The 140,244-nt window shown below is 51.8% G+C and overlaps 9 protein-coding genes across 9 annotated transcripts; 4 read left to right on the top strand and 5 right to left on the bottom strand.

Annotated features, from left to right (window-relative positions):
* Positions 1-3,488: 3,488 nt before the first annotated feature.
* Positions 3,489-4,424, top strand: LOC147599806 (olfactory receptor 14A16-like). The gene has a single exon (XM_086753474.1). It carries the CDS (start codon positions 3,489-3,491, stop codon positions 4,422-4,424), a length of 936 nt encoding a protein of 311 aa, XP_086609600.1.
* Positions 4,425-10,790: 6,366 nt separating this feature from the next.
* Positions 10,791-12,189, bottom strand: LOC147599805 (olfactory receptor 14J1-like). Its single transcript, XM_086753473.1, has 2 exons — positions 12,153-12,189; positions 10,791-11,404 (listed from the first exon to the last, which is right to left on the bottom strand). Exons 1-2 carry the CDS (start codon positions 12,187-12,189, stop codon positions 10,791-10,793), a joined length of 651 nt encoding a protein of 216 aa, XP_086609599.1.
* A 3,815-nt stretch (positions 12,190-16,004) lies between these two features.
* LOC147599804 (uncharacterized) lies at positions 16,005-17,801 on the bottom strand. Its single transcript, XM_086753472.1, is given in 3 exon segments — positions 16,005-16,031; positions 16,337-16,561; positions 16,563-17,801. Coding segments are annotated over 3 exon segments (1,491 nt in total).
* Positions 17,802-58,608: 40,807 nt separating this feature from the next.
* On the top strand, positions 58,609-59,376 carry LOC147599803 (olfactory receptor 14J1-like). The gene has a single exon (XM_086753609.1). It carries the CDS (start codon positions 58,609-58,611, stop codon positions 59,374-59,376), a length of 768 nt encoding a protein of 255 aa, XP_086609735.1.
* A 6,601-nt stretch (positions 59,377-65,977) lies between these two features.
* Positions 65,978-90,285, bottom strand: LOC147599801 (olfactory receptor 14A16-like). The gene is made up of 3 exons (XM_086753607.1): positions 89,774-90,285; positions 67,048-67,471; positions 65,978-65,986 (listed from the first exon to the last, which is right to left on the bottom strand). The coding sequence occupies exons 1-3, from the start codon at positions 90,283-90,285 to the stop codon at positions 65,978-65,980; spliced, it is 945 nt and encodes a 314-aa protein (XP_086609733.1).
* Positions 86,287-87,222, top strand: LOC147599802 (olfactory receptor 14J1-like). The gene has a single exon (XM_086752942.1). It carries the CDS (start codon positions 86,287-86,289, stop codon positions 87,220-87,222), a length of 936 nt encoding a protein of 311 aa, XP_086609068.1.
* A 4,250-nt stretch (positions 90,286-94,535) lies between the features above and the next one.
* Positions 94,536-96,334, bottom strand: LOC147599800 (uncharacterized). Its single transcript, XM_086753603.1, has 2 exons — positions 94,868-96,334; positions 94,536-94,562 (listed from the first exon to the last, which is right to left on the bottom strand). The coding sequence occupies exons 1-2, from the start codon at positions 96,332-96,334 to the stop codon at positions 94,536-94,538; spliced, it is 1,494 nt and encodes a 497-aa protein (XP_086609729.1).
* A 24,450-nt stretch (positions 96,335-120,784) lies between these two features.
* LOC147599799 (olfactory receptor 14A16-like) lies at positions 120,785-121,720 on the top strand. The gene has a single exon (XM_086753580.1). It carries the CDS (start codon positions 120,785-120,787, stop codon positions 121,718-121,720), a length of 936 nt encoding a protein of 311 aa, XP_086609706.1.
* A 6,597-nt stretch (positions 121,721-128,317) lies between these two features.
* LOC147599798 (olfactory receptor 14A16-like) lies at positions 128,318-129,352 on the bottom strand. Its single transcript, XM_086753112.1, has one exon. The coding sequence runs from the start codon at positions 129,302-129,304 to the stop codon at positions 128,318-128,320; it is 987 nt and encodes a 328-aa protein (XP_086609238.1). The 5' UTR covers positions 129,305-129,352.
* Between the last annotated feature and the right edge of the window lie 10,892 nt (positions 129,353-140,244).

Genomic DNA, 140,244 nt, shown 5'->3' with positions numbered 1-140,244 from the left:
GATTTGCTCCATAACTTTCCCAGGTACTGAGGTCAGGCTGACAGGCCTGTAGTTCCCCGGATCCTCCTTACGGCCCTTCTTGTAGATGGGAGTCACATCGGCAAGCCTCCAGTCCTCCGGGACCTCCCCAGATAACCAGGACCGCTGGTAGATGGCCGAGAGCGGCTCGGCAATCACCCCCACCAACTCCCTTAGCACCCTAGGATGGAGCCCGTCCGGTCCCATGGACTTGTGGCAGTCCAGATGGAGAAGGAGCTCTCTAACTGTCTCCACCTGTACCACAGGGGGTGTACTCGGCCTGGCATCCCAGACTTCCAGATTAGGGCATAAAGTGCCCTGAGGATAACTGATCTGCCTATTAAAGGCAGAAGTAAAGAAGGCGTTGAGGACCTCAGCCTTCTCCTTATCCTCAGTGATCACATTCCCCGCTGCATGAAGTAAAGGGTGTAAATGCTCCTTATTTCTTCTCTTACCACTGATGTATTTGTAAAAGGATTTCTTGTTCTCTTTTACTGCAGTGGCCAATCTGAGTTCATGCTGAGCTTTTGCCTTCCTAACTTCCTCCCTGCATACCTTAGAAACTTCTTTGTAATCTCCCCAAGTAGCCTGTCCCTTCTTCCAGAGGACATAGACTCTCTTTTTCTTCCGGAGCCTCAACAATAGTTCCCGGTTCATCCACACCGGTCTTCTTCCCCTACGGCTCGCCTTACAGCATTCAGGAACAGCCTGTTCTTGTGCCTTTAAGATCTCCATCTTGAGGAGCGTCCAGGCTTCCTGGACCCCTTTACCCTTAAGGAGCGACTCCCAAGGGACCCTCGCAACAAGCGTCCTGAACAAGTCAAAGTGTTGAAAAGGCCGAGAGCAATACCAGCCCTTGAGGAATACCACACATCGCTGGTCATCACTTGGACATTGAGCCGTTGACCACCACTCTATGAGTGCGGCCATCCAGCCAATTTCTTATCCACCGAGTGGTCCGTCCATCAAACCCATGTCTTTCCAGATTAGAGAGAAGGATGTCGTGCGGGACCGTGTCAAATGCCTTGCACAAGTCCAGGCAGATGATGTCCCTTGTCCACCGATGCTGTCACCCTGTCATAGAAGGCCACCAAATTGGTCAGGCACGATCTGATACTGAGGGGCCCAAACTTCCACGCAGTATTCAAGGTGCAGCTTTGCCAGTCCCAAGCACAGGGGCACAATCACTGCCCTGCTCCTGCTGTACACACTCTTCCTGATACCAGCCAGGATGCTGTTGGCCTTCTTGGCCACCTGGGCACACTGCTGGCTCATGTTCAGCCAGCTGTCTACCAGCAGCCCCAAGACCCTTTCCAGCAGGAAGATTTCCAGCCACTCTTCCCCAAGCCTGTAGCGCAGCACGGGGCTGTTGTGACCCAAGTGAAGGACCTGGCACTTGGCCTTGTTGAACCTCAAGCAATTATCACCAGCCCATCCATCCAGCTCGTCCAGATCACCAGATATCCCACTGCCTGTGGCTTTGTGCTGGGCATGGGGGGCAGCTGTGGACTACAGCCAGGGCCTGGGGCTGAATGCCATCCCTCAGCAACGGTGAATGAGATCATTCCCTGTCCCTGTCTGGGTGTCCTCTCTAAAGATGGGACAATGATACGGTGATGCTTGGGCCTAAAACGTTCTCCAATGGGAGAAAGGACACTGTAGGAAAGAAGTGTCCCCCCCCAGGTGCGGGAGCAAAACCCCCGTGGTGGCTGCAGGGTGTTTGGCAGCAGGTTCCCCTGCAGCCCCAGGGACAGCTGGAGGGAGCCCCGAGGGGACAGAGAAAGTGCCGCCTTGGGCTGGGCCTCTGCTCCTGAGCTGGGCTGGGCTCCTGGCATGGAGGGAGCTGATGGCAAGTGGGCAGCGCTGCAGAGAGGCAGCGGCGGAGAGAACTTAAAGGCAGTTGAGAGCGGGAGGATGCTGAGAGGTCAGTGAGGAGGAATCTTCAGAGCCCTCTGTGTGGTAAAGTCTCTGGGTGCAGGGCAATTTAGCTGTTGTTCCTGGAGAGATCTCCCAGAGCTTGTGCATCTGACAGTTTATGGGATGTGTCAAGAGGGCTCTCGGTTTCTCAAAGGGGAAGTTGGTGCTTTGGAGCAGGGCTTCCCTGCTGCAGCATCAGAGGGACAGGGCACGACGGCTGCCTTCTCCCAGGGATGGCTGCAGGGCTGTGCAGGCGGGTGTGCAGGCAGCGGTGCCCAGGGCTGTCCTTCAGAGCAGGGTCCCTGCAGCCCAGGGGCTGTGTGCTGGGGCAGGGACTCTGCCGCCTGCCAGGCTCAGCACTCAGCCTGCCCGGGGAGCTCCCAGCGCTGCTGTGGGGAGAAGCTGTGGGGGGAAGGAGAGACCCACAGGATGGCAGAGTCCTTGTGCTGTTGAGAGGGTGCTGTGTGGGTCAGGGCTGCTCACAGCTGCAGATCACGCTGAGGACATTCCCAGGAGACTTTTAGCCAGAGCTGAATAAAGCAGGGAGTATCATGAATGAACACACCGCGGCTTACAGACAGATCAGCATCACTTTTCCATCCTCACCAGGGTTGGTCTGAGGTTCCCAGCAGTGCCTGCACACACACAGATGCCCCTGGGCACTGCCCTGCTGCTGGGAGGGGTCTGCAGGGCAGAGCCCAGCACACAGCGGGTGGGATGGGGTCTGTCAGCAGGGACAGGGAGGTGACCCGGGGACAGAGGAACAGCTCCAGGCAACAGAGACGTGGACAAGGGCTGGGAGGACACTGCCAACAAGCACTGGGGGAGGCTGCCTTCAGGCAGCTCTCTGTTGGTCTCTCACTGGAGGTGTTTTGTGAGCAGGGTCTGCTGGGCAATGACCTGACTCTCTCTTCAGACCCTCTCACCTTCGGGACCCCTGACTGTCTGCTTTGCCTGCCCTGCTGGGTTTGCCAGCTGCCCCCGGAGAGGCACAGCTCTCCTGCAGGCTCCTAGGGAGTGCTGAGCCTTTCCTTGGGCGTCAGCGCTCTCCTCGCAGAGTCCTTTGCTTCTCCTGTGAGGAGCAGGGTCCTGCTCTCTGCATCACAACTCCACCTCTGGGCTGGGAAAGAGACGAATTTGCAGATCTGACCTGTGAAACTGGAGTACCCAGCTGTCATCAGGTTTCTGGGTTTGTTTAATATTAATTTGTGTGTGAAGTCCTCTTTGAGGCTCCGCCTGTGAAAGTGCAGGGCAGCTGGGAACAAGACTGATGGACACTGTGGGTCTGCTGGCTCTGCACTCTGTTCACATCTCCTGTGAACATCAGAGCTGTCACAGATCAGCTCCTGCGCACCCACTGCAGCAGAGCAAAGCTGACTCCTCAGCAGCACACGGGCAGGGCTCTGGCTCCTCACAGCACACTCAACCAGCGCACACCTCAGACAAGGGGGGAATTCTGCAAGAACTTGACAGGCTTTGCTGAGAAATGTCTGTCCTAGCTTTTCGCTGTCTTTTGCTCACACAGAAAGCGCCCCTCTGCCCAGAGGGACCAAATGTCCAACAGCAGCTCCATCACCCATTTCCTCCTCCTGGCATTTGCAGACACGCGGGAGCTGCAGCTCTTGCACTTCTGGCTCTTCCTGGCCATCTGCCTGGCTGCCCTCCTGGCCAACGGCCTCATCGTCACTGCCATAGCCTGTGACCACCGCCTCCACACCCCCATGTACTTCTTCGTCCTCAACCTCTCCCTCCTTGACATGGGATCCATCTCCACCACTGTCCCCAAAGCCATGGACAATTCCATCTGGGACATCCGGGCCATCTCCTTCTTGGGATGTGCTGCCCAGGTCTTTCTTTTTGTTGTTTTCATTTCAACAGTGTACTGTCTCCTCACCATCATGGCCTATGACCGCTACGTTGCCATCTGCAAACCCCTGCACTACTGGACCCTCCTGGGCAGCAGAGCCTGTGTCCACATGGCAGCAGCTGCCTGGGCCAGTGGGTTTCTCAATTCTCTCCTGCACACGGCCAGTACATTTTCACTGCCACTCTGCCAGGGCAATGCTGTGGACCAGTTCTTCTGTGAAATCCCCCAGATCCTCAAGCTCTCCTGCTCACACTCCTACCTCAGGGAAGTTGGGCTTCTTCTGGTCAGTGCCTGTTTATTTTTTGGCTGTTTTGTGTTCATTGTTGTGTCCTTTGTGCAGATCTTCAGGGCCGTGCTGAGGATCCCCTCTGAGCAGGGTCGGCACAAAGCCTTTTCCATGTGCCTCCCTCACCTGGCCGTGGTCTCCCTCTTTATCAGCACTGGTACATTTGCCTACCTGAAGCCCCCTTCCATGTCCTTCCCATCCCTGGATTTGGTGGTGGCTGTTTCATACTCGGTGGTGCCTCCAGCAGTGAACCCCCTCATCTACAGCATCAGCAACAAAGAAGTCAAAGATTCCCTGAGGAAAATATTTGAATACATACTATTTCAGCATCATTAAGGTACCCATACAGCTGACAAGACTCTCAGGAAATGTCACCACTACCTTTCCTTCCTTTTGGATTTTTTTTTTTTAATAGCTGTGATAATATTAATTGCAATAAAATAGCAACATTTATCCCACTTCTTGACTTGGAACATTTTTTTTTTCTGAGCTACTATCCCAAAGTACTGGTGTGTTTAACCCTAGCAGGCAGCTCAGCACTACATAGCCGCTCGCTCACTCCCCCACATCAGGATGGAGGAGAGAATTGGAAGGGTAAAAGTGAGGGAACTCGTGAGATTGCCCCGACCAATGTGCAGGACCTTTCTCATGGCTTTGTTGGACCTCATGAGCCATGCATGGACCCACCTCTCCAGCCTTTCAAGGTCCCTCTGGATGCGATCCCTACCCTTCAGTGTGCTGACGCACCACAGAGCTTTGTGTTGTTGATGAACTTGCTGAGGGTGCACTCTGTCCCACTGTCCCTGTCATCAACAAAGATACTGTACAGCGTCAGTCTCAATATTGACCCCTGAGGAACGTCACTTGTCACCAGTCTCCCCTTGGACATGTTGTCTTCTTTTCCATGTATTTCTTTTCCATGTCCTTCTTTTCCATGTGCCTTAGCAGAGTTTCCAGGACAATCTGCTCCACAACCATGCCAGACACAGAGATGAGACTAACTGGCCTGTAGTGCCCTGGGTCTTTCTTGTTGCCCTTCTTAAAAATGGGGGTTATGTTTCCCCTTGTCCAGTCGGTGCGCCCACAGACAGAGGTGTGGGAGAAGGCCCCAGCTGAGGCTGGTCAGGGCCATGAATTCTATGGATGCTCTCAGGGCCCTGGCACTGCCTCCGTGGGATCCCTCCTGCCAGTGCCCTCAAAAGGCCGGGTTCGTTCCCTGAGATCCAGGCTCTGTGCTCTGCTGATACAGGGAATTAACGGTCTGCTAAATATCACTTGATTTAGGAGACTGACTGTCTGTTAGAGAATGCCTAACAATCCTGTTTGCCTTGAAGCTCACTTAAGCTTATCAGGGGCTGGTATGTGTCAAGGACTAACATGTCTAGCAAAGGATGGAATGTTAGTTCCACCACAAATTCAGTCAGAAGTTGGGAAACTGCTGAAATCGCCAAGGGAAAGGAGAGCATGGGTGAATGACTAAAGTTCATCTAGAGGAAGATCAGACCCCTGAAGAAGTAAACGTCCACAAGAGACAGATCTGAAATGCTACCGCAAGTGATTTTTTAATAACCCCATGTTCTGGTTTTGGTAGTGAGGGGGGGCTTCTGTAGGAAACTGCTAGAAGTTGCTCCCCTTTGTTTCGTGGGCTCAGCAGGGCCTAGGGCGGACCTGCTGCTGGCCAAGGCCGAGCCAATTGGTAGCAGAATGTCCCGTGATAACGCCTCTGCGATAGCATATTTAAGTAGGGGAAAAACAGGAAAAGAGGGAGAGAATATGTGAAGCAGCTGAGCGGGGGGCAGAGAGGGGGAGGCACGAGCCTTGTGGGCCTTGCAGGCCTCACCCTCTGGCCTCCCACCGGGCAGCCGACTGGGCCCAACTCGGCCCGGCCTGGCTGCAAGAAGTGGAGAGGAGATGAGCAGTTGAAGTGAATAAGATGTAAAAAGGATCCTGAGAGGCGTCTGCCAGCCTGTTGTGAGGAATGGCTGCAGATGCCAAGGTCAGTGAAGAAGGAGGGGGAGGAGTAACGCGGCTCCTGGCCAAGATTTCTCTGCAACTCGTGGTGAAGACCATGGTGGAGCGGGTTGTCCCCCTGCAGCCCATGGAGGTCCACAGAGGGGCAGAGATCCACCTGCAGACCGTGGAGGACCCCACGCTGGAGCAGGTGGAGGCCTGAAGGAGGCTGTGGCCCGTGGAGGGCCCGCTGGGACAGCTGTTCTAGAGGGACTGCACCCCGTGGAAGAGATGACCCACGCTGGGGCAGTTTCACAAAGGACTGTGGCCTGTGGGAGGGACCCCACGTTGGAGTAGAGGAGGAATGCGAGGAGTCCTTCCCCCAGCGATGACACAGGGGCGTAAAACAACGCATGATGAACTGACCGCAACCTCCATTCCCTTTTTCCACCCCCGCTGTGCCGCTCGGGAGGGGAGGTAGTAGAGATAATGTTAACCACGGGAAGAGGGAGGGGTGGGGGAAGGTTATAGAATCATAGAATCATAGAATGGTTAAGGTTGGAAGGGACCTTCAAAGGTCATCTAGTCCAACCCCCCTGCAAGGAGCAGGGACATCCCTGACTAAATCAGGTTGCTCAGAGCCTCATCCAGCCTGGCCTTGAACGTTTCCAGGGATGGGGCCTCCACCACCTCTCTGGGCAACCTGTTCCAGTGTTCCAAAACTCGCATTGTAAAACATTTTTTCCTAATTTCTAATCTAAATCTACCCCCCTCTATTTTAAAACCATTACCTCTCATCCTAGCACAACAGGCCCTACTAAACAGCCTCTCCCCTTCTCTCTTGTAGGCCCCCTTGAGGTACTGGAAGACCGCTATCAGGTCTCCCCGGAGCCTCCTCTTCTCCAGGCTGAACAGCCCCAACTCTCTCACCCTGTCCTCATAAGAGAGGTGCTCCAGCCCTTTTATCATCTTCGTGGCCTTCACTGGACCTTCTCCAAGTGGTCCATGTCCTTCTTGTGTTGGGGGCTCCAGAACTGGACACAGTACTCCAGGTGGGGTCTCACCAGGGCAGAGTAGAGGGGGAGAATCACCTCCCTCGACCTGCTGGCCACGCTCCTCTTGATGCAGCCCAGGATGCGGTTGGCCTTCTGGGCCGCAAGGGCACACTGCCAGCTCATGTTGAGCTTCTCATCCACCAGCACTCCCAAGTCCTTCTCCTCAGGGCTGCTCTCAATCCATTCCCCGCCCAGCCTGGATTTGTGCCTGGGATTGCCATGACCCAGGTGCAGGACCTTGCACTTGGCCTGGTTGAACTTCATGAGGTTGGCACGGGCCCACCTCTCCAGCCTGTCAGGGTCCCTCTGGATGGCATCCCTCCCCTCCAGCGTGTCGACGGCACCACAAAACTTGGTGTCATCGGCAAACTTGCTGAGGGTGCACTCTACGCCACTGTCCATGTCACCGACAAAGATGTTGAACAGGGCCGGGCCCAGCACGGACCCCTGAGGGATGCCACTCGTGACCAGTCTCCACATGGACATTGAGCCGTTGACCACCACTCTCTGAGTGCGGCCATCCAGCCAACTCCTTATCCACCGAGTGGTCCGTCCATCAAACCCATATCTCTCTAGTTTAGAGAGAAGGATGTCGTGCGGGACAGTGTCAAAAGCTTTGCACAAGTCCAGGTAGATGATGTCAGTTGCTCGTCCCTTGTCCACTGATGCCGTCACCCCGTCATAGAAGGCCACCAAAGTGGTCAGGCATGATCTGCCCTTGGTGAAGCCATGTTGGCTTTCACCAACCACCTCCTTGCTCTCCATGTGCCTAGCATGGTTTCCAGGAGAAGCTGCTCCATGACCTTGCCAGGCACAGAGGTGAGGCTGACCGGCCTGGAGTTACCTGGGTCTTCCTTATTCCCCTTTTTAAAAATTGGGGTTATGTTCCCTCTCTTCCAGTCATCAGGGACCTCACCAGACCGCCACAACTTCTCAAATATGATAGCAGGTGGCTTGGCAACCTCATCCGCCAGTTCCCTCAGGACCCGCGGATGGATCTCATCAGGTCCCATGGACTTGTGCACCTTCAGGTTTCTCAGATGATCCCGAACCTGCTCTTCGAGTACAATGGGCGGTTCTTCATTCTCGCAGTCCCTGCTTGCACCTTCTACAGATTGGGTGGTGGGACAGGAACTCTTGTTGGTGAAGACTGAGGCAAAAAAGTCATTGAGAACCTCAGCCTTCTCCATGTCCTGGGTAACCAGGACACCAGTTCCCTTCTGGAGGGGGCCTACATTTTCCCTGGACTTTCTTTTGCCCCCTACGTACCTATAAAAGCTCTTCTTGTTACATTTTATATCCCTGGCCAGATTCAGTTCTGCCAGGGCTTTGGCCTTCCTTACTTTATCCCTGGCCACTCGCGCAGCCTCTTTGTAGTCCTCCCAGGCTACCTGTCCCCACTTCCACCCTCTATAGACTTCCTTTTTCACTTTCAGGTGGTCCAGGAGCTCCTTGCTCATCCACGCCGGCCTCCTGGCCTTTTTGCCCAACTTGTTTTTCATCAGGATGCACCTCTGCTGAGCTTGGAGGAGGTGCTCCTTGAATATAAACCAACTTTCCTGGGCCCCTCTTCCCTCCAGGGCTGCCTCCCATGGCACTTGGCCCATCAGGTCCCTGAAGAGGCCAAAGTCCGCCTTCCTGAAGTCTAGGGCAGAGAGCTTGCCATGTAGTTTCCTTGCTGCCCAAGGACCTATCTTGTTCCCTGTCTCATTCTCCTGCTAGTTTGAGAAATAAATGAGTGTTTTTCCCCAAGTCGAGTCTGTTTTGCCCGTAATGGTAACTTTAAGAATTTCTCCCCGTCCTTATCTCAAACCTCGAGCCGTTTTCCTTATATCATCTCCTCCTATTCTCTCGGAGGGTGGGGGAGCGAGAGAGAGACTGCGTAGTCCGGTCCCGATCGGGGCTGAATTACGACACCCCACCTCACTCATGCACATGTATGTCTGTATTGTGCAATCCTATGAATATGTATACCTGCACCGTATAAATTTTTGGCAAAATGTGCTGTCGGTGTGCGTGCTTTTGGAGGAGCGATCCCCCACGTACCTGGTGCTGAATAAACATGCCTGCTTTATAACTCTTTCCGAGCTGTAGAGTTTGATCCGCGTGTCACTGACAGTCTCCCTCTCCTTGACCCTGGCCATCTGAGAGACCACAATTGCATGGTCGCTACAGCCAAGGCTGGCACTGTTTTGCACATCCCTGGTGAGCTCTTCCTCTTCCTGGAGTATCAGGTGGTGCAGGTGGGCATCAGACTGTCATTCTCAACTGTTCTGTGATTCTGTGTTTGTAAAGAATAAAAGTGAGGCAGAAAGAAATGACCGACACGTTACCTTGACTGCAAATACAGTGGGATCCTGCGGAGAGAACCCATACTGCAACAGAGGGAAAATGTAGGGAGGGTAGAGTGGCAGAAATTACCACGAGCCCCCACTCGCAATCCCCCCTGCTCCTCTTTGGGTCTGGATGGGTAGAAGAACAAGGAATGGAGCAATTTGAGCCTGGGAAAAAGGGGAGTGGAGGTTGGGGAATGGTCTTTAATATTTTGTCAGAGTTTCTCACCATCTAAATCTATTTTAATTGGCAATAAATTAAATTGTTCTTCCCCAAATCACCTCTTCTTTGCACAAAAAGAGAAGCTGCACATGCTGGGTGTTTGATAAATCTTGAGAGCCAGAGGTCTGAGTACAGACCCAGGACTGTATGTGGGATCTCAATTAATGGAGAGTTTCAAAATTTGTTGAAACAGGGCCATGAGCACTTCATCTAGCTGGAGCTGTCTGAGAATGGGCTTGGCTGACAATCCAGGTGTGCCAAAAGCAGTGGGATGTGGCCTGTGATGAGTGTGCGTGTGAAACTCGTTTCCTTTTTGTGAATAACAGCATGGAGGTGGGCATCACTGAGCCCCAGAGGAGGCCAGAGGTGGCCATGCAGCAAAGGCTGCTCCTCAGGACTGGAATGTACAGCCAGAGATGGAAAAGGCTGGTGTGCGGGACCAGTCTGGGACAGTTTTTTTGGGAGAGCATCCAGGTGTCGTTAATTTCCCCTGGGAACTAGAGAGTTGTTCCTTTGCTCTTCTCCAGGGATGTGCGTGCCTCTAGAGAGCCTTTCCCCAAGGGCCTGTGTCTGTCCTGGCCTGATCGGGTGCTTCTGCCCTCTTCCCGTGGTCCCTGTGGGGACCCAAGGTGGTGGTGCTGCTCTGCAGAGCGAGCAGGCTGTGGTGCATGGGAGCCACAGGGAGGGAGTCCCTGGCAGATCCCTGCTGATCACTCACCATCTCCGGGGCCACTGGGCACCCACAAGTGGAAGCTCAGCCCAAGTTTCCTTCCCTAGTTCATCGCCCCATGCCCTTCTCCCCTCAGCCCATGGAAAACCCCAGCACAGCAGCACGGCTTTGTGGCGGCAATTTCTACAGCCTATTCCTGACCACAGCTTTGGAGAAAAACCAGAACCTTCAGACACTGGCACTGAGAAAATCCCCTTTTATTACTGAGATGTGACGTGGGAGGCCATCTATACCGCTGTGCCAGACACATGTGCAAAGTCCTCTGGGTCACATAGAGTGGGTTCATGTCTCTGGAGAAGTGGAGTGGATGCAGACATTCCTGGAGAAACAGAAGTGTCACAGATAAAGTGTCCAAAGGACAGGAGGTTCCCCAGATACATTGGAAATCACTTGTGAGGAGATGTGGGCAGCTTATATCTGCTGAAAAATTACTGATTGAATCAGCTTCTTCAGGGCATCCTTGAGCTCCTGGTTCCTCATGCTGTAAATGAGGGGGTTCACTGCTGGAGGCACCACCGAATAAAAAAGAGCCACCACCGGATCCAAGGATGGGGAGGAAATGGAGGGAGGCTTCAGATAAGCAAACATGGCAGTGCTGATGAACAGGGAGACCACGGCCAGGTGAGGGAGGCACGTGGAAAAGGCTTTGTGCCGTCCCTGCTCAGAGGGGATCCTCAGCACAGCCCTGAAGATCTGCACATAAGACACAACAATAAACACAAAACACCCAACAGCTAAAGAAAAGCTAACACCAAGAAGACCAGCTTCCCTGAGGTAGTAGTGTGAGCAGGAGAGCTTCAGGATCTGGGGAACTTCACAGAAGAACTGGTCCACAGCATTGCCCTGGCAGAGTGGTATGCCAAATGTACTGGCCGTGTGCAGGACAGCAGTAAGAAACGCACCACCCCAGGCAGCTGCTGCCATGTGGACACAAGCTCTGCTGCCCAGAAGGGTCCCGTAGTGCAGGGGTTTGCAGATGGCAACATAGCGGTCGTAGGCCATGATGGTGAGAAGATAGTACTCTGCTACAACGAAGAAGAGAAACCAAAAGACTTGAGCAGCACATCCAGAGAAAGAGATGGCTCTGGTGTCCCAGAGTGAATTGGCCATGGCTTTGGGTTGAGTGGTTGAGATGCAACCAAAGTCACTGATGGAGAGGTTGAGGAGGAAGAAGTACATGGGGGTGTGGAGGCGGTGGTCGCAGGCTATGGCAGTGATGATGAGGCCGTTGGCCAGGAGGGCAGCCAGGTAGATGCCCAGGAAGAGCCAGAAGTGCAAGAGCTGCAGCTCCCGTGTGTCTGCAAAGGCCAGGAGGAGGAACTCAATCAGGCCGCTGGTGTTGGACAGTTGTTGCCTCTGTGCACGGCGTCCTGTCATGAGAGGAAGAATCAATAAAGAGTTAGGGGAGACTTCTCTGACAAATTCAAAGTCTTTCTCCTTGACCCTCACCCTGCTACACACAACCCCCCACCCTCTTGCGGCCATTCCTTTTCCAGCCGACCTTCCTTCACCACTGTGCCTGGAGCTCTGGTTGGTGCTCCTGAGTGTGCCCTGAGGAGAAGGCCTCTGCCCACTGGCTGCTGAGGCGTCAGCCCTGCTCTGCAGCAGTGGGTTCATGGAAATGGTGGGGGACAAAGTCCGCTCCTGGTGTTCAGAACAAACTGCTCCTAGCTCAGAAGAGCTTTTCACCATCTGCATTCCCAGACTTAAAGAAATTGAGATGGCAGAAGGCAGTTTGAGAGGTCTGAGATTCTTAAAGCTCCCCCATCTCACCTGGGGAGTGTCCTTGGATGTCAGACACCATCAGCATTTCTGCTGCACTCAGGGAGAACAGAGCCAGTCCTGTGAGGCCAGAGGATTGCCTGTGGCTTAGTGCAGAGTGAGGGGAGCTGGTCTGTGCCTCCAAACTGTTCCCAGCTGCCCTGGGCTTGTTCTTCATGAGGTGGAGGGTGATCACACTCTTGTGTTACCCTGAAAAACAACCAGAAAATGATGCGAGCAGAGGGATGCTGTGCTGACCACTGAACGTCTCACCCTTTCTCAAGGTCTCAGAACCCCACCTCCAGCCAAGGACACACAGGGCTCATTTCACCAACCCCACAGCGCTTCTCCATGGGGCTTCCAGATAACAAACTGTGCAAGGGGACAGCTTCACATTCTGGAGGGCATGTCATAGCTTGGGAGGACACCTCAAGGAGATGGCCAAATGTCTGAAGTATATCATCTAATTCAGGGGAAACCAGCTGCTTCTTCAGCCCCACAGACTGCACTGCCCACAGCCCCACAGCTGAGAGGAAAGCTGGGACACTTGTTCCCACGGACACGGCTGCATGGAAGGACCCACAAGATCCGGGTGTGACCCTGCAGCTGAAACTGCACCTCCCCAGCGAGCCTGGCAGCAAGAACGAAATAACACCAGCAATAACAGAGACAAGTGGAGAGAGAAGGAAATACAGAGCGAGGGTCTGGCTGCCAGCAGGCAGGGCAGAGGCAGGCAGGCACTCAGGACAGCGTCCCCCTCCCCCAGCTGTGCGTGCCCCCTCTCTGACACCACCATTGCTGGTCAGCTGCTCTCAGCCCCTGTGCTCTGCAGAGGGACATGGACACGTGGCTGGAGAGCCGCACCATGGCTCTGCTGGAGCTCCGGCCTCACAGGAGGGGGTTCATGTCTGGGACTCCCCAGCCCTGGGGGCAGAGGCTCTGGTGGGTGGGAGAGGGGGCCAGGGCTCTTGCTCAGAGGAAGGGGTCTTCATTGGAGGGGATCATATACAGAGTTTTCTGGATTCTCCCTACCACAGTTCTAATTTTAGTTTCCTCTAATTCTCTGATAATATCCCTCTCACCTGGAGATTCTTGTCCTGAGAGATGTTTCAGTGTCCCATGACTTTTCCCAGTCAGCGCTCACAAACTCCATCCCAAACTCTGCACATTGAACTTTGCCCTACAGAAACCTGCCTGTTTACGGGGTCTGGTCTGCCTGTTTGCAGTTAGAAAAAAAAACAGAGGTCAGGCTAAGCCTGATGATTCCAGCAGAGATGATGCTGGTGCTGTCCACAGGCAGAGGAGAGGCTGGAAGTGCATTCGGAGATCCTGAAAGACGTGCTGATCACTCAGTTGGAGTTCAGGGGATTGAGTGACTTGTAAACATTTATGCCTCTGTTATCATTAATCCCCTCCCATTTCCAAAGAGTAGGCAATGGAAAACACAGACCCTGGAAAGTTCCTCATATTTATAGGAATCCTTCTCTTCATCTTCTCCTGAAAACCTCATATTCCAATTGATCTTAGAGTGAGCTGAAGCTGTGAGCAGCCCTGACACAGCACCCTCTCAACAGCACAAGGACCCTGCCATCATGTGGGTCGCTCCTTGCCCCCACAGCTTCTCCCCACAGCAGCGCTGGGAGCTCCCCAGGCAGGCTGAGTGCTGACCCTGGCAGGCGGCAGAGTCCCTGCCCCAGCACACAACCCCTGGGCTGCAGGGACCCTGCTCTGAAGGACAGCCCTGGGCACCGCTGCCTGCACACCCGCCTGCACAGCCCTGCAGCCATCCCTGGGAGAAGGCAGCCGTCGTGCCCTGTCCCTCTGATGCTGCAGCAGGGAAGCCCTGCTCCAAAGCACCAACTTCCCCTTTGAGAAACCGAGAGCCCTCCTGACACATCCCATAAACTGTCAGATGCACAAGCTCTGGGAGATCTCTCCAGGAACAACAGCTAAATTGCCCTGCACCCAGAGACTTACCACATAGAGGGCTCTGAAGATTCCTCCTCACTGACCTCTCAGCATCCTCCCGCTCTCAACTGCCTTTAAATTCTCTCCGCTGCTGTCTCTCTGCAGCGCTGCCCACTTGCCATCAGCTCCCTCCATGCCAGGAGCCCAGCCCAGCTCAGCAGCAGAGGCCCAGCCCAAGGCGGCACTTTCTCTGTCCCCTCGGGGCTCCCTCCAGCTGTCCCTGGGGCTGCAGGGGAACCTGCTGCCAAACAGCCTGCAGCCACCACGGGGGTTTTGCTCATTTGCTGGGAAAGAAGAGTCACGTCTTTTCAAGCACTGCCATTTTCCTGCTCACAGACAGAGTCAGCTCTAAATATCACCTGGCCTTGTCCCGTCAGCAGGCAGAATACCCAAAGTGAGGGATCTCCTCTACCCCTGCTGAGGGAAGGGATTCAGCACAGTCAGTGCAGGCATCTCACCCTGGGTCTGTAGTGCTGGCGCTAGAAGAGGGCTCAGCTCCCTTCCATGCACACCACAAACCCACAGGAGCTGGGATTCCTCTTGCCCCTGTTCAGCTCAGCACAAAAGGGCATTTGCCTGTGAGCTCTTTCTCTCAGCTCCCCTCCTCCTTACTGGAGATGGAGGGCAGCAGGGAGTTCTGTAGATGCAAAGCCCTGCTGACAGCTGAGGTGCCTGAGGTGGCCCAAGGTTTGTGCAGGAGACTGCAGGCTCAGGTGGAGCAGTTAGGGACAGGGCAGTGTCTGGGGCTTCACCTTGGAGGCTGTTGGGAAATTCCTTTGGCAAACTGAAATGAGAGCAGGTTCCCACATTTAGGATAACGAAACCTCTTCCTACTCAGGACATGCACGGAAACCTGTAGAGGTGTCCATCTGCCCCGCTGGAGTGATTTTGCACACGGAGAGCTGGGATTCTCTCTTTCCCTTCTCCACCACCTTTATTTGTCAGATCTCCACTGACCAGAATGTCTCACGGCCTCCTGCCAGCGCTGTGCAGCCCAGGCCTTCTTCCCTCTGGATCTGGGGAGAGCAGGGTTTGCTCTCTCTGTGGGCACCTACACTGTTGAGGAGTGGGGGTGTCACGGGGCACTCGGGACTCGTGACGGTTCTTTTAATGCGATCTTGAAGTGCAAAATTACGGCGAACACACCAAAGGGGTTGGTTTCAATGAAACAGCACAAACTTTATTATTTTGCCCTTAAAGCGGCGTGCAATAGGTGAAAGGGTGTGAAAAGGAAAAGTAAAGATAGGGAAGGAAAAAAAGACGATAATAGCTACCACCAGGGGTCCAAGGCATCCCTACAGTCCCAGGTCCAGGCAGAGTCCTGGCGGTCCTCGCGATCGATGTCGATCCTTGGTGGGGGGAGCTCTTCGGAGGTCTCGTTGTTAGGGGTCGACCTTTTATGCCAAGTGGCAAATGTTGCTCCTCCTTACGTTGGGGATCTCCGCCTGCTCTCGGCCCTTAGGATAGAAGTGTGTTTTTTGTACATTATAATTAGCAAAGTTCCGTTAAAGGGCACTTTCTCACTGTTGTTTTTGAGACAGCAGTTGTGATTCATCCTCCTCGATAGCAGCTGCACAGTTATCTCTGCCAGTTTTGACAACAGGGATGAGCCGTGGCACCTCTGCGCCACTCTGTCCGCCGTTTCAAGCATGTTGTATATTTTGTTGTTAGGCCAGAGTCGGCCTTGTCCTTAACAGTTCCGTTCTGTTCCCAGGAGGAAAAAAAAAACACAACTGCATCTCAGGCAGGCTGCTCACAGCAACTCATGTCAAGTTGTGAGCCTAACTTTTAGGCCAGATCAAGTCCCTAGTCCACCTGGAAGTCCTCGATGACAAGGTTGAGACAATACTGGTTTTCTGACCGACCCTTACACCACCCCATGGCTCAACATCGTTGTCAGGACCGCATGGTGGTAGCATAACCCTCAAAGGGAGACAGGAAAGAAGAGAGAAAGAGAAAGAGAAAAGTAACAGCAGCATAATTACCATACAATTTGCAAAAAGTTAAGCTGTTTCTCTAACATACACTAAAAATCTTCTAATTCTATATCATGTTTTTCTCTAGGCAATCTGCCTTGCACTAGCAGATTTTGGAATATCTATGTAGGTTGGAACATTTAGCAGACTGTGTGCTTTAAGTACAGAAGTCAAATGTGTCAACTGATTCATCATTTTCCAAATTCTGACATACAGTATTGCTGACAAAACAAAACTTATTAAGACTAGTACTAAGAGAACAATAATGGGGTGACACAATTTGTTCAACATGCCTGTTGCAGTAGGTGACCACCCAAAAACTGTGTCCCACCATCTATGTTCTGAATCTTTTTCTACCCTTTCCAAAACACGGTGGATTTCATCCACATCATGATGAACTGTTACTAAGGTTTTCTGTCCGTTTTCCCTGATCTTTCCCAGGATCTTGATCAAATCCTGGTGTTGTAATAATTTTTTTTACCAAAGTGAGATTCATTCCAATTGGTGCAGGTAGCAGTTCATGAATCAGTGTGTAATTAGATTGCAAGAGTTTGTGAGAGGTCACCCGTGCTAAGTAAGAAAAGTCACATCCAGTGATTTTAGTAAAATTACAAACACAAAAATTTGAGTGGTTCCTAGTATCTACAACTGCATCACTTACAGCTATGGAATCGCAAACAGTCCGTAAGCATGCACAACCTTTGCCAATATATACAAGTATTGTCTCAGGGTTTTCGTCAGGACGAATCTCGAAATGGCAAATGTTTTGTTCAGTGTCAAGACAAATGTCTTGGGCTCTGATGGTATTGCTTTCACAAATGAATCCTTGTTGTTCCCGCACAATACATGCATCAACATCAATACTTTGCCATTTATCTCCGTTTTTCCAGGCCCATACTCTATGCTCCAGAGGATAGAGTACAGTTCTGTTGTGGTTCAGTCCTAGCGCAATGATTGGGTATATTGTATCTACCGAAGCATTGTGTATGGTTAACACAAAAGCTGTGGCCACGTTGTCGATGGGGTTATAGGTAAAATTAACCAGATACCACCAGGACTGGAATTTCCTTTCAAAGTCAGTGGCACTGTCCCAAACTATTTTCCGAATTTCAGTGGGGAAAGTGCCTTCTTCACCTTCTCTTATAATTGATGCGGCTACTGATTGCATCCACAGTTGAGCTTGGATACAACTGAGAGCCAGGGAGAGGTTGTTTTGGACCACACCGAGTGCATCTATAACCAATTCATGGTCTTTTTCATTCACCTTCTCCCATTTTGGTAATATATTTGATAACATCCATTGATTAGTTCCCAAAGCCAATAGGGAAGATCGTAAAGGACGTTGCAATTTAGTCAGGTCACTAGTTGTGGTAGCCAATTTGTTCATCAATACCTCTGAATCAATACTATTTAGAACTCCCAATCCTGTTCCCAGAACACCAGTTAGGTCTGTCTTTATTCGTTTCTCGGAAGGGGTCCGTTTTTGCAGCCAGGTTGTCCATCCCTCGTAAGAGGTTTTTAGGAAAGTTGAGCAAGCTGGCTGAATTTCTGAAGCATTATTTTGCATTGACAATTCAACTTGTTTGAGGGACCATGATGGATTGAATAACATCTGTTGCTGGCCCATATTTCTAATTACATATGGTCCAATCTCAAAAATTTTCGGGTTCAGTACAATAACTGGTTCAGTGGTAAGAGGTGCTGTGTATCTTGTCATGTTGGGGCTGGGAGTAGTAGTTGTTGTTGGCTCAATAATGGCCATTTTAAATTTGAATGTCAGTGCCACGTCACCTTTCTGGTTATTCCAGAGACAGATTACAAAGACAGGTTGGGTTAGTGTAAAATTACTCCAGCATTCCAATTTTTCCTTTTCAAGGGCACAGAGACTCTTTGTGAGTACAGATTCATTAGTTCTTCTTACAATAATTTGGGTTGCTTTTTCATGGATAGATCCATTGACCATTCGGCAACCTATTTGAATTTTTTCTCCAATTGTTCCCATCAAGAGGGGAGCCCTGCTGTCTCTGTCCCAGCCCCACTCGTGCTCTGAGTACATTTCCATTTCATGCTTAATCACAGTGGCCAAGTTTAAGTCCACCCGTTTAAAAGGTGGTCCCATGCTTCCTGTAAACCTAAGGTAGGCGTGAGACCATGGCCATTCGGTGTTCTTTTGATTACAGGTTAGTGGTAAGATGCAGAAAAATATTGTAAGCCCAATCACAAGTCCAATTAAAAAATTGGTCATTTTTAGAATTTATGCTTCCAAATTATCATCCATGTGCAGCTTTTCCCACTCTCTGTTGTCCCTCGGAGTTCTTCTGCAAGATAAAATAACAGAGCTTGCCTCCTTGAGGCACAGTTAAAATGACGGAACTATCCAACGGGTGTTTATCCGATGTTCCTTTCCCAGGGCATCAGAGGCTACCCACGCATATGTGAGAGAAGGGGTTAATGAAACTTTAATAGACATGGCATTTATTGATTATTGCTGCGCATACTAATACATATGATGCTTTATGCTTTATGCTTTATGCTTTACTAACTAGCTATTGTAAAAACTATCCGAGGGGGGGAAGTCTTGCATTCCTCACAAGACAGTTCCTGATAAGAACCGAGGGGCCTTGCTTTGTGCTTTGAACTCCTTATCTGAAGCGAGAAGGCCTGCACCTCCTCACACGGACAGTTCCTGATAAGAACTAAGGGGCCTCCTTTAAGAACCAGCTAAAACAGACCCTGAGGGTTGGACAAGAACCAAAGCATAACTGAGTCTGTGCGAAAACAAAGGGTTACTAGCGGTGACGAAGAGGAGCAGCTCATCTTCATCCCCACGACCCCCGACGACCACCACCAGGAGGCACTGCGCAAGCGCAGGTGGGGGGAGTTTATGAAAATGACCCCTTGGGACTAATTTTAATACGAAGCGGGGATAGGTCATGCATATGTATAGGTGAATTACGGAACTTCATGTATATGTAACACCTGGATGTATACATTCAAAGTGAGTTGCCGCGTCAGGCGCGCACAATTTTGGCGGGACTACCCCCGGTGCTGCCTGGCACCGAATAAACATACCTACTTTACAATCTTACAGGTTGTGGAGTCTGTTTTCCGCACGTCAGTTTGGCGAGCCAGCCAGGAGGCTCTCTGCTTGGCTACGGGAGCAGCCGCGGAGCGGATGCTCCTAGGCACGCCCCGAGCACTTTCCTCGGAGGAAGCCTTCGCTGCCAGCCGCTCACCATGGGAGCAGACAACAACCTCCTGAAGCCGCGGACCAAACAGTATGTTTTCAAAAAGGGCTGCTGATGAGATGCACGGAGATGTCCGGTGCACAGTGTAGTCCCTAGGGGGAAAGGTACCATATGAAGGGGGGTTTTGCTGACCAAAGGGTGGCCGCTAGCGATCTTGGGAGCAGATCGAGCAAACCCGAGGTAACCGCTGCATCCCATTTTTGGGAGCCAGGATGGACCTGCTGATGACCGGTATATGAGAAGCAGGAGAAGGGTAAGCGGGCCTCTTGTAATTTTAAAAGATACTTGCAGCTGCTAGAAGGTTGACAACTGGAGCGATGCTATGTTAAATCTCTTTAGGTATTGATTTTTGGTTATTGTAATAGAATATTGGGTATTGGCTACTGATTTGGACTTGTTGAACCATGGCGTTTGTGTGAAGGATTTTGCGTGTGTGGGACCTTTTATGGTGTAAAGCCTGTGTTGTGAAAGCGTGAGTGAATCCCAGGAATCTGAGCAAAGCTGTGACTGTGTGTGTGGCATGAGGTCTGTCCAGCTGCCCCTAGCCGCCCAGATTCTTCTGAGGTGGGCTAGAAACCAAGGGGACTTTCCTCTTTCCGAAGTTTCTTGTATGATTGTGTGACCACTAGAGTGTGTGGATGTCCGTGAGAGTGTGGACACTGTGAGCACCTTTGTATGTCGGCACAAAAAGAGCTTACATAGAAGTGTGAGAGATGATTTTCTGTGTGAGTTGTATTGTTTGTGTGCGAAGATTGAATTGGATCCAAAGGGTGTGTTTGTAACCGCGGTAGTAGTTTATTGTGTTTTGTCATTGTAGATTCCTTTGTTCCCTTGTAGTGAGACCCCGATGGTCCTGAATGGTGTCCTTTACACCACGATAACTCTTGTAAACCTATATTTGTTCAGAGTGTAAGTGTTGTAGTGAAAAAGTTGTGGGTAGTGTTTGGCTGGAATTTTGAGTGTCCTAGGTGAGTAAAGAGAGGGCTGTGTATGTGTACGCTGGAAGACTGAGGAAAAAGAGGAAGTGGCAGCCCCCGTCAGACTCTGGGGAAGGGGTGGTACAGCAACTGAGCTGCTGGACACGGAGCAAAGACAGGATCAGAGAATAAATCAATAAATATGGGAGGGGGTCAGAGTGGAGGAATATTAAAGAAAAGTCCTCTAGGTTGTGTACTTGCTCACTGGAAAGATATTGTTCGGACTGGAGGTACGGAAAGTAAGAAGACCGTTATCAAATATTGCGATCAATGGTGGCCGTTGTATAAGCTAGAAGGCGAGGCTAAGTGGCCGCTTAATGGGTCAATAGATTATAACACCCTTTAACAACTGATGCTGTTTTTAAGAAGAGAAGGGAAATGGGATGAGGTTTCGTATGCGGATATGTTTTTCACCCTCCGAAACCACCCGGAGTGGCAAAGGGGCTGTGGAATGGTACCCCCACAGGACCCTATGGTACTCGCGCTTGAGCGAGAAAACAACAAGGAGCTCAGAGGTAAACTGAGGCGGTGTTGTTCTGCAAATAGCATTGGACAAAGATGTACTAAGACAGATAAAATTCACCAGACATCAGAACAAGATTTAACTGATTTGTTTAAGCCTCCCGCTCGACCAGAGGAACGGGATGTGGACTCGGACAGAACTCCCCCGGACAGCCCCGTATCTTCCCGTACTAGGAAGAAATCTGCTCCAACAGTTTTGCAAGCACCTCTCCGGGAGGCGGTGGGGCCGGATGGTGGGACGATGTTAATTAAAGTACCCTTTTCTACTGCTGACCTAGGGGAATGGAAAAGATTGCAAAAGATTATAGAAGTGACCCGCTAAGTGTAACTAAACATTTCCAATTTATTAAGACAACACAATCCTGATTGAAATGATATACAATTATTATTGGAATATCTGACTGAGACAGAGAAGCAGTTAGTTTTAAGGACAGCAGGGAATCTGGCCGAAGACTATTATAAAGTCACAGGAGGGGATGTTAAGGAACATTTCCCCCTCCGAGATCCAAAGTGGGGTGCAGGAGTATCAGGAATGGATTTCAAAGGGAATGGAGAAGGCAATCCCCAAAACTATAAATTGGTCAGCTTTATATGCAGTTAAGCAAAGTCCTTCCGAGTCCCCATCCGAATTCCTGGATCGACTGAGGGACGCGATGCGCCACAACACACCGCTGGATCCTGGGTCAGAGGTAGGAGTACAACAACTAGTCTCCCTATTCTTGGGTCAATCCACAGGAGATTTAAGGCGCAAACTTCAGAAAGCAGGAATTTAGAAGTGCTGCTGGATGAAGCATGGAGAGTGTTTAGTAAGAGAGAGGAAGAATATAGGCGAGGGCAAAAGAAGCTGATAGCCGTCATCCGGGAAGAAGGGGAAAGAGGGACTAAACGGGACCTGCCCCAGGTGGGTAAAAATCAGTGTGCTCTCTGTAAGAAGTTCGGTCACTGGAAGAAGGAATGCCCAAGGAATAAGGAAAAAGGCCAAAGGGCTCACACAGGAAGAACAATAGCCCACGTAGGGGAAGACTGACGGGAACGTGGGGGATCTACCCTAGCGGATCCACTGGTTGTAATTAAGCTAGGGGAAAAACAAGAAGTAGAATTCTTAGTAGATACAGGGGCAACATACTCGGTTTTGAATCAAGCCTTGATGCCTCTGGGAAACGATTATGTTATGGTAAAAGGGGCGACTGGCCAAAGTGAAAAGGCATATTTTTGTAAGCCTCTAAAATACAAATTGGGAAAACAATGGGGCATTCACAAATTCTTATATATGCCCAACTCCCCAAAAGCACTTTTGGGAAGAGATCTGTTGGAACAATTGGGAGCAAAAATCACATTTGAAAAAGGAGAAATTACTCTGGAGGTAAAAGATCAGCAATATGTTCAGTTATTAAGTCTCCCCTCAGAAGGAAAAATTAATGAGGAAATCCTAAACCAGGTGTACCCGGGGGTATGGGCTACCGACGTACCTGGAAGAGCGAAAAGTGCTCCACCTGTCGAAGTTAAAATTAAGGAAGGCCAAAGACCGGTAAGAATTAAACAATATCCCCTAAAGAAGGAAGACAGAGAAGGAATCCAGCCGGTGATAGAAAAATTTCTACAGTTAGGACTATTAAAGGAGTGTGAGTCAGAATTCAATACCCCTATATTACCTGTTCGGAAACCCGATGGGTCATATCGGGTGGTCCAAGACTTACGGGCAGTGAATAAGATAACTGAAGACCTCTATCCAGTAGTGGCAAATCCGTATACCCTGCTGACTGTGTTGACACCTGAAATAAGTTGGTTTACTGTTTTAGATTTGAAGGATGCTTTCTTTTGCCTCCCTCTCCATGAAGCCAGTCAAAAATTGTTTGCTTTCGAATGGGAAAATCCTAAAAGTGGTTGAAAGACCCAGCTCACTTGGACGGTGTTGCCGCAAGGATTTAAGAATAGTCCTACCATTTTGGCAATCAGCTTGCAAAAGACCTGGAATCCTGGGAAGCCCCGTCTGAGAAAGGAAAATTGTTGCAGTATGTGGATGACATCCTGATCGCTACCAACACAGAGGAAGACTGTATGGCATGGACGGTGAGTCTGTTGAATTTCTTAGGACTCCAAGGATACCGGGTGTCCAAGAAAAAGGCCCAGGTAATGCAGCGCAAAGTGAATTATTTGGGTTACGAAATTAGTGCGGGACAAAGAACTTTGGGACAGGCCCGCAAAGAGGCGATATGCCAAACTCAGAAACCCCAGACAGTAAAGGAGTTGCGGACTTTTCTGGGAATGACGGGGTGGTGCCAATTGTGGATTTATAATTATGGACTGCTTGTTAAACCACTGTATGCACTGACAGCCACCGAGCAGAAGCACCTTGAGTGGAACAAGGAGACTGAACGAGCCTTTGAGTTACTGAAGAAGGCTTTGATGTCGGCCCCGGCCTTAGGATGTGAGTAAGCCGTTTCGTCTTTTCTCTCGTGAGAAGCAGGGCATTGCCCTGGGAATATTAGCACAAGATCGGGGTCCATATCGACGGGCAGTTGCCTACCTCTCTAAGCAGTTAGACACCACTGCAAAGGGTTGGCCTGGATGCCTACGGGCAGTTGCAGCTGTGATATTAAACATACAGGAAGCCCGAAAGAGTACTCTGGGCCAGAAAATGACTGTTTTGGTGTCCCATGCAGTATCAGCAGTACGGGAAGCAAAGGGTGGGCACTGGCTCTCTCCACAAAGATTCCTGCGATATCAAGCTGTATTGGTAGAACAAGATGATGCGGAAATTGTGGTCACTAACATTGTCAACCCAGCTTCTTTTCTCAACGTGAACACAGGAGAACCAGTGCACCATGACTGTTGGGAAACCATCGAAGCAACATATGCAAGCCGCCCAGACCTGAGGGACAGGCCCATGGATAACAGGGAAAACCGGTTACCAGACGGAAGCAGCTATGTCTCAAATGGCAATCGACATGCGGGTACGCCATCACCACCAGTCAAGAGGTAATCGAATCAGGGCCTTTGCCCATGAACACCTCCGCACAGAAGGCAGAAATAATTGCCCTAACCCAAGCCTTAGAATTGGCCCAGGGCAAGGTTGTGAACATTTATACGGACTCGAAATATGCCTTCGGAGTTGTGCACGCACATGGGACAATTTGGAAAGAGAGAGGACTATTGACCTCTCAAGGGAAAAACATCAAATATGCAGAAGAGATGCTGAAGCTACTAGAAACTGTCCAGCTCCCTGAGAAAGTGGCAATTATGCATATTAAGGCACACCAGAGAGTGAGCTCCGATTTGGAGAAAGGGAATGAGCTGGCGGACAGAGAGGCAAAACAAGTGGCCAAAACAAAGGTGAAAATAGAAGGGGCTCTAATTCCTGATAGGCAAATCTCTCTAGAAGGTAAGCCAGAATATACCAAGGAAGATCGGAAACTTATTACAGACTTAGAAGGGTCATATAATGAGGAAGGGTGGGCGTATACCCCACAGGGAAGACTAATTATTCCCTCCTGTTTACTGTGGCACTTGATATGGGAGGAACATAGAAAAAGGCATTGGGGAACAGAGGCTCTGTATAAACATTTAATAAGAGAAATTGTAGCCAGAAACTCATATACCACGGTGAGACAGGTGACTCAACAGTGTGACCTTTGCCTCCAGACTAATCCTAAAAATACTCCCAAACCAGAAATGGGCCAAATTGGGAAAGACAATGGGCCTGGACAACAATGGCAGGTTGATTTTACAGAACTTCCAAGAAAAGGGGGGGTATGGCTATTTGCTGGTATTAACTGCTACCTTTTCAGGTTGGCCAGAAGCATTTCCGACCAGAACAGCTAAAGCCCGGGAGGTAACTAAAGTACTGATACAAGAGATAATACCACGCTTTGGGGTTCCGGCAACCATATCCTCTGACAGAGGACCACATTTTGTCTCAAAAATAGTACAACAAATTAGCCACCATTTGGGAATAGATTGGCAACTTCATACCCCATACCACCGTCAGTCGAGTGGCCAAGACGAGAAAATGAACCACTTAATCAAACAGCAAATTGTGAAACTGGGACAAGAAGCGAACCTGACATGGCCTCAGTCTCTCCCTTTAGCACTTTTGCGTATAGAAACGAGACCAAGGGCGAAGGAAGGACTGAGCCCCTTTGAAATTTTGTATGGACGACCCTATGGAATACTGTCGTAGTTCAGCCCCGATCGGGACCAGACTACGCAGTCTCTCTCTCGCTCCCCCCACCCTCCAAGAGAATAGGAGGAGATGATATAAGAAAAACGGCTCAAGGTTTGAGATAAGGACGGGGAGAAAGCCTTAAAGTTACCGTCACGGGCAAAACAGACTTGACTTGGGGAAAACTATTAATTTATTTCTAAAATTAGCAGGAGAATGAGACAGGGAACAAGATAACCTCCCCCCACCCCTCCCTCTTCCCGGGCCTAACATTATCTCTACTACCTTCCCCTCCCGAGTGGCATGGGGAGGGAGGGTTGAGGGAATGGGGGTCGCGGTCAGTTCATCACACGTTGTTTTATGCTGCTACTTCATAGTCAGGGGAAGAACTCCTCGCATTCCTCCTCTGCTCCAGCCTGGGGTCCCTCCCACGGGCCACAGTCCTTCGTGAAACTGCTCCGGCGTGGGTCATCTCTTCCACGGGGTGCAGTCCCTCCAGAACAGCTGTCCCAGCGTGCCCTCCACTGGCCACAGCCTCCTTCAGGCCTCCACCTGCTCCAGCGTGGGGTCCTCCACGGGCTGCAGGTGGATCTCTGCCCCTCCGTGGACCTCCATGGGCTGCAGGGGGACAACCTGCTCCACCATGGTCTTCACCATGGGCTGCAGGGGAATCTTGGCCAGGAGCCGCATTACTCCTCCCCCTCCTTCTTCACTGACCTTGGCGTCTGCAGCCGTTCCTCACAACAGGCTGGCAGACGCCTCTCAGGATCCTTTTTACATCTTATTCACTTCTCATCTCCTCTCCACTTCTTGCAGCCAGGCCAGGCTGAGTTGGGCCCAGTCGGCTGCCCGGTGGGAGGCCAGAGGTGAGGCCTGCAAGGCCCATGAGGCTTGCGCCTCCCCCTCTCTGCCCCCAGCTCAGCTGCTTCACATCTTCTCTTTTTTTTTTTTTCTGTTTTCCCCTTCTTAAATACGTTATCTCAGAGGCGTTATCACGGGACATTCTGCCACCAATTGGCTCGGCCTTGGCCAGCAGTGGGTCCGCCCTAGGCCTGGCCAAGTCCACTAAACAAAGGGGAGCAACTTCCAGCAGTTTCCTACAGAAGCTACCACCTTAGGCCCCCCCTCACTAACAAAACCAGAACAAATACAAAAAGGGATATCTGCAAATTGGGGACGAAATTATGACTTCCTACATGGTGGCATTGAGCAAACAACTCAATAAAATTAGAAAGCATGTAATTAGTACCCAGGGAAGAGGTCTAGATGAACCTGTTCATGATATACAACCTGGAGATTATGTATATGTGAAGTCTCTTGCAGAAAAACCCTGGAACCACAGTGGGAAGGACCGTACCAGGTACTCCTCACCTCCTTTACAGCAATCAAGATGAGAGAGCAGAATGCCTGGATAGACGACACTAGGGTAAAAAAGGCACCACGAAAACTCTGGACTTCTGACATTCAGGGACCCCTAAACCAATTCGATGCAGCTTGTGGTGTTTTCAGAGCACAGGAAATTCCTACAGTAACTGGAAGAAAAACCAATTCCGACAAAGGCTTGAGTCCGACAAATATTTCGAGAAAGTGCTAGGAAGGGAGACGTCATATTAAAATGTAGTAAAAGAATTTACTAATTTCCTAGAAAAGGTGGGACTGGGAGAAGGGGTTAAAAGAAAACTCCTAAGTAGGTATAGCATTAATCAATTGCAGCTGCGCATACTAAGACAAATGGTGCTCTATGCTTTACTAACCAGCCATTGTGTAGAATATCTAAAGCGAGAAGTCTTGTATCCCTCCCAATGACAGTTCTTGATAAGAGCTGAGGGGCCTTCTGTATGAACCAAACAGAACCGACCCTGCAGGTTGCACAAGAACCAAAGCATAACCAAGTCTGTGCGAAAACAAAGGGTTACTAGCGGTGACGAAGAGGAGCAGCTCATCTTCATCCTCACGACCCCCGATGACCACCACCAGGAGGCACTGCGCAAGCGCAGGTGGGGGGAGTTTATGAAAATGACCCCTTGGGACTAATTTTAATACGAAGCGGGGATAGGTCATGCATATGTATAGGTGAATTACGGAACTTCATGTATATGTAACACCTGGATGTATACATTCAAAGTGAGTTGCCGTGTCAGGCGTGCACGGTTTTGGCGGGACTACCCCGCTGTGCTGTCCAGCGCTGAATAAACATGCCTACTTTACAATCTTACAAGTTGTGGAGTCCGTTTTCCGCACGTCAGTCCCACTTTTTGTGGAAGTTTGCTACACCTCCATTCACATTCCACCCCAAGGCACCCAGTGACCCAGAGATGCCCTATGCTCTCCTGGTGGCTTCAGATCCCCTCTCAGAAGGTCGGGCATCTCTGACCCCCTGTCCTATGTGGCAGAGCCTCAAGCAGATGCCTTTAGATCCTTGTTCAGGATCTCCAGTGGCATTGAGCACCCAGTAACGTGAAGGATCAGTCCAGTCGGCATTGTCTTACACACGAACCTGTGTCCTTGTCCCCCTAAGCCAATGCAGCACCCAAGGACAGCACCCGGGCCTGTTAGCCTGCAATTCCCTGAGCATAGACAGTAGTCCTGTTTTGAAAGAACAGCTCAAGTTTCACAAGCTGCACTGAGGAAATCCTTTTTTCATACAGACATGCCACAAAGAAGGCCAGTGTTAGCTTAGTGATAGACCCAGTCACAGAAGATCTTTGGGCCAGACAGACTGGGATCATCTTCTTGAGAAACAGGATGAAAGCAAACATTTCAGAACCAACATGGTTATAACCAGTACGATGCCCAAAGGATAACAGTTGTCTGAAATAAACTGGAGAAATCTTGTGAGGTGAGATGGGCAGCTTATTGCTGCTGAAATACTACTTGTGGAATCAGGTTCTTCAGGGCATCCTTGATTTCCCTGTTCCTCATGCTGTAGATGAGGGGGTTCACTGCTGGAGGTACCAATGCGTATACAACTGCCACCACCAGATCCAGAGATGGGGAGGAGATGGAGGGAGTCTTCAGGTAGGCAATCATGCCAGTGCTGATAAACAGGGAGACCACGGCCAGGTGAGGGAGGCACGTGGAAAAGGCTTTGTGCTGTCCCTGCTCAGAGGGGATCCTCAGCACGGCCCTGAAGATCTGCACATAGGACACAACAATGAACACAAAACACAGAAATACTAAAAAAATGAGAAAATCTAGAAGCCCAAGTTCAATGCGATAAGAGTGTGACCAGGAGAGCTTGAGGATCTGGGGGACTTCACAGAAGAACTGATCCACAGCATTGCCCTGGCAGAGTGGCAGTGAAAATGTACTGGCCGTGTGCAGGACAGCACTGAGAAACCCACTGCCCCAGGCAGCTGCTGCCATGTGGACACAGGCTCTGCTGCCCAGGAGGGTCCCGTAGTGCAGGGGTTTGCAGATGGCAACGTAGCGGTCGTAGGCCATGACGGTGAGAAGAGCACACTCTGCTCCAAGCAAGAAGAAAAGCAGAAAGACCTGAGCAGCACATCCTGAGTAGGAGATGGCCCTGGTGTCCCAGAGGGAATTGGCCATGGCTTTGGGGACAGTAGTAGAAATGGATCCCAGGTCAAGGAGGGAGAGGCTGAGGAGGAAGAAGTACATGGGGGTGTGGAGGCGGTGGTCACAGGCTATGGCAGTGACGATGAGGCCGTTGGCCAGGAGGGTAGCCAGGTAGATGGCCAGGAAGACCCAGAAGTGCAAGAGCTGCAGCTCCCGCGTGTCTGCGAAGGCCAGGAGGAGGAACTCGTTTACAGCGCTGGTGTTGGACATCTGTCCCTTTGGGCCTGGAGCACTGTACAAAATGGAAAAGGCAGTGACAAGTGAGGGGAGATTTCTTCAGGGAAAATCAAAGTAATTTCTGACCAACCCCCGGCCAACTAGGAGATCTTCCTTCAGCTCCATGGCTGCAGCTCTGGCTTGCACCAGCAGAGCATGCCATGAGGAGCAGTGTCCCTGCCCAATGGCTTTTGAGGAGTCAGTTCTGCTTTGCAGTAGTTGGTTCATGGAAAAGGTGAGACAGGGGCCACTGCTGGTGCTCAGTCTTGTTCAGATGAAACTACTCCTAATGTCGAAGGGCTCGTCAGCATCTGTTCTCCCACTGCTAAGGTATTGAAAAGGCAGAAGGCGGTTTGGCAGCCTTGGTGTTTTTTACAGCTCCTCTCCACATCCCATGCGGAGTGTTCTTGGGTGTCAGACACCCTCAGCATTTCTGCTGCGCTCAGGGAGAACAGAGCCAGTCCTGTGAGGCCAGAGGATTGCCTGTGGCTTAGTGCAGAGGGAGGGGAGCTGGTCTGTGCCTCCGACCTGTACCCAGGTGCCTCGTTCTTGCACCGTTCAGAGCCAAAGAGTGATCAAACTCTCGTGTTACGCAGAGAAGCAAGCAGACACTGCTGAGGGCAGAGGGATCCACCACAGACCACTCAAGGTCTCACCCTCTCTCAAGGTCTCAGCACTCCATTTCTAGCCAACGACTCAGGTGGCTTCTTTTACCAACAAACCAGCATTTTCTCAGTTGTAACAGCTCTGCACTTTTCCCTGGATCTTTCTGAGAAGAGAAAGCTGCTATGGGACAGGTCTTCATCACAGAGGGCAGCTCACAGCTTGGAAGGACACCCTGAGGGGATAGCCAAGTTGTCTGATGATGGCCTCTGACTAAGGGAGAACCAGATTATTCTCCAGTCCCAAAGGCTGCCTTGCCCACAGCCTGACGGATTAGAGGAAGGCTGGGACACTTGTTCCCATGGGCGCACCTGCACGAGAGGGCACACAAGATCCGTGTGTGACTCTGAGAGCTGGGGATGGAAGCTGAACCTCCCAGCGGCAGAGGGTGTGAGAGCACAAATAAGACAAACACACAGACAAGTGGAAAACAAGAAAACATATATTAAGGATCTGGCTCAGAGAGCCAAGAGGAGATACACTCAGGACAGCGTGCCCCTCCCCCAGCTGTGCGTGCCCCCTCCCAGACACCACCATCGCTGGGCAGCTGCTCTCAGCCCCTGTGCTCTGCAGAGGGACATGGACACGTGGCTGGAGAGCCGCACCACGGCTCTGCTCGAGCTCCGGCCTCACAGGAGGGGGTTCATGTCTGGGACCCCCCAGCCCTGGGGACAGAGGCTCTGGTGGGTGGGAGAGGAGGCAAGGGGAGGATTACTCAGAGGAAGGGGTCTTCATTGGAGGGGATCATATACAGAGTTTTCTGGATTCTCCCTACCACAGTTCTAATTTAAGTTTCCCCTAATTCTCTGATAATATCCCTCTCACCTGGAGATTCGCATCCTGAGAGATGTTTCAGCGTCCCATGACGTTCTGCAGTCAGCGCTCACAAAATCCATCACACTCACCTTGGCCCTACAGAATCCTGCCTGTTTTCAGGTCAATGACTGGGAGCATCTGCATGTTTGCAGTTAGAAAAAAACAGAGGTCAGACTAAGCCTGATGGTTCCAGCAGAGGTGATGCTGGCGCTGTCCACAGGCGGAGGAGAGGCTAGAAGTGCATTAGGAGACTCCTGGAAGACATGCTGATCAGTCAGTTGGAGTTCAGGGGTCTGAGTGCCTTGTCAACATTTATGACACTGTTATTATTTATCCCCTCCAATTCCCAAAGAGTAGGCAATGGAAAACAGAGACTCTGGTATGTTTCTTATCTTTATAGCAATCCTTCTCTTTGTCTTCTCCTTAAAACCTCCTATTGCAAACAATCTTAGAGTGAGTTGAAGCTCTGAGCAGCCCTGACCCACACAGCACCCTCTCAGCAGCAGAAGGTCCCTGCCATCCTGTGGGTCGCTCCTTCCCCCCACAGCTTCTCCCCACAGCAGCACTGGGAGCTCCCCGGGCAGGCTGAGTGCTGAGCCCAGCAGGCGGCAGAGTCCCTGCCCCAGCACACAACCCCTGGGCTGCAGGGACCCTGCTCTGAAGGACAGCCCTGGGCACCGCTGCCTGCACACCCGCCTGCACAGCCCTGCAGCCATCCCTGGGAGAAGGCAGCCGTCGTGCCCTGTCCCTCTGATGGTGCAGAAGGGAAGCTCTTCTCTGCAGCACCAACTTCCCTTTGAGAAACCGAGAGCCCTCCTGACAGATCCCATAAACTGTCAGATGCACAAGCTCTGGGAGATCTCTCCAGGAACCACAGCTAAATTGCCCTGCACCCAGAGACTTACCACATAGAGGGCTCTGAAGATTCCTCCTCACTGACCTCTCAGCATCCTCCCGCTCTCAGCTGCCTTTAAGTTCTCTCAGCCACTGTCTCTCAGCAGCGCTGCCCGCTTGCCATCAGCTCCCTCCATGCCAGGCGCCCAGCCCAGCTCAGCAGCAGAGGCCCAGCCCAAGGCGGCACTTTCTCTGTCCCCTCGGGGCTCCCTCCAGCTGTCCCTGGGGCTGCAGGGGAACCTGCTGCCAAACAGCCTGCAGCCACCACGGGCGTTTTGCTCCTCAGCTGGGACAGAAGAGTCACATCTTTTCAAGCACTGCCATTTTCCTGCTCACAGACAGAGTTAGCTCTAAATATCACCTGGCCTTGTCCTGTCAGCAGGCAGAATACCCAAAGGGAGGGATCTCCTCTACCTCTGCTGAGGGAAGGGATTCAGCGCAGTCAGTGCAGGCATCTCACCCTGGGTCTGTAGTGCTGGCACTAGAAGAGGACTCAGCTCCCTTCCATGCACACCACAAACCCACAGGAGCTGGGATTCCTCTTGCCCCTGTTCAGCTGAGCACAAAAGGGCATTTGCCTGTGAGCTCTTTCTCTCAGCTCCCCTCCTCCTTACTGGAGATGGAGGGCAGCAGGGAGTTCTTTAGATGCAAAGCCCTGGTGACAGCTGAGGTGCCCGAGGTGGCCCAAGGTTTGTGCAGGAGACTGCAGGCTCAGGTGGAGCAGTTCTTAGGGACAGGGCAGTGTCTGGGGCTTCATCTTGGAGGCTGTTGGGAAATTCCTTTGCCTTAACCACTGTCACCCTTGTAACTGAGGCCAAACACAGATTTTGGCACTCACAGTGTCACCTGGCACCTGCTCCACACCTGGAGCCCACTTGGTCATGAAGAATTGGAGAGGCAAGGTCCACGCTGCCCAGCACCGTGCACAGATTTTTCCTGGGAACATGGCTGAGGTGCTGTTATCATGTGCGTCAGCCTGTGGCCTGGTAAGGGTGGAACGGGGACAAGCGCTGCTGAGGCAAGGCTGAAGTAGCTCAGCTGGAGAGCTGGAGAGCATTCCACTGAAGATCTAAAGGTCCTTGGTTCAGCTCCAAGCTTCATCAATAATTTTCTCCCTGAGATTTTTGGAGAGCTCCTCTGCCTTCTTCCAGCTTGCCCTGGCCCTCCTCACTCCTTCACCTCTTGCGAGAACATGGCAGAGCTGTGGGTCAGAAGGACCCTTCCTCTGGCACCACAAGTCCCCAGGCTCCCCCTGGCCAAGCCACCTCCAGTGCTCCAGCACCGGTAGTGCCTGTGCTCCTGGCGTGCTCCATGGCCGTGACACAAAGAGCACATGGTGGGATGGAAATGCTTCTTGTGAACGGCTGTCAGGTAACGGCTCCGTGTGCTGCCAGAGCTTCAGTGTCTGTGCCCGGTACAAGAGCATTCCCCACCTCCCTGTGCTTCACGTCGTCAGTCAGTAGAATCATAGGATCATTTACGTTGGAAAAGACTCCTAAGAGCCTTGAGCCCAGCCGTTAAGCCAGCACTGCCAAGTCCACCACTGAGCCGTGTCCAGAAGGTCTTTAGATCCCTCCAGGGATGGTGACTCAACGCTTCCCTGAGCAGCCTGCTCCAGTGCTTGGTAACCCTTTCAGTGAAGAGATTTTTCCTAATATCCAATCCAAACCTGCCCTGGTGCAGCCTGGGGCAGTTTCCTCTCTTGCTGTCACTTGTTCCTGGGGAGAAGAGACCAACCCCCACCTGGCTCCAGCTTCCTTCAGGCAGTTGGAGAAAGCAATAAGGTCTCCCCTCAGCCTCCTTCCCTCCAGCCTCCTTTTCTCCAAACAACCCCAGTTCCCTCAGCTGCTCCTCATCAGACTTGTGCTCCAGACCCCTCACCAGCTTCGTTGCCCTTCTCGGGACACGCTCCAGATAACTCAATGTCCTTCTTGTCCTGAGGGGCCCAAAACTGAACCCACTATTCGGGATGCACTCTCACCAGTGCTGAGTACAGGGGGACAATCACTTCATCAGTCCTGCTGGCCACGCTGTTTCTGATACAAGCCAGGACATGATTGGCCACCTCAGCCACCCAGGCACGCTGCCGGCTCATCCTCAGACAGCTGTTGACCAAGACCCCCAGGTCATTTTCCACCGGGCAGATTTCCAGCCGCTCTTCCCCCAGCCTGTAGCCTGTGTGCAACAATTGCTTCTCCTCACGCACAACAGACCTCTGCCAATCCCATGACCTCTCACAAGGGATGTTCCAAAGAAATATCGATCCTCCCCTGTAATGTCAGTGCCACCACTCTGACTGTATCTGCTGTATTTACTTTCTCTCATTGTTCGTATGTTTTGTATTTTTTTTAGTGAGGGGGGTCCTATGATGGCAGCTTCTGTAGGAATCTGCTAGAAGTCGCTCCCCTTTGTTCAGTGGACTCAGCCGGGCCTAGGTTGGACCTGCTGCTGGCCAAGGCCGAACCGATTGGTAGCAGAATGTTCCCTGATAACGCCTCTGCGATAACGTATTTAAGAAGGAGAAAACAGAAAAAAAAAAAAAAGAGAAGAGAAGATGTGAAGAAGCTGAGCCGGGGCAGGGGCACAGAGGGGGAGTCACAGACCTCATGGGCCTTGCAGGCCTCACCCTCTGGCCTCTTGCCAGGCAGTTGACTGGGCCCAACTTGGTCCAGCCCGGCTGCAAGACGTGGAGAGGAGATGAGCTGGTTGATATGAAGAGATTCTGAGAGGCGTCTGCCAACCTGTTGTGAAGAACTTTTCTTGTGAGAGGAACGGCTGCATACGCCAAGGTCAGTTCAGAAGGAGGGGGAGGAGTAATGTGGCTCCTGGCCAAGATTCCCCTGTAGCCTGTGGTGATGACCATGGTGGAGCAGGTTTTCCCCCTGCAGCCCATGGAGGTCCACGGAGGGGCAGAGATCCCCCTGCAGCCCGTGGAGGACCCCACATCGGGGAAGGTGGATGCCTGAAGTCGGCTGTGGCAGCCTGGGACAGCCGTTCTGGAGAGACTGAACTCCGTGGAAGAGATGACCAGTGCCGGAACAGTTTCACGAAGGACTGTGGCGTACGGGTGGGACCCCACGGTGCAGCAGCGGAGGAATGTGAGGGGTTCTTCCCCCGACCATGAAGCAGCAGTGTAAAACAACGCGTGATGAACTGACCGCAACCCCCATTCCCTCTTCCCCTCTGTGCAGCTCGGGAGGGGAAGGTAGTAGAGATAATGTTATGCTTGGGAAGAGGGAGGGGTGGAGGGAGGTTATCTTGTTCTCTGTCCCATTATCCTGCTGTTTGTAGTAACAAATGAATAGTTTTCCCCAAGTTGAGTCTGTTTTGCGCGTAACGGTAAATTTAAGGATTTTTTCCCTGTTCTTATCTCAAACCTCGGGCCGTTTTTCTTACATTATCTGTCCCTATTTTCTCAGAGGGAGAGGGGGGTGAAAGAGAGACTGCATAGTCTGGTCCCGATCGGGGCTGAATTATGACAACATTGTTTCACTTCACATCGTCCCGGTACAAGGACTGTTTCTTACATTGTGTTTTTGGGTGCAGGCTGTCTGGACAAAAGCCACTTCAATTATTCTCCAATTTCCTCCTCCCATGACTCTTTGTTCATTCAGATACCTCGCACCCATCTGGTTGCTGCTCTGAGCTCCAGGGAGTTAAAAGCTGGCCTGTCTTTCAGAAGCCCAGTTGTCTCCTCAGCCAACTCTTTAATTCTGTCTATAAACACCTTTGTTTTCTTCTCAATCTGCCTGCCTAAAATATTTCTCGTAAGGCTCTCCTTTGCAGAAAGGCAATCTCATGGGATGCAGCCTGTACTTGGCGTGTGGCTGTGCAGTGTGCTTTATTGTCTAGGAAACATTTTCCTGCTCTCTTTGTAAAAAGGAAAATTGCTGCTGTGCCTGTGTGCAGGCAGTTCTCGAAGGAGAGCAGGAGGGAGCTGGCGCAGTGGAGCTGTAACATCCAGCGGTGGAGATCAGTGGAGAAGTGTGATGCAAGGAGCAGTGATGTGAGTCCCAGGTGGCCAATGACAGCAATGGGGAGGTGTGAGAGGTGAGGAGCAAGGTTGTCCATACAGTGTCAGACCGCAAGGGACTGCTGTTTCTACCTGTCCAGCCATCCTGAGGAGACACCCGGCAGCGATATCCCTTGGAGAATGCTTCTGTCAACTCTTGTAAACTGAAAAGTAATTCGAAATAAACTTGAAAATCCAGCAGCATTCTTGTTAAGTGCTCGCTGAAATCTTCCTCCTTAACTCCCCTGTGAAACCTCTCTCATTACCTGTACAGATCTTGAAGACTTGAGGAAACTCTAGGAAGAGACACAGCTCGTTAGGACTTTCTGTATTTTAATGAGCCCCATGGTGACTTTGGGGCTCCTTAAGTGAACTCCAGGGACTGAGAGGAGATTGAAGCAACTTCTCAAGCAGTTAAAGTCAGAAGCAAAGCCCAGAGTACCTTGGAGCATTGATGGGCCCCACTGGGGGCCATTCCTGACAAAGCCTCCCCAGGGACTCGTTAGAGCAGGTCATTGGAGGCTGTGAGTGCAGGGAGGCAAAGGCCCTGTGCAGGGGGCTGTAGTGCAGAGAAAACTCTTGGTTTTGTCAGAAAGCAGAAATGGCCAGAGCCGCCAGCCCTGGAAGGCAGCTCCTGTCCCTCACGCGTGGCTCAGGGCTCTTCCTGGGGGCAGGGAGATGTGAAAATGACCAATGCCCAGCGCAGAAATACTGTGCCGCGTCTCTGGACTTACCCAAGTAGAGGCAAAGGAGAAACAAAGCCCACAACCCAAAATCCTGTTTCTCCTGGAAGACCTGAGTGGTGCGGGCAGCTGCCATAGCCAAGGGGACAAAGACCGTGGTTCCTTTAGGCCTTTCAGTCTCGCCAGAGCCCTTGGCCATCCCTGCTGCGCTGTGTCACACTGTCCATGCCTGCGTCTCTTTCCTGTTGCCTGATGACACCAATCTTTATTTCCCACCTAGCTCTCACCCTGGCATTTTCCTGCCCTCACCGATGTCCCTGCATCCTCACTGGCTGTTGTTGAAACACAAGCCATGGGCTGAGCCAGACTCTCTGGGTGACTTCTTGCCCCACAATGCCACCCTTTGATTGGATTTCTTTTTCCTCACCTCCAATCTGAACCTTCCAGGCTGCACTTTGTGGAGGTTTCCTTCTCTTCCCACTACCAAGAAACACTCTACAATCTGAGACATCACCCTTCAAGCAGCTGAAGGCTACTGCTGCTCATGTGTTAATCGTGTGATCGATGTTCCAAGCTGATAGGCAGCCATGTTCACTGTGTCACTCTGCTCCTTTGTATTTTTTCCTGATAACAGACTGGAACTGGAGATATTCTTGGTCCAGTTATGGCACAGGACGTTACCTCCTTTGGAGCCTGTACCAAAATTAAACTAGTCTGGTTAAGCCCAGCTACTCCACCCTTCACTGCTCACAGCTCTATTTACATGTGAAATGCAGATGGGAACTGTGTGAGTATAAACACATCCTTGGGACACAGTTTCTCCATGTTGATGGCAGTAAATGGGAGGAACCATTACTGTGCCCGAGAGACACCATTCAGGGGAATGCTGACAGGCAGGAGGACTGTCCTGTTGGGAACGTCATGAGATAGAAGAAGGACAAAGGCCTGTTGTCCTCCAGGCAGAGTTGCTCAGATGACGGAGCTCTTCACAGGTATCCCCAAACAGCACTCATCATTTCCTTTGCTTCACCTTTCTTTCCGGTTTTCTTTCGCGTCCTACTCTTTAACAATCGTTATCCCCTCCCATGCAAAAACCCAACCCCTTTTCACCATCTCCTCACTGGCCCTCTGTCTGCTCACTGTGTACCTTTGTTTGGTGTCTCAGATGGTTGTCGCGGTGCTTTCTGCCTTGACCAGCAGCCCCATTACTCGAGTACTCTTTTCTTCTCTGTAGTGGGATTTGGCCAAGAGAAACCAGAAAGCTGCAGAACAACTCCCTGCAGCAGCTAAAGGAGGAGAAGAGCCTGGGCACCATGACGATGCCAGAGGGGCCTGTGGGCCTCCCATTTCCAAAGAAAAGTGGAAAAATGGGAGAGAGTCCAAAGGAGCTCTGTCAAATTGGAGCTAGAGGGCTACAGCACCAGCTGTGAGCAGAGTCTCTCCCACTCTCCTGCTGAAGTAGAAACTGGAAGAACCTTTTCAAGATCCTGGAGAGATGACAGAGCCAAGCTCTCTGTAATGGCCAAGATATGGCAGAGGCAACAGCCACAAACTGCCTCTGGGGAGCTTTAGGCTGAGCCTTAGGAAAAATAAAATGGACTAGGAGGAGCATTGCTGTGATCTCTACCTTTGGAGCTTTTCAGGTTTCAGCTCCACAAAACAACAGGCAGCCTGAAGGTTGGACTAGAGACCCACAGCAGTCTCTTCCCCACCAACCCTTCCATGAGCCTTTGCCTTACCACGCATCCTATGAGGTGAGATTAAGGTGGAAGTGAGGGTAAAAGAGTAAAAGTGTGAGGAGCAAGGATAGCAACGTCTTCTGTGCTGACCTTTACCTCCCATTCACCATCCGCACCTTCAGCCCTCAGAATCAGGGTGGGTAGAAGAATTGGGAATAAGGGAGAATCTGAGCCTGGGAAAAAGGAGTGGGGTAGGGGAATGATCTTTAGAACTTTTGTCATCATTTCTTACTATCAAAATCTATTGTAATTAGCAATTATCCTTCCTCAAGTCAACTCTTCTTTGCTAGGGACAGTAATAAGTAAGTGATCTCCCTGTCTTTATCTTGAGCCATGAGCTATTCCTTCTTCGTTTCCCTTTTGTCGTTTAGAGTCGGGCGTGTGAATGAGCAGCTGGTTTGGTGCCTAGTTGCTGGCCAAGGCTAACCCACTACGGGGCCACCACGGCAGGACTGCTGCGGCCAATCTAGGGCTCACCAGCACAAGAAAGACCCTGACAGACTGGAGCGAGTCCTGCAAAGGCCAGAAGGATGTTTGGTGGTCACAGGCTATGGCAGTGACGATGAGGCCGTTGGCCAGGAGGGCAGCCAGGTAGATGCCCAGGAAGAGCCAGAAGTGCAAGAGCTGCAGCTCCTGCGTGTCTGCAAAGGCCAGAAGGAGGAACTTGTTCACAGCGCTGGTGTTGGACATTTGTCCCTTTGGGCCTGGAGCACTGTACAAAATGGAAAAGGCAGTGACAAGTGAGGATGGGCTGATGTGAATTGCTTGAGGTTCAACAAGGCCAAGTGCCAGGTCCTTCACTTGGGTCACAACAGCCCCATGCTGCACTACAGGCTTGGGAAGAGTGGCTGGAAAGCTTCCTGCTGGAAAGGGTCCTGGGGGTGCTGGTAGACAGCCAGCTGAACATGAGCCAGCAGTGTGCCCAGGTGGCCAAGAAGGCCAACAGCATCCTGGCTTGTATCAGGAAGAGTGCGGCCAGCAGGAGTAGGGCAGTGATTGTGCCCCTGTGCCCGGCACTGGCGAGGCTGCACCTCGAATACTGCGTGGAAGTTTGGGCCCCTCAGTATCAGATCGTGCCTGACCAATTGGAGACCAATTGCACATGGAGAGCAAGGAGGTGGTTGGTGACAGCTAACATGGCTTCACCAAGGGCAGATCGTGCCTGAGCAACTTGGTGGCCTTCTATGACGGGGTGACAGCATTGCTGGACAAGGGACGAGTAACGGATATCATGTGCCTGGACTTGCGCAAAGCTTTTGACACTGTCCCGCTTGACATCCTTCTCTCTAAACTAGAGAGACATGGGTTTGATGGACGGACCATTCGGTGGATAAGGAATTGGCTGGATGGCCGCACTCAGACAGTGGTGGTTAACGACTCAATGTCCATGTGGAGACCGGTCACGAGTGGCGTCCCTCAGGGGTCCGTGTTGGGCCCAGCCCTGTTCAACATCTTTGTCGGTGACATGGACAGTGGCGTAGAGTGCACCCTCAGCAAGTTCACCGATGACACCAAACTGTGTGGTGCCGTAGACTCTGGAAGGGAGGGATGCCATCCAGAGGGACCCTGACAGGCTGGAGAGGTGGGCCCGTGCCAACCTCAAGAAGTTCAACCAGGCCAAGGGCAAGGTCCTGCACCTGGGTCATGGCAATCCCAGGCACAAATCCAGGCTGGGCGGGGAATGGATCGAGAGCAGCCCTGAGGAGAAGGACTTGGGAGTGCTGGTGGATGAGAAGCTCAACATGAGCAGGCAATGCGCCCTTGCGGCCCAGAAGGCCAACTGCATCCTGGGCTGCATCAAGAGAAGCGTGGCCAGCAGGTCGAGGGAGGGGATTGTGCCCCTCTACTCTGCTCTGGTGAGACCCCACCTGGAGTACTGTGTCCAGTTCTGGAGCTCCCAACATAAGAAGGATATGGACCAGTTGGAGAAGGTGCAGAGGAGGGCCACGAAGATGATAAGTGGGCTGGAGCACCTCTCCTGTGAGGACAGGCTGAGAGAGTTGGGGCGGTTCAGCCCGGAGAAGAGGAGGCTCCGGGGAGACCTGAGAGCGATCTTCCAGTACCTCAAGGGGGCCTACAAGAGAGAAGGGGAGAGGCTGTTCAGTAGGGCCTGTTGCAATAGGACAAGGGGTAATGATTTTAAAATAGAGGGAGTGTGGGAACAGAGAGTGCAGCACAGCTTTCTGATATTGAAGAATTTGAGCTATGTCCTTGAACACCACTTGCTCAATAACAAAAAAAACAGCAATTAGAACAAGGTAAGTAAATACCAAAGGCAAAAATAGTAAAGACAACTAAAAGTCTATAACCAATCCAAATGAAGTTTAAGGCGCGTGAACAGTATATTGCTACCAATTGAATTAGATGATCAAGCACGTGCATTCCGCGTGTAACTGAGAAAAGATATAAAAGACTTAGGCTGATGAACAATAAAGGTCTCCGGTACACCATCCACGGAGTCCGTGCCCTTATTGCAACATATGGCGCCCGAACAGGGACCCTGACTCGCGGAAAGACAGCAACTGGTGGCAGCCTGGGCTGAACAAAAAAGTAACGGAGAAAAGACTTGCAAGCGGCGGAGGTAAGAGCCGCGGTCCCCGAGACTAGGGATAAAGCGGCGGTTAAAGAGCCGCGGTCCACGTGACCAGGGAAAAAACGGCTGGAAAAGAGCCGCGGTCCCCGAGACCAGGAGAGAGCGGCGGGTAAAGAGCCATGGTCCCCGAGACCAGGAGAGAGCGGCGGGTAAAGAGCCGCGGTCCCCGAGACCAGGAGAGAGCGGCGGGTAGAGAGCCACGGTCCACAAGACCAGGAGAGAGCAGTGGGTAGAGAGCTGCGGTCCACGAGACCAGGAGAGAGCGGCGGGTATAGAGCCGCGGTCCCCGAGACCAGGAGAGAGCGGCGGGTAAAGAGCCGCGGTCCACGAGACCAGAACGACAAGAAGCACTGCTTCAAAGGAACATAAATAATTTTTAACTATTCTAGCAAAAATGTTAGAGGAACAGAACTGTGCTATTAATAACACTGACTGAAGAGCTTCTTGATTTGGGTGTTCGCTCACGCAGCAGACGCTAACATTTCTAATATCTGCACGGTGGGCACCTGGGACAGTGTAAGTGTTGAACTGTGGGACTGTGCAACATGGGGTGACCCTGCTGTTCAGAAGTTATTACCGGTGTGGCGTGAAATGTTTGAACCCTTAAAGAATCACACGCAGAAAGGAGATCCAACAGCACCCGTTACCCCATCCGCGGAAACAAAGACTAACAGCGAGCCAGAAAATCCTTTTGATCCAGGTCCCAGAGATCCGGAAAGGGAGCCCTCAGTCTTTGGAGCTTCCTCATTATAGAGGTGGCGTGTTTGTGTGTGTGTTCTTTATGTCAAAAGTGTCGTGGTTTGTGTGCCTTTTGTGTCAACGGTGTCATATTTTTGTTACTGTTCATTGTTGTTGGTGTGGACGTAAGCTTTTTCCAGCTGATTTATATTTGTGCTACAGCTGAGTGTTCTGGTGTGTGCGGTGTCGCAATCTGACCCCGTTAGAACAAGTGATACATCTAGATTGATACTATTGCGTACAAGGCGCAGTGTTAAGTTATAAGATCTTTAATAGGAAACGGATAGGCAGAGCAAACAGAGAAGATTATAGGCCAGAGGAAAGTAAAAAATTTCCTAGACAGGTGTAAGCAGTCTGTGTGTGTGTGCGTATAAGAATGAAGTAGATGGTATGAAATGAGGGGTGAATACTGTCTTGGTTTTAGCAGGGATTAAGTTAATTTTGCTCTTAGAAGCTTTGGATTTTGTATGTGAAGAATGTTGATAAAAACGCTCTGATGATAAGGGTTGTTGTTAATGAGACCAAGGACACTGTCTGGCTTTGAAGTCTCATTAACAAGCAGGTGCAGGAAGCTGGGCCAAAAACAGACAGAGTATCGGTCATTTGGACACCGAGTGGTGAGAAATAGTACATTGTTCATTTTGTATATATTAATGTTCTTCTACTTTGTTATTATTGTAGATTTCCTCTTAGTAAACTGCAGCATAAGGTAACGTGTGATTGGCTGACCATGGCCCCCATTCCCTTCCTCCCTCCCTCCCCCTCCCTCCCCGTCCCGCTCAGGGGGCGAGGGAAGGAAGTAGGAAGATGGTGTTGAGACCAGGCAGAGGGAGGGGTGGGAAGAGGTTGTCTTGTTCCTTTTCTCATTGTTCTGCTTTGGTTTTAGTAAGAGATGAGTGGTTTTCCCCAGGTCGAGTCTGTTTTGCCTGTGCCAGTAGCTTTAAGGATATTTCCCTGTTTTTGCGGCCGCCGCCAGGCGCCACCCCCCACCCCCCCACCCCCCCCCATCCGGCGGGGTGGGGGTAGCTTACCCAAAAAAAAAAAAAAAAAGGCAAAAAGCTGCAACATCTACTGTACATGAGGCCATCCCAGGGCAAGCTCCAGTGATGGTAAAGAATCTGGAATCAGGTAATTGGGAAGGACCTTTTCTTCTTATAATGTGGGGAAAAGGACATGCTTGTGTCTTTACAGAAGTAAAAAAAAAAAGAAGTGGATCTCCGCACGATGGGTACGACCAGCGCTCCAGGCTGCCTTGCGTTCATCGGATTGTTAACAAGCTGTGTGGCAGCCCTATGGACATCAGTCACAGAAAGAACAAATGTCCTGCCAGACAACGGTAGGACGGCAACTTTGTGTAAAACAACAGTAGCTGGGAGTGCTGAGTGCTGAACTACAAGAGATGGAACTTTTGGGATCAGTAAAGATGGACTTCTGCCTATTTTCTTTAACTATTCAGGAGCTAATGTTACTAGAGGGGTAGTGATTGTAAATGCTTTAAGATCTATACATTGCAACAATACAGCATGGTGTAATCATGCGAGCACTAACACATCAAAATCCAGACAGCATAAAGGACCTAAACGAAATTCACATAGGCTTGAATCTGATTACCAAAATAATAGAGTTTTGGAAACCAAGTGAAATTATTCCTGCTTCAATCTTAGCACCTGGTGTGGCAAATTCCCAGGCATTAGCTACGCTAAATAAATTGGGCTGTTGACTTGCTAAGATAACACATACAACTGCATTGGTACTATCAATGCTGTTAACTGATGTAGATTCTATACACTACGCTGCTTTACAAAACAGAACCGCTGTTAGCCTGCAGAGCACATATTTGATAGGCCTTGTTGCATGCGCTGGCCACGCATGCAGCAACGTCTGGTCGGTACTCTGCCACTGAATCTGCTGAGGGTATAAACTGAGGTGGCTCACGGCGAGGGGGAGAGGGAGGACCTGCAGAGCACTCTGCGAACAACAGAGGACGCCCTGAAGGTGCCGCGCCTGCCTCCTTTCTCTGCTCTGACCCAGCTGATCATCATCCTCTTGCTCAGCGGTGTCTTTGGCGTAGTTGGGTTGGTAACAGAACAGATCAGCAATAGATTTTTTATTATTATCACAAAATCATGGCAGTCAGGATTTTGATGGGCTTTGCTGCATGAATCTGTAAACTGCAACAAAGGGATGATTTTGATATATTCAGAATTTTTTTTTTTTGGTGGATTGATATAAGCTTATTACAAATAGCTGTAGGATGCTTATTCATTCCTATTTTGATCTACATTCTGTGTATTAAAATGTGTATTCTGTGTGTTAAAATATGTGAAAATTTTAATAGATAAAGCGTTGAAACAAGTCTCTTCGCATAAACAAAGAAGGGGGAGATGTGGTATTTCTTGAGCCAGTACGGTGTCAGTGAAAGCACACCGCCCTTGGGAGAGGAACACAATCACGCTCCCAGGAAGAAAGCCATGGAATGAGAAGGGAAGCTTTAAGATACAAAACATTGTTAGCAGAATTTATGGCTTGTTTCAACAGAGGCCTGCAAAAAATTAATCACTGGCCTTGTACATAAGAAAGTTACTGGAGTTGTTATATTTATAATGGTAGAAGAATGCTGTAGTAGAAAATTATTAGAAGGTAGTGAAATTTAGTTTTGCTTAAGTAATCATTAATATGTATAACATGTGGTCAGTAATTATCTTGACTAAGCTTCTGTGTGGCATAACAGGGTGGTTGCTGTCTTTGGCTGAAATTGGAATTGAGATATTTGGTATCTTAGTAAGGATAATCATTAACTTTTTGTGTTTGATTCACCTGCCTACAAAAATGATACAGAAAATACTACATCAGATATTGATAGTAGAAAAACAAAAAGGAGGAAATGTGGGAACAGAGAGTGCAGCACAGCTGTCTGATACTGAAGAATTTGAGCTATGTCCTTGAACACCACTTGCTCAATAACAAAAAACAGCAATTAGAACAAGGTAAGTAAATACCAAAGGCAAAAATAGTAAAGACAACTAAAAATCTATAACCAATCCAAATGAAGTTTAAGGCGCGTGAACAGTATATTGCTACCAATTGAATTAGACGATTAAGCGCGTGCATTCCGCGTGTAACTGAGAAAAGATATAAAAGACTTAGGCTGACGAACAATAAAGGTCTCCGGTACACCATCCACGGAGTCCGTGTCCTTATTGCAACAAGGGAGGTAGATTCATATTGGATATTAGGAAAAAAAATTTTTACAATGAGGGTTGTAGAACACTGGAACAGGTTGCCCAGCGAGGTGGTGGAAACCCCCATCGGGTTTCCACCCCCATCGGGTGGAAAAGTTCAAGGCCAGGCTGGATGAGGCTCTGAGCAACCTGATCTGGTTGGAGATGTCCCTGCTCCTTGCAGGGGGGTTGGACTAGATGACCTTTGAAGGTCCCTTCCAACTATATCCATTCTATGATTCTATGATTCTAATTTGGTGGCCTTCTATGACAGGGTGACAGCATCAGTGGACAAGGGACGAGCAACAGATATCATCTGCCTGGACTTGTGCAAGGCATTTGACACTGTCCCGCACAACATCCTTCTCTCTAAGCTGGAGAGCAATGGATTTGACAGATGGACCACTCGGTGGATAAGGAATTGGCTGGATGGCCGCAGTCAGTGGTGGTCAACAGCTAAACGTCCAGCAGATACGCGGTGATGAGTGGCGTTCCTCAGGGTTTGGTATTGTGCCCGGCCTTTTCAACATCTTTGTTGGCAACATGGACAGTGGGACAGAGTGCACCTTCAGCAAGTTCGTTGACGACACCGAGCTGTGTGGTGCTGTTGACACACTGGATGGGAGGGATGCCATCCAGAGGGACCTGGACAGGCTGGAGAGGTGGGCCTGTGTAAACCTCATGGAGTTTGCAGATTAGATTCAGATTAGGTATTAGGATTTTTTTTTTTCACACTGAGGGTGGTAGAACACTGGCACAGGTGGATGCCCCATCCCTGGAAACAGTCCAAACCAGATTGGACCAGGCTCTGAGCAACCTGATCTGGTGGAAGATGTCCCTGCTCCTGGCAGGGGGGTTGGAATGGGTGGGTTTTAAAGGTCCCTTCCCACCCTAACTATTCTATGATACTGAGGAGTTGCTGGAGTGCGTCCAAAGAAGGGCAACAATTCTGGTGAAGGGTCTACAGCATAAGTCTGCTGAGAAGCATTTGAAGGAACTGGGATTGTTTAGTCTGGAGAAGATGAGGCTGATGGGAGACCTCATCACTCTTTACAACTACATGAAAGGAGGTTGTAGGGGGGCAAGTGCTGGTTTCTTCTCCCAAGCAACCAGTGATGAGATGAGAAGAAATGGCCTCAAGTTGCGGCAGGGGAGAATTAGATTGGATATTGTGAAGGATTTGTGAGACACAAGGAAGTGCACAGAGAGAACAAGGTGTCTGTAGCAGCCAAGGTGTTAAAGGTAGGGAGAAGACGTGAAATAATGGGGTCATGCAGAAGTGAAATAGGTTGAATTTCATTTTGAGACTAAAGAAGTAGCAGCACTTGCAATTCTGTGCTGGGATATGGAGAGAAAGAGGGGATTTGGGAAAGTCTTGGGCAGAAATGACATTGGTGTAACAAGTGTGCAGAAACTGTTCACTTTAAGAACTTCAACAATGTTGAACTTTATTTCATAGGCCATGGACACGGGCCAGCAGGATGATGAAAATTTCTCTCCCACCATGTAAAGCCAGATCTATGCAGCTATTTCCAAAATGCATTTCCTACAAAGGCTTTGAGTGGAGAGACTGTGTCCCCAGGACGTGTTTATACTCATACAGTTCCCATCTGCATTTCACATCTAAATGGAGCTGTGAGCAGTGAAGGGTGGAGAAGCTGGGCACACCTCACTGTTATTGCTTTGCTCTCCAGCAGTGCCCACCAGTGGTATCCACAGTGGGGACCCACCGGTCAGAAGCTTGGAAGAGCAGCAGAGCTCAGTACAGCTGCTCTGCAAGGACAGCGTCCCCCCAGCTCAGCAGAGAGATATTCAGTTGGAACTCAAAATGGAATCCAGGGGCATCATAATGAGTGACACAGTGAGCATCGGTGCCTATCAGCTTGGAACATCCATCACACGATTAACACATGAATAGCTGGTGGCTTTTCCAGGACTCATTTCTCAAGGGACAGAGAAAGCTGTGGGTACAAGCAATCTCATGCACACCTTTCCCCTCACATGCAATTTGACTACAAGCCAACCACTTGATCCCGTAAATACGACAGCCAAAGGGAGCCTTCCCTGAGCTCTCCCTGCCCAGCGCCATGGCTGCATGGCGCTGATCTCCCCTTGAGCTGGGACACCTCTCCCGTTTGCTCCTCCAGGATGAGAGATCTCTTACAAACAGCAAATCTTTGGCACGTGACCGACATCGCACATGGCCTGGTATCACAGTGCACCAGGATTTTGTATTGGTAACGGTGATTCTGTGCTGGTGCCTCTGAATCATTGTTACATCCTCTGTGCAGTCACAGGCTGAACCTTCCCATCAGCCTTTGCCAAGTCGTACTGTTACACATTGCATTTCAAAAAATCACTTTTGCTGATGCTGTTGACTGTGGTTCTTCAAGTGATCTGAATAGCCCGTCCATGACAACTGCTTCATGAGCACTTAGTGAACAAAGAAAGATAACGTGTGGCCACAGATGGATTTAAGAAGAGCAGGTGTAGGTAGATCTGAGATACTCCATGTCCTCATGGCCTCAGGCTTCACCAGCAAGGTCTCCCAGGCCTCTGTGCCTTGAGGCAGGACTCTGGAGGAGAACAGCCAATGGTGAACAGGATCCAAATCAGGGGCGACTTGAGCAAACTCAGCCCTGTCAGTACCTGGGAATGGACAGGTCACATCCAAGGGTGCTGAGACAGCCAGACGATGTCACAGTGAGGCCACTCTCCATCATCTCTGAAAGGTCATGGAGCGTGGGGGGACTTCCATGGCCAAAGGCAGATGTTGTGTGCACCTTTCAGAAAGGCCCAGAGCATGAGCTGGGGAGGTGAAGGCTGCTTAGCTTGACTTTGGGTGAGGAACATGTTCCACAGTGTGTCCTCCTAGATTGCACTGCTGGGTTTGTGCAGGAGAGGGTGACTGGATGAACCCAGGGCTGATGATGCCTCACCATCCTCTGTGCTTCCCTGATGAAAGGGCTGCATTTGCGGGGGAGGGGAGGGCAGTGTCATCTACCAGGACTGTGTCAAGACTTTGAACACCATCCCCCACAAGGTTCTCTTCTCCAAGAACACACAGGCTGGAGGGATGGGCCAACAGGAACCTCAAGATCCAACAAGGACCAGTCCAAAGTGCTGCCCTAGGGTCATGAAGGCCTTGCAGAGACAGAGATTAGGGATTGCCTGTCTGGGTTGCAGCTCTGCAGAAAAGTCTCTCATGGTCCCACGTATGGGGGCTTTGCAAAGAGCCCCATCAATGGAAACCATTCTGTCTGAGCGACTCAGCCCAGCCCTTAAAATGAGTCATGATGAATCCATTCCTGGCCAAGGCCACACAAACACTGAAGGGAGTCCCCTGCAGCTGCCCACCTTTGGCCTTAACATGGTGAGCACCTGGGGCCTGGCTGTAGAAGAACTGCAATGACACGGCTGTGCCCTTGGATCCGCTATGTATGGGCTGGGCTCCGGCACTGGGAGCCGCCATCCCCACGCACTGACCTCCTCACTGCTACCTGCCACAAGGAGGAGCTGGGTTGGACCCCTAGTCAGGGTCACTGTGTGAGAAAGGTGAGAAGGAGAATGAGGTCTCCTTTGGACAGCTGGAGGAAGGGACACAATTTTAGGCTCTGGTGATAACTGGGCACTTGGAAGACAACAGACCTCTGATAGAAGGACTTGGTTTAAGGGAAGGTTGAAAAGGATCCCTGACCCAACATCGGGTGATGCTCTCCTGGACTTTTGGGATTTGGGGCCTGTACTGAGAAGATGAGGAACCTGGGTTGTTGGATACCTGGAGTACCAGGGACACTTAGTGAACAATCCACACCAAATGGAATTGTTATGTTTGTGAGCAGCAGGCCTCAAGGACATCACTGAAGCCGCTTGTGAGAAAGTACTGAAGGTTCCTGTGAGAAAGTACTGAAGGTTCCTGTGAGAAAATAATGAGGCCGCCTGTGAGAAAGTAATGAAGCTTCCTGTGAGAAACTAAACGAAGCAACTTTGAAGAAGATTGCAAACAACTTTGAGAAAGTGAAAACATGAAAAGTACGGGACTTTCCAGGTTAGCTAACTGCAAGTAGGAGGGATATGCAAATATAACCATTAGAGCTTAAGCCAATCACGTAATGACTAGTAGGCATATTTTATCTTAGCAATATAAATATGTGCACCCGGGACTAATAAATCGAACTACAATTGTTACGCATATTGAGTCCTTGTCGTACTTTCCTCCGTCGCTCGCACTGGGCATCTGTAGCCATTTGACATGCAGGACCAGCGCACTACAGCAGTAGCCGTCAACTGCTTGAAGGGTGATGTCTCAGATTGTAGTGTTTCTTGGTAGTGGGAAGAGAAGGAAACCTCCACAAAGTGCAGCCTGGAAGGTTCAGATTGGAGGTGAGGAAAAAGAAATCCAATCAAAGGGTGGCATTGTGGTGCAAGAGGTCACCCAGAGAGAGTCTGGCTCAGCCCATGGCTTGTGTTTCAACAACAGCCAGTGAGGGTGCAGGGACATCGGTGAGGGCAGGAAAATGCCAGGGTGAGAGCTAGGTGGGAAGTAAAGATTGGTGTCATCAGGCAAAAGGAAAGAGACGCAGGCATGGACAGTGTGACACAGTGCAGCAGGGATGGCCAAGGGCTCTGGCGAGACTGAAAGGCCTAAAGGAACCACAGTCTTTGTCCCAGCTGCCTGCACCACTCAGGTCTTCCAGGAGAAACAGGATTTTGGGTTGTGCACTTTGATTCTTCTTTGCCTCTACTTGGGTAAGTCCAGAGACACAGCACAGTTTTTCTGCGCTGGGCATTGGTCATTTTCACATCTCACTGCCCCCAGGAAGAGCCCTGAGCCACGCGTGAGGGACAGGATGTGCCTTCCCAGGGCTGGCGGCTCTGGCCATTTCTGCTTTCTGACAAAACCAAGAGTTTTCTCTGCACTACAGCCCCCTGCACAGGGCCTTTGCCTCCCTGCACTCACAGCCTCCAATGACCTGCTCTAACGAGTCCCTGGGGAGGCTTTGTCAGGAATGGCCCCCAGTGGGGCCCATCAATGCTCCAAGGTACTCTGGGCTTTGCTTCTGACTTTAACTGCTTGAGAAGTTTCTTCAATCTCCTCTCAGTCCCTGGAGTTCATTTAATGAGCCCCAAAGTCACCATGGGGCTCATTAAAATACAGAAAGCCCTAAGGAGCCGTGTCTCTCCCTATAGTTTTCCTCAAGTCTTCAAGATCTGTACAGGTAATGAGAGAGGTATCACAGGGGAGTTAAGGAGGAAGATTTCAGCGAGCACTTAACAAGAATGCTGCTGGATTTTCAAGTTTATTTCGAATTACTTTTCAGTTTACAAGAGTTGATAGAAGCATTCTCCAAGGGATATCGCTCCAGGGTGTCTCCTCAGGATGGCTGGACAGGTAGAAACAGCAGTCCCTTGCGGTCTGACACTGTATGGACAACCTTGCTCCTCACCTCTCACACCTCCCCATTGCTGTCATTGGCCACCTGGGACTCACATCACTGCTCCTTGCATCACACTTCTCCACTGATCTCCACCGCTGGATCTTACAGCTCCACTGCGCCAGCTCCCTCCTGCTCTCCTTCGAGAACTGCCTGCACACAGGCACAGCAGCAATTTTCTTTTTTACAAAGAGAGCAGGAAAATGTTTCCTACACAATACAGCACACTGCACAGCCACACGCCAAGTACAGGCTGCACCCCATGAGACTGCCTTTCTGCAAAGGAGAGCCTTACAGGAAATATTTTAGGCAGGCAGATTGAGAAGAAAACAAAGGTGTTTATAGACAGAATTAAAGAGTTGGCTGAGGAGACAACTGGGCTTCTGAACGACAGGCCAGCTTTTAACTGCCTGGAGCTCAGAGCAGCAACCAGATGGGTGCGAGGTACCTGAATGAACAAAGAGTCATGGGAGGAGGAAATTGGAGAATAATTGAAGTGGCCTTTGTCCAGAGAGCCTGCACCTGAAAAGATGATGTGAGAAACAGTCCTTTTACCTGATGAGGAGCAGCTGAGGGAACTGGGGTTGTTTGGAGAAAAGGAGGCTGGAGGGAAGGAGGCTGAGGGGAGACCTTATTGCTCTCTCCAACTGCCTGAAGGGAGCTGGAGCAAGGTGGGGGTTGGTCTCTTCTCCCCAGGAACAAGTGACAGCAAGAGAGCAAACAGCCCCAGGTTGCACCAGGGCAGGTTTGGATTGGCTATTAGGAAAAATCTCTTCACTGAAAGGGTTACCAAGCACTGGAGCAGGCTGCCCAGGGAAGCGTTGAGTCACCATCCCTGGAGGGATCTAAAAGCCCTTAGGGACACGGCTCAGTGGTGCACTTGGCAGTGCTGGGTTAACGGCTGGGCTCAAGGCTCTTAGGAGTCTTTTCCAACCTAAACGATCCTATGATTCTACCAACCGCGGACGTGAAGCAGAGGGAGGTGGGGAACGCTCTTGTGCCGGGCACAGACACTGAAGCTCTGGCAGCACACGGAGCCGTTACCTGACAGCCGTTCACAAGAAGCATTTCCACCCCACCGTGTGCTTCCTGGGGTCAGGGACACGGAGCACGCCAGGCGCAGAGGCACCACCGGCGCTGGATGTGAGACATGCGTGGTGCCTCACCCACCCTCTGCCAGCAGAAGTCCCGTCCCATCCCAGCTGCCTCAGGGGCCAGATGCCCCAGAATTCCGTCCCCTCTACTGGTCACGTGCTTTGTTGTGATTGTTTGGAAGAAGCCACCACCCTTTCTGCTTTACCTGGACCTACATCTGACCCTTACCTACACGGGGGCCGCCATGTGAATATGTGTGTACATTTGTAGTTTTTAATATATAAGGGTTTATAAAGCCAGAGAAACAAATACATGCAGCTGTTACAACGCAGGTGTAAAATGGATAAAGCCTTCTTTTATAAAAGCTGGTGGAATGGACAATTAGCGTTACACGTGAGCAGACAGAGGAGTACAAAGCGGGATGGAGGCCCCACACTCTGCCAGGCTGCAGCCCTGACGTATCTGGGTAGAGGGACCTTCAAGTGGGCAGAGGGCATCCGAAGGGTGGGGAGGACACAGAGAAGCTGCAAGGTGTCCAAAGGCCATGGCCCTCTCCCAGGAGGCCACCAAAGGGTCCTTGGCGCAAATCCTGTCCCATACAAAGAAGAGCCCAATCCTGTGGGCTGGGCTGGAGGCGGCCTTGCCAGGGAGAGCCTGGGGACTTGTGGTGCCAGAGGAAGGGTCCTTCTGACCCACAGCTCTGCAGTGCTCTAGGAAGAAATGAAGATGTAAGGACGGCCAGGGCAGGCTGGAAGAAGGCAGAGGAGCTCTCCAAAAATCTCAGGGAGGAAATCATTGCTGAAGTTTGGAGCTGAACCAGGGACCTTTAGATCTTCAGTGGAATGTTCTCCAGCTCTCCAGCTGAGCTACTTCAGCCTTGCCTCAGCAGCGCTTGTCCCCGTTCCACCCCTGCCAGGCCAGAGGCTGACACACATGATGACAGCTCCTCGGCCACGATCCCAGGAAAAATCTGTGCCCAGTGCTGGGCAGAGTGGACCTTGCCTCTCCTGTTCTGCATGGCCAAGTGGGCTCCAGGTGTGTAGCAGGTGCCAGCTGACACTGGCAGTACCAAAATCTGTGTTTGGCCTCAGTTACAAGGGTGACGGTGGTGAAGGCAAGTAGGCAGGCCATGCATGTGCAACTGTGAGGGCTGAAGGTGGAAGAAGTGTGGGGCTGGTGGAAGACCTCTCTCATGGAGAGGAGAGGGCCCTGGGGAGGCAGAGCTTGTGCTGGTGCCATAGGGTTTTGCATCATTCTGGCATGAGCAAGAGTGGTTTTTCATTGTTTGGAGGCCATGTTTAGGGGGAATGAAGACTTGAAAACCTTTAAGGATGGGGACTGCCCAACCTCTCGGGAAAATCTCTTCCAGTGCTTGTGTGACCTCATGAGTATGACCTGATGGACCTCATGGTCCTCATCTCCAACCTGAACATCCTTCCAGCTTTTGTTCCTTGCCTCTCGTCCTCCCACCATGCATCACAATGAAGAGCCTGGCTACATCTTAACTGCATGATGGGTACTGAAATGCTGCTGTGAGGATTCCAGAAGCCTTCTTATCTTTATGCTGAACAGTCCCTGTTCCCTCAGACTTTCCTCAGCTGGAAAGTTCTCCAGCCACCTGCACACTGACACACACCTGGACTGGTGAGCCTTCACTTAACGTCCTCCAGTCGATCAGTGTCTCTCCTGTCCTGGGAGCAGGAGGCCAAAACGCAGTGCAGAACTGTGCCCGTGGTCTAGTGAGCACTGAATAGAGGGGAAGAATCCATTCCCTTCATCTCCTGGGCAGTTCTCCTCTCTGAAATCTATTAGGATCTTGTTGGGCCAGTCTTCCCACCTGTCGAGTTTCCTCCAGAAGGCAGCCCTCCATTGTATGCTTCATTTCTTTGCTTCAGTTTTGTGTCATCTGCAAATTCTGTCAGCCACTCCAGGACACTGATAACACCATAAGTCCCAGGAGAGACCCCAATGCATCCAGTCACTCTTTTACTCCCCTCTTTGCCAACCTCTCAAGACTGCAGCTTCCAAGGTTACATACAAGAGCATTGTGCGAGATGGTGTGCGCTGGGTTGACCTTGGCTTGCGGCCAGATGCCCACCCAGCCACGATCTCACTCCCGCTCCTCAACAGTGTCGGTGCCCACAGAGTGAGCAAACCCTGCTCTCACCAGATCCAGAGGGAAGAAGACCTGGGTTGCACAGCGCTGGCAGGAGGCCGTGAGACATTATGGTCAGTGGGGATCTGACAAATAAAGGTGGTGGAGGAGGGAAAGAGAGAATCCCAGCTCTCCGTGTGCAAAGTAACTCCAGCGGGGCAGATGGACACCTCTACAGGTTTCCATGCATGTCCTGAATAGGAAGAGGTTTCGTTATCCTAAACGTGGGTGTCTGCTGTCATTTCTGTTTGCCAAAGGAATTTCCCAACAGCCTCCAAGGTGAAGCCCCAGACACTGCCCTGTCCCTAAGAACTGCTCCACCTGAGCCTGCAGTCTCCTGCACAAACCTTGGGCCACCTCGGGCACCTCAGCTGTCACCAGGGCTTTGCATCTAAAGAACTCCCTGCTGCCCTCCATCTCCAGTAAGGAGGAGGGGAGCTGAGAGAAAGAGCTCACAGGCAAATGCCCTTTTGTGCTGAGCTGAACAGGGGCAAGAGGAATCCCAGCTCCTGTGGGTTTGTGGTGTGCATGGAAGGGAGCTGAGTCCTCTTCTAGCGCCAGGACTACAGACCCAGGGTGAGATGCCTGCACTAACTGCACTGAATCCCTTCCCTCAGCAGGGGTAGAGGAGATCCCTCACTTTGGGTATTCTGCCTGCTGACGGGACAAGGCCAGGTGATATTTAGAGCTGACTCTGTCTGTGAGCAGGAAAATGACAGTGCTTGAAAAGACGTGATTCTTCTGTCCCAGCTGAGGAGCAAAACGCCCGTGGTGGCTGCAGGCTGTTTGGCAGCAGATTCCCCTGCAGCCCCAGGGACAGCTGGAGGGAGCCCCGAGGGGACAGAGAAAGTGCCGCCTTGGGCTGGGCCTCTGCTGCTGAGCTGGGCTGGGCTCCTGGCATGGAGGGAGCTGATGGCAAGCGGGCAGCGCTGCAGAGAGACAGCAGCTGAGAGAACTTAAAGGCAGTTGAGAGCGGGAGGATGCTGAGAGGTCAGTGAGGAGGAATCTTCAGAGCCCTCTATGTGGTAAGTCTCTGGGTGCAGGGCAATTTAGCTGTGGTTCCTGGAGAGATCTCCCAGAGCTTGTGCATCTGACAGTTTATGGGATGTGTCAGGAGGGCTCTCGGTTTCTCAAAGGGGAAGTTGGTGCTGCAGAGCAGGGCTTCCCTGCTTCACTGTCAGAGGGACAGGGCATGACGGCTGCCTTCTCCCAGGGATGGCTGCAGGGGTGTGCAGGCGGGTGTGCAGGCAGGGGTGCCCAGGGCTGTCCTTCAGAGCAGGGTCACTGCAGCCCAGGGGCCGTGTGCTGGGGCAGGGACTCTGCCGCCTGCCAGGCTCAGCACTCAGCCTGCCCGGGGAGCTCCCAGCGCTGCTGTGGGGAGAAGCTGTGGGGGGAAGGAGCGACCCACAGGATGGCAGGCTCCAGACCTAGCGTGGGAGCCTAGCTGATAGCTCCAGGTCATGCTACAGGTCATTCCCAGGAAACTTTTCAAGAAGCACAGCAAGGTAGGGGCCACATGAAAGAGAAGGATCCTGTTCTTTCAACCTTCCAATCGCTAGGTAGTCTGGGTGGGCAATGGGACATTGAAATTTATCTCTCAATTCAGGACAAGGCACTGAAATTCCAAATCTGTTACCGCCAGAGGTGAATAAATCAGGGAGTATCATGAATGAACACACCGCGGCTTACAGACAGATCAGCATCAGTTTTCCATCCTCACCAGGGCTGGTTTGAGGTTCCCAGCACAGCCTGCACACACACAGATGCCCCTGGGCACTGCCCTGCTGCTGGGAGGGGTCTGCAGGGCACAGCCCAGCACACAGCGGGTGGGATGGGGTCTGTGAGCAGGGACAGGGAGGTGACCCGGGAACAGAGGAACAGCTCCAGGCAGCAGAGACGTGGACAAGGGGTGGGAGGACACTGCCAACAAGCACTGGGGGAGGCTGCCTTCAGGCAGCTCTCTGTTGGTCTCTCACTGGAGATGTTTTGTGAGCAGGGTCTGCTGGGCAATGACCTGACTCTCTCTTCAGACCCTCTCACCTTCGGGACCCCTGACTGTCTGCTTTGCCTGCCCTGCTGGGTTTGCCAGCTGCCCCCGGAGAGGCACAGCTCTCCTGCAGGCTCCTAGGGAGTGCTGAGCCTTTCCTTGGGCATCAGCGCTCTCCTCGCAGAGTCCTTTGCTTCTCCTGTGAGGAGCAGGGTCCTGCTCTCTGCGTCACATCTCCACCTCTGGGCTGGGAAAGAGAGGAATTTGCAGGTCTGACCTGTGAAACTGGAGTCCCCAGCTCTCATCAGGTTTGTTTAAGATTAATTTGTGTGTGAAGTCCTCTTTGAGGCTCCGCCTGTGAAAGTGCAGGACAGCTGAGAACAAGACTGATGGACACTGTGCGTCTGCTGACTCGTCTCTCTGTTCACATCTCCTGTGAACATCAGAGCTGTCACAGATCAGCTCCTGTGCACCCACTGCAGCAGAGCAAAGCTGACTCCTCAGCAGCACACGGGCAGGGCTCTGGCTCCTCACAGCACACTCCTTTCATACAATCATAGAATATTTAGGGTTGGAAGGGACCGTCAAAGGTCATCTAGTCCAACCTCCCTGCAAGGAGCAGGGACATCCCTGACTAGATCAGGTTGCTCAGAGCCTCATCCAGCCTGGCCTTGAACGTTTCCAGGGATGGGGCTTCCACCACCTTTCTGGGCAACCTGTTCCAGTGTTCTATAACTCGCATCGTAAAAAATTTTTTCCTAATTTCCAATCTAAATCTACCCCCCTCTATTTTAAAACCATTACCCTTCATCCTATTGCAACAGGCCCTACGAAACAGCCTCTCCCCATCTTTCCTGTAGGCCCCCTTGAGGTACTGGAAGATCGCTCTCAGGTCTCCCCAGAGCCTCCTCTTCTCCAGGCTGAACAGCCCCAACTCTCTCAGCCTGTCCTCACAGGAGAGGTGCTCCAGCCCTTTTATCATCTTCGTGGTCCTCCTCTGGACCCTCTCTAACTGGTCCATGTCCTTCTTGTGTTGGGGGCTCCAGAACTGGACACAGTACTCCAGGTGGGGTCTCACCAGGGCAGAGTAGAGGGGGAGAATCACCTCCCTCGACCTGCTGGCCACGCTCCTCTTGATGCAACCCAGGATGCGGTTGGCCTTCTGGGCCGCAAGGGAGCATTGCCTGCTCATGTTGAGCTTCTCGTCCACCAGCACTCCCAAGTCCTTCTCCTCAGGGCTGCTCTCTATCCATTCCCCGCCCAGCCTGGATTTGTGCCTGGGATTGCCCCAACCCATGTGCAGGACCTTGCACTTGGCCTGGTTGAACTTCTTGAGGTTGGCACGGGCCCACCTCTCCAGCCTCTCAAGGTCCCTCTGGATGGCGTCCCTCCCCTCCAGCGTGTCGACGGCACCACACAACTTGGTGTCATCGGTGAACTTGCTGAGGGTGCACTCTATCCCACTGTCCATGTCACCGACAAAGATCTTGAACAGGTCTGGGCCCAGCACGGACCCCTGAGGGACGCCACTCGTGACCGGTCTCAACATGGACATAGCTGTTGACCACCACTCTCTGAGTGTGGCCATCCAGCCAACTCCTTATCCACCGAGTGGTCCGTCCATCAAACCCATGTCTCTCTAGTTTAGAGAGAAGGATATCACGCAGGACAGTGTCAAAAGCTTTGCACAAGTCCAGGTAGATGATGTCAGTTGCTCGTCCCTTGTCCACCGATGCCGTCACCCCGTCATAGAAGGCCACCAAAGTGGTCAGGCACGATCAGCCCTTGGTGAAGCCATGTTGGCTGTCACCAACCACCTCCTTGCTCTCCATGTGCCTTAGCATGGTTTCCAGGAGAATCTGCTCCATGACCTTGCCAGGCACAGAGGTGAGGCTGACTGGCCTGGAGTTACCTGGGTCTTCCTTATTCCCCTTTTTAAAAATTGGGGTTATGTTCCCTCTCTTCAAGTCATCGGGGACCTCACCAAACCACCTCGACTTCTCATATACGATAGCCAGTGGCTTGGCAACTTCATCCGCCAGTTCCCTCAGGACCCGCGGAGGGATCTCGTCAGGTCCCATGGACTTGTGCACCTTTAGGTTCCTCAGATGATCCCGAACCTGCTCTTCGAGTACAATGGGCGGTTCTTCATCCTCCCAGTCCCTGCTTGCACCTTCTACAGCTTGGGTGGTGGGACAAGAACTCTTGTTGGTGAAGACTGAGGCAAAAAAGTCATTGAGAACCTCAGCCTTCTCCATGTCCTGGGTAACCAGGACACCAGTTCCCTTCTGGAGGGGGCCTACATTTACCCTGGACTTTCTTTAGTCCCCTGAGTACCTATAAAAGCTCTTCTTGTTGCATTTTCTATCCCTGGCCAGATTCAGTTCTGCCAGGGCTTTGGCCTTCCTCACCTGATCCCTGGCCACTCGCGCAGCCTCTTTGTAGTCCTCCCAGGCTACCTGTCTCCGTTTCCACCCTCTATAGGACTCCTTCTTTACTTTCAGTTGGTCCAGGAGCTCCTTGCTCATCCACGCCGGCCTTCTGGCCTTTTTGCCCGACTTGTTTTTCATCGGGATGCACCTCTGCTGAGCTTGGAGGAGGTGCTCCTTGAATATAGACCAACTTTCCTGGGCCCCTCTTCCCTCCAGGGCCGCCTCCCATGGCACTTGGCCCATCAGGTCCCTGAAGAGGCCAAAGTCCGCCTTCTTGAAGTCTAGGGCAGTGAGCTTGCCGTGTAGTTTCCTTGCTGCCCCGTGGATCTTGAACTCCACCATGTCATGGTTGCTGCAGCCAAGGCTGTCCTTTAGTTTCACATCCCCCACCAGCCCCTCCCTGTTGGTGAGCACAAGGTCAAGCATGGCACCCCTCCTTGTCAGCTCCTCTATCGCCTGCAGGAGAAAGTTGTCATCCACGCATTCCAGGAACCTGCTGGACTGCCTGTGCCCTGACGTTTTCTCTCCACAGATGTCAGGGTGGTTCAAGTCCCCCATGAGGACCAGGGCCTGTGACTGTGAGGCTGCTCCTATCTGTCTATAGAGCGCTTCGTCTGCTCTGTCCTCCTGGCCAGGCGGCCTGTAACAGACCCCCACCGTAACGTCTCCTGTCCGTCCCCATCCTCTAATCTTGACCCATAAGCTCTCTGTCAGCTCCTCCTCCATCCCCAGGCAGAGCTCCACACACTCCAGCCGGTTGCTGACATAGAGAGCGACACCCCCTCCTCGTCTCCCCTTCCTGTCTTTTCTAAAAAGCCTATACCCCTCCATGTTGATGCTCCAGTCATATGTGTCATCCCACCACGTCTCCATGATGCCAACGAGGTCGTAGCCCTGCTCGTGTGCACGCATCTCCAGCTTATTCCCCATGCTGCGTGCATGGGTATAGAGACACTTCAGCTGGGCCCCTGACAAAGCCGATTTGCTGGCTGGAGCGACAGGGGTGCTATGGGATCGCAGTTTAGGTTTTTTTGCACTTATCTGTGATCCTTCCTCAACGCAACCAGCACAAACCTCAGACAAGGGGGGAATTCTGGAAGAACTTGACAGGCTTTGCTGAGAAAAATCTGTCCTAGCTTTTCACTGTCTTTTGCTCACACAGAAAGTGCCCTTCTGCACAGAGGGATGAAATGTCCAACAGCAGCTCCATCACCCACTTTCTCCTCCTGCCTTCGCAGACACACGGGAGATGCAGCTCTTGAACTTCTGGCTCTTCCTGGGCATCTATGTGGCTGCCCTCCTCGGAAATGGCCTCATCATCACTGCCATAGCCTGTGACCATGACCTGCACACCCCTATGTACTTCTTCCTCCTCAACCTCTCCCTCCTCGACCTGGGCTGCATCTCCACCACTGTTCCCAATTCAATGTCTAATTCCCTCTGGGACACCAGGACCATCTCCTATTTGGGCTGTGTTGCACAAATATTTCTTTTTCCCTTCTTGATTGTAACAGAGTACTGTCTCCTCACCGTCATGGCCTACGACCGCTACGTTGCCCTCTGCAAACCCCTGCACTACGGGACCCTCCTGGGCAGCAGAGCTTGTGTCCACATGTTAGCAGCTGCCTGGGGCGGTGGCTTTCTCAACGCTGTCCTGCACACAGCCAATACATTTTCACTGCCACTCTGCCAGGGCAATGCTGTGGACCAGTTCTTCTGTGAAATCCCCCAGATCCTCAAGCTCTCCTGCTCACACTCCTACCTCAGGGAAGCTGGGCTTCTTCTGGTCAGTTCCTGTTTACTCTTTGGCTGTTTTGTGTTCATTGTTTTGTCCTATATGCAGATCTTCAGGGCCGTGCTGAGGATCCCCTCTGAGCAAGGACGGCACAAAGCCTTTTCCACGTGCCTCCCTCACCTGGCCGTGGTCTCCCTCTTTATCAGCACTTCTTTTTTTGCCTACCTGAAGCCCCCTTCCATCTCCTCCTCATCCCTGGATCTGGTGGTGGCAGTTCTGTACTCAGTGGTGCCTCCAGCAATGAACCCCCTCATCTACAGCATGAGGAACAAAGAGATCAAGGATTCCCTGAGGAGAATATTTGAATACAGACTATTACAGCATTGTTAAGGTACCCATACACCTTACAATACTCCCAGATTAACTCAGGAAAACTCAAAACTATCTTTTGTTCCTGGTTTGATTTTTTGGTTATTTGGTTGTTTTGAAAAGCTATGATAATATTAATTACAATAAAATAGTAATGTTTATCCTACTTCTTGACACTGAACATTTTTCTTCATCCCAATGTACTGTTGTGGTTTAACCCTAGCAGGCAGCTGAACACTACATAGCCGCTCGCTCACTCCCCCACAGTGCGATGGAGGAGAGAATTGGAAGGGTAAAAGTGAGACATCTTGTTAGGCAAAGCAAAAGCTGTGTGCACAATCAAAGCAAAATAAGGAATTCATTTACTGCTTCCCCCAGCAGACAGGTGTTCAGTAATCTCCAGGGAACCAGGGCTTCATCACATGTAATGGTTACTTGGGAAGATAAAGGCCATCACTCCAAATATCCATCCCCTCCCCTCTTCTTCTCCCAGCTCTTATTGCTGAGCAACGTCAAAATGTATGGAAGATCCCAACTTCATACCAACACCCAGCCTACTTGCTGGCAGGGTGGGTTGCGGAGTAGAAAAGGCCGTGATGCTGTGCAAGCACCACCCAGCAGTAACTAAACCATCCCCATGTTATTGACACTGTTCTCGTCACACGTTCAAACATTGCACCATACAGGCTATTAGGAAGAAATTTAACTCAATCCCAGACAAAAACAGCATGTGTACCTCCAGAACCAGCCTTCTTGCATAGGTGAAGAAGCCAGAGTGTTCTGGTTTTGTTAGTGACGGGGGGCCTAAGGTGGTAGCTTCTCTAGGAAACTGCTAGAAGTCGCTCCCCTTTGTTCAGTGGACTCGGCCGGGCCTAGGGCGGACCCACTGCTGGCCAAGGCCGAGCCAATTGGTAGCAGAATGTCCCGTGATAACGCCTCTGCGATAACGTGTTTAAGAAGGGGAAAACAGGAAAAGAGGAGGAGAGATGTGAAGCAGCTGAACGGGCGGCAGAGAGGGGGAGGCGCAAGCCTCATGAGCCTTGAAGGCCTCACCCTCTGGCCTCCCGCCGGGCAGCCGACTGGGCCCAACTTGGCCTGGCCTGGCTGCAAGAAGTGGAGAGGAAATGAGAAGTTGAAGTGAATAAGATGTAAAAAGGATCCTGAGAGGATCAGTGAAGAAGGAGGGGGAGGAGTAACGCAGCTCCTGGCCAAGATTCCTCTGCAGCCCGTGGTGAAGACCATGGTGGAGCAGGTTGTCCCCCTGCAGCCCATGGAGGTCCACGGAGGAGCAGAGATCCACTTGGAGCCAGTGGAAGACCCCACATTGGGGGATGTGGAGGCCTGAAGGAGGCTGTGGCCCGTGGAGGGCACACTGGGACAGCTGTTCTGGAGGGACTGCACCCCGTGGAAGAGATGACCCACGCCGGAGCAGTTTCATGAAGGGCTGTGGCCCGTGGGAGGGACCCCACACTGGAGCAGAGGAGGAATGCGAGGAGTTCTTCGTCCGACGATGATACAGCGGCATAAAACAACGCGTGATGAACTGACCACGACCCCCATTCCCTTTTTCCCTCCCATGCCACTCGGGAGGGGAAGGCAGTAGAGATAATGTTAGGCCCAGGAAGAGGAAGGGGTGGGGGGAGGTTATCTTGTTCCCTGTCTCATTCTCCTGCTAATTTTAGAAATAAATGTGTATTTTTCCCCAAGTCGAGTCTGTTTTGCCCGGAACAGTGACTTTAAGGATTTCTCCCTATCTTATCTCAAACCTTGAGCTGTTTTTCTTCTTTATCATCTCCTCCTATTCTCTGGGAGGGTGGGGGGAGTGAGAGAGAGGCTGCGTAGGCTGGTCCCAATCGGGGCTGAACTATGACACAGAGGAAAATAATTTGTCTGAGCTGCCACCCCGTCAAATCTTCTCTGGCACTGGGGACCAGCCCCAGCATGAGGAAAGAGTTAAGGAGCCAAGATCCCAGCTGCCAGCTGGAGGAGCAGCCACGGGGCGCTGGAGGCTGCACCTCCATGCCTCAGCAGGGCTCCCTCTCTGCTGCCTGTGCACCAGCAGGGCTGCTGCTTCCCTGGAGCCGTGGCCGTGGCCAGCAGTACGACGTGGACTTTTCAGTTCCTCGCTTCCACGCTCTCCTCTTGTGCTCTCGCATCTGTGTCAGCCCTAAGGTCTGGTGTGAGTGGTGACAGTCCTGTTGTCTCTGCAGGGGCATCCCTGTGGCTGTGGGCAGGAGGAGGCCGAGTGAACCCCTGTGTCAGAGCTGGCCTCCCTGCTAGCACCACCATGACCAAAGGGGCTCCTCAGGGCAGGCCCAGAAGGCTGGACACCCTTCCAAATCTGGTGTCAGGAATACACCTCAGGAGCTGCTCCCTCAGAAACACTTTTGCTCTTCTGGAGTTCAAAATGGATTCATGGGGACAAGCCTAGAGTCCCAGGTGATGTGTTAGGGACCAAAGACTGGACCAAAACCTCCCTTCTTGGTGCCACTTGTCCACACAGACAGCAACTGGTCTTTGATTTCTCTGCCTGGCACTGTCCCACTTTGGGTCTGATGGCACATGCTGTCCTGGAGAAGAATCAGGAGCTGCCAGGAGATGTCAGGGTATCTGCAGGGACAGCGTGTGAGTCTGGGTGGGCAGTGAGTTGCACCTGACAAAATGAGTGATGGCCCAAGTAGGAGTCCCCCTGAGGAAAAGGTGAACCCGAGGAGCCCGTGGGCTAACGAGGACCCTGCAATGCCAGGAGAGGATGTGAGGAGCCAACAGGCAGAGGGACATAAGACTGGAAAGTGGTTCAGGGAAACCTCTTGGAAAGCCCACGGGCTGGATCTAGTGCAGCCCTCCCGTGCCCTTTGTGACATCAGAGACACCTCATTGTCCTGGCCAGCCTTGTCCTTGGCTACTGAGCCACCAGGAAAGATGGAAAAGGTCTCAGCAGCAGAGATGCCCATCCAGCTGGGTTTGCTTCCCACTGTGACCAGCATGGCCAGTGCAGGGTTACCCCATGGCCAGAGGGCACCACAGCCCCCTTGCTGTGCAGAGCAGCACCACCAGCTCAGGGCCCTGTGGGGAGCACAGAGTGGGAGCCAGAAGTGGCCGGCCAGGCCAGCCGGGGCACGCTCACCTGGGGAAAGAGTTGTCCAGGGAGAGAAACAAGGGAGCATTTCTGTGCCTGCAGGGAGGAGTCAATGAGCAAGAGAAACCTCTTTCTGCTGGCACCCGCTCGGGGCAGGCTGCTCTGCTGCCGGGCCAGGGCTCTTGTGCTGGCCTGGGGAGAGGGGCTGGCACTGCGGGGCACAGGCCGTCTGTGGTGGGCATCTGCTGGAGCTGATACCAGGAGTCCTGCATTTCACTGATCTCTGGGTTTTTTGTGCCATGTCCAGCCTGCAGCCCTGGGGCTGTGGGGACGGCTGAGACCCATCTCTGCCCCCCAGGAGCTGCTGTGCCCTTCAGAGGGGCTGGGGCTGGGGGTCAGGGCCCAGACCTCTGCAACTGCCTGCGGTGGGCAGTGCCACGGGGCCAGCCCAGACTGGACTGCTCTTCTCAGCTGGGCTGGAGAGAAAGCAGGGCTGGTGGGGAGAGTTGGGGAAGGACTGGGCTGGGCTGGGAAGTGCCTGGGAGAGGACACCACCAATGCTGGCTGAGCTGTGTGACCATGCAGGGCGAGGACAGGCTCCCGTGGGCGTGAGGTGCAGAGCCAAGGCATGGAGGGGCAGGAGAGAGGAGGCCGATCTGTGCCCTGGATGGTATGGACAGACTGGGAAGGTGCCCCAGCACATTTGTCTCTCACATCACCATTTCCAGCACTGGCCGCTCACCCCAGTTAAGGGTGAGGTTTGCTCTCTGGCCATCTTCTTCCTCCTGCTGGGCTCGGTGCCTGTGCCAGCTGAACAGCCAGCCCTGCCTCAGCCTCTCTTCTTGCCCAGACCTTGGCAGAGCCCAGAGCAGGGCTCTCGGCAGAACCCTGCACGGGACACGACTGGGGCTTGGCTGGGACCTCATCGCAGTTTACAACGGCCTCAAGAGGGGCAGCGGAGGGGGAGGTGCAGATCTTCTCTCTCTGTTGCCCAGTCACACAACACGTGGAAGTGGTATGAAGCTGCATCAGGGGAAGTTCAGCTTGGACATCAGGAAAAGGCTCTTCCCTGAGAGGGTGGTCGGTCACTGGAACAGGATCTCCAGGGAAGTGGTCACGGCAACAAGCCTGTCAGAGTTCTAGGAACATCTGGAGGATGCTCTTAATTGTATGGGTTACTGTTAGATAGTCCTGCAAGGAGCACAGAGTTGGACTCGATGATTCTTTTAGGTCCCTTCCAACTCAAGATATTCTATGATGTTCAAGTTGAGGAATAGTCCATCCCATGCAAAGAAGGAAAAGCTGGTCAGGGACGTCATCAGGGGCATCCTTGGCTGCAGCAACCATGAGCAGGTGAAATTCAGGATCCTGAGAGCAGGCTTTGGCCTGTTGAGTGACCTGCTTGGAGGAATCTTATGTCATATGGCCCTGCAGAGAAGAAGATGATGTTCAAGGACCTCAGCTTCAAGCCCAAGAATGGTCCATCCTGAATACATATGTGTGTGTGTTTGTCTGTTTCTGGGGGAACTGGGGAGATGAGGGGATCCAAGGTCAACTTCTGGATTGACTGCAAAACCTGGTCTGGGAGGGACCTAAATTGACCTGCTCTGGGAGGGATCTAAACCCTGTGTGTGTCACAGGGACATAGATTTTCCACTAACACACCCAACAGGACAGGGAGAAATGTCAGGGTTGGGGAGGTGAGGAGAAATGTTGTCTATACAGCGATGGACCTCAAGGAGACAGCTTTTCCAACCTGTCTGCACCTCCTTAGGAGACACTCTGCTTAGATATCAATTGGAGAATTCTTCTATCACTTCCTCAAAGTGCTCCTTACGTACCTGCCTCTTTACCTACCCTCTTGAAACTTGTCTAATTCCATGTGCAAGTCTTGAAGACTGGATGCAAATGATGGAAGCGACGTGGCTCTATCAGTCTTCTCTGACAGCTGCCAGTCCCAAGCAAGTATCTCAGATACACTTGGGCCTCTGGAGCTTTACACTGGGTGCTGATGGTCAGACCAGCACCCTGCCTGAAAACCTGAGAACTGCTCTCGGTACTTAAAAAAAACCCCAAAACTCCACTTTCTCATCTGCTGAGGTGATTCAATGCTTTCATGAAATACCTGTGGAGTTTCTATCCTGCAAAAACATGAGTTTTCAGACGATGTAGGAATTGTGGGAGAAGAGATATTGGCCTTGCTCGGTGCTTACATTGCCAGTACTCTGTCTGTAGTGCTGTGCAGTCAATCTCCCAAACCTCCCAGCTGTTTCTACCTGTCCTTATCAAACCCCCCATGTCTGAAGTCATCTCTTCAGAAGCCCACCTGGACACATGCCCTTTCCATTGTTCTCCAGAGGTCTTCCTCCTCTTCCTCTTTGATCATTCAGATCCCTCTCACCTGTCACCTTCCTTTGAGCTGCAGGGACATAAAGCTTCATTGTCCTCCAGTAGTCTTTCCCATACTCCCTATGGACAACTCTTCAGCTCTGGTGCTGGATCTCAGTGGAAGCTGCTGAAACTAACCGTACAGCTGGGAAGTGTATTTTATTGTTGATTAAGTTCTACTGCATTTTAGTGTTTCCTATTTGTTTTCTTCTTTCTCGCATTTCAAAAACCCCTCTGTGTCTGTGTCCACCCAGTTCCCTAAGGAAAGCAGATAGGAATTCCAGCACAGAAGCTGTAGCAATCAGGTGCAGACTTCAGGAGAGAAGCCTGATGCAAAGAAAAGGGATGCAAGTCCCAGGGGGCCAGGGAGCGAAATACTGAGCTTGGAGAGGTGAGGAGCAAGGTTGTCCATACCATGTCTAGACTCAAGGGACTACTTTTCCTGCCTGTCCACACCTCCTTAGGAGACACTCGGCATCAATATCAGTTAGAGAATTCTTCTATCACTTCTTCACAGGGCTCCTGTCCTCCTTACCTGCCCTCTTGAAACTTCTCTGCTTAGCTACACAGGTCTGCAATGCTTGAAGAAAATGATGGAGGAGACATGGCTTGCAAGGACTTTTGGTGTTTTAATGAGCCCATGATGGATTTGAGGTGAAGTTTATGACCCTCAGATACTGAGAAGAGACGGAACAAAGCCTTCAAGCAGGCAAAGGCAAAAGCAAAAACCCAATGTTGGAACATTTTATATCTCCTCCTCTGCCTCATTTGTGTTTTTTTTTTTATTTTTCCTTCACCTCTTCTGTCTTCAAAAACTTGTCCAAGGGAAAGATTCATTAAACCATAGAATAACTCAGTTTTGAAGAGAGCCATGAACATCAGCTTGTCTCACTGCTGCTCAAGGCAGGGCGAACCGGATCGGTTTGTTCAAGGCCTCCGCCCAGCTTTGCATGATCCACAAGGAGCTGAAAGTGTGCTCCATCCTATCATACAGGGGGATGATAAAGACATGCAACAGTGTTGGCTCAGGTGCTGGTTGCTGACGGATGCCAGTAGTAACTGGCTGCACGGAGAGCTTCTAACCAATGTGGACATTTGGGCGTGATCATCCAGTCAACTTCTCACTCAGCATCCACTTCTTCAACCCAGATAGCACTAATCTGGCTAGAAGGACACCACAGGAGACCACGTCAAAGGCGTTGCACAATTTTATCTACACAACGTGCCCTTCTTTCCCCTGCCCATTTTGGTTCAGCAATCCCTTTCTTGTCCTTCAAGTGCCTGGAATGGAACCCCAAGGAGCAGTTGACGGTATTTGTGCTCACTCAGGTTCACCTCACCTCATGTACATGATGTGCAGGCTTACATCTCATCTGCAGAGGGCCAACACAGAGTCCTGACCCACACATTCAGTGTCCTTCCATGGAGGGACAAAGAACCACCAAGGAGCTGGGGAGAGGCCAGTGCTGGAAATGGTGGTTGTGAGGGGCTACTCCATGATGATTGCCTTGGGAGAGTTTCCCCAGAGTGTCAAGCGAACATGGGCACAGATCAGACCCTGCTCTGCTGGTTCTTCAGGTCTCTCACAGGAGGCCTGGCTGTGCAAGGAATCTGCTGTGTGCCCCAACCCTGCACACTCACATTGTTTAGCTGGACACTGGCGTTTTCATCTGCGGGACAATTTGTTGTTTATGTTCTTGAGAGAAACTGTGGAAGAAGGCCTAACCCTTCAAGCACTGCCCTGAGGAGATCACCTTTCTTTATGGAAATAATGTTCTCGTGGCCAGCTCTGTCACAGAAGTGCCCAGTTCTTGTCCCTGCCTGTGGTCATAGGACTACCACACGAAAGAACTGTGGCCAAGCTGCCAGTACTCAGGTCTTACATCAACACAAAGGATCAGAGATTGCGGAAGAGGAAAGAGAACAGCCCTGGAAGAACAAACACTGGTGCTCCCGGTCAGCGCTGACATGCTGGAGCTCTTTTCCCCCACATTGTGTCTATGTACACAAAGACTGTCCCTGCAGCTCCAAAAAGACCTTGGAGGAAGGATCTCAGAGAAATAAAAAAGGTGCTGAAGCGCCCTTTAATTTGTTTAAACACATAGAGAGCATGGCCCTTCATTTACATTTACACAGTCACTAGGTTGAGCCTGCAGTGAACTATATTATAACTGCTATGCAGAAGACGATGGGCACTTCATTGTGGTAGAAAAACATCCCGTTACCAGTTTCCAGACTGCACCCTTGAGCTCCTGGTTCCTCATGCTGTAGATAAGGGGGTTCACTGCTGGAGGCACCAGTGAGTACAGAACTGCCACGACCACATCAAGCAATGGGGAGGAGATAGACGTGGGCTTCAGGTAGGCAAACATGGCAGTGATCAGAAAAAGGGAGACCACAGCCAGGTGAGGGAGGCACGTGGAAAAGGCTTTGTGCCATCCCTGCTCAGAGGGGATCCTCAGCACGGCCCTGAAGATCTGCACATAGGACACAACAATGAACACAAAACACAGAAACACAAAAGAGGCACTGACCACAAGAATCCCAACTTCCCTGAGGTAGGAACGTGAGCAGGAGAGCTTGAGGATCTGGGGGATTTCACAGAAGAACTGGTCCACAGCATTGCCCTGGCAGAGTGGCAGTGAAAATGTATTGGCCGTGTGCAGGACAGCACTGAGAAACCCACAGCCCGAGGCAGCTGCTGCCATGTGGACACAAGATCTGCTGCCCAGGAGGGTCCCGTAGTGCAGGGGTTTGCAGATGGCAACGTAGCGGTCGTAGGCCATGATGGTGAGAAGAGCACACTCTGCTCCAAGCAAGAAGAAAAGCAGAAAGACCTGAGCAGCACATCCCGAGAAGGAGATGGCCCTGGTGTCCCAGAGGGAATTGTCCATGGCTTTGGGGACAGTAGTAGAAATGGATCCCAGGTCAAGGAGGGAGAGGTTGAGGAGAAAGAAGTACATGGGGAGTGGAAGTAATGGTCGCAGGCTATGGCAGTGATGATGAGGCCGTTGGCCAGGAGGGCAGCCAGGTAGATGCCCAGGAAGAGCCAGAAGTGCAAGAGCTGCAGCTCCCGCGTGTCTGCAAAGGCCAGGAGGAGGAACTGGGTGATGGAGCTGTGGTTAGATGGTCTGTCTCCAAGCAGGGCACCCTGTTCTTAGAGGAAGAATCAATAAACAGTTAGGGGAGACTTCTCTGACAAAAACACTTTCTCCTTGACCCTCACCCTGCTACACTCCCACCCTCCTAGCCGCCATTCCTTTTCCAGAAGACCTTCCTTCAGCTCACTGGCTGAAGCTGTGGCTTGTGCTGGCCAAGCATGCCATGAGTTGCAGGGCCTCTGCCCACTGGCTGCTGAGGAGCCAGCCCTGCTCTGCAGCAGTGGGTTCATGAGAACTCTGGGGGCAGGAGTCAGTCCAGCTGTTTCACTTTGTCAGACAAAACTGATCCTGGCGCAGAAGGGCTTGTCACCATCTGCACTGCCACTGCCAAGGAGCGGGGATGGCAGAAGGCAGTTTGAGAGGTCTGGGGTTCTTAAATTCCCCTATCTCACCGGGGGAGTGTTCTTGGATGTCAGACACCATCAGCAATTCTGCTGCACTCAGGGAGAACAGAGCCAGTCCTGTGAGGCCAGAGGATTGCCTGTGGCTTAGTGCAGAGTAAGGCGACCTGGTTTGTGCCTCAGACTTCTTCCCAGCTGCCCTGGGCTTGTTCTTCATGAGATGGAGGGTGATCACACTCCTGCGTTACCCTAAAAGACAAGCAGATAGTATGGCGAACAGACAACTGCTGTGCTGTCTCACTCCTTCTCAAGGTCCGAGCACCCCATTTCCAGCCAAGGACACACAGGGCTCATTTCACCAACCCCACAGCGCTTCTCCATGGGGCTTCCAGATAACAAATTGTGCAAGGGGACAGCTTCACATTCTGGAGGGTGTGTCACAGCTTGGGAGGACACCTCAAGGAGATGGCCATGTGTCCTAACGACAGCATACGATTCAGGGGAAACCAGCTGCTTCTCCAGCCCCACAGACTGCACTGCCCACAGCCCCACAGCTGAGAGGAAAGCTGGGACACTTGTTCCCATGGACACGGCTGCATGGAAGGACCCACAAGATCCGGGTGTGACCCTGCAGCTGAAACTGCATGTCCCCAGCGAGCCTGGCAGCAAGAACGAAATAACAGCAGCAATAACAGAGACAAGTGGAGAGAGAAGCAAAGACAGAGCGAGGGTCTGGCTGCCAGCAGGCAGGGCAGAGGCAGGCAGGCACTCAGGACAGCGTCCCCCTCCCCGAGCTGTGCGTGCCCCCTCCCAGACACCACCATCGCTGGGCAGCTGCTCTCAGCCCCTGTGCTCTGCAGAGGGACATGGACACGCGGCTGGAGAGCTGTACCATGGCTCTGCTGGAGCTCCGGTCTCACAGGAGGGGGTTCATGTCTGGGACCCCCCAGCCCTGGGGGCAGAGGCTCTGGTGGGTGCGAGAGGAGGCCAGGGGGCTTGCTCAGAGGAAGGGGTCTTCATTGGAGGGGATCATATACAGACTTTTCTGAATTCTCCCTACCACAGTTCTAATTTTAGTCTCCTCTAATTCTCTGATAATATCCCTCTCACCTGGAGATTCTTGTCCTGAGAGATGTTTCAGTGTCCCATGACTTTTCCCAGTCAGCGCTCACAAAATCCATCCCAAACTCTGCACACTGAACTTTGCCCTACAGAAACCTGCCTGTTTACGGGGTCTGGCCTGGCACATCTGCCTGTTTGCAGTTGGAAAAAATACAGAGGTCAGGCTAAGCCTGATGGTTTCAGCAGAGGTGATGCTGGTGCTGTCCACAGGCAGAGGAGAGGCTGGAAGTGCATTCGGAGATCCTGGAAGACGTGCTGATCACTCAGTTGGAGTTCAGGGGATTGAGTGACTTGTAAACATTTATGCCTCTGTTATCATTAATCCCCTCCCATTTCCAAAGAGTAGGCAATGGAAAACACAGACTCTGGAAAATTCCTCATCTTTATAAAATCCTTCTCTTCATCTTCTCCTGAAAACCTCATATTCCAATTGATCTTAGAGTGAGCTGAAGCTGTGAGCAGCCCTGACACAGCACCCTCTCAACAGCACAAGGACCCTGCCATCCTGGGGGTCACTCCTTCCCCCCATAGCTTCTCCCCACAGCAGCGCTGGGAGCTCCCCAGGCAGGCTGAGTGCTGACCCTGGCAGGCGGCAGAGTCCCTGCCCCAGCACACAGCCCCTGGGCTGCAGGGACCCTGCTCTGAAGGACAGCCCTGGGCACCCCTGCCTGCACACCCGCCTGCACACCCCTGCAGCCATCCCTGGGAGAAGGCAGCCGTCGTGCCCTGCCCCTCTGATGCTGCAGCAGGGAAGCCCTGCTCTGCATCACCAACTTCCCCTTTGAGAAACCGAGAGCCCTCCTGACAGATCCCCTAAACTGTCAGATGCACAAGCTCTGGGAGATCTCTCCAGGAACAACAGCTAAATTGCCCTGCACCCAGAGACTTACCACATAGAGGGCTCTGAAGATTCCTCCTCACTGACCTCTCCGCATCCTCCCGCTCTCAACTGCCTTTAAGTTCTCTCAGCTGCTGTCTCTCTGCAGCGCTGCCCGCTTGCCATCAGCTCCCTCCATGCCAGGAGCCCAGCCCAGCTCAGCAGCAGAGGCCCAGCCCAAGGCGGCACTTTCTCTGTCCCCTCGGGGCTCCCTCCAGCTGTCCCTGGGGCTGCAGGGGAACCTGCTGCCAAACAGCCTGCAGCCACCACGGGGGTTTTGCTCCTCAGCTGGGACAGAAGAGTCACGTCTTTTCAAGCACTGTCATTTTCCTGCTCACAGACAGAGTCAGCTCTAAATATCACCTGGCCTTGTCCCGTCAGCAGGCAGAATACCCAAAGTGAGGGATCTCCTCTACCCCTGCTGAGGGAAGGGATTCAGCGCAGTCAGTGCAGGCATCTCACCCTGGGTCTGTAGTGCTGGCGCTAGAAGAGGACTCAGCTCCCTTCCATGCACACCACAAACCCACAGGAGCTGGGATTCCTCTTGCCCCTGTTCAGCTCAGCACAAAAGGGCATTTGCCTGTGAGCTCTTTCTCTCAGCTCCCCTCCTCCTTACTGGAGATGGAGGGCAGCAGGGAGTTCTTTAGATGCAAAGCCCTGGTGACAGCTGAGGTGCCCGAGGTGGCCCAAGGTTTGTGCAGGAGACTGCAGGCTCAGGTGGAGCAGTTCTTAGGGACAGGGCAGTGTCTGGGGCTTCACCTTGGAGGCTGTTGGGAAATTCCTTTGGCAAACGGAAATGACAGCAGACACCCACGTTTAGGATAACGAAACCTCTTCCTACTCAGGACATGCACGGAAAACTGCAGCCCAGGCCTTCTTCCCTCTGGATCTGGTGAGAGCAGGGTTTGCTCACTCTGTGGGCACCAACACTGTTGAGGAGGGGGAGTGAGATCATGGCTAAGTGGGCATCTGGCCGCAAGCCAAGGTCAACCCAGCGCACACCATCTCGCACAATGCTCTGGTAGGGAAACTTGGAAGCTGCAGTCTTGATAGGTGGGCAAAGAAGGGAGTAAAAGAGTGACTGGATGCATTGGGGTCTGTCGTGGGACTTGATGGTGTTATCAGTGTCCTGGAGATGCTGACAGGATTTGCGGATGACACAAAACTGAAGCAAAGGCATATACAGTGGAGAACTGCCTTCTGGAGGAAACTGAACAGTTCGGAAGACTGGCCCAACAAGATCCTAATAGATTTCAGAGAGGAGAACTCCCCAATCCAGCCCCTGGGGTTCCCTGACCCTGGGCACCAGCCCTGGCTGGGCTGCAGCTCAGTGGAAAAGGTTCTGGGGATCTTGGTGGACAACAGAGACTGTTCAGTGTAGAGACAAGAAGGCTTCTGGAATCTTCACAGCAGCATGTCAGTACCCATCAGGCAGTTAAGATGAGAGGCAAGGGACAAAAGCTGAATGGATGTTCAGCTCGGACATGAGGACCATGAGGTCCATCAGGTCATACTCATGAGGTCACATAAGCACTGGGAGAGATTTTCCTGACAGGTTGGGCAGTCCCCATCCTTAAAGGTTTTCAAGTCTTCTTTCCCCCTAAATATGGCCTCCAAATACTGAAAAACTTTTCCTGCTCATGCAAGAATGAAGGAAAACCCTATGGCACCAGCACAAGCTGTGCCTCCCCAGGGCCCTCTCCTCTCCATGAGAGAGGTCTTCCACCAGCCCCACACTTCTTCCAACTTCTGCCTTCGCATTGCACATGCATGGCCTGCCTACTAGCCTTCACCACTGTCACCCTTGTAACTGAGGCCAAACACACATTTTGGCACTGCCAGTGTCAGCTGGCCATGGAGAACGGAAGAAGCAAGGTCCATGCTGCCCAGCGCTGGGCACAGATTTTTCCTGGGAACGTGGCTGAGGAGCTGTCATCATGTGTGTCACCCTGTGGCCTGGCAGGGTGGGACTGGGACAAGCGCTGCTGAGGCAAGGCTGAAGTAGCTCAGCTGGAGAGCTGGAGAGCATTCCACTGAAGATCTAAAGGTCCCCGGTTCAGCTCCAAGTTTCAGCAATGATTTTCTCCCTGAGATTTTTGCAGAGCCCATCTGCCTTCTTCCAGCCTGCCCTGGCCCTCCTCACTCCTTCACCGCTTGCTAGAGCACTGCAGAGCTGTGGGTCAGAAGGACCCTTCCTCTGGCACCACAAGTCCCCAGGCTTCCCCTGGCCAGGTCACCTCCAGTCCAGCTCACAGGATTGGGCTCTTCTTTGTACGGGACAGGATTTGCGCCAAGGACCCCTTGGTGGCCTCCTGGGAGAGGGCCATGGCTTCTGGGCACCTTCCAGCTTCTCTGTGTCCTCCCCACCCTTCGGATCCCCCCTGCCCACCTGAAGGTCATCATCATCAGGGATGCAGCCTGGCAGAGTGCAGGGCCTCCACCCCGCTTTGTACTCCTCTGTCTTCTCACGTGTAACGCTAATTGTCCGTTCCACCAGCTTTTATAAAAGAAGGCTTTATCCATTTTACACCTGCGTTGTAACGGCTGCATGCATTTCATTTCCCTGGCTTTATAAACCCTTATACATTAAAAACTACAAATGTACACACATATACACATGGCGGCCCCCATGTAGGTAAGGGAAACGCCTTATGGGTCAGATGTACTGCTGCGTAAAGCAGAAAGGGTGGTGGGCTTTTCCAGCCAAGCCCAACAAGGCACATGACCAGTAGATGGGAGGGACTTCCAAGGCAGCTGGGATGGGACGGGAGTTCTGCTGGCAGTGGGTGGGCGAGGCACTGCACATCTCACCTCCAGGGCCAGTGGTGCCTGTGCTCCTGGTGTGCTACGCCAGGTGGGGTGGAAATGCTTCTTGTGAACGGCTGTCAGGTAACGGCTCTGCGTGCTGCCAGAGCTTCAGTGTCTGTGCCCGGCACAAGAGCATTCCCCATCTCCCTGTGCTTCACGTCAGCGGTCGGTAGAATCATAGGATCATTTAGGTTGGAAAAGACTCCTAAGAGCCTTGAGCCCAGCCGTTATGCCAGCACTGCCAAGTCCACCACTGAGCCGTGTCCCTAAGGTCTTTTAGATCCCTCCAGAGATGGTGACTCAACGCTTCCCTGGGCAGCCTGCTCCAGTGCTTGGTAACCCTTTGAAGTGAAGAGATTTTTCCTAATATCCAATCCAAACCTGCCCTGGTGCAACCTGGGGCAGTTTCCTCTCTTGCTGTCACTTGTTCCTGGGGAGAAGAGAGCAACACCCACCTTGCTCCAGCTCCCTTCAGGCAGTTGGAGAGAGCAAGAAGGTCTCCCCTCAGCCTCCTTCCCTCCAGCCTCCTTTTCTCCAAACAACCCCAGTTCCCTCAGCTGCTCCTCATCAGACTTGTGCTCCAGACCCCTCACCAGCTTCGTTGCCCTTCTCTGGACACGCTCCAGATAACTCAATGACCTTCTTGTCATGAGGGGCCCAAAACTGAACCCACTACTCGGTGTGCACTCTCACCAGTGCCGATTACAGGGGGACAATCCCTTCCTCAGTCCTGCTGGCCACGCTATTTCTGATACATGCCAGGATGCGATTGGCCACCTCAGCCACCCAGGCAAACTGCCAGCTCATCCTCAGACAGCTGTTGACCAAGACCCCCAGGTCATTTTCCACTGGGCCGATTTCCAGCTGCTCTTCCCCCAGCGTGTAGCATGTATGTAACAGTTGCTTGTCCTTACACACAACAGACCTCTTCCAATCCCATGACCTCTCACAAGGGATGTTCCAAAGAAATATCGATCTTCCCCTGTAATGTCAGTGCCGCCACTCTGCCCGTATCTGCTGTATTTAATTTCTCTCATCGTTCGTATGGTTTCACTTGTCCTGGTACAAGGACTGTTTCTCACATCGTCTATTCTGGTGCAGGCTGCCTGAACAAAGGCCACTTCAATTATTCTCCAATTTCCTCCTCCCACGACTCTTTGTTCATTCAGATACCTCGCACCCATCTGGTTGCTACTCTGAGCTCCAGGGAGTTAAAAGCTGGCCAGCCTTTCAGAAGCCCAGTTGTCTCCTCAGCCAACTCTTTAATTCTGTCTATAAACATCTTTGTTTTCTTCTCAATCTGCCTGCCTAAAATATTTCTCGTAAGGGTCTCCTTTGCAGAAAGGCAATCTCATGGGATGCAGCCTGTACTTGGCGTGTGGCTGTGCAGTGTGCTGTATTGTCGAGGAAACATTTTCCTGCTCTCTTTGTGAAAAGGAAAATTGCTGCTGTGCCTGTGCGCAGGCAGTTCTCGAAGGAGAGCAGGAGGGAGCTGGCGCAGTGGAGCTGTAACATCCTTCGGTGGAGATCAGTGGAGAAGTGTGATGCAAGAAGCAGTGATGTGAGTCCCAGGTGGCCAATGACAGCAATGGGGAGGTGTGAGAGGTGAGGAGCAAGGTTGTCCATACAGTGTCAGACCATAAGGGACTGCTGTTTCTACCTGTCCAGCCATCCTGAGCAGACACCCTGGAGCAATATCCCTTGGAGAATGCTTCTGTCAACTCTTGTAAACTGAAAAGTAATTAAAAATAAACTTGAAAATCCAGCAGCATTCTTGTTAAGTACTGGCTGAAATCTTCCTGTTTAACTCCCCTGTGAAACCTCTCTCATTACCTGTACAGATCTTGAAGACTTGAGGAAAACTATAGGGAGAGACACGGCTCGTTAGGGCTTTCTGTATTTTAACGAGCCCCATGGTGACTTTGGGGCTCCTTAAGTGAACTCCAGGGACTGAGAGGAGATTGAAGCAACTTCTCAAGCAGTTAAAGTCAGAAGTAAAGCCCAGAGTACCTTGGAGCATTGATGGGCCCCACTGGGGGCCATTCCTGACAAAGCCTCCCCAGGGACTCGTTAGAGCAGGTCATTGGAGGCTGCGAGTGCAGGGAGGCAAAGGCCTTAGTTATCGCCATCCTTCTTCTCACCTTTGTCAGGTGGTTCGGTGATCCTGACCAGGAGACCGTTGTACATCAAGGACTTAGTGATCCACAGAACAGTAAACCTCAGTGTAGTTGTCATGGATCGGCCATTCAGATCACTTAAAGAACCACAGTCAACAGCATCAGCAAAAGTGATTTTATTGAAATGCGATGTGTAACGGTGCGACTTGACAAAGGCTGATGGGAAGGTTCAGCCTGTGACTGCACAGAGGATGTAACAATGATTCAGAGGCACCAGCACAGAATCACCATTACCAATACAAAATCCTGGTGCACTGTGATACCAGGCCATGTGCGATGTCGGTCACGTACCAAAGATTTGCTGTTTGTAAGAGATCTCTCAGCCTGGAGGAGCAAACGGGAGAGGTGTCCCAGCTCAAGGGGAGATCAGCACCATGCAGCCACAGCGCTGGGCAGGGAGAGCTCAGGGAAGGCTCCCTTTGGCTGTCGTATTTACGGGATCAAGTGGTTGGCTTGTAGTCAAATTGCATGTGATGGTAAAGGTGTGCGTGAGACTGCTTGTACCCACAGCTTTCTCTGTCCCTTGAGAAATGAGTCCTGGAAAAGCCACCAGCTATTCATGTGTTAATCGTGTGATGGATGTTCCAAGCTGATAGGCACTGATGCTCACTGTGTCACTCATTATGATGCCACGCCCTTCCTGATTCAGCGGATGAGTCCTTGGCCGTCCACACTACAGGCTGTCCTGCCTGTCCTACGCCTGTGCCTTTCTCCCTGAGGATTTTAGCCACCCCTCTGCTTCCCCGCCTCCCTCTGACCATGAGGTCTCCCAGGCTTTACTGGTGTCCCTCTCTTGTCCCTGGAGATTCCTTCAAACACAAAGCTTTGCTTTTCTGAAGATTGGCCAGTGCCTGTGAGTTCTCCACACGCTCTCTGGCTTCCTCCAACTCCCTCGTAATGCTCCTCTAGCACCCAAGATATCTCAGCCCCAGACTTTTATGAATCCCCTCCTTCTCTCCGTATCCCAGCACTGAATTGCCAATCCTCCCTCTTCTGTCTCAAAATGAAATTGAACCTATTTCACTTCACCATGACTCTTGCTCGCCCCATTTTTCAGGCCTTCTTCCTGCCTTTAACACCTTGGCTGCTACAGAAACCTTGTTCTCTGCCTGCACTTCCACCTGTCTCACAAACCCCTCCCCTTATCAAGGGTGTGAGCTGGCCAAAGAGGTGGGCCACCAGCAGCCAAGATCCTGGGGAGAAGGAGGTGGGAGTCATGATGCTGTACAAGTCAGTGGCTTTCCCAGTTTGAAAGGAGGATGGAGAAACTGGAGACAGAAACTGAGGAAGTCTGCCCTGATGAGGTGAGGGGCCTAAAGCACATGCCCTGTGTGGAGAGGCTGAGGGAACTGGGCCTCTTGACTCTGCTGAAGGGGAGGCACAGGGCAGGCCAACAGCAGCCAACTCCCGCCTGGAGAGGTGGTGGAGCCCACCTCTTCTGCAGTGGCAGAGGGTATGGCAGAGGCAAGAGCCACAAGCTCTGTCCTGGGAACTCCACAGTGGGCCTCAGGAAAAACTGACCAGGAGGGGGTGCTGGCCCGCAGCAGGACACCCAGAGACTCTCTGTGGTCTCCATCTTCGTAGGCTTTAGGTTGAATCTCCACAAAGTGTCAGCCAGTGGGACACGGGTGTTGGTGATACCTCAGCTTTTGGGGTGGGAGGCTGCACCAGAGACCCCCAGCAGTCCCTTTCCCACCATCCATCCCATGATCCTGTGCACTGCAGTGTGCCCCAGGAAAAGGGAGTCAACTGGAGGTGGGGGTCTCTACAGCAGAGGCTCATGGAAGAATTCAGGGTGCAGTTGTCCTCTGCTCAGGAGGTCTCTACTCCCACATTTGGTTCTTTAAGTGTCCTGGCCAATTTCCTGACCCATGTGTTGTTTTAGGCTTGGAAGAGAATCAAAGCACATTTTTACATGCTGAGTTGCATTTTACCTGCTGAAATGCAGGGCAGACAAATGGAGCTCAGACGCTTCCAGGCTCTCTGCTGCACAGTTTGATCTTCAGAGATTGGAAATGTAGATCATGGTTTTGTGTCAGTGTACCTCACATGAAAATTTTGCCTTCCTTTGTAGCTCATCCCTAAGCTGGAATCTGTCCCTTGTCTTTCTTTGGCTAAAAAAGAAACAACTCAGAGAAAACCATGAGCAGTGATCCTGACCAGAAGAGCATTGTACATGGAGAAGTCAGTGCTGTGCTCTGCTGCGCTGCACATACAGCATGGCCCTCACACCCGCGCTGTGCTGCCCAGGTCCCTTGGCCGCAGGACAACCTCAGGAGCTCATTGTCACAGGAGACCCTGCGGGCAGCTCCCACTCAGTACCAACGGGGATGCCTCCTGTGTGGCCTTACCTTTAACCCTGCAGCAAGAAGTTCTCATGAAAACATTTCTCTTTCATGGTAGCAATTGTGAACAAAGATGTTTCCTTGTCAGAAAATTCTAGATTAGCTTGATGACCAAACAAGGAACTGTCTTAAATGGATGAGGTCTAGAGGGTGTGTTGCAGTAGCATTCAAGCATTGTTCAATGCTACATATCTTGGGGTTCCGGACGTCTGAAGGGAGAGAAGATTATCTGTACGATTCTCTGTATGATTTTAAAAGATACTTTACGAAGTCTAACTGGGTCCTTTCTTCCTGGAATTGTAACAGACCAGAGTCCTGCCTCAAAGCTCAAAGGCCTGGGAGACGTTGCTCGTGGTAACGAGGGCTCAGGGGACACACAGGATCTCAGATCTGTCTGCACCTGCTCTTACTAAATTTAGCAGTGGTCTTACATTATCTCTGCTTCTTCTCTAACTCGTCCTGAAGCACCAACAGCTCCTTTTGGTGCCCTTGAATTCCCTTTGGAGTTCCAGCTGTGTTTGGATAGGAACCATGGCTGTGCTTGGAGGATGCTGTCTCTGAAGACAAGACGTACCAGGCTGTCGTAGTTCAGCCCCGATCGGGACCACACTAGGCAGTCTCTCTCTCGCTCCCCCCACCCCTCGAGAGAACAGGAGGAGATGATATAAGGAAAAACGGCTCCTTTGAGATAAGGACAGGGAGAAATCCTTAAAGTTACCGTTATGCGCAAAACAGACTCAACTTGGGGAAAACTATTCATTTATTTCTAAAATTAGCAGGAGAATGAGACAGGGAACAAGATAACCTCCCCACACCCCTCCCTCTTCCCGGGCTTAACATTATCTCTACTACCTTCCCCTCCCGAGCGGCACGGGGTGGGGAAAGGGAATGGGGGTCGCGGTCAGTTCATCACACGTTGTTTTACGGCGCTGTATCATCGTCGGGGGAAGAACTCCTCGCATTCCTCCTCTGCTCCAGCATGGGGTTCCTCCCACGGGCCACAGTCCTTCGTGAAACTGCTCCGGCGTGGGTCATCTCTTCTAGTTCCCAGGGGAAATTAACGACACCTGGATGCTCTCCCAAAAAAACTGTCCCAGACTGGTCCCGCACACCAGCCTTTTCCATCTCTGGCTGTACATTCCAGTCCTGAGGAGCAGCCTTTGCTGCATGGCCACCTCTGGCCTCCTCTGGGGCTCAGTGATGCCCACCTCCATGCTGTTATTCACAAAAAGGAAACGAGTTTCACACGCACACTCATCACAGGCCACATCCCACTGCTTTTGGCACACCTGGATTGTCAGCCAAGCCCATTCTCAGACAGCTCCAGCTAGATGAAGTGCTCATGGCCCTGTTTCAACAAATTTTGAAACTCTCCATTAATTGAGATCCCACATACAGTCCTGGGTCTGTACTCAGACCTCTGGCTCTCAAGATTTATCAAACACCCAGCATGTGCAGCTTCTCTTTTTGTGCAAAGAAGAGGTGATTTGGGGAAGAACAATTTAATTTATTGCCAATTAAAATAGATTTAGATGGTGAGAAACTCTGACAAAATATTAAAGACCATTCCCCAACCTCCACTCCCCTTTTTCCCAGGCTCAAATTGCTCCATTCCTTGTTCTTCTACCCATCCAGACCCAGAGAGGAGCAGGGGGGATTGCGAGTGGGGGCTCGTGGTAATTTCTGCCACCCTACCCTCCCTATATTTTCCCTCTGTTCCAGTATGGGTTCTCTCCGCAGGATCCCACTGTATTTGCAGTCAAGGTAACGTGTCGGTCATTTCTTTCTGCCTCACTTTTATTCTTTACAAACACAGAATCACAGAACAGTTGAGAATGACAGTCTGATGCCCACCTGCACCACCTGATACTCCAGGAAGAGGAAGAGCTCACCAGGGATGTGCAAAACAGTGCCAGCCTTGGCTGTAGCGACCATGCAATTGTGGTCTCTCAGATGGCCAGGGTCAAGGAGAGGGAGACTGTCAGTGACACGCGGATCAAACTCTACAGCTCGGAAAGAGTTATAAAGCAGGCATGTTTATTCAGCACCAGGTACGTGGGGGATCGCTCCTCCAAAAGCACGCACACCGACAGCACATTTTGCCAAAAATTTATACGGTGCAGGTATACATATTCATAGGATTGCACAATACAGACATACATGTGCATGAGTGAGGTGGGGTGTCGTAATTCAGCCCCGATCGGGACCGGACTACGCAGTCTCTCTCTCGCTCCCCCACCCTCCGAGAGAATAGGAGGAGATGATATAAGGAAAACGGCTCGAGGTTTGAGATAAGGACGGGGAGAAATTCTTAAAGTTACCATTACGGGCAAAACAGACTCGACTTGGGGAAAAACACTCATTTATTTCTCAAACTAGCAGGAGAATGAGACAGGGAACAAGATAGGTCCTTGGGCAGCAAGGAAACTACATGGCAAGCTCTCTGCCCTAGACTTCAGGAAGGCGGACTTTGGCCTCTTCAGGGACCTGATGGGCCAAGTGCCATGGGAGGCAGCCCTGGAGGGAAGAGGGGCCCAGGAAAGTTGGTTTATATTCAAGGAGCACCTCCTCCAAGCTCAGCAGAGGTGCATCCTGATGAAAAACAAGTTGGGCAAAAAGGCCAGGAGGCCGGCGTGGATGAGCAAGGAGCTCCTGGACCACCTGAAAGTGAAAAAGGAAGTCTATAGAGGGTGGAAGTGGGGACAGGTAGCCTGGGAGGACTACAAAGAGGCTGCGCGAGTGGCCAGGGATAAAGTAAGGAAGGCCAAAGCCCTGGCAGAACTGAATCTGGCCAGGGATATAAAATGTAACAAGAAGAGCTTTTATAGGTACGTAGGGGGCAAAAGAAAGTCCAGGGAAAATGTAGGCCCCCTCCAGAAGGGAACTGGTGTCCTGGTTACCCAGGACATGGAGAAGGCTGAGGTTCTCAATGACTTTTTTGCCTCAGTCTTCACCAACAAGAGTTCCTGTCCCACCACCCAATCTGTAGAAGGTGCAAGCAGGGACTGCGAGAATGAAGAACCGCCCATTGTACTCGAAGAGCAGGTTCGGGATCATCTGAGAAACCTGAAGGTGCACAAGTCCATGGGACCTGATGAGATCCATCCGCGGGTCCTGAGGGAACTGGCGGATGAGGTTGCCAAGCCACCTGCTATCATATTTGAGAAGTTGTGGCGGTCTGGTGAGGTCCCTGATGACTGGAAGAGAGGGAACATAACCCCAATTTTTAAAAAGGGGAATAAGGAAGACCCAGGTAACTCCAGGCCGGTCAGCCTCACCTCTGTGCCTGGCAAGGTCATGGAGCAGCTTCTCCTGGAAACCATGCTAGGCACATGGAGAGCAAGGAGGTGGTTGGTGAAAGCCAACATGGCTTCACCAAGGGCAGATCATGCCTGACCACTTTGGTGGCCTTCTATGACGGGGTGACGGCATCAGTGGACAAGGGACGAGCAACTGACATCATCTACCTGGACTTGTGCAAAGCTTTTGACACTGTCCCGCACGACATCCTTCTCTCTAAACTAGAGAGATATGGGTTTGATGGACGGACCACTCGGTGGATAAGGAGTTGGCTGGATGGCCGCACTCAGAGAGTGGTGGTCAACGGCTCAATGTCCATGTGGAGACTGGTCACGAGTGGCATCCCTCAGGGGTCCGTGCTGGGCCCGGCCCTGTTCAACATCTTTGTCGGTGACATGGACAGTGGCGTAGAGTGCACCCTCAGCAAGTTTGCCGATGACACCAAGTTTTGTGGTGCCGTCGACACGCTGGAGGGGAGGGATGCCATCCAGAGGGACCCTGACAGGCTGGAGAGGTGGGCCCGTGCCAACCTCATGAAGTTCAACCAGGCCAAGTGCAAGGTCCTGCACCTGGGTCATGGCAATCCCAGGCACAAATCCAGGCTGGGCGGGGAATGGATTGAGAGCAGCCCTGAGGAGAAGGACTTGGGAGTGCTGGTGGATGAGAAGCTCAACATGAGCTGGCAGTGTGCCCTTGTGGCCCAGAAGGCCAACCGCATCCTGGGCTGCATCAAGAGGAGCGTGGCCAGCAGGTCGAGGGAGGTGATTCTCCCCCTCTACTCTGCCCTGGTGAGACCCCACCTGGAGTACTGTGTCCAGTTCTGGAGCCCCCAACACAAGAAGGACATGGACCACTTGGAGAAGGTCCAGTGAAGGCCACGAAGATGATAAAAGGGCTGGAGCACCTCTCTTATGAGGACAGGGTGAGAGAGTTGGGGCTGTTCAGCCTGGAGAAGAGGAGGCTCCGGGGAGACCTGATAGCGGTCTTCCAGTACCTCAAGGGGGCCTACAAGAGAGAAGGGGAGAGGCTGTTTAGTAGGGCCTGTTGTGCTAGGATGAGAGGTAATGGTTTTAAAATAGAGGGGGGTAGATTTAGATTAGAAATTAGGAAAAAATGTGGCACGGGCCACAGCCTCCTTCAGGCCTCCACCTGCTCTGGCATGGGGTCCTCCACGGGCTGCAGGTGGATCTCTGCCCCTCTGTGGACCTCCATGGGCTGCAGGGGGACAACCCACTCCACTATGGTCTTCACCACGAGTTGCAGAGGAATCTTGGCCAGGAGCCGCGTTACTCCTCCCCCTCCTTCTTCACTGACCTTGGCATCTGCAGCCGTTCCTCGCAACAGGCTGGCAGACACCTCTCAGGATCCTTTTTACATCTTATTCACTTCTCATCTCCTCTCCACTTCTTGCAGCCAGGCCAGGCTGAGTTGGGCCCAGTCGGCTGCCCAGAGGGAGGCAAGAGGGTGAGGCCTGCAAGGCCCATGGGGCTCGCGCCTCCCCCCCTCTGCCCCCAGCTCAGCTGCTTCACATCTCTTCTCTTTTTTTTTCTGTTTTCCCCTACTTAAATACGTTATCGCAGAAGCGTTATCACGGGACATTCTGCTACCAATTGGCTCGGCCTTGGCCAGCAGTGGGTCCGCCCTAGGCCTGGCCGAGTCCACTAAACAAAGGGGAGCAACTTCTAGCAGTTTCCTACAGAAGCTACCACCTTAGGGCCCCCCCTCACTAACAAAACCAGAACACAGGTACAGCGTGGAAGTGATTGGTGTGTTCCCTGGCTGTATGGCCATGGGGGTGAGTAACCATCCCAGTGTGATACACTCTGTGTGCACGCACTGTCTGCAGCTGCTGGGCAGAGGAAGGGACAGCCCTTGCCTCTGCTACGGCATCTGATGGCCGATGCCTCTGACTGATGGCAGCGCTCAGTGCATTGGCATCTGCACAGCTCACTCCTGGCCTCAATCTCCACTGATGACCATGGCAGCTGGGACAAGGAGCTCACATGCAGGTGCCTGTTCCATCAACACCTGAACTGAGGGAAGAGGAATCCAACCTCCAGTGTGTTTGTGGCAGGTGTGGGAGGGAGCTGAGTCCCCTTCTGACCCCAGGACTACAGTCCCAGAAGGAGATTCCCTGATTGACTCAGGTGAATCAGTAGGAGATGCAACAGAGCTGACTCCCCATCCCTGTCTGTGTGTCCTGCCTGATAATGGGACAAGAAAAGATGATTCTGAAGCCTCGTTATTTCTCTGTTATGTGAAATGAGAGTGCTGGAAAGAAGTGTCCCTCCCCAGGTGTGGGAGCAAAACCCCAGTGGTGGGTGCAGGCTGTTTGGCAGCAGGTTCCCCTGCAGCCCCAGGGACAGCTGGAGGGAGCCCCGAGGGGACAGAGAAAGTGCCGCCTTGGGCTGGGCCTCTGCTGCTGAGCTGGGCTGGGCGCCTGGCATGGAGGGAGCTGATGGCAAGTGGGCAGCGCTGCAGAGAGACAGCGGCGGAGAGAACTTAAAGGCAGTTGAGAGCGGGAGGATGCTGAGAGGTCAGTGAGGAGGAATCTTCAGAGCCCTCTATGTGGTAAGTCTCTGGGTGCAGGGCAATTTAGCTGTTGTTCCTGGAGAGATCTCCCAGAGCTTGTGCATCTGACAGTTTAGGGGATCTGTCAGGAGGGCTGTCGGTTTCTCAAAGGGGAAGTTGGTGCTTTGGAGCAGGGCTTCCCTGGTGCAGCATCAGAGGGACATGGCATGACGGCTGCCTTCTCCCAGGGATGGCTGCAGGGCTGTGCAGGCGGGTGTGCAGGCAGGGGTGCCCAGGGCTGTCCTTCAGAGCAGGGTCCCTGCAGCCCAGGGGCCGTGTGCTGGGGCAGGGACTCTGCTGCGTGCCAGGGTCAGCACTCAGCCTGCCCGGGGAGCTCCCAGCGCTGTGGGGAGATGCTGTGGGGGGAAGGAGTGACCCACAGGACGGCAGCGTCCTTCTGCTGTTGAGAGGGTGCTGTGTTGGTCAACCCCTCCCCCCATGGGTCATAGGTTCAGCTCACTGTAAGGTTATTTGCAATAGGAGGTTTTAAGGAGAAGATGAAGAGAAGCTTTGCTATAAAGATAATGAACTTTCCACAGTCTGTTTTCCATTGCCTACTCTTTGGAAATTGAAAGGGCTTAATAATAACAGCCATCAGTTTTGACCCCTGAACTCCAACTGAGTGATCAGCACATCTTCCAGGATCTCCGAATGCACTGCCAGCCTCTCCTCTGCCTGTGGACAGCACCAGCATCACCTCTGCTGGAACCATCAGGCTTAGTCTGACCTCTGCTTTTTTCTAACTGCAAACAGGCAGATGCTCCCAGTCAGTGAGCTGAAAACAGGCAGGATTCTGTAGGGCAAAGGTGAGTGCACAAAGATTGGGATGGAGTTTGTGAGCGCTGACAGTGATTAGACATAGGGCTGTGAAACTTCTCCCAAGACGAGAATCTGCAGGTGAAAGGGATATTGTCAGAGCATTAGAGGAAACTAAGTTCAGAACTGTTGTGATAGGGGAATCCAGAAAACTCTGTATATGATCCCCTCCAATGCAGTTCCTTTACTCTGAGCAGGCCCCCTGGCCTCCTCTCGCACCCACCAGAGCCTCTGCCCCCAGGGCTGGGGGGTCCCAGACATGAACCCCCTCCTGTGAGACCGGAGCTCCAGCAGAGCCATGGTACAGCTCTCCAGCCGCGTGTCCATGTCCCTCTGCAGAGCACAGGGGCTGAGAGCAGCTGCCCAGCGATGGTGGTGTCTGGGAGGGGGCACGCACAGCTGGCGTGGAGGATGCTGTCCTGAGTGCCTGCCTGCCTCTGCCCTGCCTGCTGGCAGCCAGACCCTCGCTCTGTCTTTGCTTCTCTCTCCACTTGTCTCTGTTATTGCTGCTGTTATTTCGTTCTTGCTGCCAGGCTCACTGGGGAGGCGAGCTGCAGGGTCCCACCTGAGTCTTGTGGGTCCTTCCATGCAGCCGTGTCCATGGGAACAAGTGTCCCAGCTTTCCTCTCGTCTGTGGGCTGTGGGCAGTGCAGTCTGTGGGGCTGGAGAAGCAGCTGGTTTCCCCTGAATCGTATGCTGTCGTTAGGACACGTGGCCATCTCCTTGAGGTGTCCTCCCAAGCTGTGACACACCCTCCAGAATGTGAAGCTGTCCCCTTGCACAATTTGTTATCTGGAAGCCCCATGGAGAAGCGCTGTGGGGTTGGTGAAATGAGCCCTGTGTGTCCTTGGCTGGAGGTGGGGTGCTGAGACCTTGAGAAGGGGTGAGACGTTCAGTGGTCAGCACAGCATCCCTCTGCTCTCAGCAGTGTCTGGTTGTTTTTCAGGGTAACGCAAGAGTGTGATCACCCTCCATCTCATGAAGGACAACCCCAGGGCAGCTCAGAACAAGTCGGAGGCACAGACCAGGTCTTCTCTCTCTTCACTAAGCTACAGGCAATGCTCTCGTCTCACAGGGGTCTGCAGTCTGTGGGGCCGGAGGATGAGCTGAATCTCCTTTAATCCAAAGCCATCATTAGGAAACTTAGCTGTCTCCTTGAGGTTTCCTTCCAAGCTTTGAGCTTCCCTGCAGGATGCAAACCTGTCCTACACATCTTGGTGGTATCTGAAAGCCCGGTGGAGGAGCACAGGGACACTATGACACAGAAAATACTGTTGTGTTGGTGAAATGAGCCCCGTGTGTCCTGAGCTAAACATGGGTGCAGAGTCCTTAGAAAGAGTGAGACATTTAGTGTCTGAGATGGATGCCTCTGCTCCCAGCAGTGCCTGGGGGCTTTTTCCGGGTCATTTCCCTCTGTCTCAGGAAGGTGCAAGCCCGGGGCAAGCCAGAAGGACGGACCAGCTCCCTTCACTCTGCATTAAGCCAGGGGTTTCTGACATCCAAGAACACTCCCCAGGGTGGGAGGGGAGGAGGAGCTGTAAAAAACCCAAACCTCTCCAAGTGGCTTCTGCAGTCCCACCCCGTACCTCTGGAGTGCAGATGCTGACGGGCCCCTCTGCACTAGGAGCAGTGTCATCTGCCAAAGGGGAACAGCTGGACTCACCCTGGCCCCGCCATTCCCATGCATCCCCTGCTGCTGAGCAGGGCTGACTACTGGGTGCCAGTGGGCAGAGGTCCCGCTCCTCACAGCACATTCAGCCAGCGTCAACCAGTGCTCCAGGTACAGAGCGGCAGGAAGGTCACCTAGGAAAGGAAAAGGGGACGTGTGTGGCAGGGGCAGGGTGTATGAGAAATGGCTTCGACTTTGCTCAGAGAAGTCTCCTCTAACTTTTCACTGGCTTCTCTTTATTTTTCCTATGGCAGTGCTCCATGCCCAGAGGCAGCCAATGTCCAACCAAAGCTCCATCACCCATTTCCTCCTCCTGGCCTTCGCAGACACACGGGAGCTGCAGCTCTTGCACTTCTGGCTCTTCCTGGGCATCTACCTGGCTACCCTCCTGGCCAACGGCCTCATCGTCACTGCCATAGCCTGTGATCACTGCCTGCACACCCCCATGTACTTCTTTCTCCTTAATCTCTCCCTCCTTGACGTGGGCTCCATCTCCACCACCGTTCCCAAATCCCTGGCCAATTCTCTCTGGGACATCAGAGCCATCTCCTTCTTGGGATGTGCTGCCCAGGTCTTTCTGTTTGTTGTTTTCATTTCAACAGAGTACTGTCTCCTCACCATCATGGCCTATGACCGCTACGTTGCCATCTGCAAACCCCTGCACTACGGGACCCTCCTGGGCAGCAGAGCTTGTGTCCACATGGCAGCAGCTGCCTGGGCCAGTGGGTTTCTCAACGCTGTCCTGCACACGGCCAGTACATTTTCACTGCCACTCTGCCAGGGCAATGCTGTGGACCAGTTCTTCTGTGAAATCCCCCAGATCCTCAAGCTCTCCTGCTCACACTCCTACCTCAGGGAAGTTGGGCTTCTCATGTTCAGTGCCTGTTTATTCTCTGGGTGTTTTGTGTTCATTGTTGTGTCCTATGTGCAGATCTTCAGGGCTGTGCTGAGGATCCCCTCTGAGCAGGGACGGCACAAAGCCTTTTCCACGTGCCTCCCTCACCTGACTGTATTCTCCCTGTGTGTTAGCACCTCTTTTTTTTCTCACCTGAAGCCCCCTTCCATGTCCTCCTCATCCCTGGATCTGGTGGTGGCAGTTCTGTACTCAGTGGTGCCTGCAGCTGTGAACCCCCTCATCTACAGCATGAGGAACAAAGAGGTCAAGGATTCCCTGAGGAAAATATCTGAAGACATACTATTTCAGCATTGTTAAGGTACCCATACATCTTACAAGAGTCCCAGGTTATCAGGAAATTTCACCACTACCTCTTCTTCCTTTTGTTTTTTTTTTAATAGCTGTGATATTATTAATTGCAATAAAATAGCAACCTTTATCCCACTTCTTGACTCAGAACATTTTTTTTTCTGAGCTACTATCCCAAAGTACTGTTGTGTTTAACCGTAGCAGGCAGCTCAGCACTACATAGCCGCTTGCTCACTCCCCCACAGCGGGATGGAGAATTGGAAGGGTAAAAGTGAGAGAACTCATGAGATTGCCCCGACCAATGTGCAGGACCTTTCTCATGGCTTTGTTGGACCTCATGAGCTTTGCATGGACCCACCTCTCCAGCCTGTCAAGGTCCCTCTGGATGGCATCCCTACCCTTCAGTGTGCTGACGCACCACAGAGCTTCATGTTGTTGATGAACTTGCTGAGGGTGCACTCTGTCCCACTGTCCCTGTCATCAACAAAGATACTGTACAGCGTCAGTCTCAATATTGACCCCTGAGGAATGCCACTTGTCACCGGTCTCCACTTGGACATGTTGACTTCTTTTCCACGTATTTCTTTTCCATGTCCTTCTTTTCCATGTGCCTTAGCAGAGTTTCCAGGACAATCTGCTCCACAACCATGCCAAGCGCAGAGATGAGACTAACTGGCCTGTAGTTCCCTGGGTCTTTCTTGTTGCCCTTCTTAAAAATGGGGGTTATGTTTCCCCTTGTCCAGCTGGTGGGCCCACAGACAGAGGTGTGGGAGAAGACCCCAGGTGAGGCTGGTCAGGGCCATGAACTCTATGGATGCTCTCAGGGAAGTAGAGTGGCAGAAATTACCATGAGCCCTCATTCGCAATCCCCCCTGCTCCTCTCTGGGTATGGATGGGTAGAAAAACAAGGAATGGAGCTATTTGAGCCTGGGGAAAAGGGGAGTGGAGGTTGGGGAATGGTCTTTAATATTTTGTCATAGTTTCTCACCATCTAAATCTATTTTAATTGGCAATAAATTAAATTGTTCTTCCCCAAGTCACCTCCTCTTTGCCCAAAAAGAGAAGCTGCACATGCTGGGTGTTTGATAAATCTTGAGAGCCAGAGGTCTGAGTATGGACCCAGGACTGTATGTGGGATTTCAATCAATGGAGATTTTTAAAATTTGTTGAAACAGAGCCATGAGAACTTCATCTGGCTGGAGTTGTCTGAGAACAGGTCCAGCTGTGCCAAAAGTCGGACGTGGTGCGTGATGAGTGTCCGTGTGAAACTTGTTTCCTTTTTGTGAATAACAGCATGGAGTTGGGCATCACTGAGCCCCAGAGGAGGCCAGAGGTGGCCATGCAGCAAAGGCCGCTCCTCAGGACTGGAATGTACGGCCAGAGATGGAAATGGCTGGTGTGTGGGACCAGTCTGTAACAGTTGTTTTGGGAGAGCATCCCCTGGGTGTCCAGGTGTCATTAATTTCCCCTGGGAACTAGAGAGTTGTTCCTTTGCTCTTCTCCAGGGATGTGCGTGCCTCTAGAGAGCCTTTCCCCAAGGGCCTGTGTCTGTCCTGGCCTGATCGGGTGCTTCTGCGCTCTTCCCGTGGTCCCTGTGGGGACCCAAGGTGGTTGTGCTGCTCTGCAGAGCGAGCAGGCTGTGGTGCGTGGGAGTCACAGGGAGACAGTCCCTGGCAGATCCCTGCTGATCACTCACCATCTCCGGGGCCACTGGACACCCACAAGTGGAAGCTCAGCCCAAGTTTCCTTCCCTAGTTCATTGCCCCATGCCCTTCTCCCCTCAGCCCATGGAGAACCCCAGCACAGCAGCACAGCTTTGTGGCGGCAATTTCTACAGCCTATGCCTGACCACAGCTTTGGAGAAAAACCAGAACCTTCAGACACTGGCACTGAGAAAATCCCCTTTTATTACTGAGATGTGACCTGGGAGGCCATCTATACCGCTGTGCCAGACACATGTGCAAAGTCCTCTGGGTCACATAGAGTGGGTTCATGTCTCTGGAGAAGTGGAGTGGATGCAGACATTCCTGGAGAAACAGAAGTGTCACAGATAAAGTGTCCAAAGCACAGGAGGTTCCCCAGATACATTGGAAATCACTTGTGAGGAGATGTGGGCAGCTTATATCTGCTGAAAAATTACGGGTTGAATCAGCTTCTTCAGGGCATCCTTGAGCTCCTGGTTCCTCATGCTATAGATGAGGGGGTTCACTGCTGGAGGCACCACTGAGTACAGAACTGCCAACACCACATCCAGGAGTGGAGAGGAGAAAGAGGGAGGCTTCAGATAAGCAAACACGGCAGTGCAGATAAACAGGGATACCACAGCCAGGTGAGGGAGGCACGTGGAAAAGGCTTTGTGCCGTCCCTGCTCAGCACGGCCCTGAAGATCTGCACATAGGACACAACAATGAACACAAAACAGCCAACAGCTAAAGAAAAACTAATGCTGAGGAGCCCAACTTCTCTGACGTAGTAATGTGAGCAGGAGAGCTTCAGGATCTGGGGAACTTCAGAGAAGAACTGGTCCACAGCATTGCCTCTGCAGAGCGGTATTGAAAATGTGTTGACGGTGTGGAGGAGAGAATTGAGAAACCCACTGCCCCAGGCAGCTGCTGCCATGTGGACACAAGCTCTGCTGCTCAGGAGGGTCCCGTAGTGCAGGGGTTTGCAGATGGCAACGTAGCGGTCGTAGGCCATGATGGTGAGAAGACAGTACTCTGCTACAACGAAGAAGAGAAACCAAAAGACTTGAGCAGCACATCCAGAGAAAGAGATGGCTCTGGTGTCCCAGAGTGAATTGGCCATGGCTTTGGGTTGAGTGGTTGAGATGCAACCAAAGTCACTGATGGAGAGGTTGAGGAGGAAGAAGTACATGGGGGTGTGGAGGCGGTGGTCGCAGGCTATGGCAGTGATGATGAGGCCGTTGGCCAGGAGGGCAGCCAGGTAGATGCCCAGGAAGAGCCAGAAGTGCAAGAGCTGCAGCTCCCGTGTGTCTGCAAAGGCCAGGAGGAGGAACTCAATCAGGCCGCTGGTGTTGGACAGTTGTTGCCTCTGTGCACGGCGTCCTGTCATGAGAGGAAGAATCAATAAAGAGTTAGGGGAGACTTCTCTGACAAATTCAAAGTCTTTCTCCTTGACCCTCACCCTGCTACACACAACCCCCCACCCTCTTGCGGCCATTCCTTTTCCAGCCGACCTTCCTTCACCACTGTGCCTGGAGCTCTGGTTGGTGCTCCTGAGTGTGCCCTGAGGAGAAGGCCTCTGCCCACTGGCTGCTGAGGCGTCAGCCCTGCTCTGCAGCAGTGGGTTCATGGAAATGGTGGGGGACAAAGTCCGCTCCTGGTGTTCAGAACAAACTGCTCCTAGCTCAGAAGAGCTTTTCACCATCTGCATTCCCAGACTTAAAGAAATTGAGATGGCAGAAGGCAGTTTGAGAGGTCTGAGATTCTTAAAGCTCCCCCATCTCACCTGGGGAGTGTCCTTGGATGTCAGACACCATCAGCATTTCTGCTGCACTCAGGGAGAACAGAGCCAGTCCTGTGAGGCCAGAGGATTGCCTGTGGCTTAGTGCAGAGTGAGGGGAGCTGGTCTGTGCCTCCAAACTGTTCCCAGCTGCCCTGGGCTTGTTCTTCATGAGGTGGAGGGTGATCACACTCTTGTGTTACCCTGAAAAACAACCAGAAAATGATGCGAGCAGAGGGATGCTGTGCTGACCACTGAACGTCTCACCCTTTCTCAAGGTCTCAGAACCCCACCTCCAGCCAAGGACACACAGGGCTCATTTCACCAACCCCACAGCGCTTCTCCATGGGGCTTCCAGATAACAAACTGTGCAAGGGGACAGCTTCACATTCTGGAGGGCATGTCATAGCTTGGGAGGACACCTCAAGGAGATGGCCAAATGTCTGAAGTATATCATCTAATTCAGGGGAAACCAGCTGCTTCTTCAGCCCCACAGACTGCACTGCCCACAGCCCCACAGCTGAGAGGAAAGCTGGGACACTTGTTCCCACGGACACGGCTGCATGGAAGGACCCACAAGATCCGGGTGTGACCCTGCAGCTGAAACTGCACCTCCCCAGCGAGCCTGGCAGCAAGAACGAAATAACACCAGCAATAACAGAGACAAGTGGAGAGAGAAGGAAATACAGAGCGAGGGTCTGGCTGCCAGCAGGCAGGGCAGAGGCAGGCAGGCACTCAGGACAGCGTCCCCCTCCCCCAGCTGTGCGTGCCCCCTCTCTGACACCACCATTGCTGGTCAGCTGCTCTCAGCCCCTGTGCTCTGCAGAGGGACATGGACACGTGGCTGGAGAGCCGCACCATGGCTCTGCTGGAGCTCCGGCCTCACAGGAGGGGGTTCATGTCTGGGACTCCCCAGCCCTGGGGGCAGAGGCTCTGGTGGGTGGGAGAGGGGGCCAGGGCTCTTGCTCAGAGGAAGGGGTCTTCATTGGAGGGGATCATATACAGAGTTTTCTGGATTCTCCCTACCACAGTTCTAATTTTAGTTTCCTCTAATTCTCTGATAATATCCCTCTCACCTGGAGATTCTTGTCCTGAGAGATGTTTCAGTGTCCCATGACTTTTCCCAGTCAGCGCTCACAAACTCCATCCCAAACTCTGCACATTGAACTTTGCCCTACAGAAACCTGCCTGTTTACGGGGTCTGGTCTGCCTGTTTGCAGTTAGAAAAAAAAACAGAGGTCAGGCTAAGCCTGATGATTCCAGCAGAGATGATGCTGGTGCTGTCCACAGGCAGAGGAGAGGCTGGAAGTGCATTCGGAGATCCTGGAAGACGTGCTGATCACTCAGTTGGAGTTCAGGGGATTGAGTGACTTGTAAACATTTATGCCTCTGTTATCATTAATCCCCTCCCATTTCCAAAGAGTAGGCAATGGAAAACACAGACCCTGGAAAGTTCCTCATATTTATAGGAATCCTTCTCTTCATCTTCTCCTGAAAACCTCATATTCCAATTGATCTTAGAGTGAGCTGAAGCTGTGAGCAGCCCTGACACAGCACCCTCTCAACAGCACAAGGACCCTGCCATCATGTGGGTCGCTCCTTGCCCCCACAGCTTCTCCCCACAGCAGCGCTGGGAGCTCCCCAGGCAGGCTGAGTGCTGACCCTGGCAGGCGGCAGAGTCCCTGCCCCAGCACACAACCCCTGGGCTGCAGGGACCCTGCTCTGAAGGACAGCCCTGGGCACCGCTGCCTGCAGGCACCCGCCTGCACAGCCCTGCAGCCATCCCTGGGAGAAGGCAGCCGTCGTGCCCTGTCCCTCTGATGCTGCAGCAGGGAAGCCCTGCTCCAAAGCACCAACTTCCCCTTTGAGAAACCGAGAGCCCTCCTGACACATCCCATAAACTGTCAGATGCACAAGCTCTGGGAGATCTCTCCAGGAACAACAGCTAAATTGCCCTGCACCCAGAGACTTACCACATAGAGGGCTCTGAAGATTCCTCCTCACTGACCTCTCAGCATCCTCCCGCTCTCAACTGCCTTTAAATTCTCTCCGCTGCTGTCTCTCTGCAGCGCTGCCCACTTGCCATCAGCTCCCTCCATGCCAGGAGCCCAGCCCAGCTCAGCAGCAGAGGCCCAGCCCAAGGCGGCACTTTCTCTGTCCCCTCGGGGCTCCCTCCAGCTGTCCCTGGGGCTGCAGGGGAACCTGCTGCCAAACAGCCTGCAGCCACCACGGGGGTTTTGCTCATTTGCTGGGAAAGAAGAGTCACGTCTTTTCAAGCACTGCCATTTTCCTGCTCACAGACAGAGTCAGCTCTAAATATCACCTGGCCTTGTCCCGTCAGCAGGCAGAATACCCAAAGTGAGGGATCTCCTCTACCCCTGCTGAGGGAAGGGATTCAGCACAGTCAGTGCAGGCATCTCACCCTGGGTCTGTAGTGCTGGCGCTAGAAGAGGGCTCAGCTCCCTTCCATGCACACCACAAACCCACAGGAGCTGGGATTCCTCTTGCCCCTGTTCAGCTCAGCACAAAAGGGCATTTGCCTGTGAGCTCTTTCTCTCAGCTCCCCTCCTCCTTACTGGAGATGGAGGGCAGCAGGGAGTTCTGTAGATGCAAAGCCCTGCTGACAGCTGAGGTGCCTGAGGTGGCCCAAGGTTTGTGCAGGAGACTGCAGGCTCAGGTGGAGCAGTTAGGGACAGGGCAGTGTCTGGGGCTTCACCTTGGAGGCTGTTGGGAAATTCCTTTGGCAAACTGAAATGAGAGCAGGTTCCCACATTTAGGATAACGAAACCTCTTCCTACTCAGGACATGCACGGAAACCTGTAGAGGTGTCCATCTGCCCCGCTGGAGTGATTTTGCACACGGAGAGCTGGGATTCTCTCTTTCCCTTCTCCACCACCTTTATTTGTCAGATCTCCACTGACCAGAATGTCTCACGGCCTCCTGCCAGCGCTGTGCAGCCCAGGCCTTCTTCCCTCTGGATCTGGGGAGAGCAGGGTTTGCTCTCTCTGTGGGCACCTACACTGTTGAGGAGTGGGGGTGTCACGGGCCACTCGGGACTCGTGACGGTTCTTTTAATGCGATCTTGAAGTGCAAAATTACGGCGAACACACCAAAGGGGTTGGTTTCAATGAAACAGCACAAACTTTATTATTTTGCCCTTAAAGCGGCGTGCAATAGGTGAAAGGGTGTGAAAAGGAAAAGTAAAGATAGGGAAGGAAAAAAAGACGATAATAGCTACCACCAGGGGTCCAAGGCATCCCTACAGTCCCAGGTCCAGGCAGAGTCCTGGCGGTCCTCGCGATCGATGTCGATCCTTGGTGGGGGGAGCTCTTCGGAGGTCTCGTTGTTAGGGGTCGACCTTTTATGCCAAGTGGCAAATGTTGCTCCTCCTTACGTCGGGGATCTCCGCCTGCTCTCGGCCCTTAGGATAGAAGTGTGTTTTTTGTACATTATAATTAGCAAAGTTCCGTTAAAGGGCACTTTCTCACTGTTGTTTTTGAGACAGCAGTTGTGATTCATCCTCCTCGATAGCAGCTGCACAGTTATCTCTGCCAGTTTTGACAACAGGGATGAGCCGTGGCACCTCTGCGCCACTCTGTCCGCCGTTTCAAGCATGTTGTATATTTTGTTGTTAGGCCAGAGTCGGCCTTGTCCTTAACAGTTCCGTTCTGTTCCCAGGAGGAAAAAAAAAACACAACTGCATCTCAGGCAGGCTGCTCACAGCAACTCATGTCAAGTTGTGAGCCTAACTTTTAGGCCAGATCAAGTCCCTAGTCCACCTGGAAGTCCTCGATGACAAGGTTGAGACAATACTGGTTTTCTGACCGACCCTTACACCACCCCATGGCTCAACATCGTTGTCAGGACCGCATGGTGGTAGCATAACCCTCAAAGGGAGACAGGAAAGAAGAGAGAAAGAGAAAGAGAAAAGTAACAGCAGCATAATTACCATACAATTTGCAAAAAGTTAAGCTGTTTCTCTAACATACACTAAAAATCTTCTAATTCTATATCATGTTTTTCTCTAGGCAATCTGCCTTGCACTAGCAGATTTTGGAATATCTATGTAGGTTGGAACATTTAGCAGACTGTGTGCTTTAAGTACAGAAGTCAAATGTGTCAACTGATTCATCATTTTCCAAATTCTGACATACAGTATTGCTGACAAAACAAAACTTATTAAGACTAGTACTAAGAGAACAATAATGGGGTGACACAATTTGTTCAACATGCCTGTTGCAGTAGGTGACCACCCAAAAACTGTGTCCCACCATCTATGTTCTGAATCTTTTTCTACCCTTTCCAAAACACGGTGGATTTCATCCACATCATGATGAACTGTTACTAAGGTTTTCTGTCCGTTTTCCCTGATCTTTCCCAGGATCTTGATCAAATCCTGGTGTTGTAATAATTTTTTTACCCAAGTGAGATTCATTCCAATTGGTGCAGGTAGCAGTTCATGAATCAGTGTGTAATTAGATTGCAAGAGTTTGTGAGAGGTCACCCGTGCTAAGTAAGAAAAGTCACATCCAGTGATTTTAGTAAAATTACAAACACAAAAATTTGAGTGGTTCCTAGTATCTACAACTGCATCACTTACAGCTATGGAATCGCAAACAGTCCGTAAGCATGCACAACCTTTGCCAATATATACAAGTATTGTCTCAGGGTTTTCGTCAGGACGAATCTCGAAATGGCAAATGTTTTGTTCAGTGTCAAGACAAATGTCTTGGGCTCTGATGGTATTGCTTTCACAAATGAATCCTTGTTGTTCCCGCACAATACATGCATCAACATCAATACTTTGCCATTTATCTCCGTTTTTCCAGGCCCATACTCTATGCTCCAGAGGATAGAGTACAGTTCTGTTGTGGTTCAGTCCTAGCGCAATGATTGGGTATATTGTATCTACCGAAGCATTGTGTATGTGTGTATACACAAAAGCTGTGGCCACGTTGTCGATGGGGTTATAGGTAAAATTAACCAGATACCACCAGGACTGGAATTTCCTTTCAAAGTCAGTGGCACTGTCCCAAACTATTTTCCGAATTTCAGTGGGGAAAGTGCCTTCTTCACCTTCTCTTATAATTGATGCGGCTACTGATTGCATCCACAGTTGAGCTTGGATACAACTGAGAGCCAGGGAGAGGTTGTTTTGGACCACACCGAGTGCATCTATAACCAATTCATGGTCTTTTTCATTCACCTTCTCCCATTTTGGTAATATATTTGATAACATCCATTGATTAGTTCCCAAAGCCAATAGGGAAGATCGTAAAGGACGTTGCAATTTAGTCAGGTCACTAGTTGTGGTAGCCAATTTGTTCATCAATACCTCTGAATCAATACTATTTAGAACTCCCAATCCTGTTCCCAGAACACCAGTTAGGTCTGTCTTTATTCGTTTCTCGGAAGGGGTCCGTTTTTGCAGCCAGGTTGTCCATCCCTCGTAAGAGGTTTTTAGGAAAGTTGAGCAAGCTGGCTGAATTTCTGAAGCATTATTTTGCATTGACAATTCAACTTGTTTGAGGGACCATGATGGATTGAATAACATCTGTTGCTGGCCCATATTTCTAATTACATATGGTCCAATCTCAAAAATTTTCGGGTTCAGTACAATAACTGGTTCAGTGGTAAGAGGTGCTGTGTATCTTGTCATGTTGGGGCTGGGAGTAGTAGTTGTTGTTGGCTCAATAATGGCCATTTTAAATTTGAATGTCAGTGCCACGTCACCTTTCTGGTTATTCCAGAGACAGATTACAAAGACAGGTTGGGTTAGTGTAAAATTACTCCAGCATTCCAATTTTTCCTTTTCAAGGGCACAGAGACTCTTTGTGAGTACAGATTCATTAGTTCTTCTTACAATAATTTGGGTTGCTTTTTCATGGATAGATCCATTGACCATTCGGCAACCTATTTGAATTTTTTCTCCAATTGTTCCCATCAAGAGGGGAGCCCTGCTGTCTCTGTCCCAGCCCCACTCGTGCTCTGAGTACATTTCCATTTCATGCTTAATCACAGTGGCCAAGTTTAAGTCCACCCGTTTAAAAGGTGGTCCCATGCTTCCTGTAAACCTAAGGTAGGCGTGAGACCATGGCCATTCGGTGTTCTTTTGATTACAGGTTAGTGGTAAGATGCAGAAAAATATTGTAAGCCCAATCACAAGTCCAATTAAAAAATTGGTCATTTTTAGAATTTATGCTTCCAAATTATCATCCATGTGCAGCTTTTCCCACTCTCTGTTGTCCCTCGGAGTTCTTCTGCAAGATAAAATAACAGAGCTTGCCTCCTTGAGGCACAGTTAAAATGACGGAACTATCCAATGGGTGTTTATCCGATGTTCCTTTCCCAGGGCATCAGAGGCTACCCACGCATATGTGAGAGAAGGGGTTAATGAAACTTTAATAGACATGGCATTTATTGATTATTGCTGCGCATACTAATACATATGATGCTTTATGCTTTATGCTTTATGCTTTATGCTTTACTAACTAGCTATTGTAAAAACTATCCGAGGGGGGGAAGTCTTGCATTCCTCACAAGACAGTTCCTGATAAGAACCGAGGGGCCTTGCTTTGTGCTTTGAACTCCTTATCTGAAGCGAGAAGGCCTGCACCTCCTCACACGGACAGTTCCTGATAAGAACTAAGGGGCCTCCTTTAAGAACCAGCTAAAACAGACCCTGAGGGTTGGACAAGAACCAAAGCATAACTGAGTCTGTGCGAAAACAAAGGGTTACTAGCGGTGACGAAGAGGAGCAGCTCATCTTCATCCCCACGACCCCCGACGACCACCACCAGGAGGCACTGCGCAAGCGCAGGTGGGGGGAGTTTATGAAAATGACCCCTTGGGACTAATTTTAATACGAAGCGGGGATAGGTCATGCATATGTATAGGTGAATTACGGAACTTCATGTATATGTAACACCTGGATGTATACATTCAAAGTGAGTTGCCGCGTCAGGCGCGCACAATTTTGGCGGGACTACCCCCGGTGCTGCCCGGCACCGAATAAACATACCTACTTTACAATCTTACAGGTTGTGGAGTCTGTTTTCCACACGTCAGTTTGGCGAGCCAGCCAGGAGGCTCTCTGCTTGGCTACGGGAGCAGCCGCGGAGCGGATGCTCCTAGGCACGCCCCGAGCACTTTCCTCGGAGGAAGCCTTCGCTGCCAGCCGCTCACCATGGGAGCAGACAACAACCTCCTGAAGCCGCGGACCAAACAGTATGTTTTCAAAAAGGGCTGCTGATGAGATGCACGGAGATGTCCGGTGCACAGTGTAGTCCCTAGGGGGAAAGGTACCATATGAAGGGGGGTTTTGCTGACCAAAGGGTGGCCGCTAGCGATCTTGGGAGCAGATCGAGCAAACCCGAGGTAACCGCTGCATCCCATTTTTGGGAGCCAGGATGGACCTGCTGATGACCGGTATATGAGAAGCAGGAGAAGGGTAAGCGGGCCTCTTGTAATTTTAAAAGATACTTGCAGCTGCTAGAAGGTTGACAACTGGAGCGATGCTATGTTAAATCTCTTTAGGTATTGATTTTTGGTTATTGTAATAGAATATTGGGTATTGGCTACTGATTTGGACTTGTTGAACCATGGCGTTTGTGTGAAGGATTTTGCGTGTGTGGGACCTTTTATGGTGTAAAGCCTGTGTTGTGAAAGCGTGAGTGAATCCCAGGAATCTGAGCAAAGCTGTGACTGTGTGTGTGGCATGAGGTCTGTCCAGCTGCCCCTAGCCGCCCAGATTCTTCTGAGGTGGGCTAGAAACCAAGGGGACTTTCCTCTTTCCGAAGTTTCTTGTATGATTGTGTGACCACTAGAGTGTGTGGATGTCCGTGAGAGTGTGGACACTGTGAGCACCTTTGTATGTCGGCACAAAAAGAGCTTACATAGAAGTGTGAGAGATGATTTTCTGTGTGAGTTGTATTGTTTGTGTGCGAAGATTGAATTGGATCCAAAGGGTGTGTTTGTAACCGCGGTAGTAGTTTATTGTGTTTTGTCATTGTAGATTCCTTTGTTCCCTTGTAGTGAGACCCCGATGGTCCTGAATGGTGTCCTTTACACCACGATAACTCTTGTAAACCTATATTTGTTCAGAGTGTAAGTGTTGTAGTGAAAAAGTTGTGGGTAGTGTTTGGCTGGAATTTTGAGTGTCCTAGGTGAGTAAAGAGAGGGCTGTGTATGTGTACGCTGGAAGACTGAGGAAAAAGAGGAAGTGGCAGCCCCCGTCAGACTCTGGGGAAGGGGTGGTACAGCAACTGAGCTGCTGGACATGGAGCAAAGACAGGATCAGAGAATAAATCAATAAATATGGGAGGGGGTCAGAGTGGAGGAATATTAAAGAAAAGTCCTCTAGGTTGTGTACTTGCTCACTGGAAAGATATTGTTCGGACTGGAGGTACGGAAAGTAAGAAGACCGTTATCAAATATTGCGATCAATGGTGGCCGTTGTATAAGCTAGAAGGCGAGGCTAAGTGGCCGCTTAATGGGTCAATAGATTATAACACCCTTTAACAACTGATGCTGTTTTTAAGAAGAGAAGGGAAATGGGATGAGGTTTCGTATGCGGATATGTTTTTCACCCTCCGAAACCACCCGGAGTGGCAAAGGGGCTGTGGAATGGTACCCCCACAGGACCCTATGGTACTCGCGCTTGAGCGAGAAAACAACAAGGAGCTCAGAGGTAAACTGAGGCGGTGTTGTTCTGCAAATAGCATTGGACAAAGATGTACTAAGACAGATAAAATTCACCAGACATCAGAACAAGATTTAACTGATTTGTTTAAGCCTCCCGCTCGACCAGAGGAACGGGATGTGGACTCGGACAGAACTCCCCCGGACAGCCCCGTATCTTCCCGTACTAGGAAGAAATCCGCTCCAACAGTTTTGCAAGCACCTCTCCGGGAGGCGGTGGGGCCGGATGGTGGGACGATGTTAATTAAAGTACCCTTTTCTACTGCTGACCTAGGGGAATGGAAAAGATTGCAAAAGATTATAGAAGTGACCCGCTAAGTGTAACTAAACATTTCCAATTTATTAAGACAACACAATCCTGATTGAAATGATATACAATTATTATTGGAATATCTGACTGAGACAGAGAAGCAGTTAGTTTTAAGGACAGCAGGGAATCTGGCCGAAGACTATTATAAAGTCACAGGAGGGGATGTTAAGGAACATTTCCCCCTCCGAGATCCAAAGTGGGGTGCAGGAGTATCAGGAATGGATTTCAAAGGGAATGGAGAAGGCAATCCCCAAAACTATAAATTGGTCAGCTTTATATGCAGTTAAGCAAAGTCCTTCCGAGTCCCCATCCGAATTCCTGGATCGACTGAGGGACGCGATGCGCCACAACACACCGCTGGATCCTGGGTCAGAGGTAGGAGTACAACAACTAGTCTCCCTATTCTTGGGTCAATCCACAGGAGATTTAAGGCGCAAACTTCAGAAAGCAGGAATTTAGAAGTGCTGCTGGATGAAGCATGGAGAGTGTTTAGTAAGAGAGAGGAAGAATATAGGCGAGGGCAAAAGAAGCTGATAGCCGTCATCCGGGAAGAAGGGGAAAGAGGGACTAAACGGGACCTGCCCCAGGTGGGTAAAAATCAGTGTGCTCTCTGTAAGAAGTTCGGTCACTGGAAGAAGGAATGCCCAAGGAATAAGGAAAAAGGCCAAAGGGCTCACACAGGAAGAACAATAGCCCACGTAGGGGAAGACTGACGGGAACGTGGGGGATCTACCCTAGCGGATCCACTGGTTGTAATTAAGCTAGGGGAAAAACAAGAAGTAGAATTCTTAGTAGATACAGGGGCAACATACTCGGTTTTGAATCAAGCCTTGATGCCTCTGGGAAACGATTATGTTATGGTAAAAGGGGCGACTGGCCAAAGTGAAAAGGCATATTTTTGTAAGCCTCTAAAATACAAATTGGGAAAACAATGGGGCATTCACAAATTCTTATATATGCCCAACTCCCCAAAAGCACTTTTGGGAAGAGATCTGTTGGAACAATTGGGAGCAAAAATCACATTTGAAAAAGGAGAAATTACTCTGGAGGTAAAAGATCAGCAATATGTTCAGTTATTAAGTCTCCCCTCAGAAGGAAAAATTAATGAGGAAATCCTAAACCAGGTGTACCCGGGGGTATGGGCTACCGACGTACCTGGAAGAGCGAAAAGTGCTCCACCTGTCGAAGTTAAAATTAAGGAAGGCCAAAGACCGGTAAGAATTAAACAATATCCCCTAAAGAAGGAAGACAGAGAAGGAATCCAGCCGGTGATAGAAAAATTTCTACAGTTAGGACTATTAAAGGAGTGTGAGTCAGAATTCAATACCCCTATATTACCTGTTCGGAAACCCGATGGGTCATATCGGGTGGTCCAAGACTTACGGGCAGTGAATAAGATAACTGAAGACCTCTATCCAGTAGTGGCAAATCCGTATACCCTGCTGACTGTGTTGACACCTGAAATAAGTTGGTTTACTGTTTTAGATTTGAAGGATGCTTTCTTTTGCCTCCCTCTCCATGAAGCCAGTCAAAAATTGTTTGCTTTCGAATGGGAAAATCCTAAAAGTGGTTGAAAGACCCAGCTCACTTGGACGGTGTTGCCGCAAGGATTTAAGAATAGTCCTACCATTTTGGCAATCAGCTTGCAAAAGACCTGGAATCCTGGGAAGCCCCGTCTGAGAAAGGAAAATTGTTGCAGTATGTGGATGACATCCTGATCGCTACCAACACAGAGGAAGACTGTATGGCATGGACGGTGAGTCTGTTGAATTTCTTAGGACTCCAAGGATACCGGGTGTCCAAGAAAAAGGCCCAGGTAATGCAGCGCAAAGTGAATTATTTGGGTTACGAAATTAGTGCGGGACAAAGAACTTTGGGACAGGCCCGCAAAGAGGCGATATGCCAAACTCAGAAACCCCAGACAGTAAAGGAGTTGCGGACTTTTCTGGGAATGACGGGGTGGTGCCAATTGTGGATTTATAATTATGGACTGCTTGTTAAACCACTGTATGCACTGACAGCCACCGAGCAGAAGCACCTTGAGTGGAACAAGGAGACTGAACGAGCCTTTGAGTTACTGAAGAAGGCTTTGATGTCGGCCCCGGCCTTAGGATGTGAGTAAGCCGTTTCGTCTTTTCTCTCGTGAGAAGCAGGGCATTGCCCTGGGAATATTAGCACAAGATCGGGGTCCATATCGACGGGCAGTTGCCTACCTCTCTAAGCAGTTAGACACCACTGCAAAGGGTTGGCCTGGATGCCTACGGGCAGTTGCAGCTGTGATATTAAACATACAGGAAGCCCGAAAGAGTACTCTGGGCCAGAAAATGACTGTTTTGGTGTCCCATGCAGTATCAGCAGTACGGGAAGCAAAGGGTGGGCACTGGCTCTCTCCACAAAGATTCCTGCGATATCAAGCTGTATTGGTAGAACAAGATGATGCGGAAATTGTGGTCACTAACATTGTCAACCCAGCTTCTTTTCTCAACGGGAACACAGGAGAACCAGTGCACCATGACTGTTGGAAACTATCGAAGCAACATACGCAAGCCGCCCAGACCTGAGGGACAGCCCCATGGATAACGGGGAAAACTGGTTCACAGATGGGAGCAGTTATGTCTTAAATGGCAACCGACATGCGGGATATGCCATCACCACCAGTCAAGAGGTAATCGAATCAGGGCCTTTGCCCATGAACACCTCCGCACAGAAGGCAGAAATAATTGCCCTAACCCGAGCCTTAGAATTGGCCCAGGGCAAGGTTGTGAACATTTGTACAGACTCGAAATATGCCTTCGGAGTTGTGCACGCACATGGGACAATTTGGAAAGAGAGAGGACTATTGACCTCTCAAGGGAAAAACATCAAATATGCAGAAGAGATGCTGAAGCTACTAGAGACTGTCCAGCTCCCTGAGAAAGTGGCAATTATGCATATTAAGGCACACCAGAGCGTGAGCTCCGATTTGGAGAAAGGGAATGAGCTGGCGGACAGAGAGGCAAAACAAGTGGCCAAAACAAAGGTGAAAATAGAAGGGGCTCTAATTCCTGATAGGCAAATCTCTCTAGAAGGTAAGCCAGAATATACCAAGGAAGATCGGAAACTTATTACAGACTTAGAAGGGTCATATAATGAGGAAGGGTGGGCGTATACCCCACAGGGAAGACTAATTATTCCCTCCTGTTTACTGTGGCACTTGATATGGGAGGAACATAGAAAAAGGCATTGGGGAACAGAGGCTCTGTATAAACATTTAATAAGAGAAATTGTAGCCAGAAACTTATATACCACGGTGAGACAGGTGACTCAACAGTGTGACCTTTGCCTCCAGACTAATCCTAAAAATACTCCCAAACCAGAAATGGGCCAGATTGGGAAAGACAATGGGCCTGGACAACAATGGCAGGTTGATTTTACAGAACTTCCAAGAAAAGGGGGGGTATCGCTATTTGCTGGTATTAACTGATACCTTTTCAGGTTGGCCAGAAGCATTTCCGACCAGAACAGCTAAAGCCCGGGAGGTAACTAAAGTATTGGTACAAGAGATAATACCACGCTTTGGGGTTCCGGCAACCATATCCTCTGACAGAGGACCACATTTTGTCTCAAAAATAGTACAACAAATTAGCCACCATTTGGGAATAGATTGGCAACTTCATACCCCATACCACCGTCAGTCAGTGGCCAAGAGGAGAAAATGAACCACTTAATCAAACAGCAAATTGTGAAACTGGGACAAGAAGCGAACCTGACATGGCCTCAGTCTCTCCCTTTAGCCCTTTTGCGTATACAAACAAGACCAAGGGTGAAGGAAGGACTGAGCCCCTTTGAAATTTTGTTTGGACGACCCTATGGAATACTGTCGTAGTTCAGCCCCGATCGGGACCAGACTACGCAGTCTCTCTCCCGCTCCCCCCACCCTCCGAGAGAAGAGGAGGAGGTGACATAAGAAAAACGGCTCAAGGTTTGAGATAAAAACGGGGAGAAATCCTTAAAGTTACCGTCACGGGCAAAACACACTCGACTTGGGGAAAACTATTAATTTATTTCTAAAATTAGCAGGAGAATGAGACAGGGAACAAGATAACCTCCCCACACCCCTCCCTCTTCCTGGGCCTAACATTATCTCTACTACCTTCCCCTCCCGAGCGGCATGGGGGGGGGAGGTTTGAGGGAATGGGGGTCGCGGTCAGTTCATCACACATTGTTTTATGCTGCTACTTCATTGTCAGGGAAAGAACTCCTCGCATTCCTCCTCTGCTTCAGCGTGGGGTTCCTCCCACGGGCCACAGTCCTTCGTGAAACTGCTCCGGCGTGGGTCATCTCTTCCACGGGGTGCAGTCCCTCTAGAACAGCTGTCCCAGCGGGCCCTCCACGGGCCACAGCCTCCTTCAGGCCTCCACCCGCTCCAGCATGGGGTCCTCCACGGGCTGCAGGTGGATCTCTGCCCCTCCGTGGACCTCCATGGGCTGCAGGGGGACAACCTGCTCCACCATAGTCGTCACCACGAGTTGCAGAGGAATCTTGGCCAGGAGCCGTATTACTCCTCCCCCTCCTTCTTCACTGACCTTGGCGTCTGCAGCTGTTCCTCGCAACAGGCTGGCAGACGCCTCTCAGGATCCTTTTTACATCTTATTCACTTCTCATCTCCTCTCCACTTCTTGCAGCCAGGCCAGGCTGAGTTGGGCCCAGTCGGCTGCCCAGAGGGAGGCCAGAGGGTGAGGCCTGCAAGGCCCATGAGGCTCGCGCCTCCCCCTCTCTGCCCCCAGCTCAGCTGCTTCACATCTTCTCTTTTTTTTTTTTCTGTTTTCCCCTTCTTAAATACGTTATCGCAGAAGCGTTATCATGGGACATTCTGCTACCAATTGGCTCGGCCTTGGCCAGCAGTGGGTCCGCCCTAGGCCTGGCCGAGTCCACTAAACAAAGGGGAGCAACTTCCAGCAGTTTCCTACAGAAGCTACCACCTTAGGGCCCCCCCTCACTAACAAAACCAGAACAAATACAAAAAGGGATATCTGCAAATTGGGGACGAAATTATGACTTCCTACATGGTGGCATTGAGCAAACAACTCAATAAAATTAGAAAGCATGTAATTAGTACCCAGGGAAGAGGTCTAGATGAACCTGTTCATGATATACAACCTGGAGATTATGTATATGTGAAGTCTCTTGCAGAAAAACCCTGGAACCACAGTGGGAAGGACCGTACCAGGTACTCCTCACCTCCTTTACAGCAATCAAGATGAGAGAGCAGAATGCCTGGATACACCACACTAGGGTAAAAAAGGCACCATGAAAACTCTGGACTTCTGACATTCAGGGACCCCTAAACCAGTTCGATGCAGCTTGTGGTGTTTTCAGAGCACAGGAAATTCCTACAGTAATTGGAAGAAAAAACAATTCCGACAAAGGCTTGAGTCCGACAAATATTTCGAGAAAGTGCTGAGAAGGGAGACGTCATATTAAAATGTAGTAAAAGAATTTACTAATTTCCTAGAAAAGGTGGGACTGGGAGAAGGGGTTAAAAGAAAACTCCTAAGTAGGTATAGCATTAATCAATTGCAGCTGTGCATACTAAGACAGATGGTGCTCTATGCTTTACTAACCCGCCATTGTGTAGAATATCTAAAGCGAGAAGTCTTGTATCCCTCCCAATGACAGTTCCTGATAAAAGCTGAGGGGCCTTCTGTATGAACCAAACAGAACCGACCCTGCGGGTTGGACAAGAACCAAAGCATAACTGAGTCTGTGCGAAAACAAAGGGTTACTAGCGGTGACGAAGAGGAGCAGCTCATCTTCATCCCCACGACCCCCGATGACCACCACCAGGAGGCACTGCGCAAGCGCAGGTGGGGGGAGTTTATGAAAATGACCCCTTGGGACTAATCTTAATACGAAGCGGGGATAGGTCATGCATATGTATAGGTGAATTACGGAACTTCATGTATATGTAACACTTGGATGTTGTCGTAGTTCAGCCCTGATCAGGACCAGACTACGCAGTCTCTCTCCCGCTCCCCCCACCCTCCGAGAGAACAGGGGGAGATGATATAAGAAAAACGGCTCAAGGTTTGAGATAAGGACGGGGAGAAATCCTTAAAGTTACCGTCACGGGCAAAACAGACTCGACTTGGGGAAAACTATTCATTTATTACTACAAACAGCAGGATAATGAGACAGAGAACAAGATAACCTCCCCCCACCCCTCCCTCTTCCCAAGCTTAACATTATCTCTACTACCTTCCCCCCCCCGAGCGGCACAGGGGGGAAGAGGGAATGGGGGTTGCAGTCAGTTCATCATATGTTGTTTTACGCCGCTGCTTCATGGTCGGGGGAAGAACTCCTCACATTCCTCCCCTGCTCCAGCGTGGGGTCCCTCCCACGGGCCACAGTCCTTTGTGGAACTGCTCCGGCGTGGGTCATCTCTTCCACGGGTGCAGTCTCTCCAGAACAGCTGTCCCAGCGGGCCCTCCACGGGCCACAGCTGCCTTCAGGCATCCACCTCCCCCGGTGCGGGGTCCTTCACGGGCTCCAAGTGGATCTCTGCTCCTCCGTGGACCTCCATGGGCTGCAGGGGGACAACCTGCTCCACCATGGTCGTCACCACAGGCTGCAGGGGAATCTTGGCCAGGAGCCGCATTACTCCTCCCCCTCCTTCTGAACTGACCTTGGTGTCTGCAGCCGTTCCTCACAACAGGCTGGTAAATGTCTCTCAGGATCTTTTTTACATCTTATTCACTTCTCATCTCCTCTCCACTTCTTGCAGCCGGGCTGGACCGAGTCGGGCCCAGTCGGCTGCCTGGCGAGAGGCCAGAGGGTGAGGCCTGCAAGGCCCATGAGGCCTGCGCCTCCCCCTCTGCGCCTCTGCCCCCGCTCAGCTTCTTTACATCTTCTCTTCTCTCTCTTTTTTCTGTTTTCCCATTCTTAAATACGTTATCACAGAGGCGTTATCACGAGACATTCTGCTACCAATCGGCTCGGCCTTGGCCAGCAGCGGGTCCGCCCTAGGCCTGGTCAAGTCCCCTGAACAAAGGGGAGCGACTTCTAGCAGTTTCCTACAGAAGCTACCACCTTAGGCCCCCCCTCACTAACAAAACCAGAACAGATGTATACATTCAAAGTGAGTTGCCGTGTCAGGCGCGCACGGTTTTGGCGGGACTACCCCCCTGTACTACCCAGTGCTGAATAAACATACCTACTTTACAATCTTACAGATTGTGGAGTCCGTTTTCCGCACGTCAGTCCCACTTTTTGAGGAAGTTTGCTACACCTCCATTCACATTCCACCCCAGGGCACCCAGTGACCCAGAGATGCCCTGTGCTCTCCTGGTGGCTTCAGATCCCCTCTCAGAAGGTTAGGCACCCCTGACTAGCCCTGTCCTATGTGGCAGAGCCTCAAGCAGATGCCTTTAGATCCTTGTTCAGGATCTCCAGTGGCATTGAGCACCCAGTAACGTGAAGGATCAGTCCAGTCGGCATTGTCTTACACACGAACCTGTGTCCTTGTCCCCCTAAGCCAATGCAGCACCCAAGGACAGCAGCCGGGCCTGTTAGCCTGCAATTCCCTGAGCATAGACAGTAGTCCTGTTTTGAAAGAAGAGTTTAAGCTTCACACGCTGTACTGAGGAAATCCTCTTTTCATACAGACTTGCCACAAAGGAGGCCAGTGTTAGCTTAGTGATGGACCCAGTCACAGAAGGTCTTTGGGCCAGACAGACTGGGATCAATTTCTTGAGAAACAGGATGAAAGCAAACATTTCAGAACCAACATGGTTATAACCAGTACGATGCCCAAAGGATAACAGTTGTCTGAAATAGACTGGAGAAATCTTGTGAGGTGAGATGGGCAGCTTATTGCTGCTGAAATACTACTTGTGGAATCAGGTTCCTCAGGGCATCCTTGATTTCCCTGTTCCTCATGCTGTAGATGAGGGGGTTCACTGCTGGAGGTACCAATGCGTATACAACTGCCACCACCAGATCCAGAGATGGGGAGGAGATGGAGGGAGGCTTCAGGTAGGCAATCATGCCAGTGCTGACAAACAGGGAGACCACGGCCAGGTGAGGAAGGCACGTAGAAAAGGCTTTGTGCCGTCCCTGCTCAGAAGGGATCCTCAGCACGGCCCTGATGATCTGCACACAGGACACAACAATGCACACCCAGATACTAAAAAAAGGCGAAAACCAAGAAGCCCAACTTCCCTGAGGTAGGAGTGTGAGCAGGACAGCTTGAGGATCTGGGGAACTTCGCAAAAGAACTGGACCACAGAATTGCCTTGGCAAAGAGGAATGGAAAATGTAGTGGCCGTGTCCAGGACAGCACTGACAAACCCACTGCCCCGGGCAGCTACTGCCATGTGGACACAAGCTCTGCTGCCCAGGAGGGTCCCGTAGTGCAGGGGTTTGCAGATGGCAACGTAGCGGTCATAGGCCATGACAGTGAGAAGACCACACTCTGCTCCAAGCAAGAAGAAAAGCAGAAAGAACTGAGCAGCACATCCCAAGTAGGAGATGGCCCTGGTGTCCCACAGGGAATTGGCCATGTCTTTGGGGACAGTAGAAGAAATGGAACCCAGGTCTATGATGGAGAGGTTGAGGAGGAAGAAGTACATGGGAGTGTGCAGGCGGTGGTCGCAGGCTATGGCAGTGATGGTGAGGCCATTGCCCAGGAGGGCAGCCAGGGAGATGCCCAGGAAGAGCCAGAAGTGCAAGAGCTGCAGCTCCCGCGTGTCTGCAAAGGCCAGGAGGAGGAACTCAGTGATGGAGGTGTGGTTAGATCGTCTGCCTCCAAGCATGGCACCCTGTTCTTAGAGGAAGAACAAATGAACAGTTAGGGGAGACTTCTCTGATAAAAACACTTTCTCCTTGTCCCTCACCATGCTACACTCCCACCCTCCTAGCCGCCATTCCTTTTCCAGAAGACCTTCCTTCAGCTCACTGGCTGTAGCTGTGGCTTGTGCTGGCCAAGCAAACCATGAGCTGCAGGGCCTCTGCCCACTGGCTGCTGAGGAGCCAGCACTGCTCTGCAGCAGTGGGTTCATGAGAACGCTGGGGGCAGGGGTCAGTCCAGCTGTTTCACTTTGTCAGACGAAACAGCTCCTGGCGCAGAAAGGCTTGTCACCATCTGCACTGCCACTGCCAAGGAGCGGGGATGGCAGAAGGCAGTTTGAGAGGTCTGGGGTTCTTAAAGCTCCCCCATCTCACCTGGGGAGTGTTCTTCGATGTCAGACACCATCAGCATTTCTGCTGCACTCAGGGAGAACAGAGCCAGTCCTGTGAGGCCAGAGGATTGCCTGTGGCTTAGTGCAGAGGGAGGGGAGCTGGTCTGTGCCTCCGACTTGTTCCCAGCTGCCCTGGGCTTGTTCTTCATGAGGTGGAGGGTGATCACACTCTTGCATTACCCTAAAAGACAAGCAGATAGTATGGAGAACAGACAACTGCTGTGCTGTCCTACCCCTTCTCAAGGTCTCAGGACCCCACGTCCAGCCAAGGACACACAGGGCTCATTTCACCAACCCCACAGCGCTTCTCCATGGGGCTTCCAGATAACAAATTGTGCAAGGGGACAGCTTCACATTCTGGAGGGTGTGTCACAGCTTGGGAGGACACCTCAAGGAGATGGCCACGTGTCCTAAGGATACCATCTGATTCAGGGGAAACCAGCTGCTTCTCCAGCCCCACAGACTGCACTGGCCACAGCCCCACAGCTGAGAGGAAAGCTGGGACACTTGTTCCCATGGACACGGCTGCATGGAAGGACCCACAAGATCCGGGTGGGACCCTGGAGCTGAAACTGCACCTCCCCAGCAAGCCTGGCAGCAAGAACGAAATAACACCAGCAATAACAGAGACAAGTGGAGAGAGAAGCAAAGACAGAGCGAGGGTCTGGCTGCCAGCAGGCAGGGCAGAGGCAGGCGGGCACTCAGGACAGCGTCCCCCTCCCCCGGCTGTGCGTGCACCCTCCCCGACACCACCATCACCGGGCAGGTGCTCTCAGCCCCTGTGCTCTGCAGAGGGACATGGACACGTGGCTGGAGAGCTGCACCACGGCTCTGCTGGAGCTCCGGCCTCACAGGAGGGGGTTCACGTCTGGGACCCCTCAGCCCTGGGGGCAGAGGCTCTGGTGGGTGCGAGAGGAGGGCAGGGGGCTTGCTCGAGGAAGGGGTCTGCATTGCAGGGGTTCATATACAGAGATTTCTGAATTCTCTCTCCCACAACAGTTCTGAATTTACTTTCCTCTCCTTCCCTGATCGTATCCCTTCTGCCTGGAGATTTTCTCAGGGCACTGGCGCGGAGCAATATTCCTGCTTGCGGACAGAAAAAAAGGATGGCTCAGACTAAGAAAATGGGTCCAGCAAAGGTAATGCTACCTGTGTCTACTGGCAGAGGAGTGGCTGAAAGTGCATTAGGAGACTCCTGGAACACCTGCTGGTAACTCAACTTTCTAGCTCAGGAGTCTTAGTTACTAAAATTCAGAAATCTGTTATCCTTTGTGTCCTCCCATTCCCCAAGAGTGCAAATGGAAAATACAGAACCAGAAATATTTTTATTTGTATACTAATCCTAGTCTTGAACATCTCCTTCAATCCTCTTATAGGAAAATTGTAGGATTGAGCTGAAGCTCTGAGCAGCCTTGACCCACACAGCAACCTCTCAATAGCAGAAGGACCCTGCCATACTGAGGGTCGCTCCTTCCCCCCACAAATTCTCCCCACAGCAGCGCTGGGAGCTCCCTGGGCAGGCTGAGTGCTGAGCCTGGCAGGCGGCAGAGTCCCTGCCCCAGCACACAGCCCCTGGGCTGCAGGGACCCTGCTCTGAAGGACAGCCCTGGGCACCGCTGCCTGCACACCCGCCTGCACAGCCCTGCAGCCATCCCTGGGAGAAGGCACCCATCGTGCCCCGTCCCTCTGATGGTGCCGCAGGGAAGCCCTGCTCTGCAGCACCAACTTCCCCTTTGAGAAACCAAGAGCCCTCCTGACAGATCCCATAAACTGTCAGATGCACAAGCTCTGGGAGATCTCTCCAGGAACAACAGCTAAATTGCCCTGCACCCAGAGACTTACCACATAGAGGGCTCTGAAGATTCCTCCTCACTGAACTCTCAGCATCCTCCCGCTCTCTACTGCCTTTAAGCTCTCTCCGCCGCTGTCTCTCTGCAGCGCTGCCCGCTTGCCATCAGCTCCCTCCATGCCAGGAGCCCAGCCCAGCTCAGCAGCAGAGGCCCAGCCCAAGGCGGCACTTTCTCTGTCCCCTCGGGGCTCCCTCCAGCTGTCCCTGGGGCTGCAGGGGAACCTGCTGCCAAACAGCCTGCAGCCACCACGGGGGTTTTGCTCCTCAGCTGGGACAGAAGAGTCACGTCTTTTCAAGCACTGCCATTTTCCTGCTCACAGACAGACTCAGCTCTAAATATCACCTGGCCTTGTCCCGTCAGCAGGCAGAATACCCAAAGTGAGGAGGGTATCATCTCGCCCAGAGCATTGATAAAGATATTGAACAGAACCGGCCCCAGCACCGAGCTCTGGGGACACCATTTGTGACCGGACTCCAACTGGTTTGGGCTCCATTCACCACACTATTTTCACCAAAGCGAGCTCGTACAGCCTGCAGATCCCTGGGTGGCACTTTTGGCCTCTTCCAGAGATGGATGCAACAATTGCTTCTCCTCACGCACAAAAGACCTCTGCCAATCCCACTACGTCTCACAAGGAATGTTCCAAAGAAATATCCATCCTCCCCTGTAATGTCAGTGCCGCCACTAATCCCGTATCCGCTGTATTTAATTTCTCTCATCGTTCGTATGGTTTCACTTGTCCTGGTACAAGGACTGTTTCTCACATTGTCTTTTCAGGTGCAGGCTGCCTGGACAAAGGCCACTTCAATTATTCTCCAATTTCCTCCTCCCACGACTCTTTATTCATTCAGATACCTCGCACCCATCTGGTTGTTGCTCTGAGCTCCAGGCCGTTAAAAGCTGGCCTGTCTTTCAGAAGCCCAGTTGTCTCCTCAGCCAACTCTTTAATTCTTTCTATAAACACCTTTGTTTTCTTCTCAATCTGCCTGCCTAAAATATTTCCCGTAAGGCTCTCCTTTGCAGAAAGGCAATCTCATGGGATGCAGCCTGTACTTGGCGTGTGGCTGTGCAGTGTGCTGTATTGTGTAGGAAACATTTTCCTGCTCTCTTTGTGAAAAGGAAAATTGCTGCTGTGCCGGTGCACAGGCAGTTCTCGAAGGAGAGCAGGAGGGAGCTGGCGCAGTGGAGCTGTAAGATCCAGCGGTGGAGATCAGTGGAGAAGTGTGATGCAAGGAGCAGTGATGTGAGTCCCAGGTGGCCAATGACAGCAATGGGGAGGTGTGAGAGGTGAGGAGCAAGGTTGTCCATACAGTGTCAGACCACAAGGGACTGCTGTTTCTACCTGTCCAGCCATCCTGAGGAGACACCCTGGAGCAACATCCCTTGGAGAATGCTTCTGTCAACTCTTTTAAAATGAAAAGTAATTAAAAATAAACTTGAGAATCCAGCAGCATTCTTGTTAAGTGCTCGCTGAAATCTTCCTCCTTAACTCCCCTGTGAAACCTCTCTCATTACCTGTACAGATCTTGAAGACTTGAGGAAAACTACAGAAAGAGACACGGCTCGTTAGGACTTTCTGTATTTTAACGAGCCCCATGGTGACTTTGGGGCTCCTTAAGTGAACTCCAGGGACTGAGAGGAGATTGAAGAAACTTCTCAAGCAGTTAAAGTCAGAAGCAAAGCCCAGAGTACCTTGGAGCATTGATGGGCCCCACTGGGGGCCATTCCTGACAAAGCCTCCCCAGGGACTCGTTAGAGCAGGTCATTGGAGGCTGTGAGTGCAGGGAGGCAAAGGCCCTGTGCAGGGGGCTGTAGTGCAGAGAAAGCTCTTGGTTTTGTCAGAAAGCAGAAATGGCCAGAGCCCCCGGCACTGGGAAGGCACATCCTATCCCTCACACGTGGCTCAGGGCTCTTCCTGGGGGCAGGGAGATGTGAAAATGACCAATGCCCAGTGCAGAAATACTGTGCCACGTCTCTGGACTTACCCAAGTAGAGGCAAAGAAGAAACAAAGTCCACAACCCAAAATCCTGTTTCTCCTGGAAGACCTGAGTGGTGCGGGCAGCTGCCGTAGCCAAGGGGACAAAGACCGTGGTTCCTTTAGGCCTTTCAATCTCGCCAGAGCCCTTGGCCTTCTCTGCTGTGCTGTGCCATACTGTCCACGCCTGCGTCTCTTTCATGTTGCCTGATGACACCAATCTTTATTTCCCACCTAGCTCTCACCCTGGCATTTTCCTGCCCTCACCGATGTCCCTGCACCCTCATTGGCTGTTGTTGAAACACAAGCCATGGGCTGAGCCGGACTCTCTCTGGGTGACCTCTTGCACCACACTGCCACCCTTTGACTGGATGACTTTTTCCTCACCTCTATTCTGGACCTTCCAAGCTGCACTTTGTGGAGGTTTCCTTCTCTTCCCACTACCAAGAAATGCTCTACAATCTGAGACATCACCCTTCAAGCAGTTGAAGGCTACTGCTATAGTGCTCTGGTCCTGCACCTCAAATGGCTACAGATGCCCAGGTTCCTCATCTTCTCAATACAGACCCCAAATCCCAGAAGTCCAGGAGAGCATTCCCCCATGTTGGGTCAGGGATCACCTTCCACCTTCCCTTCAACCAAGGCCACCTAGCAGAGGCCTGTAGCCTTCCAAGTCCTTAGTTATCACCATCCTTCTTCTCACCTTTGTCAGGTGGTTCGGTGATCCTGACCAGGAGACCATTGTACATCAAGGACTCAGTGATCCACAGGACTGTAAACCTGAGTGTAGTTGTCATGGATGGGCCATTCAGATCACTTACAGAACCACAGTCAACAGCATCAGCAAAAGTGATTTTATTGAAATGCAATGTGTAACAGTGCGACTTGACAAAGGCTGATGGGAAGGTTCAGCCTGTGACTGCACAGAGGATGTAACAATGATTCAGAGTCACCAGCACAGAATCACCCTTACCAATACAAAATCCTGGTGCACTGTGATACCAGGCCATGTGCGATGTCGGTCACGTGCCAAAGATTTGCTGTTTGTAAGAGCTCTCTCAGCCTGGAGGAGCAAATGGGAGAGGTGTCCCAGCTCAAGGGGAGATCAGCACCATGCAGCCACAGCGCTGGGCAGGGACAGCTCAGGGAAGGCTCCCTTTGGCTGTCGTATTTACGGGATCAAGTGGTTGGCTTGTAGTCAAATTGCATGTGAGGGGAAAGGTGTGCGTGAGACTGCTTGTACCCACAGCTTTCTCTGTCCCTTGAGAAATGAGTCCTGGAAAAGCCACCAGCTATTCCTGTGTTAATCGTGTGATGGATGTTCCAAGCTGATCGGCATCGATGCTCACTGCGTCACTCATTATGATGCCCCTGGATTCCATTTTGAGTTCCAACTGAATATCTCTCTGCTGAGCTGGGGGGACGCTGTCCTTGCAGAGCAGCTGTACTGAGCTCTGCTGCTCTTCCAAGCTTCTGACCGGTGGGTCCCCACTGTGAATACCACTGGTGGGCACTGCTGGAGAGCAAAGCAATAACAGTGAGGTCTGCCCAGCTTCTCCACCCTTCACTGCTCACAGCTCCCTTTAGATGTGAAATGCAGATGGGAACTGTATGAGTATAAACACGTCCTTGGGATACAGTTTCTCCATTCAAAGCGTACATAGGCAATGTATTTTGGAAATAGCTGCATAGATCTGGATTTACATTGCAGGAGAGAAATTGTGATCATGTTGCTGTCCCGTGGAATCATAGAATCATAGAATGGTTAGGGTTGGAAGGGACCTTCAAAGGTCATCTAGTCCAACCACCCTGCAAGGAGCAGGGACATCCCCAACTAGATCAGGTTGCTCAGAGACTCATCCAGCCTGGCCTTGAACGTTTCCAGGGATGGGGCTTCCACCACCTTTCTGGGCAACCTGTTCCAGTGTTCTATAACTTGCATTGTAAAAAATTTTTTCCTAATATCCAATCTAAATCTACTCCCCACTATTTTAAAATCATTAATTTGTGTCCATGGCCTATGAAATAAAGTTCAACATTGTTGAAGTTCTTAAAGTGAAGAGTTTCAGCACACTTGTTAAACCAACGTCATTTCTGCCCAAGACTTTCCTGAATCCCCTCTTTCTCTCCATATCCCAGCACTGAATTGCCAGTCCTCCTCCTTCTTCTGTCTCAAAATGAAATTCAACCTATTTCACTTCAGCATGACCCCATTATTTCAGGTCTTTTCCCTGCCTTTAACACGTTGGCACAGAGGCACCTGGTTCTCTCTGTGCACTTCCATGTGTCTCACAAATCCCTCACAATATCCAATCTAAACCTCCCCTGCCGCAACTTGAGGCCATTTATTCTCATCCTATCATTAGTTACTTTGGAGAACAAACGAGCACTTGCTCCCCTACAACCTCCTCCATGTAGTTGTAAAAAGTGATGGGGTCTCCCCTCAGCCTCATCATCTCCAGACCAAACAATCCCAGTTCCTTCAGATGCTTCTCAGCAGACCTGTGCTCTAGACCCTTCACCAGACCCGTTGCCCTTCTTTGGACACCCTCCATCAACTCCTCAGAATCACAGAATATTTAGGGTGGGAAGGGACCTTTAAAGGCCATCCAGTCCAACCCCCCTGCAAGGAGCAGGGACATCTCCAAAAAGATCAGGTTGCTCAGAGCCTCATCCAGCCTGGCCTTGAACGTTTCCAGGGATGGGGCATCCAGCACTTCTCTGGGCAATCTGTGCCAGTGTTCTACCACCCTCAGTGTAAAAAAAAAATTCCTAATACCTAATCTGAGTTTAATCTGCAAAGTTCATGAGGTTGGCACGGGCCCACCTCTCCAGCCTGTCCAGGTCCCTCTGGATGGCATCCCTCCACTCCAGCTTTTCGAGGGCACCACACAGCTTGGTGTTGCCTGAAAACTTGCTGAGGGTGCACTCTATGCAACTGTCCATGTTGCCAACAAAGATGTTGAACAGGGCCGAGAGCAATACCAGCCCTTGAGGAATGCCACTCATCGCTGGTCATCACTTGGACATTGAGCCATTGACCACCACTCTCTGAGTGCAGCCATCCAGCCAATTCCTTATCCACCAAGTGGTCCATCTGTCAAATCCATGTCTCTCCAGTTCAGAGAGAAGGATGTCGTGCAGGACAGCACGAAAAGCTTTGCATAAGTCCAGGCAGATGATGTCAGCTGGGAGAGAAGAGTCACATCTTTTCAAGCACTGCCATTTTCCTGCTCACAGACAGAGTCAGCTCTAAATATCACCTGGCCTTGTCCCGTCAGCAGGCAGAATACCCAAAGTGAGGAATCTCCTCTATCCCTGCTGAGGGAAGGGATTCAGTGCAGTCAGTGCAGGCATCTCACCCTGGGTCTGTAGTGCTGGCACTAGAAGAGGACTCTGCTCTTTAGATGCAAACCCCTGGTGACAGCTGAGGTGCCCGAGGTGGCCCAAGGTTTGTGCAGGAGACTGCAGGCTCAGGTGGAGCACTTCTTAGGGACAGGGCAGTGTCTGGGGCTTCACCTTGGAGGCTGTTGGGAAATTTCTTTGGCAACGGAAATGACAGCAGGTGCCCACGTTTAGGATAATGAAACCTCTTCCTACTCAGGACATGAACGGAAACCTGTAGAGATGTCTATCTGCCCGCTGAAGTTATTTTGCACATGGAGAGCTGGGATTCTCTCTTTCTCCTCTCCACCACCTTTATTTGTCAGATCCCCACTGACCATAATGTCTCACGGCCTCCTGCCAGTGCTGTACAGCCCAGGCCTTCTTCCCTCTTGATCTGGTGAGAGCAGGGTTTGCTCACTCTGTGGGCACCAACACTGTTGAGGAGGGGGAGTGAGATCGTGGCTGAGTGGGCATCTGACCGCAAGCCAAGGTCAACCCAGCACACACCATCTCGCACAATGCTCTTGTATGGAACCTTGGAAGCTTCTTGAGAGGTGGGCAAAGAGGGGAGTAAAAGAGTGACTGGATGCATTGGGGTCTCTCCTGGCACTTGATGGTGTTATCAGTGTCCTGGAGTGCCTGACAGAATTTGCAGATGACACAAAATGGAGGAAAAGGAACGAAGCATACAGTGGAGGGCTGCCTTCTGGAGGAAACTGAACAGGTTGGAGGACTGGGCCAACAAGATCCTAATAGATTTCAGAGAGGATAACTGCCGATACTTACCTTGGGGTAGTACCTGGTCAGGCACCCTGGGGTTCCCTGACCCTGGGCACCAGCCCTGGCTGGGCTGCAGCTCAGTAGAAAAGGCCCTGGGGGTCTTGATGGACAACAGGGACTGTTCAGTATAAAGACAAGAAGGCTTCTGGAAACTTCACAGCAGCATGTCAGTACCCATCAGGCAGTTAAGATGGAGCCAGTCTCTTCATTGTGATGCATGGTGTGAGGATGAGACGTAAGGGACAAAAGCTGAAAGGATGTTCAGGTGAGAGATGAGGACCATTAGGTCATACCCATGTGCCACACAGGCACTGGAAGACATTTGTCTGAGTGGATGGGCAGTCCCCATACTTAAAGGTTTTCAAGACTTCTTTCCTACTAAGCATGGCCTCCAAACTCTGCTCAGCTGGAGAGCATTCCACTGAAGATCTAAAGGTCCCTGGTTCAGCTCCAAGCTTCAGCAATGATTTTCTCCCTGAGATTTTGGCAGAGCCCATCTGCCTTCTTCCAGCCTGCCCTGGCCCTCCTCACTCCTTCACCTCTTGCTAGAGCACTGCAGAGCTGTGGGTCAGAAGGACCCTTCCTCTGGCACCACAAGTCCCCAGGCTCCCCCTGGCCAGGCCGCCTCCAGTCCAGCTCACAGGATTGGACTCTTCTTTGTACGGGACAGGATTTGCACCAAGGGCCCCTTGGTGGCCTCCTGGGAGAGGGCCATGGCCTTTGGGCACCTTCCAGCTTGTATGTGTCCTCCCCACCCTTTGACGTGCGGAAATCTGACTCCACAATCTGTAAGATTGTAAAGTAGGTATGTTTATTCGGCGCCGGGCAGCACGGGGGATAGTCCCGCCAAAATCGTGCGCGCCTGGCGTGGCAATTCACTTTGAATTTTATACAACCAAGTGTTACATATACATGAAGTTAAAAAAACACGCCTATACATATGCATGAGCTATCCCCGCTCCGTATTACAATTAGTTCCAAGAGGTCATTTAGGTATTACAATTAGTTGGCTCCTGAAGGAGGCACCTTGGTTCTTATCAGGACTGTCCTTGTGCGGGAGGTGCAGGACTTCTCAATTCAGATAAAGAGTTCAAAGCACAAAGCAAGGCCCCTCGGTTGGGGAATGCAAGACTTCCCCCCCCTCGGGTAGTTTTTACAATAGCTAGTTAGCAAAGCATAAAGCGCCATTTGTATTAGCATGCACAGCAATAATCAATAAATGCCATATATATTAAAGTTTCCTTAGCCCCTCTTCTCATCACCAAATCGCACTCTCTGCGATGCTGTCCAGCGTATCTGTAACGCACCCACCCCGAATGGGAAATGCCCTTCTGGACGTCATGTGCTGTCCCTGCCAGCCCTGCAACCTCACGTGGCTCTGTGGGCCTGGATTTGAACATTATTGGAGTGGAGCTGCCCAGAATTCTGGAACACAACATGGGGGTGAACATGAGAGAGCTGCCAATGTAGTCAGGGAAGATTTAGTAAATCCAATCGGTGGAGAAGAGGAAGAGAGAGGCTGAGCTCTCCCTACGGCACTCCGTTCTGTGGGATGAACACCTCCGTAGGCCACCCTGAGCATCATGAGTAGGGACGGGTTCAGTGGCCCTTAATTTGGGCACCAGCTGTCATGTCAGTGGCCAAAGGGAATTTCCCAGAGCCACCAAGAAGATGCCCCTAGATGTTGTCCTGTCTCTGTGTCAGCCTGCACATATCTTTGATCTGTCTCCAAACCAAACAAGTGTCACCAGCCATTGGCACCTGCCCAGCTCACTCCTGGCCTTCGTCTCCAATGATGAACATGGGAGCTGGGACAAGGAGCTCACATGCAGGTGCCTGTTCCATCAACACCTGAACTGAGGGAAGAGGAATCCAACCTCCAGTGTGTTTGTGACAGGTGTGGGAGGGAGCTGAGTCCCCTTCTGACCCCAGGACTACAGTCCCAGAAGGAGATGCCCTGATTGACTGAGGTGAATCAGTAGGAGATGTAACAGAGATGACTCCCCATCCCTGTCTGTGTGTCCTGCCTGATGATGGGACAAGAGAAGATGATTCTTAAGCCTCGTTATTTCTCAGATATGTGAAAGAAGTGTCCCACCCAAGCTGAGGAGCAAAACCCCCGTGGTGGCTGCAGGGTGTTTGCCAGCAGGTTCACCTGCAGCCCCAGGGACAGCTGGAGGGAGCCCCGAGGGGACAGAGAAAGTGCCGCCTTGGGCTGGGCCTCTGCTGCTGAGCTGGGCTGGGCTCCTGGCATGGAGGGAGCTGATGGCAAGTGGGCAGCGCTGCAGAGAGACAGTGGCTCAGAGACCTTAAAGGCAGTTGAGAGCGGGAGGATGCTGAGAGGTCAGTGAGGAGGAATCTTCAGAGCCCTCTATGTGGTAAGTCTCTGGGTGCAGGGCAATTTAGCTGTTGTTCCTGGAGAGATCTCCCAGAGCTTGTGCATCTGACAGTTTATGGGATCTGTCAGGAGGGTTCTTGGTTTCTCAAAGGGGAAGTTGGTGCTTTGGAGCAGGGCTTCCCTGCTGCAGCATCAGAGGGACAGGGCACGACGGCTGCCTTCTCCCAGGGATGGCTGCAGGGCTGTGCAGGCGGGTGTGCAGGCAGGGGTGCCCAGGGCTGTCCTTCAGAGCAGGGTCCCTGCAGCTCAGGGGCTGTGTGCTGGGGCAGGGACTCTGCCGCCTGCCAGGCTCAGCACTCAGCCTGCCTGGGGAGCTCCCAGCACTGCTGTGGGGAGAAGCTGTGCGGAGAAGGAGTGACCCCTGGTAGGGGAGTGTCCCTCTGCTGTTGAGAGTGTGCTGTGTGGGTCAAGGCTGCTCACAGCTGCAGATCATGCTGAGGACATTGCCAGGAGACTTTTAGCCAGAGGTGAATAAATCAGGGAGTATCATGAATGAACACACCGTGGCTTACAGACAGATCAGCATCACTTTTCCATCCTCACTAGGGTTGGTCTGAGGTTCCCAGCAGTGCCTGCACACACAGAGATGCCCTTGGGCACTGCCCTGCTGCTGGGAGGGGTCTGCAGGGCAGAGCCCAGCACACAGCGGGTGGGATGGGGTGTGTGAGCAGGGACAGGGAGGTGACCCGTGGACAGAGGAACAGCTCCAGGCAGCAGAGACGTGGACAAGGGGTGGGAGGAAACTGCCAACAAGCACTGGGGGAGGCTGCCTTCAGGCAGCTCTCTGTTTCTCTCTCACTCGAGATGTTTTGTCAGCAGGGTCTGCTGGGCAATGACCTGACTCTCTCTTCAGACCCTCTCACCTTCGGGACCCCTGACTGTCTGCTTTGCCTGCCCTGCTGGGTTTGCCAGCTGCCCCCGGAGGGGCACAGCTCTCCTGCAGGCTCCTAGGGAGTGCTGAGCCTTTCCTTGGGCGTCAGCGCTCTCCTCACAGAGTCCTTTGCTTCTCCTGTGAGGAGCAGGGTCCTGCTCTCTGCGTCACATCTCCACCTCTGGGCTGGGAAAGAGACGAATTTGCAGGTCTGACCTGTGAAACTGCAGTCCCCAGCTCTCATCAGGTTTCTGGGTTTGTTTAAGATTAATTTGTGTGTGAAGTCCTCTTTGAGGCTCCGCCTGTGGAAGTGCAGGGCAGCTGGCAACAAGACTGATGGACACTGTGGGTCTGCTGACTCTGCTCTCTGTTCACATCTCCTGTGAACATCAGAGATGTCACAGATCAGCTCCTGTGCACCCACTGCAGCAGAGCAAAGCTGACTCCTCAGCAGGACACGGGCAGGGCTCTGGCTCCTCACAGCACACTCAGCCAGCACAAACCACAGACAAGGGGGGAATTCTGGAAGAACTTGACAGGCTTTGCTGAGAAAAGTCTGTTCTAGCTTTTCACTGTCTTTTGCTCACACAGAAAGTGCCCCTCTGCCCAGAGGGACCAAATGTCCAACAGCAGCTCCATCACCCATTTCCTCCTCCTGGCCTTCGCAGACACACAGGAGCTGCAGCTCTTGCACTTCTGGCTCTTCCTGGCCATCTACCTGGCTGCCCTCCTGGCCAACGGCTTCATCGTCACTGCCATAGCCTGCGACCATGACCTCCACACCCCCATGTACTTCTTCCTCCTCAACCTCTCCCTCCTTGACGTGGGCTTTATCTCCATCATTCTCCCCAAATCTATGGTCAATTGCCTCTGGGACACCAGGGCCATTTCTTACACAGGATGTGCTGCCCAAGTCTTTCTGTTTTCTGTGTTCATTTCAGCAGAGTATTCCCTTCTCACCATAATGGCCTATGACCGCTACGTTGCCATCTGCAAACCACTGCACTACTGGACCCTCCTGGGCAGCAGAGCTTGTGTCCACATGGCAGCAGCTGCCTGGGCCAGTGGGTTTCTCAATTCTCTCCTGCACACTGCCAATACATTTTCACTGCCACTCTGCCAGGGCAATGCTGTGGACCAGTTCTTCTGTGAAATCCCCCAGATCCTCAAGCTCTCCTGCTCACACTCCTACCTCAGGGAAGTTGGGCTTATTGTGGTCAGTGCCTGTTTAGCATTTGGCTGTTTTGTGTTCATTGTTGTGTCCTATGTGCAGATCTTCAGGGCCGTGCTGAGGATCCCCTCTGAGCAGGGACAGCAGAAAGCCTTTTCCACGTGCCTCCCTCACCTGGCTGTGGTCTCCCTCTTTATCAGCACTTCTTTTTTTGCCTACCTGAAGCCCCCTTCCATGTCCTCCTCATCCCTGGACCTGGTGGTTGCCGTTTTGTACTCAGTGGTTCCTCCAGCAATGAACCCCCTCATCTACAGCATGAGGAACAAAGAGATCAAGGATTCCATGAGGAAAATATTTGAATACATGCTATTTCAGCATCGATAAGGAAAAGACTGTCTTTTGTTCCTGTTTTTTTAATAGCTGTGACAATATTAATTGCATTAAAATAGTAACATTTATCCCACTTCTTGACTGGGAACATTTTTTTTCTGAGCTACTATCCCAATGCACTGTTGTGATGCAACCCACCGTAGCAGGCAGCTCAACACTACATAGCCGCTCGCTCACTCCCCCACAGCACAGTGCGATGGAGGAGAGAATTGGAAGGGTACAAGTGAGACATCTCGTGGGTTGATATAAAGGTAGTTTAATAGGCACAGCAAAAGCTGTGTGCACAATCAAAGCAAAATAAGGAACTCATTTACTGCTTCCCCGGCAGACAGGAATCTCCAGGAAACGAGGGCTTCATCACACGTAACGGTTACTCGGGAAGATAAAGGCCATCACCCCAAATATCCATCCCCTCCCCTCTTCTTCTCCCAGCTCTTACTGCTGAGCAACGTCAAAGGGTATGGAAGATCCCTTTGGCCAGCTGGGGTCTGCTGTCCCAGCTGTTTCCCCTCCCACCTTCATACCAACACCCCGCCTACTTTCTGGCAGGGTGGGTTGCAGAGTAGAAAAGGCCTTGATGCTGTGCAAGCACTGCCCAGCAGTAACTAAACCATCCCGGTGTTACTGACACTGTTCTCATCACACGTTCAAACATTGCACCATACAGGCTACTACGAAGAAATTTAACTCAATCCCAGACAAAACCAGCACGTGTACCTCCAGAACCAGCCTTCTTGCATAGGTGAAGAAGCCAGAGGAAAATAATTTGTCTGAGCTGCCACCCCGTCAAATCTTCTCTGGCGCTGGGGACCAGCCCCAGCATGAGGAAAGGGTTAAGGAGCCAAGATCCCAGCTGCCAGCTGGAGGAGCAGCCACGGGGCGCTGGAGGCTGCACCTCCATGCCTCAGCAGGGCTCCCTCTCTGCTGCCTGTGGACCAGCAGGGCTGCTGCTTCCCTGGAGCCGTGGCCGTGGCCAGCAGTACGACGTGGACTTTTCAGTTCCTCGCTTCCACGCTCTCCTCTTGTGCTCTCGCATCTGTGTCAGCCCTAAGGTCTGGTGTGAGTGGTGACAGTCCTGTTGTCTCTGCAGGGGCATCCCTGTGGCTGTGGGCAGGAGGAGGCCAAGTGAACCCCTGTGTCAGAGCTGGCCTCCCTGCTAGCACCACCATGACCAAAGGGGCTCCTCAGGGCAGGCCCTTCCAAATCTGGTGTCAGGAATACACCTCAGGAGCTGCTCCCTCAGAAACACTTTTGCTCTTCTGGAGTTCAAAATGGATTCATGGGGACAAGCCTAGAGTCCCGGGTGATGTGTTAGGGACCAAAGACTGGACCAAAACCTCCCTTCTTGGTGCCACTTGTCCACACAGACAGCAACTGGTCTTTGATTTCTCTGCCTGGCACTGTCCCACTTTGGGTCTGATGGCAAATGCCGTCCTGGAGAAGAATCAGGAGCTGCCAGGAGATGTCAGGGGATCTGCAGGGAGAGCGTGTGAGTCTGGTGGGCAGTGAGTTGCACCTGACAAAATGAGTGACGACCCAAGTAGGAGTCCCCCTGAGGAAAAGGTGAACCCGAGGAGCCCGTGGGCTAACGAGGACCCTGCAATGCCCGGAGAGGATGTGAGGAGCCACCAGGCAGAGGGACATAAGACTGGAAAGTGGTTCAGGGAAACCTCTTGGAAAGTCCACGGGCTGGATCTAGTGCAGCCCTCCCGTGCCCTTTGTGACATCAGAGACACCTCATTGTCCTGGCCAGCCTTGTCCTTGGCTACTGAGCCACCAGGAAAGATGGAAAAGGGCTCAGCAGCAGACATCCCCATCCAGTTGGGTTTGCTTCCCACTGTGACCAGCATGGCCAGTGCAGGGTTACCCCATGGCCAGAGGGCACCACAGCCCCCTTGCTGTGCAGAGCAGCACCACCAGCTCAGGGCCCTGTGGGGAGCACAGAGTGGGAGCCAGAACTGTCCGGCCAGGCGAGCTGGGGCACAGTCACCTGGGGAAAGAGTTGTCCAGGGAGAGAAACAAGGGAGCATTTCTGTGCCTGCAGGGAGGAGTCAATGAGCAAGAGAAACCTCTTTCTGCTGGCACCCGCTCGGGGCAGGCTGCTCTGCTGCCGGGCCAGGACTCTTGTGCTGGCCTGGGGAGAGGGGCTGGCACTGCGGGGCACAGGCCGTCTGTGGTGGGCATCTGCTGGAGCTGATACCAGGAGTCCTGCATTTCACTGATCTCTGGGTTTTTTGTGCCATGTCCAGCCTGCAGCCCTGGGGCTGTGGAGACGGCTGAGACCCATGTCTGCCCCCCAGGAGCTGCTGTGCCCTTCAGAGGGGCTGGGGCTGGGGGTCAGGGCCCAGAGCTCTGCAGCTGCCTGCGGTGGGCAGTGCCACGGGGCCAGCCCAGACTGGACTGCTCTTCTCAGCTGGGCTGGAGAGAAAGCAGGGCTGGTGGGGAGAGTTGGGGAAGGACTGGGCTGGGCTGGGAAGTGCCTGGAAGAGGACACCACCAATGCTGGCTGAGCTGTGCGACCATGCAGGGCGAGGACACACTGTCGTGGGCCTGAGGTGCAGAGCCAAGGCATGGAGGGGCAGGAGAGAGGAGGCCGATCCGTGCCCTTGGTGGTATGGACAGATTGGGAAGGTGCCACTGCACATTTGTCTCTCACATCAGCATTTCCAGCACTGGCCACTCGCCCCAGTTTAAGGGTGAGGTTTGCTCTCTGGCCATCTTCTTCCTCCTGCTGGGCTCGGTGCCTGTGCCAGCTGAACAGCCAGCCCTGCCTCAGCCTCTCTTCTTGCCCAGACCTTGGCAGAGCCCAGAGCAGGGCTCTCGGCAGAACCCTGCACGGGACACGACTGGGGCTTGGCTGGGACCTCATCGCAGTTTACAACGGCCTCAAGAGGGGCAGCGGAGGGGGAGGTGCAGATCTTCTCTCTCTGTTGCCCAGTGACACGACACGTGGAAGTGGTATGAAGCTGCATTAGGGGAAGTTCAGCTTGGACATCAGGAAAAGGCTCTTCCCTGAGAGGGTGGTCGGTCACTGGAACAGGATCCCAGGGGAAGTGGTCACGGCACCAACCCTATCAGAGTTCTAGGAACATCTGGAGGATGCTCTTAGTTTTATGCGTTACTGTTAGGTAGTCCTGCAAGGAGCACAGAGTTGGACTCGATGATTCCTTTGGGTCCCTTCCAACTCAAGATATTCTATGATGTTCAAGTTGAGGAATAGTCCATCCCATGCAAAGAAGGAAAAGCTGGTCAGGGACGTCATCAGGGGCATCCTTGGCTGCAGCAACCATGAGCAGGTGAAATTCAGGATCCTGAGAGCAGGCTTTGGCCTGTTGAGTGACCTGCTTGGAAGAATCTTATGTCATATGGCCCTGCAGAGAAGAAGATGATGTTCAAGGACCTCAGCTTCAAGCCCAAGAATGGTCCATCCTGAATACATATGTGTGTGTGTTTGTCTGTTTCTGGGGGAACTGGGGAGATGTGGGGATCCAAGGTCAACTTCTGGGTTGACTGCAAACCCTGCTCTGGGAGGGACCTAAATTGACCTGCTCTGGGAGGGATCTAAACCCTGTGTGTGTCACAGGGACATAGATTTTCCACTAACACACCCAACAGGACAGAGAGAAATGTCAGGGTTGGGGAGGCGAGGAGAAATGTTGTCTATACAGTGATGGACCTCAAGGAGACAGCTTTTCCGACCTTTCCGCCTCTCCTAGGAGACACTCTGCTTAGATATCAATTGGAGAATTCTTCTATCAGTTCCTCAAAGTGCTCCTTACGTACCTGCCTCTTTACCTACCCTCTTGAAACTTGTCTAATTCCATGTGCAAGTCTTGAAGACTGGATGCAAATGATGGAAGCAACGTGGCTCTATCAGTCTTCTCTGACAGCTGCCAGTCCCAAGCAAGTATCTCAGATACACTTGGGCCTCTGGAGCTTTACACTGGGTGCTGATGGTCAGACCACGGTGCCCTGCCTGAAAACCTGAGAACTGCTCTCAGTACTTAAAAAAACCTAAAAACTCCACTCTTTCATCTGCTGAGATGATTCAATGCTTTCAGTGACATATTTGTGGAGTTTCTATCCTGCAAAAACATGAGTTTTCAGACGATGTAGGAATTGTGGGAGAAGAGATATTGGCCTTGCTCGGTGCTTACATTGCCAGTACTCTGTCTGTAGTGCTGTGCAGTCAATCTCCCGAACCTCCCAGCTGTTTCTACCTGTCCTTATCAAACCCCCCATGTCTGAAGTCATCTCTTCAGAAGCCCACCTGGACACATGCCCTTTCCATTGTTCTCCAGAGGTCTTCCTCCTCTTCCTCTTTGATCATTCAGATCCCTCTCACCTGTCACCTTCCTTTGAGCTGCAGGGACATAAAGCTTCATTGTCCTCCAGTAGTCTTTCCCGTACTCCCTATGGACAACTCTTCAGCTCTGGTGCTGGATCTCAGTGGAAGCTGCTGAAACTAACCGTACAACTGGGAAGTGTATTTTATTGTTGATTAAGTTCTACTGCGTTTTAGTGTTTCCTATTTGTTTTCTTCTTTCTTGCATTTCAAAAACCCCTCTGTGTCCACCCAGTTCCCTAAGGAAAGCAGATAGGAATTCCAGCACAGAAGCTGTAACAATCAGGTGCAGACTTCAGAAGAGAAGCCTGATGCAAAGAAAAGGGATGCAAGTCCCAGGGGGCCAGGGAGGGAAATACTGAGCTTGGAGAGGTGAGGAGCAAGGTTGTCCATACCATGTCTAGACTCAAGGGACTGCTTTTCCTGCCTGTCCACACCTCCTTAGGAGACACTCGGCATCAATATCAGTTGGAGAATTCTTCTATCACTTCTTCACAGGGCTCCTGTCCTCCTTACCTGCCCTCTTGAAACTTCTCTGCTTAGCTACACAGGTCTGCCATGCTTGAAAAAAATGATGGAGGAGACATGGCTTGTAAGGACTTTTGGTGTTTTAATGAGCCCATGATGGATTTGAGGTTAAGTTTATGACCCTCAGATACTGAGGAGAGACGGAACAAAGCCTTCAAGCAGGCAAAGGCAAAAGCAAAAACCCAATGTTGGAACATTTTATATCTCCTCCTCTGCCTCTTTTGTGTTTTTTTTTATTTGTCCTTCACCTCTTCTGTCTTCAAAAACTTGTCCAAGGGAAAGATTCATTAAACCATAGAATAACTCAGTTTTGAAGAGAGCCATGAACATCAGCTTGTCTCACTCTGCTGCTCAAAGCAGGGCGAACTGGATCGGTTTGTTCAAGGCCTCCGCCCAGCTTTGCATAATCCACAAGAAGCTGAAAGTGTGCTCCATCCTATCATACAGGGGAACGATAAAGACGTTCAAAGTGTCGGCTCAGGTGCTGGCTGCTGACGTATGCCACTAGTAACTGGCTGCACGGAGAGCTTCTAACCATTGTGGATATTTGGGTGTGATCATCCAGTCAACTTCTCACTCAGCATCCACTTCTTCAACCCAGATAGCACTAATCTGGCTAGAAGGACACCACAGGAGACCACGTCAAAGGCGTTGCACAATTTTATCTACACAACGTGCCCTTCTTTCCCCTGCCCAGTTTGGTTCAGCAATCCCTTTCTTGTCCTTCAAGTGCCTGGAATGGAACCCCAAGGAGCAGTTGATGGTATTCGTGCTCACTCAGGTTCACCTCACCTCATGTACATGATGTGCAGGCTTACATCTCATCTGCAGAGGGCCAACATAGAGTCCTGACCCACACATTCAGTGTCTTTCCATGGAGGGACAAAGAACCACCAAGGAACTGGGGAGAGGCCAGTGCTGGAAATGGTGTTTGTGAGGGGCCACTCCATGACGGTTGCCTTGGGAGAGTTTCCCCAGAGTGTCAAGCGAACATGGGCACAGATCAGACCCTGCTCTGCTGGTTCTTCAGGTCTCTCACAGGAGGCCTGGCTGTGCAAGGAATCTGCTGTGTGCCCCAACCCTGCACACTCACATTGTTTAGCTGGACACTGGTGTTTTCATCTGCAGGACAATTTCTTGGTCATGTTCTTGAGAGAAACTGTGGAAGAAGCCCTAAGCCTTCAAGCACTGCCCTGAGGAGATCACCTTTCTTTATGGAAATAACATTCTGGTGGCCAGCTCTGTCACAGAAGTGCCCAGTTCTTGTCCCTGCCTGTGGTCATAGGACTACCACACGAAAGAACTGTGGCCAAGCTGCCAGTACTCAGGCCTTACATCAACACAAAGGATCAGAGAGTGTGGAAGAAGAAAGAGAAGAGCCCTGGAAGAACAAAAACTGGTGCTCCCAGGAAGCGCTGACATGCTGGAGCTCTTTTCCCCAGTGTCTATGTACACAAAGACTGTCCCTGCAGCTCCAAAAAGACCTTGGAGGAAGGATCTCAGGAAAATAAAAAAAGGTGCTGAAGTGCCCTTTAATTTGTTTAAACACATAGAGAGCATGGCCCTTCATTTACATTTACACAGTCACTAGGTCAGAAAAGAAAAGCCAACAGTGAATTAGAAACGGGATTACAACATGATCACAAATAAAAAACCACAGCCAATGGGAAAAAATGAAAGATGATAGGTTTAGCCTGCAATGAACTATATTATAACTGCTATGCAGAAGACGATGGGCACTTCATTGTGGTAGAAAAACATCCAGTTACCAGTTTCCAGACTGCACCCTTGAGCTCCTGGTTCCTCATGCTGTAGATGAGGGGGTTCACTGCTGGAGGCACCAGTGAGTACAGAACTGCCACCACCACATCAAGCAATGGGGAGGAGATAGACGTGGGCTTCAGGTAGGCAAACATGGCAGTGATCAGAAAAAGGGAGACCACAGCCAGGTGAGGGAGGCACGTGGAAAAGGCTTTGTGCCGTCCCTGCTCAGAGGGGATCCTCAGCACGGCCCTGAAGATCTGCACATAGGACACAACAATGAACACAAAGCAGCTGAAGGCTAATACAAGACTAACCATGATAAGCCCAACTTCCCTGAGGTAGGAGTGTGAGCAGGAGAGCTTGAGGATCTGAGGGATTTCACAGAAGAACTGATCCACAGCATTGCCCTGGCAGAGTGGCAGTGTAAATGTATTGGCAGTGTGCAGGAGAGAATTGAGAAACGCACTGCCCCAGGCAGCTGCTGCCATGTGGACACAAGCTCTGCTGCCCAGGAGGGTCCAGTAGTGCAGGGGTTTGCAGATGGCAACATAGCGGTCGTAGGCCATTATGGTGAGAAGAGAATACTCTGCTCCAAGGAAGAAGAAAAACAGAAAGACCTGGGCAGAACATTCCAAGTAGGAGATGGCCCTGGTGTCCCACAAGGAATTGGCCATGGATTTGGGAACAGTGGTAGAAATTGTCCCCAGGTCAATGATGGAGAGGTTGAGGAGGAAGAAGTACATGGGGGTGTGCAGGCGATTGTCGCAGGCTATAGCAGTGACGATGAGGCCGTTGCCCAGGAGGGCAGCCAGGTAGATGCCAAGGAAGAGCCAGAAGTGCAAGAGCTGCAGCTCCCGTGTGTCTGCGAAGGCCAGGAGGAGGAACTGGGTGATGGAGCTGCTGTTGGACATTGGCTTCCTCTGTGCATGGTGTCCTGTCATTAGAAGAAGTGTCAATGAAGAGTTAGGAAAGATTTCTCTGAGCAAACCCAAAGACTGTCTCCTAGAGCCCCACCCAGCACACACACCCCTATTCCTTCTCCAGAGACCTTCCTTCAGCTCCCTGCCTGGAGCTCTGGTTGGTGCTGGTTGAATGGCCATCAGGAGCAGGACCTTTGCCCACCGGCTGCCAAGGAGTCAGCCCTGCTCGGCAGCACTGGGTTCATGGGAAAGGTGTGGGCAAGGACCACAGCTGGTGTTCAGCTTTATCAGATGAAACTGCTCCTGACGCAGAAAGGCCAGAATCATCATCTGCACTGCCACTGCGAAGGATCTGGGATGGCAGAAGGCAGTTTAAGAGTTCTGGGTTTTTTAAAGCCCCTCCACCTCACCTGGGGAGTGTTCTTGGGTGTCAGACACCCTCAGCATTTCTGCTGCGCTCAGGGAGAACAGAGCCAGTCCTGTGAGGCCAGAGGATTGCCTGTGGCTTAGTGCAGAGTGAGCGGACCTGGTCTGTTCCATCATCTTTTTCCCAGCTGCCTTCAGCTTGCACCTTTCTGAGATGGAGAGTGATCACACGTCATCTCCAGACACCAGCATCGCTGGGCAGCTGCTCTCAGCCCCTGTGCTCTGCAGAGGGACATGGACACGTGGCTGGAGAGCTGCACCACGGCTCTGCTGGAGCTTCGGCCTCACAGGAGGGGGTTCATGTCTGGGACCCCCAGCCCTGGGGGCAGAGGCTCTGGTGGGTGGGAGAGGAGGCCAGGGGGCTTGCTCAGAGGAAGGGGTCTGCATTGGAGGGGATCATATACAGAGTCTTCTGGATTCTCCCTCCCACAACAGTTCTAAGGTTTAGTTTCCTCTCCTTCCCTGATCCCATTTCTGCTGCCTGGAGATTTTCCTCCTGGGAAGTGTTTCCCTGTCTCATGTCTTTTTCCTGTCACCACTGACAGACCCCATTTAAATATCACTGCTGTCATCTTGGCTCTACAGAAACCTTCTTGTTTGCGGCGTCTGGCTGGGCGCATCTTCCTGTTTGCAGGTAGAAAACAGAACGAGTCTAACTCAGCCTGATGGTTCCAGCAGAGGTGATGCTGGAATGGTGATGATGTCCATAGGTACAGGAGTGACTGAGAGTGCATTAGGAGACTCCCAGAAGACGTGCTGATTACTCAGAGTTACAATGCAGGAGTCTAAGTGACTTGTCAAAACTAAGAACTCTATTATCATATGTCCCTCGGCATTTGCTAAGTGTAGAACGTGTGAGACATAAATTCAGTAAAGTTCCTTATCTTTAGAGTAACCCTTGAAACTTCCTATTGCGAATACTCTTTGAAGCTGTGAGCAGCCCTGACCCACACAGCACCCTCTCAACAGCACAAGGACCCTGCCATCCTGGGGGTTGCTCCTTCCCCCCACAAATTCTCCCCACAGCAGCGCCGGGAGCTCCCCGGGCAGGCTGAGTGCTGACCCTGGCAGGCAGCAGAGTCCCTGCCCCAGCACACAGCCCCTGGGCTGCAGGGACCCTGCTCTGAAGGACAGCCCTGGGCACCCCTGCCTGCACACCTGCCTGCACAGCCCTGCAGCCATCCCTGGGAGAAGGCAGCCGTCGTGCCCTGTCCCTCTGATGCTGCAGCAGGGAAGCGCTGCTCCAAAGCACCAACTTCCCCTTTGAGAAACCGAGAGCCCTCCTGACAGATCCCATAAACTGTCAGACGCACAAGCTCTGGGAGATCTCTCCAGGAACAACAGCTAAATTGCCCTGCACCCAGAGACTTACCACATAGAGGGCTCTGAAGATTCCTCCTCACTGACCTCTCAGCATCCTCCCGCTCTCAACTGCCTTTAAGTTCTCTCAGCTGCTGTCTCTCTGCAGCGCTGCCTGCTTGCCATCAGCTCCCTCCATGCCAGGAGCCCAGCCCAGCTCAGCAGCAGAGGCCCAGCCCAAGGCGGCACTTTCTCTGTCCCCTCGGGGCTCCCTCCAGCTGTCCCTGGGGCTGCAGGGGAACCTGCTGCCAAACAGCCTGCAGCCACCACAGGGGATTTGCTCCTCAGCAGGGTGAGAAGAGTCATGTCTTTTCAAGCACTGCCATTTTCCTGCTCACAGACAGAGTCAGCTCTAAATATCACCTGGCCTTGTCCCGTCAGCAGGCAGAATACCCAAAGGGAGGTGTCGTAGTTCAGCCCCGATCAGGACCAGACTACGCAGTCTCTCTCTCGCTCCCCCCACCCTCCGAGAGAACAGGGGGAGATGATATAAGAAAAAACGGCTCAAGGTTTGAGATAAGGACGGGGAGAAATCCTTAAAGGTACCGTCACGGGCAAAACAGACTCGACTTGGGGAAAACTATTCATTTATTTCTAAAATTAGCAGAAGAATGAGACAGGGAACAAGATAACCTCCCCCCACCCCTCCCTCTTCCCAAGCTTAACATTATCTCTACTACCTCCCCCCCCCCCGAGCGGCACGGGGGGGAGAAAAGGGAATGGGGGTCGTGGTCAGTCCATCACTTGTTGTTTTACGCTGCTGCTTCATGGTCGGGGGAGGAACTCCTCGCATTCCTCCTCTGCTCCAGCGTGGGGTCCCTCCCACGGGCCACAGTCCTTCGTGAAACTGCTCCGGCGTGGGTCATCCCTTCCACGGGTGCAGTCCCTCTAGAACAGCTGTCCCAGCGGGCCCTCCACGGGCCACAGCCTCCTTCAGGCCTCCACCTGCTCCGGCGTGGGGTCCTCCACGGGCTGCAGGTGGATCTCTGCCCCTCCGTGGACCTCCATGGGCTGCAGGGGGACAACCTGCTCCACCATGGTCTTCACCACGAGTTGCAGAGGAATCTTGGCCAGGAGCCATATTACTCCTCCCCCTCCTTCTTGACTGACCTTGGCGTCTGCAGCCGTTCCTCACAACAGGCTGGCAGACGTCTCTCAGGATCCTTTTTACATCTTATTCACTTCTCATCTCCTCTCCACTTCTTGCAGCCAGGCCGGGCCGAGTTGGGCCCAGTCGGCTGCCCGGTGGGAGGCCAGAGGGTGAGGCCTGCAAGGCCCATGAGGCTCGCGCCTCCCCCTCTCTGCCCCCCACTCAGCTGCTTCACATCTTCTCCCTCTCTTTTTCCTGTTTTCCCCTACTTAAATACGTTATCGCAGAGGCGTTATCACGGGACATTCTGCTACCAATTGGCTCGGCCTTGGCCAGCAGCTGGTCCGCCCTAGGCCCGGCCGAGTCCACTGAACAAAGGGGAGTGACTTCTAGCAGTTTCCTACAGAAGCAACCACCTTAGGCCCCCCCGTCACTAACAAAACCAGAACAGGAGGGATCTCCTCTACCCCTGCTGAGGGAAGGGATTCAGCGCAGTCAGTGCAGGTATCTCACCCAGGGTCTGTAGTCCTGGCGCTAGAAGAGGACTCAGCTCCCTTCCATGCACACCACAAACCCACAGGAGCTGGGATTCCTCTTGCCCCTGTTCAGCTCAGCACAAAAGGGCATTTGCCTGTGAGCTCTTTCTCTCAGCTCCCCTCCTCCTTACTGGAGATGGAGGGCAGCAGGGAGTTCTTTAGATACAAAGCCCTGGTGACAGCTGAGGTGCCCAAGGTGGCCCAAGTTTTGTGCAGGAGACTGCAGGCTCAGGTGGAGCACTTCTTAGGGACAGGGCAGTGTCTGGGGCTTCACCTTGGAGGCTGTTGGGAAATTCCTTTGGCAAACAGAAATGACAGCAGACACCCACGTTTAGGAGAACGAAATCTCTTCCTACTCAGGACATGCAGGGAAACATGTAGAGGTGTCCATCTGCCCCGCTGGAGTGATTGTGCACACGGAAAGCTGGGATTCTCTCTTTCTCCTCTCCACCACCTTTATTGGTCTGATCTCCACTGACCATAATGTCTCACGGCCTCCTGCCAGCGCTGTGCAACCCAGGTCTTCTTCCCTCTGGATCTGGTGAGAGCAGGGTTTGCTCACTCTGTGGGCACCTACACTGTTGAGGAGGGGGAGTGAGATCGTGGCTGAGTGGGCATCTGGCCGCAAGCCAAGGTCAACCCAGCGCACACCATCTCGCACAATGCTCTTGTATGGAACCTTGGAAGCTGCAGTCTTGAGAGGTGGGCAAAGAGGGGAGTAAAAGAGTGACTGGATGCATTGGGGTCTCTCCTGGGACTTGATGGTGTTATCAGTGTCCTGGAGCGGCTGACAGAATCTGCAGATGACACATAACTGAGACAAAGGAACGAAGCATACAGTGGAGGGCTGCCTTCTGGAGGAACCTCAACAGGTTGGAGGACTGGGCCAACAAGAACCTAATAGATTTCAGAAAGGAGAACTGCCCAATCCAGCCCCTGGGGTGCCTGACCATGGGCACTAGCCCTGGCTGGGCTGCAGCTCAGTAGAAAAGGCCCTGGGGGTCTTGGTGGATAACAGAGCAAGTTCAGTATAGAGAGAAGAAGACTACTGGAAACTTCACAGCAGCATGTCAGTACGCATCAGGCAGTTAAGATGGAGCCAGGCTCTTCATTGTGATGCATGGTGGGAGGAGAAGATGCTAGAGAAAAAATGCTGAAAGGAGATTCAGGTGGGAGATGAGGATCACGAAGTCCATCAGGTCATACCCATGAGGTCACACAGGCACTGGAAGAGATTTTCCTGAGTGCTTGGGCAGCCCCCATCCTTAAAGGTTTTCCAGTCTTTTTTTCCTCTAAATGTGGCCTCCAAACATTGAAAAAACACTCCTGCTCATGCAAGAATGAAGCAAAACCCTATGGCACCAGCACAAGCTCTGCCTCCCCAGGGCCCTCTCCTCTCCATGAGAGAGGTCTTCCACCAGCCCCACACTTCTTCCACCTTCAGCCTTCACAGTTGCACACACATGACCTGCTTACTTGCCTTCACCACTGTCACCCTTGTAACTGAGGCCAAATACATATTTTGGCACTCCCAGTGTCAGCTGGCACCTGCTGCACACTTGGAGACCACCTGCCCATGGAGAACAGGAGAGGCAAGGTCCACTCTGCCCAGCACTGGGCACAGATTTTTCCTGGGAACGTGGCCAAGGACCTGTCATGATGTGTGTCAGCCTGTGGCCTAGCACAGATGAAACGGGGACAAGCCTTGCTGAGGCAAGGCTGAAGTAGCTCAGCTGGAGAGCTGGAGAGCATTCCACTGAAGATCTAAAGGTCCCCGGTTCAGCTCCAAGCTTCAGAAATTATCTTCTCCCTGAGACTTTTGCAGAGTCCTTCTGCCTTCTTCCAGCCTGCCCTGGCCCTCCTCACTCCTTCACCTCTTGCTAGAGCACTTCAGAGCTGTGGGTCAGAAGGACCCTTCCTCTGGCACCACAAGTCCCCAGGCTCCCCCTGGCCAGACCGCCTCCAGTCCAGCCTACAGGAGTGGGCTCTTCTTTGTACAGGACAGGATTTGCGCCAAGGGCCCCTTAGTGGCCTCCTGGGAGAGGGCCATGGCCTCTGGGCACCTTCCAGCTTCTCTGTGTCCTCCCCACCCTTTGGATCCCCTCTGCCCACCTGAACGTCCCTCTGCCCGGATACGTCAGGGCTGCAGCCTGGCAGAGTGCGGGGCTCCACCCCGCTTTGTACTGCTCTGTCTGCTCACGTGTAACGCTAATTGTCCGTTCCACTGGCTTTTATAAAAGAAGGCTTTATCCATTTTACACCTGCGTTGTAACGGCTGCATGTATTTCATTTCTCTGGCTTTATAAACGCTTATATATTAAAAACTACAAATGTACACAAATATACACATGGCGGCCCCCCCTGTAGGTAAGGGAAAGGCCTTCTGGGTCAGATGTACTTCCGGGTATAGCAGAAAGGGCGGTGGCTTCTTCCAGCCAAATCACAAGAAAGCACGTGACCAGTAGAGGGGAGGGACTTCCGGGGCATCTGGCCCCCAAAGCTGCTGTGATGGCAGATGGTTCTTCTGCTGGCAGAAGGTGGGCGAGGCACCGCGCATGTCTCACCTCCAGTGCTGGTGGTGCCTGTGCTCCTGGCGTGCTCCGCAGCCGTGACCCAAAGAGCACAGGTGGGGTGGAAATGCTTCTTGAGAACGGCTGTCAGGTAACGGCTCCGTGTGCTGCCAGAGCTTCAGTGTCTGTGCCCGGCACAAGAGCGTTCCCCACCTCCCTGTGCTTCACGTCAGTGGTTGGTAGAATCACAGGATCATTTAGTTTGGAAAAGACTCCTAAGAACCTTGAGCCCAGCCGTTATGCCAGCACTGCCAAGTCCACCACTGAGCCGTGTCCCTAAGGGCTTTTAGATCCCTCCAGAGATGGTGACTCAACGCTTCCCTGGGCAGCCTGCTCCAGTGCTTGGTAACCCTTTCAGTGAAGAGATTTTTCCTAATATCCAATCAAACCTTCCCTGGTGCAACCTGGGGCTGTTTCCTCTCTTGCTGTCACTTGTTCCTGGGGAGAAGAGACCAACACCCACCTTGCTCCAGCTCCCTTCAGGCAGTTGGAGAGAGCAAGAAGGTCTCCCCTCAGCCTCCTTCCCTCCAGCCTCCTTTTCTCCAAACAACCCCAGTTCCCTCAGCTGCTCCTCATCAGACTTGTGCTCCAGACCCCTCACCAGCTTCGTTGCCCTTCTCTGGACACTCTCCAGATAACTCAATATACTTCTTGTCCTGAGGGGCCCAAAACTGAACCCACTACTCGGTGTGCACTCTCACCAGTGCCGAGAACAGGGGGACTATCACTTCCTCAGTCCTGCTGGCCACGCTGTTTCTGATATGAGCCGGGATGCAATTGGCAACATCAGACACCTGGGCACGCTGCCGGCTCATCCTCAGACAGCTGTTGACCAAGACTCCCAGGTCATTTTCCACTGGGCCGATTTCCAGCCGCTCTTCGCCCAGCCTGTAGCCTGTATGCAACAACTGCTTATCCTCACGCACAAAAGACCTCTGCCAATCCCACGACGTCTCACAAGGGATGTTCCAAAGAAATATCCATCCTCCCCTGTAATGTCAGTGCCGCCACTCTGCCCGTACCTGCTGTATTTAATTTCTCTCATCGTTCGTATGGTTTCACTTGTCCTGGTACAAGGACTGTTTCTCACATTGTCTTTTCAGGTGCAGGCTGTCTGGACAAAGGCCACTTCAATTATTCTCCAATTTCCTCCTTCCACGACTCTTTGTTCATTCAGATACCTCGCACCCATCTGGTTGCTGCTCTGAGCTCCAGGCCGTTAAAAGCTGGCCTGTCTTTCAGAAGCCCAGTTGTCTCCTCAGCCAACTCTTTAATTCTGTCTGTAAACACCTTTGTTTTCTTCTCAATCATCTGCCTGCCTAAAATATTTCTCGTAAGGCTCTCCTTTGCAGAAAGGCAATCTCATGGGATGCAGCTCGTACTTGGCGTGTGGCTGTGCAGTGTGCTGTATTGTCCAGGAAACATTTTCCTGCTGTCTTTGTGAAAAGGAAAATTGCTGCTGTGCCTGTGCGCAGGCAGTTCTCGAAGGAGAGCAGGAGGGAGCTGGTGCAGTGGAGCTGTAACATCCAGCGGTGGAGATCAGTGGAGAAGTGTGATGCAAGGAGCAGTGATGTGAGTCCCAGGTGGCCAATGACAGCAACGGTGAGGTGTGAGAGGTGAGGAGCAAGGCTGTCCATACAGTGTCAGACCGCAAGGCACTGCTGTTTCTACCTGTCCAGCCATCCTGAGGAGACACCCTGGAGCGATATCCCTTGGAGAATGCTTCTGTCAACTCTTTTAAACTGAAAAGCAATTAAAAATAAACTTGAGAATCCAGCAGCATTCTTGTTAAGTGCTCGCTGAAATCTTCCTCCTTAACTCCCCTGTGAAACCTCTCTCATTACCTGTACAGATCTTGAAGACTTGAGGAAAACTACAGGAAGCTCGTTAGGGCTTTCTATATTTTAACGAGCCCCATGGTGACTTTGGGGCTCCTTAAGTGAACTCCAGGGACTGAGAGGAGACTGAAGCAACTTCTCAAGGAGTTATAGTCAGAAGCAAAGCCCAGATTACCTTGGAGCATTGTTGGGCCCCACTGGGGGCCATTCCTAACAAAGCCTCCCCAGGGACTCGTTAGAGCAGGTCATTGGCGGCTGTGAGTGCAGGGAGGCAAAGGCCCTGTGCAGGGGGCTGTAGTGCAGAGAAGACTCTTGGTTTGGTCAGAAAGCAGAAATGGCCAGAGCCCCCGGCCCTGGGAAGGCACATCCTGTCCCTCACGCGTGGCTTAGGGCTCTTCCTGGGGGCAGGGAGATGTGAAAATGACCAATGCCCAGTGCAGAAATACTGTGCCGCGTCTCTGCACTTACCCAAGTAGAGGCAAAGAAGAAACAAAGTGCACAACCCAAAATCCTGTTTCTCCTGGAAGACCTGAGTGGTGCGGGCAGCTGCCGTAGCCAAGGGGACAAAGACCATGTTTCCTTTAGGCCTTTTAGTCTCGCCAGAGCCCTTGGCCATCTCTGCTGCGCTGTGTCACACTGTCCATGCCTGCGTCTCTTTCCTTTGGCCTGTTGAAACCAATCTTTATTTCCCACCTAGCTCTCACCCTGGCATTTTCCTGCCCTCACCAATGTCCTTGCACCCTCATTGGCTGTTTTTGAAACACAAGCCATGGGCTAATCCAGACTCTCTCTGGGTGACGTCTTGCACCGCAATGTCACCCTTGGATTTGGTTTCTTTTTCCTCACCTCAAATCTGAACCTTCCAACATGCATTTTGTGGAGGTTTTCTTCTCTTCCCACTACCATGAAACGCTCTACAATCTGAGACATCACCCTTCAAGCAGTTGAAGGCTACTGCTGTAGTGCGCTGGTCCTTCACCTCAAATGGCTACAGATGCCCAGGTTCCTCACGTTCTCAAGAGAGACCCCAAATCCCAAAAGTCCAGGAGAGCATTCCCCCATGTTGAGTCAGGGATCACCTTCCACCTTCCCTTCAATGATGGCCTAGCAGAGGTCTGTTGTCTTCCAAGTCCTTAGTTATGACCAAGGCCTAAAATTGTGTCCCTTCCTCCAGCTGTCCAATGGAGACCTCATCCTCCTACTCATCTTTGTCAGGCAGTGACCCTGACTAGGGGTCCAACCCAGCTCCTCCTTGTGGCAGGTAGCAGTGAGGAGGTCAGAGCGTGGGGATGACGGCTCCCAGTGCCGGAGCCCAGCCCATACACTGCGGCTCCAAGGGCACAGCCGTGCCATTGCAGCTCTTCTACAGCCAGGCCCGAGGTGATCTCCATGTTCAGGCCAAAGGTGGGCAGCTGCAGGGGACTCCCTTCAGTGTTTGTGTGGCCTTGGCCAGGAATGCATTCATCCTGACTCATTTTAAGGGCTGGACTGAGTCAGTCACCCTCTCCTGCACAAACCCAGAAGTGCAATCCAGGAGGACACAGTGTGGGACATGTTCCTCACCCAAAGTCAAGCTAAGCAGCCTTCACCTCCCAGCTCATCCTCTGGGCCTTTTTGAAAAGTGCCCGCAACATTTGCCTTTGGCCAGGGAAGTCCCACCACCCTCCATGACCTTTCAGAGACGATGGAGACTGGCCTCACAGTGACATCGTCTGGCTCTCTCAGCACCCTTGGATGTGACCTGTCCCTTCCCAGGTACTGACAGGGCTGAGTTTGCTCAAGTCACCCCTGATTTGGATCCTGTTCACCATTGGCTGTTCTCCTCCAGAGTCCTGCCTCGAGGCACAGAGGCCTGGGAGACCTTGCTGGTGAAGCCTGAGGCCAAGAGGACATGGAGTATCTCAGATCTACCTACACCTGCTCTTCTTAAATACAGCAGTGGCCACATGTTATCTTTGTTCACTAAGTGCTCATGAAGCAGTTGCCATCGATGGGCTATTCAGATCACTTGAAGAACCACAGTCAACAGCATCAGCAAAAGTGATTTTATTGAAATGCGATGTGTAACGGTGGGACTTGGCAAAGGCTGATGGGAAGGTTCAGCCTGTGACTGCACAGAGGATGTAACAATGATTCAGAGTCACCAGCACAGAATCACCGTTACCAATACAAAATCCTGGTGCACTGTGATACCAGGCCATGTGCGATGTCGGTCACGTGCCAAAGATTTGCTGTTTGTAAGAGATCTCTCATCCTGGAGGAGCAAACGGGAGAGGTGTCCCAGCTCAAGGGGAGATCAGCGCCATGCAGCCACGGCGCTGGGCAGGGAGAGCTCAGGGAAGGCTCCCTTTGGCTGTCGTATTTACGGGATCAAGTGGTTGGCTTGTAGTCAAATTGCATGTGAGGGGAAAGGTGTGCATGAGATTGCTTGTACCCACAGCTTTCTCTGTCCCTTGAGAAATGAGTCCTGGAAAAGCCACCAGCTATTCATGTGTTAATCGTGTGATGGATGTTCCAAGCTGATAGGCATCGATGCTCACTGTGTCACTCATTATGATGCCCCTGGATTCCATTTTGAGTTCCAACTGAATATCTCTCTGCTGAGCTGGGGGGACGCTGTCCTTGCAGAGCAGCTGTACTGAGCTCTGCTGCTCTTCCAAGCTTCTGACCGGTGGGTCCCCACTGTGGATACCACTGGTGGGCACTGCTGGAGAGCAAAGCAATAACAGTGAGGTCTGCCCAGCTTCTCCACCCTTCACTGCTCACAGCTCCATTTAGATGTGAAATGCAGATGGGAACTGTATGAGTATAACCACGTACTTGGGACACAGTTTCTCCATTTAAAATGTTCATCAGCTTGCTGGTTCATGTCCATTAGCAATGAAAAAAAGGGCAACATTAAAATACTTAAGGTGAAGACTTCCTGCACACTTGTTACACCAAGGTCTGTTCTGCCTGTGTTTCTACTGCTGCCTGACATCTTCATTCAGGGGTTGAGTCCTTGGCTGTCCACACCACAGGCTGTCCTACCTGTCCTACGCCTGTGCCTTTCTCCCTGATGATTTTAGCCACCCCTCTGCTTCCCTGCCTCCCTATGACCATGAGGTCTCCCAGGCTTTACTGGTGTCTCTCTCTTGTCCCT

This window comes from Chlamydotis macqueenii, chromosome 8 (assembly GCF_036417535.1).
Source record: "Chlamydotis macqueenii isolate bChlMac1 chromosome 8, bChlMac1.mat, whole genome shotgun sequence".
Taxonomy (NCBI): Eukaryota; Metazoa; Chordata; class Aves; order Otidiformes; family Otididae; genus Chlamydotis; species Chlamydotis macqueenii.
This window is presented reverse-complemented; position numbering and strand designations above follow the sequence as displayed.

What these genes read in the sequence shown, in the direction of transcription:
- LOC147599806 (XM_086753474.1), top strand. Translation starts at nt 3,489, where the DNA reads ATGTCCAACAGCAGCTCCATCACCCATTTCCTCCTCCTGGCATTTGCA.
- LOC147599805 (XM_086753473.1), bottom strand. Translation starts at nt 12,189, where the DNA reads ATGCTGATGGTGTCTGACATCCAAGGACACTCCCCAG. An exon ending in CATCCAAGGACACTCCCCAG is followed by an intron (nt 11,405 to 12,152) that starts GTGAGATGGGGG and finishes TCTTCGTTGTAG; the next exon opens with CAGAGTACTATCTTCTCACC.
- LOC147599803 (XM_086753609.1), top strand. Translation starts at nt 58,609, where the DNA reads ATGTACTTCTTCCTCCTCAACCTCTCCCTCCTCGACCTGGGCTGCATC.
- LOC147599802 (XM_086752942.1), top strand. Translation starts at nt 86,287, where the DNA reads ATGTCCAACCAAAGCTCCATCACCCATTTCCTCCTCCTGGCCTTCGCA.
- LOC147599801 (XM_086753607.1), bottom strand. Translation starts at nt 90,285, where the DNA reads ATGACAGGACGCCGTGCACAGAGGCAACAACTGTCCAACACCAGCGGC. An exon ending in CTCCTCCACACCGTCAACAC is followed by an intron (nt 67,472 to 89,773) that starts ATTTTCAATACC and finishes CACGGCCAATAC; the next exon opens with ATTTTCACTGCCACTCTGCC.
- LOC147599800 (XM_086753603.1), bottom strand. Translation starts at nt 96,334, where the DNA reads ATGACAAGATACACAGCACCTCTTACCACTGAACCAGTTATTGTACTG. An exon ending in ACCCCATTATTGTTCTCTTA is followed by an intron (nt 94,563 to 94,867) that starts GTACTAGTCTTA and finishes TCTCCCTTTGAG; the next exon opens with GGTTATGCTACCACCATGCG.
- LOC147599799 (XM_086753580.1), top strand. Translation starts at nt 120,785, where the DNA reads ATGTCCAACAGCAGCTCCATCACCCATTTCCTCCTCCTGGCCTTCGCA.
- LOC147599798 (XM_086753112.1), bottom strand. Translation starts at nt 129,304, where the DNA reads ATGACAGGACACCATGCACAGAGGAAGCCAATGTCCAACAGCAGCTCC.